The 144,179-nt window shown below is 47.9% G+C and overlaps 3 protein-coding genes across 3 annotated transcripts; all 3 read right to left on the reverse strand.

Moving 5' to 3' along the window:
• Nucleotides 1–27,330: 27,330 nt before the first annotated feature.
• On the reverse strand, nucleotides 27,331–64,399 carry tmem196b (transmembrane protein 196b; the record flags this gene model as incomplete). Its single annotated transcript, XM_084336709.1, has 4 exons — nucleotides 27,331–27,408; nucleotides 62,922–63,176; nucleotides 64,077–64,133; nucleotides 64,235–64,399. 4 exons carry the CDS (start codon nucleotides 64,397–64,399, stop codon nucleotides 27,331–27,333), a joined length of 555 nt encoding a protein of 184 aa, XP_084192835.1.
• A 20,492-nt stretch (nucleotides 64,400–84,891) lies between these two features.
• macc1 (MET transcriptional regulator MACC1) lies at nucleotides 84,892–93,548 on the reverse strand. Its single transcript, XM_084335813.1, has 5 exons — nucleotides 93,429–93,548; nucleotides 90,731–90,856; nucleotides 88,577–90,627; nucleotides 88,029–88,217; nucleotides 84,892–87,441 (listed from the first exon to the last, which is right to left on the reverse strand). Exons 2-5 carry the CDS (start codon nucleotides 90,846–90,848, stop codon nucleotides 87,238–87,240), a joined length of 2,562 nt encoding a protein of 853 aa, XP_084191939.1. The 5' UTR covers nucleotides 90,849–90,856; nucleotides 93,429–93,548; the 3' UTR covers nucleotides 84,892–87,237.
• Nucleotides 93,549–141,405: 47,857 nt separating this feature from the next.
• On the reverse strand, nucleotides 141,406–143,373 carry sp8b (sp8 transcription factor b; the record flags this gene model as incomplete). Its single annotated transcript, XM_084336466.1, has 2 exons — nucleotides 141,406–142,755; nucleotides 143,353–143,373. The coding sequence occupies 2 exons, from the start codon at nucleotides 143,371–143,373 to the stop codon at nucleotides 141,406–141,408; spliced, it is 1,371 nt and encodes a 456-aa protein (XP_084192592.1).
• Nucleotides 143,374–144,179: the final 806 nt, after the last annotated feature.

Consider the following 144,179-nt stretch of genomic DNA (forward strand, 5'->3'; position numbering starts at 1 on the left):
ACCTGCACCACACTCACACTGCCTGCACCACCCTCACGCTGCCTGCACCACCCTCACACTGCCTGCACCACCCTCACGCTGCCTGCACCACCCTCACACTGCCTGCACCACCCTCACGCTGCCTGCACCACCCTCACACTGCCTGCACCACCCTCACGCTGCCTGCACCACCCTCACACTGCCTGCACCACCCTCACACAGCCTGCACCACCCCCCCCCCACCTGCACCACCCTCACACTGCCTGCACCACCCTCACGCTGCCTGCACCACCCCCACACTGCCTGCACCACCCTCACGCTGCCTGCACCACCCCCACACTGCCTGCACCACCCTCACGCTGCCTGCACCACCCTCACACTGCCTGCACCACCCTCACGCTGCCTGCACCACCCTCACACAGCCTGCACCACCCCCACACTGCCTGCACCACCCTCACGCTGCCTGCACCACCCTCACACTGCCTGCACCACCCTCACGCTGCCTGCACCACCCTCACGCTGCCTGCACCACCCTCACGCTGCCTGCACCACCCTCACGCTGCCTGCACCACCCTCACACTGCCTGCACCACCCTCACGCTGCCTGCACAACCCTCACACAGCCTGCACCACCCCCACACTGCCTGCACCACCCTCACGCTGCCTGCACCACCCTCACACTGCCTGCACCACCCTCACACTGCCTGCACCACCCTCACGCTGCCTGCACCACCCTCACGCTGCCTGCACCACCCTCACCCCACCTGCACCACCCTCACGCTGCCTGCACCACCCTCACGCTGCCTGTACCACCCTCACGCTGCCTGTACCACCCTCACGCTGCCTGCACCACCCTCACACTGCCTGTACCACCCTCACGCTGCCTGTACCACCCTCACGCTGCCTGTACCACCCTCACACTGCCTGCACCACCCTCACCCCACCTGCACCACCCTCACACTGCCTGCACCACCCCCACACTGCCTGCACCACCCTCACACTGCCTGCACCACCCTCACGCTGCCTGTACCACCCTCACACTGCCTGCACCACCCTCACCCCACCTGCACCACCCTCACGCTGCCTGCACCACCCTCACACTGCCTGCACCACCCTCACACTGCCTGCACCACCCCCACGCTGCCTGCACCACCCTCACGCTGCCTGCACCACCCTCACGCTGCCTGCACCACCCTCACGCTGCCTGCACCACCCTCACGCTGCCTGCACCACCCTCACGCTGCCTGCACCACCCTCACGCTGCCTGCACCACCCTCACACTGCCTGCACCACCCCCCACCTGCACCACCCTCACACTGCCTGCACCACCCCCACACTGCCTGCACCACCCCCCACCTGCACCACCCTCACGCTGCCTGCACCACCCTCACGCTGCCTGCACCACCCTCACCCCACCTGCACCACCCTCACGCTGCCTGCACCACCCTCACACAGCCTGCACCACCCTCACACAGCCTGCACCACCCTCACGCTGCCTGCACCACCCTCACACTGCCTGCACCACCCTCACCCCACCTGCACCACCCTCACGCTGCCTGCACCACCCTCACGCTGCCTGCACCACCCTCACACAGCCTGCACCACCCCCACACAGCCTGCACCACCCCCCCCCCCACCTGCACCACCCTCACGCTGCCTGCACCACCCTCACCCCACCTGCACCACCCTCACGCTGCCTGCACCACCCTCACGCTGCCTGCACCACCCTCACGCTGCCTGCACCACCCTCACCCCACCTGCACCACCCTCACGCTGCCTGCACCACCCTCACGCTGCCTGCACCACTCTCACACTGCCTGCACCACCCTCACACTGCCTGCACCACCCTCACACTGCCTGCACCACCCTCACCCCACCTGCACCACCCTCACACTGCCTGCACCACCCTCACGCTGCCTGCACCACCCTCACGCTGCCTGCACCACCCTCACCCCACCTGCACCACCCTCACGCTGCCTGCACCACCCTCACACTGCCTGCACCACCCTCATGCTGCCTGCACCACCCTCACCCCACCTGCACCACCCTCACCCCACCTGCACCACCCTCACACTGCCTGCACCACCCTCACGCTGCCTGCACCACCCTCACACTGCCTGCACCACCCTCACACTGCCTGCACCACCCTCACACTGCCTGCACCACCCTCACGCTGCCTGTACCACCCTCACACTGCCTGCACCACCCTCACGCTGCCTGCACCACCCTCACGCTGCCTGCACCACCCTCACACTGCCTGCACCACCCTCACGCTGCCTGCACCACCCTCACACTGCCTGCACCACCCTCACCCCACCTGCACCACCCTCACGCTGCCTGCACCACCCTCACGCTGCCTGCACCACCCTCACGCTTCACGCTGCCTGCACCACCCTCACGCTGCCTGTACCACCCTCACGCTGCCTGTACCACCCTCACGCTGCCTGCACCACCCTCACACTGCCTGTACCACCCTCACGCTGCCTGTACCACCCTCACGCTGCCTGTACCACCCTCACACTGCCTGCACCACCCTCACCCCACCTGCACCACCCTCACACTGCCTGCACCACCCCCACACTGCCTGCACCACCCTCACACTGCCTGCACCACCCTCACGCTGCCTGTACCACCCTCACACTGCCTGCACCACCCTCACCCCACCTGCACCACCCTCACGCTGCCTGCACCACCCTCACACTGCCTGCACCACCCTCACACTGCCTGCACCACCCCCACGCTGCCTGCACCACCCTCACGCTGCCTGCACCACCCTCACGCTGCCTGCACCACCCTCAGCTGCCTGCACCACCCTCACGCTGCCTGCACCACCTCACGCTGCCTGCACCACCCTCACACTGCCTGCACCACCCTCACCCACCTGCACCACCCTCACACTGCCTGCACCACCCCCACACTGCCTGCACCACCCCCCACCTGCACCACCCTCACGCTGCCTGCACCACCCTCACGCTGCCTGCACCACCCTCACCCCACCTGCACCACCCTCACACAGCCTGCACCACCCTCACGCTGCCTGCACCACCCTCACACTGCCTGCACCACCCTCACCCCACCTGCACCACCCTCACGCTGCCTGCACCACCCTCACGCTGCCTGCACCACCCTCACACAGCCTGCACCACCCCCACACAGCCTGCACCACCCCCCCCCCCACCTGCACCACCCTCACGCTGCCTGCACCACCCTCACCCCACCTGCACCACCCTCACGCTGCCTGCACCACCCTCACGCTGCCTGCACCACCCTCACGCTGCCTGCACCACCCTCACGCTGCCTGCACCACCCTCACACTGCCTGCACCACCCTCACCCCACCTGCACCACCCTCACGCTGCCTGCACCACCCTCACGCTGCCTGCACCACCCTCACACAGCCTGCACCACCCCCACACAGCCTGCACCACCCCCCCCCCCACCTGCACCACCCTCACGCTGCCTGCACCACCCTCACCCCACCTGCACCACCCTCACGCTGCCTGCACCACCCTCACGCTGCCTGCACCACCCTCACGCTGCCTGCACCACCCTCACGCTGCCTGCACCACCCTCACGCTGCCTGCACCACCCTCACACTGCCTGCACCACCCTCACGCTGCCTGCACCACCCTCACACTGCCTGCACCACCCTCACGCTGCCTGCACCACCCTCACACAGCCTGCACCACCCCCACACAGCCTGCACCACCCCCCCCCCCACCTGCACCACCCTCACACTGCCTGCACCACCCTCACGCTGCCTGCACCACCCCCACACTGCCTGCACCACCCTCACGCTGCCTGCACCACCCCCCCCCCCACCTGCACCACCCTCACGCTGCCTGCACCACCCTCACACTGCCTGCACCACCCTCACGCTGCCTGCACCACCCTCACGCTGCCTGCACCACCCCCCCCCGCCTGCACCACCCTCACACTGCCTGCACCACCCTCACACTGCCTGCACCACCCTCACACTGCCTGCACCACCCTCACGCTGCCTGCACCACCCTCACACTGCCTGCACCACCCCCCACCTGCACCACACTCACACTGCCTGCACCACCCTCACGCTGCCTGCACCACCCTCACACTGCCTGCACCACCCTCACGCTGCCTGCACCACCCTCACACTGCCTGCACCACCCTCACGCTGCCTGCACCACCCTCACACTGCCTGCACCACCCTCACGCTGCCTGCACCACCCTCACACTGCCTGCACCACCCTCACACAGCCTGCACCACCCCCCCCCCACCTGCACCACCCTCACACTGCCTGCACCACCCTCACGCTGCCTGCACCACCCCCACACTGCCTGCACCACCCTCACGCTGCCTGCACCACCCCCACACTGCCTGCACCACCCTCACGCTGCCTGCACCACCCTCACACTGCCTGCACCACCCTCACGCTGCCTGCACCACCCTCACACAGCCTGCACCACCCCCACACTGCCTGCACCACCCTCACGCTGCCTGCACCACCCTCACACTGCCTGCACCACCCTCACGCTGCCTGCACCACCCTCACGCTGCCTGCACCACCCTCACGCTGCCTGCACCACCCTCACGCTGCCTGCACCACCCTCACACTGCCTGCACCACCCTCACGCTGCCTGCACAACCCTCACACAGCCTGCACCACCCCCACACTGCCTGCACCACCCTCACGCTGCCTGCACCACCCTCACACTGCCTGCACCACCCTCACACTGCCTGCACCACCCTCACGCTGCCTGCACCACCCTCACGCTGCCTGCACCACCCTCACCCCACCTGCACCACCCTCACGCTGCCTGCACCACCCTCACGCTGCCTGTACCACCCTCACGCTGCCTGTACCACCCTCACGCTGCCTGCACCACCCTCACACTGCCTGTACCACCCTCACGCTGCCTGTACCACCCTCACGCTGCCTGTACCACCCTCACACTGCCTGCACCACCCTCACCCCACCTGCACCACCCTCACACTGCCTGCACCACCCCCACACTGCCTGCACCACCCTCACACTGCCTGCACCACCCTCACGCTGCCTGTACCACCCTCACACTGCCTGCACCACCCTCACCCCACCTGCACCACCCTCACGCTGCCTGCACCACCCTCACACTGCCTGCACCACCCTCACACTGCCTGCACCACCCCCACGCTGCCTGCACCACCCTCACGCTGCCTGCACCACCCTCACGCTGCCTGCACCACCCTCACGCTGCCTGCACCACCCTCACGCTGCCTGCACCACCCTCACGCTGCCTGCACCACCCTCACGCTGCCTGCACCACCCTCACACTGCCTGCACCACCCCCCACCTGCACCACCCTCACACTGCCTGCACCACCCCCACACTGCCTGCACCACCCCCCACCTGCACCACCCTCACGCTGCCTGCACCACCCTCACGCTGCCTGCACCACCCTCACCCCACCTGCACCACCCTCACGCTGCCTGCACCACCCTCACACAGCCTGCACCACCCTCACACAGCCTGCACCACCCTCACGCTGCCTGCACCACCCTCACACTGCCTGCACCACCCTCACCCCACCTGCACCACCCTCACGCTGCCTGCACCACCCTCACGCTGCCTGCACCACCCTCACACAGCCTGCACCACCCCCACACAGCCTGCACCACCCCCCCCCCCACCTGCACCACCCTCACGCTGCCTGCACCACCCTCACCCCACCTGCACCACCCTCACGCTGCCTGCACCACCCTCACGCTGCCTGCACCACCCTCACGCTGCCTGCACCACCCTCACCCCACCTGCACCACCCTCACGCTGCCTGCACCACCCTCACGCTGCCTGCACCACTCTCACACTGCCTGCACCACCCTCACACTGCCTGCACCACCCTCACACTGCCTGCACCACCCTCACCCCACCTGCACCACCCTCACACTGCCTGCACCACCCTCACGCTGCCTGCACCACCCTCACGCTGCCTGCACCACCCTCACCCCACCTGCACCACCCTCACGCTGCCTGCACCACCCTCACACTGCCTGCACCACCCTCATGCTGCCTGCACCACCCTCACCCCACCTGCACCACCCTCACCCCACCTGCACCACCCTCACACTGCCTGCACCACCCTCACGCTGCCTGCACCACCCTCACACTGCCTGCACCACCCTCACACTGCCTGCACCACCCTCACACTGCCTGCACCACCCTCACGCTGCCTGTACCACCCTCACACTGCCTGCACCACCCTCACGCTGCCTGCACCACCCTCACGCTGCCTGCACCACCCTCACACTGCCTGCACCACCCTCACGCTGCCTGCACCACCCTCACACTGCCTGCACCACCCTCACCCCACCTGCACCACCCTCACGCTGCCTGCACCACCCTCACGCTGCCTGCACCACCCTCACGCTTCACGCTGCCTGCACCACCCTCACGCTGCCTGTACCACCCTCACGCTGCCTGTACCACCCTCACGCTGCCTGCACCACCCTCACACTGCCTGTACCACCCTCACGCTGCCTGTACCACCCTCACGCTGCCTGTACCACCCTCACACTGCCTGCACCACCCTCACCCCACCTGCACCACCCTCACACTGCCTGCACCACCCCCACACTGCCTGCACCACCCTCACACTGCCTGCACCACCCTCACGCTGCCTGTACCACCCTCACACTGCCTGCACCACCCTCACCCCACCTGCACCACCCTCACGCTGCCTGCACCACCCTCACACTGCCTGCACCACCCTCACACTGCCTGCACCACCCCCACGCTGCCTGCACCACCCTCACGCTGCCTGCACCACCCTCACGCTGCCTGCACCACCCTCACGCTGCCTGCACCACCCTCACGCTGCCTGCACCACCCTCACGCTGCCTGCACCACCCTCACACTGCCTGCACCACCCCCCACCTGCACCACCCTCACACTGCCTGCACCACCCCCACACTGCCTGCACCACCCCCCACCTGCACCACCCTCACGCTGCCTGCACCACCCTCACGCTGCCTGCACCACCCTCACCCCACCTGCACCACCCTCACGCTGCCTGCACCACCCTCACACAGCCTGCACCACCCTCACGCTGCCTGCACCACCCTCACACTGCCTGCACCACCCTCACCCCACCTGCACCACCCTCACGCTGCCTGCACCACCCTCACGCTGCCTGCACCACCCTCACACAGCCTGCACCACCCCCACACAGCCTGCACCACCCCCCCCCCCACCTGCACCACCCTCACGCTGCCTGCACCACCCTCACCCCACCTGCACCACCCTCACGCTGCCTGCACCACCCTCACGCTGCCTGCACCACCCTCACGCTGCCTGCACCACCCTCACGCTGCCTGCACCACCCTCACGCTGCCTGCACCACCCTCACACTGCCTGCACCACCCTCACGCTGCCTGCACCACCCTCACACTGCCTGCACCACCCTCACGCTGCCTGCACCACCCTCACACAGCCTGCACCACCCCCACACAGCCTGCACCACCCCCCCCCCCACCTGCACCACCCTCACACTGCCTGCACCACCCTCACGCTGCCTGCACCACCCCCACACTGCCTGCACCACCCTCACGCTGCCTGCACCACCCCCCCCCCACCTGCACCACCCTCACGCTGCCTGCACCACCCTCACACTGCCTGCACCACCCTCACGCTGCCTGCACCACCCTCACGCTGCCTGCACCACCCCCCCCCGCCTGCACCACCCTCACACTGCCTGCACCACCCTCACACTGCCTGCACCACCCTCACACTGCCTGCACCACCCTCACGCTGCCTGCACCACCCTCACACTGCCTGCACCACCCCCCACCTGCACCACACTCACACTGCCTGCACCACCCTCACGCTGCCTGCACCACCCTCACACTGCCTGCACCACCCCCCACCTGCACCACACTCACACTGCCTGCACCACCCCCACACTGCCTGCACCACCCACCACCTGCACCACCCTCACACTGCCTGCACCACCCTCACGCTGCCTGCACCACCCTCACACTGCCTGCACCACCCTCACGCTGCCTGCACCACCCTCACGCTGCCTGTACCACCCTCACACTGCCTGCACCACCCTCACGCTGCCTGCACCACCCTCACGCTGCCTGCACCACCCTCACGCTGCCTGCACCACCCTCACGCTGCCTGCACCACCCTCACACTGCCTGCACCACCCTCACGCTGCCTGCACCACCCTCACGCTGCCTGCACCACCCTCACACTGCCTGCACCACCCTCACGCTGCCTGCACCACCCTCACGCTGCCTGCACCACCCTCACACAGCCTGCACCACCCCCCCCCCACCTGCACCACCCTCACACTGCCTGCACCACCCTCACGCTGCCTGCACCACCCCCACACTGCCTGCACCACCCTCACGCTGCCTGCACCACCCCCCCCCCACCTGCACCACCCTCACACTGCCTGCACCACCCTCACGCTGCCTGCACCACCCTCACGCTGCCTGCACCACCCCCCCCCACCTGCACCACCCTCACGCTGCCTGCACCACCCTCACGCTGCCTGCACCACCCTCACACTGCCTGCACCACCCCCCACCTGCACCACCCTCACACTGCCTGCACCACCCCCACACTGCCTGCACCACCCTCACGCTGCCTGCACCACCCTCACGCTGCCTGCACCACCCTCACGCTGCCTGCACCACCCTCACACTGCCTGCACCACCCTCACACTGCCTGCACCACCCTCACGCTGCCTGCACCACCCTCACACTGCCTGCACCACCCTCACGCTGCCTGCACCACCCTCACACTGCCTGCACCACCCTCACGCTGCCTGCACCACCCTCACACTGCCTGCACCACCCTCACACAGCCTGCACCACCCCCCCCCCACCTGCACCACCCTCACACTGCCTGCACCACCCTCACGCTGCCTGCACCACCCCCACACTGCCTGCACCACCCTCACGCTGCCTGCACCACCCCCACACTGCCTGCACCACCCTCACACTGCCTGCACCACCCTCACGCTGCCTGCACCACCCTCACACAGCCTGCACCACCCCCACACTGCCTGCACCACCCTCACGCTGCCTGCACCACCCTCACACTGCCTGCACCACCCTCACGCTGCCTGCACCACCCTCACGCTGCCTGCACCACCCTCACGCTGCCTGCACCACCCTCACGCTGCCTGCACCACCCTCACACTGCCTGCACCACCCTCACGCTGCCTGCACAACCCTCACACAGCCTGCACCACCCCCACACTGCCTGCACCACCCTCACGCTGCCTGCACCACCCTCACACTGCCTGCACCACCCTCACGCTGCCTGCACCACCCTCACGCTGCCTGCACCACCCTCACCCCACCTGCACCACCCTCACGCTGCCTGCACCACCCTCACGCTGCCTGTACCACCCTCACGCTGCCTGTACCACCCTCACGCTGCCTGCACCACCCTCACACTGCCTGTACCACCCTCACGCTGCCTGTACCACCCTCACGCTGCCTGTACCACCCTCACACTGCCTGCACCACCCTCACCCCACCTGCACCACCCTCACACTGCCTGCACCACCCCCACACTGCCTGCACCACCCTCACACTGCCTGCACCACCCTCACGCTGCCTGTACCACCCTCACACTGCCTGCACCACCCTCACCCCACCTGCACCACCCTCACGCTGCCTGCACCACCCTCACACTGCCTGCACCACCCTCACACTGCCTGCACCACCCCCACGCTGCCTGCACCACCCTCACGCTGCCTGCACCACCCTCACGCTGCCTGCACCACCCTCACGCTGCCTGCACCACCCTCACGCTGCCTGCACCACCCTCACGCTGCCTGCACCACCCTCACGCTGCCTGCACCACCCTCACACTGCCTGCACCACCCCCCACCTGCACCACCCTCACACTGCCTGCACCACCCCCACACTGCCTGCACCACCCCCCACCTGCACCACCCTCACGCTGCCTGCACCACCCTCACGCTGCCTGCACCACCCTCACCCCACCTGCACCACCCTCACGCTGCCTGCACCACCCTCACACAGCCTGCACCACCCTCACACAGCCTGCACCACCCTCACGCTGCCTGCACCACCCTCACACTGCCTGCACCACCCTCACCCCACCTGCACCACCCTCACGCTGCCTGCACCACCCTCACGCTGCCTGCACCACCCTCACACAGCCTGCACCACCCCCACACAGCCTGCACCACCCCCCCCCCCACCTGCACCACCCTCACGCTGCCTGCACCACCCTCACCCCACCTGCACCACCCTCACGCTGCCTGCACCACCCTCACGCTGCCTGCACCACCCTCACGCTGCCTGCACCACCCTCACGCTGCCTGCACCACCCTCACGCTGCCTGCACCACCCTCACACTGCCTGCACCACCCTCACGCTGCCTGCACCACCCTCACACTGCCTGCACCACCCTCACGCTGCCTGCACCACCCTCACACTGCCTGCACCACCCTCACGCTGCCTGCACCACCCTCACACAGCCTGCACCACCCCCACACAGCCTGCACCACCCCCCCCCCCACCTGCACCACCCTCACACTGCCTGCACCACCCTCACGCTGCCTGCACCACCCCCACACTGCCTGCACCACCCTCACGCTGCCTGCACCACCCCCCCCCCCACCTGCACCACCCTCACGCTGCCTGCACCACCCTCACACTGCCTGCACCACCCTCACGCTGCCTGCACCACCCTCACGCTGCCTGCACCACCCCCCCCCGCCTGCACCACCCTCACACTGCCTGCACCACCCTCACACTGCCTGCACCACCCTCACACTGCCTGCACCACCCTCACGCTGCCTGCACCACCCTCACGCTGCCTGCACCACCCTCACACTGCCTGCACCACACTCACACTGCCTGCACCACCCTCACGCTGCCTGCACCACCCTCACACTGCCTGCACCACCCCCCACCTGCACCACACTCACACTGCCTGCACCACCCCCACACTGCCTGCACCACCCACCACCTGCACCACCCTCACACTGCCTGCACCACCCTCACGCTGCCTGCACCACCCTCACACTGCCTGCACCACCCTCACGCTGCCTGCACCACCCTCACGCTGCCTGTACCACCCTCACACTGCCTGCACCACCCTCACGCTGCCTGCACCACCCTCACGCTGCCTGCACCACCCTCACGCTGCCTGCACCACCCTCACGCTGCCTGCACCACCCTCACACTGCCTGCACCACCCTCACGCTGCCTGCACCACCCTCACGCTGCCTGCACCACCCTCACACTGCCTGCACCACCCTCACGCTGCCTGCACCACCCTCACGCTGCCTGCACCACCCTCACACAGCCTGCACCACCCCCCCCCCACCTGCACCACCCTCACACTGCCTGCACCACCCTCACGCTGCCTGCACCACCCCCACACTGCCTGCACCACCCTCACGCTGCCTGCACCACCCCCCCCCCACCTGCACCACCCTCACACTGCCTGCACCACCCTCACGCTGCCTGCACCACCCTCACGCTGCCTGCACCACCCCCCCCCCACCTGCACCACCCTCACGCTGCCTGCACCACCCTCACGCTGCCTGCACCACCCTCACACTGCCTGCACCACCCCCCACCTGCACCACCCTCACACTGCCTGCACCACCCCCACACTGCCTGCACCACCCTCACGCTGCCTGCACCACCCTCACGCTGCCTGCACCACCCTCACGCTGCCTGCACCACCCTCACACTGCCTGCACCACCCTCACACTGCCTGCACCACCCTCACGCTGCCTGCACCACCCTCACACTGCCTGCACCACCCTCACGCTGCCTGCACCACCCTCACACTGCCTGCACCACCCTCACGCTGCCTGCACCACCCTCACACTGCCTGCACCACCCTCACACAGCCTGCACCACCCCCCCCCCACCTGCACCACCCTCACACTGCCTGCACCACCCTCACACAGCCTGCACCACCCCCCCCCACCTGCACCACCCTCACGCTGCCTGCACCACCCTCACGCTGCCTGCACCACCCTCACGCTGCCTGCACCACCCTCACACTGCCTGCACCACCCTCACGCTGCCTGCACCACCCTCACGCTGCCTGCACCACCCTCACACTGCCTGCACCACCCTCACGCTGCCTGCACCACCCTCACGCTGCCTGCACCACCCTCACACAGCCTGCACCACCCCCCCCCACCTGCACCACCCTCACACTGCCTGCACCACCCTCACGCTGCCTGCACCACCCCCACACTGCCTGCACCACCCTCACGCTGCCTGCACCACCCCCCCCCACCTGCACCACCCTCACACTGCCTGCACCACCCTCACGCTGCCTGCACCACCCTCACGCTGCCTGCACCACCCCCCCCCCACCTGCACCACCCTCACGCTGCCTGCACCACCCTCACGCTGCCTGCACCACCCTCACACTGCCTGCACCACCCCCCACCTGCACCACCCTCACACTGCCTGCACCACCCCCACACTGCCTGCACCACCCTCACGCTGCCTGCACCACCCTCACGCTGCCTGCACCACCCTCACGCTGCCTGCACCACCCTCACACTGCCTGCACCACCCTCACACTGCCTGCACCACCCTCACGCTGCCTGCACCACCCTCACACTGCCTGCACCACCCTCACGCTGCCTGCACCACCCTCACACTGCCTGCACCACCCTCACGCTGCCTGCACCACCCTCACACTGCCTGCACCACCCTCACACAGCCTGCACCACCCCCCCCCCCACCTGCACCACCCTCACACTGCCTGCACCACCCTCACGCTGCCTGCACCACCCCCACACTGCCTGCACCACCCTCACGCTGCCTGCACCACCCCCACACTGCCTGCACCACCCTCACGCTGCCTGCACCACCCTCACACTGCCTGCACCACCCTCACGCTGCCTGCACCACCCTCACACAGCCTGCACCACCCCCACACTGCCTGCACCACCCTCACGCTGCCTGCACCACCCTCACACTGCCTGCACCACCCTCACGCTGCCTGCACCACCCTCACGCTGCCTGCACCACCCTCACGCTGCCTGCACCACCCTCACGCTGCCTGCACCACCCTCACACTGCCTGCACCACCCTCACGCTGCCTGCACCACCCTCACACAGCCTGCACCACCCCCACACTGCCTGCACCACCCTCACGCTGCCTGCACCACCCTCACACTGCCTGCACCACCCTCACGCTGCCTGCACCACCCTCACGCTGCCTGCACCACCCTCACCCCACCTGCACCACCCTCACGCTGCCTGCACCACCCTCACGCTGCCTGCACCACCCTCACACTGCCTGCACCACCCTCACACTGCCTGCACCACCCCCACACTGCCTGCACCACCCCCCACCTGCACCACCCTCATGCTGCCTGCACCACCCTCACGCTGCCTGCACCACCCTCACACTGCCTGCACCACCCTCACGCTGCCTGCACCACCCTCACACTGCCTGCACCACCCCCACGCTGCCTGCACCACCCTCACACTGCCTGCACCACCCTCACGCTGCCTGCACCACCCTCACACTGCCTGCACCACCCTCACGCTGCCTGCGCCACCCCCACGCTGCCTGCACCACCCTCACACTGCCTGCACCACCCTCACGCTGCCTGTACCACCCTCACACTGCCTGCACCACCCCCACGCTGCCTGCACCACCCTCACGCTGCCTGCACCACCCTCACGCTGCCTGCACCACCCTCACACTGCCTGCACCACCCTCACGCTGCCTGCACCACCCTCACACAGCCTGCACCACCCTCACGCTGCCTGCACCACCCTCACGCTGCCTGCACCACCCTCACACAGCCTGCACCACCCCCCCCCACCTGCACCACCCTCACACTCCCTGCACCACCCTCACGCTGCCTGCACCACCCCCACACTGCCTGCACCACCCTCACGCTGCCTGCACCACCCTCACACTGCCTGCACCACCCTCACGCTGCCTGCACCACCCTCACGCTGCCTGCACCACCCTCACACTGCCTGCACCACCCTCACACTGCCTGCACCACCCTCACGCTGCCCTCACGCTGCCTGCACCACCCTCACACTGCCTGCACCACCCTCACGCTGCCTGCACCACCCTCACGCTGCCTGTACCACCCTCACACTGCCTGCACCACCCTCACGCTGCCTGCACCACCCTCACGCTGCCTGCACCACCCTCATGCTGCCTGTACCACCCTCACACTGCCTGCACCACCCTCACACTGCCTGCACCACCCTCACGCTGCCTGCACCACCCCCACACTGCCTGCACCACCCTCACGCTGCCTGTACCACCCTCACACTGCCTGCACCACCCCCACACTGCCTGCACCACCCTCACGCTGCCTGCACCACCCTCACGCTGCCTGTACCACCCTCACACTGCCTGCACCACCCTCCCGCTGCCTGCACCACCCCCACGCTGCCTGCACCACCCTCACACTGCCTGCACCACCCTCACGCTGCCTGTACCACCCTCACACTGCCTGCACCACCCCCACACTGCCTGCACCACCCCCACGCTGCCTGCACCACCCTCACGCTGCCTGCACCACCCTCACGCTGCCTGCACCACCCCCACACGATGGAGCACATGATGGAGCACATGGTACAGCACTATTGTAACTGAGGGGTACAATTCCCTGACTGTATTGATAAGTATGGTATCATTAAACCACTACCGCTTTATGTACTTTAATTACTGGCCATACAGTACAATAAATCGGTTCCACACAAAGTTATAATTAAGTATTTATTGCAGCAAAAGGTACATAATATACTTCTCTATTATACTTTGAATGCACTTGTAAGGCAAAGGAATGTGCGTAGGCAAATCAATAATGAGTGTCCATTCTCTGGTTACGCAGGAGGTAATTATACAACCTGAATCTTAGGGAATTATATCTATGGTGCACTGGTAATATATAGCGGGAGATACTGAAGGGTCCTCCCGGTTGTAAGCCAGCAGGGGTAGAGGATCTGTCGGTAGTAGAGAGTCTGGTCAACGATGACTAAGGAGACTCCAAGTACAGGAGACGGTGCAATAGTCTCTTGATCCACAGACGAATACAGCTGTTCTCCGTACACTGTAGCTCCACAGTGAAGAAAGCTAGCCTGCCTCAGGCTCTCTGAGGCGCAGACTCGACGTGGCTCCTCACAGGGTAAATCCCACACACGTGTAGGCGTCGGCGATTCTCCGCTCCATAAATCACAGGACCAAAACAAATATAATCCAGCTGTAAATGGCTATGCAGTCGTCGGGTAGATTAATCCAGTGTACATGTCCACACGATCCTCGTCTAGGTCTCCTCGGGTGAAAGCGCCATGAAAGCAGCCCAGCCTGGATAAGCACTCTAGCTGGTACGAGGAAGCGTTGGTGATGCTGGTCACTGTAGAACTTTAGCCGCACGATACACTATACACAAATAGACTATTACTGACTTAATAGAAATATGTTGCACTCGACGGTATAGCGCCAAACTCTGACACTTCAGTTATTAATTCGCACGCGGTCTCAATGCTCTATTTGGGGCCAAATAGGCCATACTTCACCGCACGGAGTATCGTGGGTGAGGCTTCAACTTTAGTTCCTAAGTGCTTCTGTATTCACCTGCGCCATATTTATATGCACGGCGAACAATCTAGTGCCCAACCTCATTTCTGTCTCGTATTCTTGGGCAAGGCCGGGCATGTACAGACATGTCTTGACGGTGGCTTTGAACCTGACTCTGGAGGCATGGCCCTGGCGCCTGTGGACCGCTGTCCAATAGGAGAATGAAATATTATGGTCTGTACTAGGCTAAAGGGATATTCCGTGTATATGTACAAGGAATATACAAGGGATATCAAAACGATATACAAATACTATGCAATATATATCAATCAATAAATATATATATTCGGTTTAATCTGATCCTTTGTAACAACTATAAAGTAGTGTGGAAAGAGACGTCGGACTGTTAGCGAGTCCACAGCACACCTGACAGAACTCTCAACGCAAGATAAGATGTGATCAACAAAAAAATAAACCCCATCTAGTTTCAAGTTTCAAGTTTCTTTAATATTTGTCATACAGAAGTACAGAATACTTTTATACAAAATGCTTCTTACTGTTACGCTCCAGAGACTGTGCAAGACAAGATAAGTATGAAATAAAATAACATAGTAAAATTAGAAGTAAAAAAAATTAGGTCACAGTGTTCAGTTTAGACATATGTACAATGTTCGATGCAGAATAGACGTAGTTACCATACAATATACAATACTGTGCAGTGTACTAATATACAATACTATATAGTGCAAGGCAGAAATGGGACGAGGTGCAATTTAGGTACAATCTAGTACCGGGGTTTGGAGAGAGGTATACTTTGAAGGTGGGATCACTCCTTTGTCGTATATATATATATATATATATATATATATATATATATATATATATATATATATATATATATATATATATACTGTGGCAGATATCATCCCTCGTCACTTGGTTACGTGGAGGAAGGGCGGTACTATTGCCACGGGCAGAGGAGGAAATTAAGGAGTTGATTGGGACTGATAGAATACACCTGTGCACCACGTGATCACCCACATCCCACACACACACAGCATAAAGCCCTAGGAGAGACAGAGAAAGGTTGAGTGGAGGTGAGGAAGGAGCAGAGATCGTGGAGAGTGTGTGATATACTGAGTTTGTGAGGTGCGAGATAGTTGGAAGGAGAGGTTAGAGCGAGAAGGTGTCCGTGGTACTGGACCCTGGACTGGCTGAGATACCCCCCTGTGAAACTGACCCTGGACCAGACGACAAACCCTGAGTATTGAACATTCCCTTTTTGTACAAGAGCCTGGAACGTGTTTAGACCCTGGACTGTATTTTGACTACTCTATTGCCTATCGGACTTGTACTTTGGATCAATAAATATCACCCGTTTATTGAAATTGTGCTTGTGTGGACATTGGAATTGTTTGTTTTGGTCCGTGTCGAGCCTGAACACCACAAGGCTCGTCACAATACGTATATATATATCAGTGAAATTAAGGACTTTGTTGTGAACCCGGCGAGCAGATGAGTTGGTTGTGTTTGCGTGTGTGTTGTGAGTTTCACAGGGCTTTGCAGTGGTGGAATGTAAGGGTCATCGTGGGCTGGTGGAAAAAGTGAGAGTGTTGAGAACAGTGAGGTATTTGAGGATGTGGACAGGACCCAATAAACCACAATGCGATTACTCACAAAGCAGTTCTTCCCAACACCTCACTTTCTCTCCCTGTGAGTAGAATGGAGTTTCCTCATTGCACAGCGGTGGTCCCTGGGAAGAGGGAACTATAACTATAATGTTTATGATTTTGTTGCATGATGGAATGGGACTTGCAGGCCAGGAGGACTGTTGTCTTGCGTTTCCCTCATGCACACGTTGAGTGTACATACAGAAATGTGCAAACAAAAGCATATAAAATCACAACAATAAGATAACGAGACGAGGCAAAAAGCAAGGATAACAAATCAACAAAAACACATACAACTTGATTGACAAAGGTTGGAGACCAAGGTTTTAAACTTTGCAACAGAGGGGAGAATCTCAAGCTTTAAGGACTGTCGTTCATTCCATGAGCTAGAGGGGCATCATAGCAAAATGCAGATCTACCCTGTTCAGAGAAAACCATATGTTCCAAAATTCCAATAATGATGTAGTATAAGGAGGCAGACATTTAAAGGGCAAACCTTTGACCTTTGAATGTTTGTTTGTTCACCTATCTTTCTAAAAGACATCTCTTTTTCAGATGTGAAACAGACACTGTCAAACGGCCATCTACGCTCCACATGTCCACCGCTGTGTTTCCTCTCTGAAGGCCAAGTGACTTAGGAGTTGTTTTCAAAGGGATCAACGGGTGAGTTAACAAATCCGTGACTCTCAAGAACTCCTCGTGGCCTCGCCAGTAATCCCGCCGTTGATCTGTCAAACTATAACAGAGTATCTGTTCCTGCGAATTCCCTGTTCGGGGGTCCCGCTCTGTGGCACACTAGACCCCCCCCCCCCCCTTTAAATCCATTACTTACTGACTAAACCACCGTTGTGATAGATGAAGTGTGGCCATGGAACAGGCAAAGCCAAGCGTTTGTTTTGACTTTTCTAATTGTTGAACTTTCCCTTCCTTTTCACATCATCTATTACCGAATTATTGGAGTGCAATCTGCACCGGCGGCGGGTGGGGGGTATGTGTGTGTGTGTGTGTGGGGGGGGGGGGGGTTGTGGAGACACCACCGGTACTTTAACCGTGTGCGTAAATCAATGGGCTATGAAGCCCTATATACCCCAGAGGACAGAGGAATGCTTCTGTTCATAATAGTGATTTGTGGATGACTCTCCGGGCCGTCGGCCTCAGAAACCAGAGCTCAAAAGGCAGACATCGGCCTCTGCGGAGTCCACTCACTCACACTAACAAGACAAAACATTTGCGTATACAATGTTCCCTGGGAAAGCTTATACCGATGGTCAGTGTCTTTAAACGTGTAGTATTTTCACCCCTGAAGCATATTTCCTTGAGTTGTTATCTTTCGGATATCTGTGAGAGGAGTTCTACGTGAGAATTATGTACCTGTATGTGCTGACGGAGCGGCGCAACAAACACTGGTATCTGTTCATTTTTAAGGCCCTAAGGTAAGATACCTCCTTATACTACATCAGTTTTGGAATGGAATTCTGGAACCTATGGAACCCGTTCTAGTGACTGGCTGATCCTTAACTCATTCACGGCCAACCAAGACTATAGTCGGGTTATCTCGCCAACCGTTGAGCGCCAAAACCAGAGTATAGTTGGGTTTTCTATCGTTTTCATAGTTTTTTCTTTTATTCTATTTTTTTTAATTCTATACAGTCTCACGGACCTCGGTGTTACCATTGGAACTCATTCTGAGACCCAGAGAGTGCAATACCGGCCGAATCCTGCTAGGTGGCAGTATCGCCTACCCTTTGAAACATTATTTTACACTGTGTGTTACATTGTATATGGTCCGGGCGGAGAATTTAGACCAAGTCAAGTGAATCGCTTCATCCGAGCACTTTGAAACGCGTTCAGCACACTTCATGCATATTTTGTGCCAGTTCATGTCAGGGACCTGATGGACATCAATACTGGAAATCGCGATCAGACAATTGGAATATTCTTTTTGGGATACCTCCTAGTAAAGGTAAGGGCCCTCATTTATCAACAATTCTTAGAAAGTGTTCTATTTTCGTTCAGCACAATGTGAATTTAGAATGTGTGTACGTACAGAAAAATCGGGATTTATCACGCGTGCGTAGACGTGTCCCACGCACACTCCGTGTTGATAAATACCATTTGTTCTACGCTCCGCGCTCGTGCACGATTTTAAGTATTTGCATATAGAACCGCCCATAATTAACCATATACGGTAATGGAACACACCCATGAAATGTGGAAAAGTGGACTAAACCGAGCGAAGCGTGTTATGGGAGAAATACGCGACAGGCTGACAGACATGTACACGGTGAAGTCGGAAACAGTCGGATATGATATCTATTAACTTCCTAAAGACCATTGCTGCCTGGGCAGCGCAAACACTAATAAAGACCGTTAACCACTGTTTGCCATTGGTGTCATTAATAACCATGCTGGAATATGCCTTTTCTTCGTTTCGTTCGATTAATACCCAGGGATTAAAGTTCTCCGTAAATGTTCTACCTGCATATGATTTGTAGAGGCATGCAATCTATTTTGATGTCGGTATTAGGTAGCCTATATAAACAATAATACAAGAGCATATAAGAACAATGAATCTCACTGCCATGTAGCCTACGCCATGTGTAGCCTGCCTATTATGTGATCAATACAAACTTGAACTTGAATTCCATCATGTCTGTGTGCGGGAGCTCACAAGGCTGTTGTCACAATTTAAATAAAAACATGCACTGAAGTTACAGTAGTTGGTTGATTATTTGTATGACAGTCAGTAAACCCTTGCAAAAAGTATCCGTTTTATTTAATGAATTGAAAACATGCAGCATTGCCTTCCTCCCGGCATGCAGCAACGACATGTATCAGGCAAATGCGCATCACTGAGTGGAATCCCTTTCTATTCACATAACTGCATTTGTGATGGAGCTTTGACAGCTACATGGGTGGTACAGTAACAGTCTATGGCTCGATCCATCTCCAATATCACAATGGACCGTGCCGGTGGCCAAAGACCCGAGGGTGGAGTCAGGACTTGAATGTGCATGGGGATGGCATTTGTGCGTTTTGTTCCACGCTCCAATTTCGGTCTCAAATTGCGGTACAAATGAAGGAGGTGTCTCGGGTATAGCGGACTCTAGTTAATATTATGTTCTCTCAGCAATTAGACTGCCCCTCATTCATTCCTATCTGCTATCTCTGAAAAAAGTTCCCTGCGAGTGCAGTCAGTGCACCCCATAGTATTCCGATAACCATGCTGCATTCATTCGGAAAGAAAGACCTATTCCAAATGCTATATTTATAGGGTTTGACAATAATAGAATAGAATAGAATAGAATAGAATAGAAATACTTTTATTATCCCGTGGGAAATTAGACACTGCACAAATCGCTCACATTTAAACATTTAGACAGGACAGGTCACAATTTAGAATGATAACACAAATCAAATCAAGTTGCCTAGGATAAGAGTAGAGTAAAATAAAATGAAATGAAATAAAATATACAGAAATAAATACAGTAAGAATATACTGAGCATACTGAGCATGGGGTAAACAATTGTCAATATAATTATAATTTAAATCTAACTAAATGAAATATGAAATATATATTCCAGTATTCACAGTGTCACAAGGTGCAGTATGCTTTAGGTAGTGTATTGTCCTCCTTGGGTTCCAATAAGACCTAGATCTATGTCTGGCAGCCGTCGCTGCCCTCTGTTGTGGAGCCTGGAGGCCGCTAGTCGCGTCCTCCTGCCACTAATGAGCTGCCGCTCTGTGCTCAGTGATGCAGTGAGGCACAGTGATGCATTATATAGTCTGATGGCTGTTGGAATGAAGGACTTCCTGTGCCGTTCAGTGCTGCATTTGGGTAGTGTGAGCCTAGCACTGAACATGCTCCTCCTGTCCGCCAAGTCTGTGTATAGTGGGTGGGTGGGGTTTTCCCTGATGGCCTGGAGCTTAGCGAGGCTCCTCCTCTCCGCCACCCTCGCTAGAGAGTCCAACTCCACCCCAACCACGCTGCTGGCCTTCCTGACCAGCTTATCCAGCCTGGTTGTGTCCACTGCTCTCAGTCCGCTGCCCCAGCAGGTCACAGCATACAAGAAGGCGCCCGCCACCACCGACTCATAGAACATCCTTGTACAGACATTGAAGGATCTCAGCCTTCTGAGGAAGTAGAGTCGGCTCTGGCCCTTCTTGTACAGTGCCTCTGCATGTTTTGACCCGTTCAGTTTGTTGTCGATGTGCACACCGAGGTATTTGTACACCTCCACCATGTCCACATCAACTCCCCTGATGGAAACGGGGGTCACAGGTGCACTGTCTCTATTTTACAATGAACTATAATGAATTACGGGTCATACAGAAAACAGAACACGCCAGTGTTGAAACTAATGCACGGAAGCTTATTTCCGCTTTGCAATATTCATATTCTACCACCGGGCGCCAGGTACGCACGGTCGGAGCTGTGCGTAAATAATATAAATATACGCACAAAGTCAAGCACACGTTCAAATTGATAAGTCCCACACTTTGCTTAGAAATGATCGTACGCACGGGTTACGCACATATCTGTGCATACGCACCATTGATAAATGAGGGCCAAGGACTATATGACATTAATCCTACTTTGATCCAACAATGATTTCATCGATCGCAACGATCATATGTCACGTACTCCAAAACGTATGCCGTTGCTGATGATCAGAGCATCAAACAAATGCCCCCCCCCTTGATGCATTCATGATGAAACATAATACCCATTATATACCTTTGATTTGGAAATAGTAACATGTCCAGGCGAGCAACGCGAACGCCTTTAGCAAAATTCACATATCGCTCCATAACGCAGCTTCCAGGAATTAGCCAGGATCACTCTGAAACTATACAATATTCACCACGGGATAACACGCAAACGTATACATAAAGAAATTAACTATTTTTTACATGTTGGGCGAGAGATAGTGACTGTCAAATGAGCCATAGTATTGTCTACATACCTATAATATAGAATATAGATATAGCTCTGCAAACATCGTGACGCACAGTGAAAATGCAAACATCGTGACGCACAGTGAAAATGCAAACATCGTGACGCACAGTGAAAATCCCTATCTTTTAAAGCGTGGCCCATTGACTACAAGGATGGATGAAATGGCTGGCGCTGAAAGTGTTAAGATCCCCAGTCTGCTCAGAACAGGGTAACTCTGCATTTTGCTATGAATTAACTCAAACAGTCTTAATAGCTTGAGGTTCTCCCCTCTGTTGCAGTTTAAAACCTTGATCTCCAACATTTGTCAATCAAGTTGTACGTCTTTTAATTGATTTGTTATCCTTGCTTTTTGCCTCATCTTGTTGTGTTATTGTTGTGATTGTATACGCTGTGTGATTTTATATACTTTAAATTTTTTCTGTATGTACACTCGACGTGACTGTAAATGAAGGAAACCTCTGTTGCCTTTCGAGTTTAAATAAAGGTTTGAAACCAAATACACCTGCTTTCTTACTCCTTTGGTGTCAAGCTTCGTTTACTCTAGACTGTTGTTGACTCGCCAATTCCAAAGGATTAAGGGAAAAAAGACAGTCTTGTGAATTCACTGGGGAAAACCTATTTCAGATAGCGGTGAGGACGGCGGTGGATTAATGTGGAGAAGAATTAAAACAGGCAGAGGAAATGGACATAAGAAAACACATCTGACAAAACATTTTCCATATTTTTCCTTTTGATTGTTCACAGACCTGTTTGGTTTCATTTGATCTGCTGGTAAAGAACCTGTGCGATTGGTATTACCGTATTGCATATGAGATTCAGTTTTGTTCTTTCATTATCAATACACTGTATTATAATACATACAATATCTGATATTCATTCAGTGAATTGTGGCAAGTTGGCCACACCCTGTCAGGCTGAACATTCATTTGGAAGTGTGGCAGGATTCCAGTTCACACAAATGCAATGGCGCCACCACCTGGACAGAATCTCACATGTCCTGATTGTCTGCAGAAGGCCCAGAGGCACCAATGCAACCCCACTGCTGGCTTTGTCCCCACATCTTTAAAGGGGAGATGAAGCAGTGAACAATGTGATCCTAGTTTGTTTGTTGTGTACCTTGTGTAAGACAGGGTCCTATAATAAAATGTGAAATCCTGCTTATTTGTCTGAAAAATCAAATATAATTTCCCTGTTTTCGCCATGGGCGGCGCCATTTTGTTGCTGACGTCACGGTGTTGGTTTGGTGTATACACTGCTGGGTAGCTGCATAGTAAACATGGATTGTTGGGTCAGTCAGTAAATAAAATGTTGCCTACAAAACAACGGGACCGCGGTGGTTCTTTTTGTATTGCTCCTGGCTGTTCAAACTAATTTTACCATGTGAAAGAGAGGAAAGTTGGTTCATTTCCACAAACTACCAGTGAAAAAAACAGTGTTGTTGGCACATTGGCTCAGGCTGGCTGCACTCAGGCAGCGCGATCAGCCTGTTGGACAGGGAATGAAGATCTGCAGAGAACACTTCATTGCCTCTGATTATGTTGTTGGGGGTGGGAGGTTTGTCCAGAAGACCACTAATCAGCTGAAGCCTGATGCGGTTCCCTCGGTCTTCGACAGACAGACGGGCGCAGGCAGTTCAGCGTCGCCGCCGTCGCGGAGCATTTAGCCTGCTGGCTACCTAGCTCCACTTCAACCAGCATCGGGAGCTCCAGCAGCTTGTCGATGTGCTAATAGCCTCAGCAATCTAACGTTAGCTGGCTCCAGCAGATCGACAAGATCGACAAGCTGCTGGAGCCAGCTAGCCGGCTATTAGCACATCGACAAGCTGCTGGAGCTCCCGATGCTGGTTGAAGTGGAGCTAGGTAGCCAGCAGCTAACGGTAGCTGGCTCCAGCAGCTTGTCGATCTGCTGGAGCCAGCTAACGTTAGGTTGCTGAGGCTATTAGCACATCGACAAGCTGCTGGATCTCCCGATGCTGGTTGAAGTGGAGCTAGGTAGCCAGCAGGCTAAATGCTCCCGACGACATCGACAAGCTGCTGGAGCCAGCTAACGTTAGCTTGACTGGTTGCTGGCTAACTAACGTGGCTACTCTTCCCGGGAGATAACGGCGCTGCCTGGCTGGTTGTTGGCTAACTAACGTAGCTACTCGTCCCGGGAGATAACTGCGCTGCCTTGCTGGTTGTTGGCTAACTAACGTAGCTACTCGTCCCGGGAGATAACGGCGCTGCCTGGCTGGTTAGCGTTAGTTAGCCAGCAACCAGCCAGGCAGCGCCGTTATCTCCCGGGACGAGTAGCCACGTTAGTTAGCCAGCAACCAGCCAGGCAGCGCCGTTATCTCCCGGGACGAGTAGCTACGTTAGTTAGCCAACAACCAGCCAGGCAGCGCCGTTATCTCCCGGGACGAGTAGCCACGTTAGTTAGCCAACAACCAGCCAGGCAGCGCCGTTATCTCCCGGGATGAGTAGCCACGTTAGTTAGCCAGCAACCAGTCAAGCTAACGTTAGCTGGCTCCAGCAGCTTGTCGATGTCGTCGGGAGCATTTAGCCTGCTGGCTACCTATCTCCACTTCAACCAGCGTTGGGAGCTCCAGCAGCTTGTCGATGTGCTGGTAGCATCAGCAAGCTAACGTTAGCTGGCTCCAGCAGCTTGTCGATGTGCTGGTAGCATCGGCAAGCTAACGTTGGAGCTCCCAATGCTGGTTGAAGTGGAGCTAGGTAGCCAGTAGGCTAAATGATCCCGACGCTGAACTGCCTGCGTCTGTCTGTCGAAGACCGAGGGAACCGCATCGGGCTTCAGCTGATTAGTGGTCTTCTGGACAAACCTCCCACCCCAACAACATAATCCGAGGCAATGAAGTGTTCGCTGCAGAAAGAACCACTGCGGTCCCGTTGTTTGGTAGGCAACATTTGACTGACCCGACAGTCCATGTTTACTATGCAGCTACCCAGCAGTGTATACACCAAACCAACACCGTGACGTCAGCAACAAAATGGCAGCGCACATGTTCATAAATGCTACATAAATGGACATTACAAATAGTTTTTTCTTAGAAACGCCTTATTTTTATAACGTGATTTTTTCTGTGGTTTATCTAAATACAAATTTGATGCTATGACTGTTTATCGCTATGCTTCATCTCATCTTCAATAGGAAGGCATCATGTTGGACTGAGCTTAGATAAAAGGACTACCGGTATATATAAGTAGTATACCATAATATATTATGGTCAAGCATTATGGTTTTTGTTAGTGTTGTAACCAGTCTTTAATGACAGAACAAGAGGAAATTACATAAAATAATCATAGTAAATGGACTGCATTAATCAAAGCACTAAATTATGCCTCATATTATATATATATATATATATATATATATATACACACATTCACACACCGACGGCAATCATGCAAGGTCCCTCGGCCCATTGGCCTCTAAAGATTAAAGTGGTATGTGGTCCAGTTATGCTGCTCTGATTAAAGTTTATGTTAAAGTGGTATGTGGTCCAGTTATGCTGCTCTGATTAAAGGTTATGTTAAAGTGGTATGTGGCCTAGTTATGCTGCTCTGATTAAAGTTTATGTTAAAGTGGTATGTGGTCCAGTTATGCTGCTCTGATTAAAGTTTATGTTAAAGTGGTATGTGGTCCAGTAATGCTGCTGATTAAAGTTTATGTTAAAGTGGTATGTGGGCGTTATGCTGCTCTGATTAAAGTGTATGTTAAAGTGGTATGTGGTCCAGTTATGCTGCTCTGATTAAAGTTTATGTTAAAGTGGTATGTGGTCCAGTTATGCTGCTCTGATTAAAGTTTATGTTAAAGTGGTATGTGGTCCAGTTATGCTGCTCTGATTAAAGTTTATGTTAAAGTGGTATGTGGTCCAGTTATGCTGCTCTGATTAAAGTTTGTTAAAGTGGTATGTGGTCCAGTTATGCTGCTCTGATTAAAGTTTATGTTAAAGAGGTATGTGGTCCAGTTATGCTGCTCTGATTAAAGTTTATGTTAAAGTGGTATTTGGTCCAGTTATGCTGCTCTGACTAAAGTTTATGTTAAAGTGGTATGTGGTCTAGTTATGCTGCTCTGATTAAAGGTTATGTTAAAGTGGTATTTGGTCCAGTTATGCTGCCGATTACATCCTCTTGAAGTTGACAGGCTTCAAATGTGAAAGTATATAATATTTATACATCTTTTCGGTGTTTTCTATGCAAAATATTTTTCTTCAAAGTAACTAGTGACTGATGTATTCAGATACATGTAGTGGAGTAAAAAGTACAATATGTCATTTGAAATGTAGTGGAGTAAAAGTACAAAGTTCCCTAAAATGGAAATACTCAAGTAAAGTACAAATACCTCACACATGTACTTAAGTACAATACTTTAGTTTCCACTGATGGAAATTATGACCACTGATATTATTATGTGATATAATGTATGTAACTAACAGAACAAAGAAATCAATGACACATTTGTCTCATCAATTCAACATTTTAATCAAATGCTGAGATAAAACGTTACCCTTGCACTGAAAAACCATATAAGTCCATTTTGAAAAATCACAAAACTACTCAACCTCTACTGTCTTTAATGAGAACACAACACTCATAACTTACCATCTTTAGGTAATAAAGTCCTATTGTTCTGAAAACCTAAAAGTTATACGGTTCTTCATCTGAGGTACTCACATTGAAATCAAAATCAGATATGACATGAGTTCCCCATAAAGTATCATATGCCCAGGATGTTCTTTCATACACACTGCAACACCTATCATCACTTATTAATCTCTTTATGAGGACAGCATTGTAGGACTAATTCCTGTTTTGACGAGAGGACAGTCCTGTAGATTACCCGTCTAAAAACTCCTATTTTCTTAAGCCATTATCCAAATTCTTCCATAAAAACCCCCCAAAAGGAATGTATAGGCTGCTGGCGGATGGCTGAGCCCTTCTTGGCAGTCCATTAGCCGGGATGAGAGCCAGGTGAAAGAGGTTCCACTTGTTTTTAATTTTATTTTCAAAGAAAACAAAAGAAAAACAGAGTCCATCAACCCCCCCAAAGAAAAACCCACCTGGATCGCCGTGGCGGTAGATTTATGTGACAGGACTTGTGTGAGATGAGCTTTGTTTGTTAGGTCTCACCCTGTCCAATGTCCTCGGGGTGGGCTTGTGTCCCCGGGACACAGTTTCACTTTACAGGAAGCTCTGGCTGTTCTCATCGCACCCCGGGACACAATCTGTGTTCTCACTTTGCCGCGGGACTGAGGCCGTCTGAGAATACACACAAGGACGAGGTGTGCTGTAAATTCATGAAATATCACTCGCCCCAGTAGAATATTAAGCTTCAACCCTTTTGGACACGGTGTAGTACATTAATACAACTTGATAGCTTGCGCTCCTATTGCGGGATGGCCCTGAGAGTCTACAATCGAGTGTGGGATTTCAAATCCACAAGGTGCTGGCCTATACATTCCCCAGGAAGCAGTAGTCTCATCTCCTTTTGTTGAAAAAAGACATCTTGCACCCTCTAGTGGAACTCTTAAGAAAAGAAAGAGAAGCAGATTATGCATAAATTATCATGTTGTTTGACGCATGGGACACGGCATCAGGGTCATACTTGCATTTCAAATAGACATAGCGTGGAAATTCAAAGTATAACGCGAGGAATAATCATCAACTGGGAAATATAATAAAGGTTGATCATTTGTGCATGTAAGAAAAGCAACTTCGACTTGGGACAGTTCACTCAATACGTATAAACGCAGACAGCTGTCTCCCTAAGCATGGGAAGACACTCTGGAGTTGGTCCATTGACATTGAAGTATAGTCACTGACTTTGTGGGGTCATATCATTTCTGCTTGAAATACTACATCCAGATGGGTTTTCATTCAAATGCCAAGTTTACAGCTCAGAATCAGAGGATTTACCCAGTAAATTCACCATGGTTACTGTCATAGTGTCCTAGGCCATTGTTCCATTATTAATTGTTTATGGAGTAGCTATAGCTCTAGTCTCTCGATGACATCATTCTTGTCTTTCCGGTGTTCGGATTAAGGCTTATTCAGATATTCACAAATCAAAACTGATGAGCAGTACAATATTATGGGAATAACATGTGAATACTACTTTAGGGTGGATTTAACCCTTAAGGTACCTATACCATTCCTTACAAACAATTAGGGAATACACACAACAAGTTCTTTCATTGATTTAACCCTTTCACTAACACACTACAAAGGGTTAACGCTTTCACTACCACACTACAGAAGGTTAACCTTTCACTACCACACTACAGAAGGTTAACACTTTCACCACACTACAGATGGTTAACCTTTCACTACCACACTACAGAAGGTTAACCTTTCACTACCACACTACAAAGGGTTAACACTTTCACTACCACACTACAAAGGGTTAACACTTTCACTACCACACTACAAAGGGTTAACACTTTCACTACCACACTACAGAAGGTTAACCTTTCACTACCACACTACAGGTTAACCTTTCACTACCACACTACAAAGGGTTAACACTTTCACTACCACTACAAAAGGGTTAACACTTTCACACTACAGACGGTTAACCTTTCACTACCACACTACAGACCGTTAACCTTTCACTACCACACTACAGAAGGTTAACCTTTCACTACCACACTACAGATGGTTAACCTTTCACTACCACACTACAGAAGGTTAACCTTTCACTACCACACTACAGAAGGTTAACCTTTCACTACCACTACAGAAGGTTAACCTTTCACTACCACACTACAGAAGGTTATATTTCGTATTGCATCGCGTCCCGCTCTGAGCCTTACGAGATACTTCTATCTCCTGTGATACCTAATGTATCTCCCACGAACAAAAAACACATGCACCCCACCTGTATGGGGCCCCGCCCCTTATGGTGGTATTACCCATATAACCATGACTCTGGTCATGAAACACCCTTCCTCTATTTTCGTCCCAGCGTGTTGGATGCGTGCACCATACGAGCTAGCGGAATGAAAAGATTAAGGAAGATTAATAATGTTGAGGGCTTACCGGAGAGTTGTTTTTCCCTGGATTCTCTGGAGCTTGTTTCGGCGACACATGAGACCTATGCTGGTGGTTCCTCGGCTGACGGCGACGGACCGAGGGGCAGCGTACAAGGTTTGGCTAACGGGTCGGCTTGTACAAAGGTGAGGTCTGTGTCAGTAGGCGTCAATGTCGGTGTTGGTCGTGCTGTGGAGTATGTTTCGGCACCAGGGCCGGGGCGGCTTGGCGATCGTTCCACTGTAGTGGGCGATGTCTTGGCGATCCTGGAACATGCTGTTGACGCTAATGCTATTGCTACTGCTAATGCTACTGCTGCTTCTTCTGCTAACGCTGATGTTGACGCTGGAATGTCTAATAATCCCCGCCGCGGGATTCCGCTTTTCCCTCCTCTTGCCACCTTCATTGATGAAGGTCAGTCGGTGGTGGGTGTGGGGGGGTTCGCTGAGCTCTATTTACCTTTTTTGCGGGTGAAGGGGCTGACGACGGGGTGCAGCCCGGGGGTACCTTGGCTAAGTAGCCAGGTAGCTTCTTTTTTGTGCCCAGGCGGGGATGAACGACGTTCCGCCCGGCCGTTGCTTGATAGCATATCGGCTCGGAGGGTGGCAGTATGGACGAATGAGTGGTATACTGCTGCAGGATGGCATTTAGCGGCGGCCAGTGTTGTGGCTCAGCTGGCTACTTTCCTATCCAAGATGGCGTCGGGTTGTAGGTCTTTGGGTCCAACCGACACTATGAACGTGATTCATGTTTGTGGTGTTATAGAGATCTTGACTCAGTCGCAAGCTATAACTGCGGGGAGGATTCGGATGCTATCGACTTTGGTTGTTAGGCATCTTTGGTTGGAGCAGTCTCCTCTTGGGGAAGAGGATAGGTTTTCTCTCCTCACGACTCCTTTTTCCACAGATAGTCTTTTTGGGCGTTCTGTGGAGGCGCAGGCGGTTTTTGATTCGGGTCCTACACCGCCTCACGCTGTGCAGCCAGGGGTGGGAGCACGGTCTCGTCAACGACTGTGGCGAGATCCTCGACAGGCGGCCATGTTTCCCCCGCCAGTGGTGCCCTGGTTGGAGAATCGACAGGGTTTCGCAAGGCCGACAGTCTTGGCGGCCGAGGGATCGGCCATTTTGGGTGATTTCGGGGTTGGTAAACCACCCCGTCGTCATTTTGCCGCGAGCAGCCCGCTCCCCGTTCAATCCTCTCTCTGGTATCCCCAGAAGCGGGGCTCTGAGCATTCTCCTTTGGCTGCGGGCCGCGAACCTTCTTTGAAGCGTATGCGGCCCCATTCTTCACTTCTCATGGAGACAGGGGCTGACACGCAGTTGATGGCTGAGCCTGGGTCTGTCCGTGGGAATGTTCCGTCGTCGCGTGGTTCCTACACCGCAGGTTGTGGGTGGGTGGAACCTGGTGTTACAGCTGCCACTAGCTCCAGTGGTCAGCAGGGGGACTCGGTGCCTCATCTGTTGAATACTCAGCAGGGGTTACCCCGGCTTCGCCCTCGCCAGGCGGGGTATCGCGCTGTTGCCTCCCACTCCCGTCAAACCGGCAGTGGTCTGCAAAGGAGAGGCTGGCGTGATTTGAGTGGTAGCAATATCACTGCAGGGCTTCGGCGTGTAGGAGCCCATGGGGTCCTCAGGCCTTGCGTGTCTGGCTGCGAAACGGCTCCTCAGCGTGTGCTGGAGGGGTGTTCAGGGGGTGAGTGTGTGTCCACAAGTTTGATGACCGCTCCTCCCGTATCAAACCGGCCCTTTCTGTCGGGGTCCCCCCTTGGGTGCTTTGCACGACGGGGGGGACCGGGCCAATTATCTGCTGTTCCTTGCGGCCCAGCGTCAGTTGACGGCGGGGGCGCTGTGGGATTATATTCACATATGGCGACGGGAATGTCCCTTGAATCGGTGGATGAGGAGAACGTTAGAGGCGGGGCTGGTTTTGCAGTTTGCGCGGCCCCATCCTCCGTTCTCAGGTTTGGTGCCGACCCTATTGTTAGGGTCGGGCGCGGTGACAGCCCTGGCCGACGAGATTCAATCTCTGTTGGCGAAGCAGGCCGTCGTTGTGGTCCCGAGAGAGGACGCAATGTCAGGCGTCTACTCCCGTTATTTTCTGGTGCCCAAGAAAACTGGGGGGGTCAGACCTATACTGAATCTGTCCATGTTCAATCGGTTGATTGTAGTGAGACCGTTCAGGATGTTGACCGTCCGACTCCTTCTGCTTGCTGTCAGGAGGGGGGACTGGTTCACCTCCATAGACCTGAAGGATGCGTATTTTCACATACCCATTTTCCCTCCTCACAGGAAGTTCCTACGGTTCCTGTTTCAGGGCGTAGCGTACGAGTACCACAGAATGCCGTTCGGTTATTCTCTGGCTCCCCGCACATTCACCAAGTGCGTGGCGGCTGCTCTGGGGCCTTTACGTCGTCGGGGGATACGAGTTCTGTTCTATCTCGACTACATTCTGCTCCTCAGCCGTTCAGAGGAGGTTGCCAGGTCTCATACTCGACTGGTGGTGGAATTCCTCACCAGCCTGGGTTTTGCTGTGAATTGGAAGAAGAGTACCCCTCTTCCCAGTCAACAGGTGGAGTACTTGGGCTTGACATTGAGGTCGAAGCCCATGCTTGCGACCCTCTCGGAGCAGCGTCGGGGGGATCTCCGTCTGGGAGGGACGGTTACGGCGCTGCAGGTGATGCGTCTGCTGGGCCTTATGTCGGCGGCCCACACGGTGGTTCCTCTTGGCTTCCTCTTTATGAGGCGGATACAGAGGTGGTTTCTCTCTTTGAGAATAGATCCGGTGTGGGGCAAAGGGAGACGGTTGACGGTTCCTTTGTCGATATGGGGGGATCTCGCCCACTGGGGGAGGCTGGGTATCCTCTCCGCTGGGGTCCCCATGGGCAGCAGTGGCTCCCACGTCACGGTTTTCACCGACGCCTCTCTCACAGGTTGGGGAGGGGCGTTTCGGACCCACGCAGTGGGGGGCAGCTGGACGGGTCATGCCGACCCAGCTGTCCTGCATATCAATGTGTTGGAGTTGAAGGCGGTCCTCCTGGTCCTCAAACGGCTCGGCCACCTGGTGGTAGGCAAACACGTTTTGATCAGGACGGACAATGTGACGGCGGCGGCGTATATCAACAGGCAGGGTGGGACTCGTTCCGCCCGCCTGCTCCGGGTGGCGCGCGAACTGTTGCTATGGGCATCCCGCAGGCTGCGCAGTCTGCGGGCGCTCCACGTTCCTGGTACGGAAAATGTGGCGGCAGATATAATGTCTCGGGGCGGTCCTCGTCGCGACGAGTGGGAACTCCGCCCCGACATAGTCAGACAGATCTGGGATCGGTTCGGGGAGGCCTCGGTAGATCTGTTTGCGTGCCGACGTTCTCACAAGTGCCCCTTGTGGTTCTCGCTCAGTCGAGCGGATCATCCCCCCTTGGGGGTGGATGCCTTCTCGACCTTTCCGTGGCCGCCCGGTCTTCTGTACGCCTTCCCTCCTGTACAGCTGTTGAGTCAGCTGTTGGAGCGGATACGGAGGGAGCGCAGGACGGTGATCCTGGTCGCGCCGGACCGGGGCACGTCAGTGTGGTTCCCGGTCTTAATCCAGCTTCTGGTCGCTCCTCCTTGGGTCATTCCGTGGTCAGCGACGGCCCTCTCGCAGCACAACGGAGTGCTTGTCCAGCCTCCGGTGTTGGGTCAACGCCTGGTGGTGTGGCTGGTGGGAGGGTGAGTCTGGAGAGGATGGATCCCGCAGTGGTTGATACCATCCGGTGTGCGCATGCTCCCTCCACTGTCGCGGTTTACGCGGGCAGGTGGCGTGCGTTCCAAGAATGGTGTAAGGGGGGGGGCTGGGACCCAGTCTCCTGCCCCCTGGATGCTGTTCTGAGTTATCTCCAGTCTCTTCTTGGTAGGCTGTCGGCTTCGACAGTGAGGGTATATGCGGCAGCTATATCCTCCTGTCATGAGGGTTTTGAGGGGACTGTTTTGTTCAGCCACCCTCTTGTGAAGCGTTTCCTGCTTGGCGCTCGACGCGTTAAGCCGGTGCAACGCTCCTTGGCTCCGACTTGGGATCTTCAATTGGTCCTCGGTCGGTTGTCCTTGGCCCCGTTTGAGCCGCTCGAGCAGGCGCCGTTGGGACGGCTGTCTTTCAAGACCGCGTTCCTACTGGCTGTCACTTCCGCTAAACGCGTGGGTGAGCTCTGTGCTCTCTCGGTACGTCCAGAGTGCCTGTCTTTTCGGACCGATTGCGGTGCCACTCTGCGACCTAATCCTGCTTTCGTGCCTAAGAATATCCGGAGTTCCTTCCGCTCCCGGGATATTGTGGTTCAGGCTTTTCGTCCTCCTCCTCACACTAGTGAGTTAGATGCGGGCCTTCACCTGTCATGTCCAGTCCGTGCTTTGGGGTTTTACCTCAGCCGTACTCAGGACTTCAGGGTTACCGACCAGCTTTTTGTCTGTTACGGTGGGGCTCGTGCTGGTAAGGCACTGTCGAAGCAGCGCCTGTCCCATTGGTTGTGCGAGGGTATTGCCCTCTGCTACACGTTGGCTGGGCAGGATCCCCCTGGGGGCGTCAGGGCGCACTCCACTCGTGGGGTGGCTGCCTCTGCCGCTCTCCTGGGTGGGGCCTCGGTGGAGGACATCTGTGCTGCAGCTTCATGGTCCTCACCGGGCCCCTTTGTAAGGTTTTACCTCATGGACATGACCGGGGGTTCTGTCTCCCAGGCGGTTCTGGGGTCTGTGGCCTTTCCTGCTTCCCGTCCTTTGGTCGGGTAGCAGGAGTGTATGGGTATGGGCCGCAGTGTGTTGAGTCACACGTGGTTCCGCCTGTACGGTGTGTTCAAGGGGTTCTGGCTCCCTCTTGTTCGCATTCAGGTGGAGTTGACTGCGCCCCCCCTTCGTTAGGAAGGATGGGGTGACAGGGCTCCCCGCACCCCTTGATGTGGGCTTACGGGTCCTCAGGGGGTACATCTGTCGGGTCTCGCGCCCGCTCTTCCCCATTATCTCGTAAGGCTCAGAGCGGGACGCGATGCAATACAAAATATAACGATAGGTTATGTAGATAACCTAGTTATATTAGTATTGGCTAAGCGTCCCGCTCTGCGCGCCCTGAGTTCCCTCTTGAGGGATCTTTTCCTGGGACGGGTTTTTGGCGAGGAAGGGTGTTTCATGACCAGAGTCATGGTTATATGGGTAATACCACCATAAGGGGCGGGGCCCCATACAGGTGGGGTGCATGTGTTTTTTGTTCGTGGGAGATACATTAGGTATCACAGGAGATAGAAGTATCTCGTAAGGCTCAGAGCGGGACGCTTAGCCAATACTAATATAACTAGGTTATCTACATAACCTATCGTTAACCTTTCACTACCACACTACAGAAGGTTAACCTTTCACTACCACACTACAGATGGTTAACCGGGGGTATTGATGTCTGTGAAAGCTAAAATTATGATCCTGGCTTAAATATTTGAAGACACATTTTGTGTAGAGTGCATGAATAATTCAAGATACACGCTTATCAAAATTAACATGAAAAGGCTAAGTGAGCTGAAAAGATTGGAGTGCAACATTGAACTTCATTCAAGAAATTAAATTAATTGGCTTACTCATTTACAAAACCCTCCTTGGTCTGACCCCTTTATTTGATACTCCTGTACTGTAAACCCTAATAAGTTACCAGAACTTTAAAATAAATTAGGCAATCAATTGCCTCAATTATTTTTTAAGTTGATGAACTCAAATGTCTTCAGTTGGCTAAGACTTACAGTTCTCAGTTAAGGCAACTCAAATATGTTCTGTTACTGTGACTTACAGTAGTTAGGGCAACTCAAATTATGTTCAGTTACTGTGACTTAAGGTTTTCAGTTTTAAATCCATGGGAATAAGTTACCAGAACTCAAAGAAATTGAGGCAATCAATTGCCAATTATTTTTTAAGGTGATAAACTCAAATATTTCCAGTTACTATGACTTACAGTTCTCAGTAAGGGCAACTCAAATGTTCAGTTACTGTGAATTAAGGTTCAGTTTTTAATCCATGTGAATAAATTAACAGAAAAATAAGTACACAGCCACATTATTTCAACTTAATAAAACTATTTTACCGTTTTAAGAACACAAATTGACTTGTTAATACTCACATTTAGAGTACAAAATAAATGGTGTTGCCCCCTTTTAACATGTGGCAATGTTAAGAAAAATAAAGAAAACATAATATATTATAAATAGAAAAATATATTTGTAAATGTACATAAAATGTAGTTGATTACACATTTAATCCCACTGGTCACAATAGTGACCGTAATAATGTTTTTGTTATAAGGCTCTGAAAATGTTACTGAATGATGTATCAATGTATTTCCAGCAAATATTGAAATAATAAAGGGTCTCAATTAAATATGTGCAGTGTCACATGACCAGAGCTGTTTACATCCTGGCTGTACAATGAGAAGAGGATGGCTGCATCAAAGCTCCCACAAGAACAGTTAGTAAAGTATGTTAAAAAGATAGAAAAAATATTTGGTACACACCATGTTTAGGGTGTCTACAAATTTGAGTAATTGTAAAAGATTATTAATACTATTGTGGTCATAGAATGAGCAAACTTGTTGACGGCAACTATTGACTGTTGGGATAACAGTGCATCTATGTACAGTATACAGTACATGCTAATGTTGCATTCCATTTGCTTGGGAAGTCAGTAGCTGGGAAGAGAGGGAGAGACGTGGACGATGTCGAGACCCCTACGCCCCTCAACACCACCTCTACCCCTCAACACCACCCCCTAAGCCCCTCAACATCACCCATCTCAACACCACCCCTACTCCCCTCAATACCACCCCTACACCCCTCAACATCAACCGCCCTCTCCTTCCCACCACGTCTCTCTTTCTCTCTCCCTACTGACTTCTCAAGCAAATGGAATGCAACATTAGCATGTATACTGTACGGTCACAATAGTTGCCATAAACATGTTTGCTCATTCTGACCACTATACAAATTACAATGATACATCATTCAGTAACATTTTAGAGCCTTATTTTTTATTTAATTTGATGTTTTTTTATTTTCATGTCTTACATACAGGTGTATGCACAGCCCATATGGGCTTACAAGACACACAACAATAAGTATATAATAATATACTTGACCAATTACTTGACAAATGACATAAAAACATTATTACGGTCACTATTGTGACCAGTGGGATTAAATGGGTTGTAACTAGCTATTTTGATAATTAATTGTTTTGAGACATTTTAAGAATAAAAAGTCAAAATGATCTTATTCTAGCCTCCCAAATGTGAACAGTTTATAGTTTCTATAGAATACAATTTATATAGATTATCTGAAAATTGCCAATCCGCTTGGCACATCATGTCAAATTTACAAACTTTGTGCTGTATATTGGGTCCTCGCCAGGGGCGGATTTAGGATTGTAGGAGATCCGGGGCTTAGCCCAGATGGGCCCCCCTTTTTTTTTTTTTTTTTTTTTTTTTAAATTTTAAATTTTTTTATTATTATTATTATTTTTTTTTTGTTTTGTTTGGGCAGGCAATGGGTGGTTTGGAGGGGGCCTGGCACGACCCCCTCCACGACAGATTTTTTTTTAATTTAATGAACCTGTACGTGCAATTTCCTGCAATATAGAGCCTTCAATCTTGACCAATAAAGCTGCTCTTTTCACTATAAAACTCAGTTAACCATAACGTAGTTATGGTTAGATTTATATATTGGGGGGGGGGGGGGATATATCATATTTTTCATATAATCAAAAAGTGGTGGAGCAAGATCATACCTTTGCTCCCCCAAGTTCAATAGTGGGAGAGCAGAGATGCTCCGAATGCTCTTATGGCCAGGCGTCTATGATTCACTGATACAAAGTAAAATAGTGCAGTGCAATAAAATAGTTAGTAAAATAGAATAAAATAATGCAATAGTGCATTGCAATAAAATAGTTATCATCGTATTTAATCGGGAGGCCGGTAAGGAGTGCATTACAGTAGTCGAGTTGGCTTGAGATAAAGGCATGGATCTGGTTTTCAGCGTCCTTTTGATTTATAAATGGCCGTACTTTAGCTATGTTTCTAAGGTGGAAGAATTAAGTTTTTGTCAACTTGTTGATTGTGATTTAAAGCTTAGGTCTGAGTCTACCATAACACCAAGACTTAACTCACTCAAATACAGTTAGCAGCTGGATAGACCACAGATGGAAATTAGCTTCTGCTAAATCTGGTGCAAACATATTTTCATGTAACAATGATGAATTGTAAAAAAAAGAAAAGAAAAAAGAAAAAAAAATCTTTTTATTTTTTTTTTAAATAGATTCGGGGCTTTTCAGAATACATCCGGGGCTTGAGCCCAGGTAGCCACCCCCTAGCTCCGCCCCTGGTCCTCGCCAATGTGCCACCAAAATTCCAATCCGCATTACACGCTATACAGCTGGCAAGTAAAAGTGACAGACCTCCATAGGTATGGATATGCAGCTGTACTTGCTCCATGATGTTCATACTCTGGAACAAGATGGTGTCTTCATTGAAAGAGTTGGTCAGAATGTCAAAGGCACCATCTGGTGTGTTTCTGCTGACAATCTGGCCGCTCATGGATTCGGTGGCTTTGTAGAGTAATTTAGAGCAGGCTATGTTTGCAGAATGATACCTTCCAGAAGATCGTGAAGTATATCTGGAGAAAACCCTGTGATTGTATGAAAGTAATTCAGGGATTCACGTAGGACACAGCCACCTTTAACACCAAAATGGCTGCTCAAAGTGTCATGTGCAGTTTGTACATGCAGGTCATGGCTGGCTTTGGTTCCCTGAGAAAACTCTCCCTCTCTGACTTCAGTTGTTTGAAACTGTTCACTTGTGGCCAGACAGAATCTGCAAACATAGCCTGCTCTAAATGACTCTACAAAGCCACCGAATCCATGAGCGGCCAGATTGTCAGCAGAAACACACGAGATGGTGCCTTTGACATTCTGACCAACTCTTTAAACTCTAAAACTACTTATTTTAAGATGTCACTTTAGGCTCTGGGAAAAATACAATTTAAACCAATTTCTGATACCTTATGGACCAAACAACTAATCAATTTATCAAGACAAGAATCAGAGTATTCAATAGTTTCAAGTTTCTTTAATAGTTGTCATACAGAAGTACAGAATACTTTTGTACAAAATGCTTCTTACTGTTGCGCTCCAGAGACTGTGCATGACAAGATAAGTATGAAATAAAAACATAGTAAAAATTAGAAGAAAAAAAAGAGGTCACAGTGTTCAGTTTAGACATATGTACAATGTTCGTAGACGTAGTTACCATACAATATACAATACTGTGCAGTGTACTAATATACAATACTATATAGTGCAAGGCATAAATGGACGAGGTGCAGTTTAGGTACAATTCACAGTAGGTGTACGAGTTGTAGTGCAAATCCTTTATCAATAAATATAAAGTGTAAGTGTGTTTGTGTGATCTAAGTGTGGAGAGTGGGTGCTGCAGTGTGTTGTTTGTTTGAGTGAGTGTGTGTGTGCGTGTGGGTGTGTGTGCTGTGTGCATTTGATGGTTGTTGCATAGTGATTATTGTTCGTTTAGCGATTATTGTTCGTACATTTTATTATAATATTGGTATTGGTTATATTGGTTACAGCTCTAAAGAACAGAGCCAAAGTGGCTTTCTGGCTAATACCCGAGTAGGGCAACAGGGCAGTAACTTGGATGACATTACAATAATGCTATAGACTGTTTAATAACATTTACTCTAAAATGTAAATGTATTACATAAAAAAACAAAAAAAAACAAGGCACATTGTGTAGTTTGGACTTATTGGCTGAACATCTGCAAAGTAGTACAACTTAAGGTATTATTTTGACATGACAAGGAAATAACTTTTAGAGGGGAAATGCCATCAATAATACCTCACCCCACATCCTTCTTTCAGGTGAGTTTCTACACATGTATCATCAAGTCATTCTTGAGAGTCTGCAACCTGGGCGACAGTTTACCAGCTTCTAGACCAAGTAAAATCTTCTGAATAAATTCAAAAGTGTTGGTCAGTGCTTTGGGGTAGTTGAGCTGTAGTGCATAGATCAGTCCAAACATTACCAGGAAGGAATCACCAAATCTGGGGAGGCTAATCATGATGTCACTTTCAATGACGACAGATATTTTCACAGGCTGGTAGTGAACTGGACTTGTGTCATGGTCACTGATGACAGTAAGGAGGGCCACTGAAACACCCTCAAGCTCTGGCTCATCAGGCTCATCCTGAAGGAATGAAAGAGACATAATCACAAACAAATCCATGGTTTCTACAAAGTGCAGCACAAAGCTAAGTATATGGAGTTGTTTGTAAGTTGTTCATATTTTAGTTAGAACTGTTTTTGAGTTGAGAATGTTATTTTTATTTAACCAGGTTAGTCCTGTTGAGATAAAATATCGCTTTCACAAGGGAGACCTAGGGTCTCACTATAAGAAGTGAAAAACAGAAGATCTGTGTTTTGCACACAGGAATCAGCTGCGTTACCAGATAATCTAAGTGGCAGGAGATAGACTGATACTAAGACTGATACTAAGCTCAAGAAGACATACAGGATATTATTTTTTACTAAACTTCTTATCGCTTTGAAGAGAACACCAAGCCAATTAATTTGTAACAAGGTGAAAGAAAACAGGCCATACTTCTCTAAATCAACAGTATGGATAGACTAAACAAGAGTAAGTCATAAAACATGTTAGCATTTTGATGAACTGTTCACTTAATATACAGTGGTACTGTAAATAATTTTCACTCAGACTCACTGTGCAGGTTCTGAAAAATCCAGAGACTTCCTCGCGCAGATACACAGGAAGGGCATGGAGAACAGTGGTACGCCTGGTGTGGATGTCATGGATTTCCTATTAAGATTTAAGAAAGATTAGGAAGAAAAAAATGATTGTATTATACTGAAATGTTTATTGAACAAAGCTGATTTTAAACAGTCCAATCAGATATATCCACAAATAACATGTTCACATCTTTAATGCAATCAGACAAATAGCAAACACAAAGTGGACTAATTGTAAAATTCAAAAGCTCATTCGATTCATTGAACCTGTCCAATGTTACAGAGGTTCAACCTATGACATGTATAATAATCTATTCACCTGTTCATCGTGGATTTTTAAAATGTCAGCCAAAGCATCTGCTGTGTTCCCAGTTTTGGAAGCCTTCTGTCTGAATAACTTCATCAGTCGAGGAAGATGGCGGTCAAGCTCAGCGTAGAATGTGTTGGGCAGGTTCTGGTTCGTAATCAGCTGGAACTCTGCATACACCTATATTTAAAAACAGCAGGACAATATAGTATATCAACATCAATTAGTTCAACTTGGTGGATGTCTTACACTTAGATAGAGTATGAGGGCGGGATTTCTGGTCAACCAATATCATTACATGCTCTGCGGAATCGGCCACTGAATGACTAGCGTGTGGGGACGCACAGAACACACACACGCAGATGTGTTAGTTAGGGCTTGTCACTAACGAGTAACGACTATTTTGTTATCGATTAATCAGTTGATTATTTTTATCGATTAGTCGATTAACTCATTCATGACCACTAGCTTTTGCCCTCTGCACTGTTTGGCGCCAGCGTTGACCATTTTAGCTATGTTTGCAGACCCATCGTGTGTGTTCTGTATTATAGCTATGGAGACAATAGTATGGCTCATTTTACAGGCATTGTTCATAGTATATATACCTGTAGGCTATAGGGCTGTCCCCGACTAAAGATTTGGATAGTCGGATAGTCGACTATGATTGGCCAGAATTTGCCGTTAGTCGACTATTAGTCGACAAAAAAAACAAAAAAAAGTATAATATATATATATATTAGTGCTGTCAAACGATTAAAATATTTAACTCGATTAATCGCATGATTGTCCATAGTTAACTCGCGATTAATCGCAAATTAATCACATTTTTATTTTTTTTACCTTAAACAGATCTTTTTCAAGTTCCAAGTTTTAATACTCTTATCAACATGCGAGTCAACAAATGCTTGCTTTATGCAGCCATTTAACACAAAAGGATGACCCTCATGCATTGCAAATTTGCATCAAATTCAAAACAGAGTGATGCACAAAATAACTTAAAAGAAATTAATAATTTAAAACAATGAATAAAGTGTGCATGAAATAATAGGGGAAAGAAAACGTTAGGAACTTGTTACATTCACACACACAAGGGCTGATTAATCACACACCCCCCTCTCTCCCTCACACACACTCTCCCAGCTCTCTTTCTCTCTTGCCCCTTCCTCATCTCTCTCACCCCCCTCTCTCTCTATATCTCACACACACACACACACACACACACACACACACACACACACACACACACACACACACACACACACACACACACACACACACACACACACACACACACACACACACACACACACACACACACACACACACACACACACACACACACACACACACACACACACACACACACACACACACACACACACACACACAGTATCAATGAGAGCATCAATAATACACCCGAGTGAAGTCTAGTAAAAAAATAAAAATAAATAAAAGTGGCATTAATAGAATCGGGAGTTAACGCGTTAATATCGCGTTAACTTTGACAGCCTTAATATATATATATATTTTTTTAATCATTCCATTTGGGCTGTGGGGGTGCTTAATGTCTGAAGGAGTCGACTGAAGGCTTCTTGTTCTCTGCAAAAGCATGCAATTGGTCCACATCTTGATATTTGTCTAGTCTAGTATGTTCATTAGATGGGTGAAATCATAAATAAAATAAAATAAAATCCTCTTTCAGTGCCTCTGTGCCTGTTTTCTTAGGCAGTTAGCCTCTGGTATGCGTGCCATTAGCGTTAGCCACGCTTCTAGGCCTCTTTTCTTTTGGAAAGAATGATACAAAAAAAAAAAAGTATTCGCCTAAGAGATTGGCAGTCGACTACAGCTCCTTTCGACCGATTAGTCGACTAATAGGGGTCAGCCCTAATAGGCTATAATACATATTTAAATCAATATCTTCCTTTTGAATAAAATAGGTTCAGGAATCAGGATTGTTAAAGCTAATTAGCCTAATCCATGTCAAAAAAAGTAGGATATAGTAAATGTCTGCACGCACACACACACACGAGAGGGAGAATAGCTTATAGCAGACTTAATGATTTTACAATATTTTTGCTAATGAAGTGAAATATTTATTATCATCAACTATCAAGTTCATTTTTATAGTGTACATGTTGGCTACTTCATTGATCATCATTGAACGTACAGAGAGAAACAGAGAGGGAGAGAGAGCCCCCGCTGTAAGGTGTACTAAGGGTATCAGGCACAGCCCCTCCCTTCCAGCTGGAGTGTCGAGTCCTGGCTCTAGGCAGAATCACGAATAGTGGTTTAACCTCTTAAGCCCGGAGCCCTATTTTTTTAATCCACTTTTTCTACTTATTTTTCAATTTTTTTCCCATCCCAATTTCGCCTCGCAAATTCTCCCTTCAATTCTCCCCTCCCCTGTCTCTAACGTTGCTAGACTATGCCTCCCACTGGTCGGCTGCAGTGAGGACCAAGCCTTGCATCACGTGTCCCCTCGGGTACACGAGGAGGCAGCTGTCGCATCTTTTCACCTGAACAGCGTGATCTCTCAGTGGCGAGGAGTAACGCGTGGGAGGCTCACGCTGCCCCCGATACTTCCTGATACTGCTGTACAGGCGCACCAACCGACCTGTAGGAGTCGCTGTCCACAACGTCCAATCCCCACCCACCGGCTTTCCCACCCTCTAATACTGCCAATTGTATTAGTATGAACGACCGGCCAAGCCGGTAACAACGCAGAGAGCTGGGCTCGATACCAGCATCTCCTGCGTTAGTGGCGAGCGCCTTGCCCACTGTGCCACTCAGCCGCCCTCCCGGAGGCGTGAATACTTTACCCAACGCAGTTGTGTTTCCGCGTCTCTGATTGGCCCGCGTGTTTCTGGTCATGTGACATGTGCGCCAATCGTGGGACCGCAAGTTTCTACACTGGTTAAGCTTAGGCGCTCTTTCGAAGTTGGTTAAGGTTAGAGTTTGTCTTAGAGCATGGCGATAGAACACCTGCCCTTCTTTCGACGGTTAAGCTTAGGCACTCTTTCGAAGTTGGTTAAGGTTAGAGTTTGTCTTAGAGCATGGCGATAGAACGCCAGGTAGTTTGCAGGCTGTTAGACCCGGAAATAGGCGCAGAACTTGCTGTCCCACGATTGGCGCACATGTCACATGACCTGGCCAATCAGAGCGCAAAACGGGAACGCGGAAACACAACTGCGTTGGGGAAAGCATACACACCTCCCGGAGCCCTATTATCTGAAAATCCGTTTAAAATACATACCTAAGTAAATTGAATATTGCTCCACTTCTACAAGGGCCATTTGCATGTTCTTGGTATCTAGGGACATCTACGGACCTCAGTGAATGTATTCCCAGTGTCAAGAATATTGTGTCTATTACTAAGCTTGCTTAAATTGTGATGAAACAAAAGGAGAATATGAATTATGATTTTTCTTTGAATCTTTGACAGTGAATAACACCATGCTAAAAATGACCAGACATGAAGAACTGCCACTGAGCTCGTTCAGTACCTTCTTGAGATCACGTGTACAAAAGATCTAAGGAAATTAATAAAGGGAAGATGATTAAACAGAACGTTTTGTAGATAGATACAGTACTGAATTCTCCCATCCGGACCAATGCAATTTGAAATATTATTATAGAATATAGAATAGCAGGCCTATAAATTACTTTATTATAGCCAATTCGCACCTTTATGGATTGGGCCAAATCTTCTTTCAAATGGCCGAGTTCAATTTGGATTTAGTATCACCAGGCGTGCATGAAGAACATAATGAAATCTAGTGTATGTACAGTAGGTTTTTTATTCTTGCAAGAGCTCCGCCATTTTGAAACTGATTTCAAATCGGATGGTTGCTAAATGCTCAAAATAGGGGAGACAAACTAACAGAGTAGTAAAAGAAATAAATTATAATCAGGAAGTCCTTTGCTTGCAGAAAGCTAGAAGCCTTTGGGAAGTGTAGTTTTTTTTTTTTATTGATCCATTTTCCTCGAATTTTCTCCCCATCCCAATGTTAGTCGTTATGCCAATTCCCAATCCCCTTCCTGGTCGCTGCGCACTTACCCCCCACAGTCGGTCTGGGAGAGTGGAGGCTACCACGTGCTTCCTCCGACACACGTCCAGCCAATCAACCGCTTCTTTTCACCTGGCAGCGCGGATTCTCACTGAGAGGGCGTAGCGTGTGGAAGGATCACACTATCCCACTCAGGTCCTATCCGCGCTTAGCAGGCGCTAGGGATGGGAATCGAAAACCGGTGCCTCCCGTGACTTTCGATTCCCTTATCGCTGCCAGGTTTTCAAAACAACGTTAGCGTTAGCTAGAGCTGCCGCGATAACCGCATTACCGCGGTATCGCTGTTGCATCACGCTCACCGCAGAGTTAGGCTGAATACCGCGTCACCGCTGTTTTTTATCATAATAATAAAGTTGGCTTGCGGCTTGCGGCTCTGCAGATATACCCTACTCGGTTCCAAGCGACCCTATTGGTCCAGCCTGGCTCTGCGGCTCTGCAGATACCCCCTACTCGACGCGTCACACTTTGTAGCCTCTGAACGAAAACAGAACGCCGCCATCTTTACTGCCTCGCTAAGGATGCATTTCATTCAGGATTTGTTTGCGACAGAACCAAGTGCAATAAACAAAAAAGAATGGATTCACTGTGTATTCTGCCTTATTTATTGATGAAACAAAACCGACATCAACCCAATTTACCACCGAGCGGAGAGTTTAGTGTCACAACAAGATCGCTGATGTGTTAAGTTTGTTGTTGTTATCCGATATACACGAGAGGTAACGTTAAACCCGGGTTTGCTTGGTAGAATACACAATGAGAGGTAACGTTAGCTTTGGCAGAATAGACGCAACGAGAGTCTGGTTAATGTTGTTATTGATTGATTGATTGAAACTGTGTTAAACTCTGGCTTGCTGCAAGCCCTCGGACATCTATGCCCACGGAGCTTTCAGTGTACACAAACGAGCGGCGGCGGCCCCGCCTGCATCCCCATTCCCCAAACGGAGTAGTACCTGGCTGCAGTGGAAAAGGAACGAAGTACCAGGTGCCTAAAGCGGGTCGAGTCGAGTAGGTAATATGCAGTGGAAAAGCGCCATTAGACTAGAGGCAGGCTATAAGAGTAGACTACTAAAAAAAAAAAAAAATGCATTCAAACTTTTTTTTTTTTTTTGTGCGCACTGTGCGGTAATTACCGCGGCGGTAGGAAATATTTCGCAAATTCGTGCGGTAAGGAAAATATCAATACCGCGGCAGCTCTAGCGTTAGCATGTAGCCATGGCAGACTTATTTGATTCCTTAAGGGCTCGAAATTGCCTGGTTTTTGGTCATATGCTCCCGAAATGCTCCCGCTGTTTGGCTACTTCTATGTGCAGTGAAAACTACTTGAATGCTTTAGAACCTAGTCATTGATTTAGTTGAGGGTAAGGTAATATTAGCCGCGGAGCTAACACTAGCTAACGTGAGCTAATCAAGCTCACAGAGAGAGATAAACAGCTGACAGCAGGTAGTGCAGGTACAAATACAATAAAACAGCGGGTGGGGGCTGTTGTGTAAACCTTGTACTCTTTAGTTCACATATAATAAGAGACGGAGTGTTTGTTTACTAGTTTGTAAGCCAGGCAGTACCATGGTGCAACATACAAATGTGTCCGTGTAGCAACACAAGCCAATACCTTACAGGACAGGGGCCCGGGGAGGGAGCTCTGTGTGTGTGTGTGTGTGTGAGACAGAAGTCAGAGGAATAACAACCTGTTATTCAATAGATTAAATTAGTTTAAGAATAAAAAAATAAATACATTTTAAGAGAATCTCAAATACATTATTTTATTTAAGTGTAGGCTATAGTTAATGTTTTATTTTTTACAGTTTTTGTATTTTTCTGACATGGGGGCTCAACAATAAATGACAATCAGAAATCTCAAGTTGCATGTTGTTATTCTAACTAGCTTAGTTCTGTTGCATTTCCAATTTAAATTCTAAATTGAATCTTTAAATTCTAAATTGAATCGATAAGCAGAATCGATAATGGAATCGTATCGATAAAATCCTATCAATTCCCATCCCTAGCAGGCGCCCCGACCGAACTGTAGGAGTCGCTGTTTACAACGACCCGGACCCACCCCGACAGCTTCTCCCACCCTCTAATACTAAACGGCCAGCCAAGCTGGTGACAACCCCGGAGCTGTGAGCTGGGATTCGAACAGGCGAATCCAGCCGCTCCGGGGTTGGTGACGAACGCAATCTCTGTTACACCACCTGACCGCCCGGGAAGTGTAGTTTTAAAAAATTCCAACGCTCATTGAAAGATCTGAGTGTCCTCTTCTCAAAATGACAATTTTCCATCATTCAGTGCGGGCCGCTTATTCAAAATGGTGGATATCCACGACCACAACAAACACATTTCAAAAACTAAAATCTCACTAATAACACTTTAACCTATTGGTAAACAAACGTATTGATGAAAATATACATTATAACTGCTGTTGTGACATGGTTATGATGTTTATTCTTGAATACGTTTGAAGAAAAAAAACGATAATTATGTCAGACAGTCTGGAGAGCCTGATTTATGACGGGATGTCATTTGCGGTCCGGCGCCGGACCGCACGGGCGGAAGAGGTTAAGAGAAGTTAATTCTATTTTGAACGTGATTCACTGCGCATTAGTTAGATTACACGTTGCGCATGTTATGACTTTGAACGTCTGCCATTTCCACCACAAAAGGCACATACAATTAACAATACGACGCGTCGATCATGAAGATGCAAATCGACGAATCGTGACAGCCCTAGCTAGAGTATATAAACCAGGCTTAAGAATCACAACTTCACTTTAAACCACACAGAATGTGCCAAATGTTAACACAGGAAATAGAGACTTGATCCATATTACCTCAGACTCTATTTTGAGAGCAGGCCAGAGGTCCATGAGCTCATTCACTGGTGGGCTGGACTTCACTATGGTCTGTCGGCGCAGGGCAAATGTGGTCTGCATCATCTTTCTAATGAGGGGCAGGTTCTTCTCAGTCTTCTTGACTTCTTCAGCAATTGTCTGCCTCAACTGCTCAAGACTTGAGGGATCCTCTCCTTGGGGAAAGTTGGGTAGGAAGTTGACTTCTGCTCGCTTGGGTCTTTTAATGTTGGAATGTGAAGGTTCGCCATAAGGATTGCTTCTACCTCTTTTTCCAGCATTTACAGTGACCTCCTGACATCCTGCCCGTCTCAGCTGGTTCCTGAAATTGCCCATCTTGAATTTAATGCTGTTCTTCCATCCATTCCAGCCGGTCTCAGATCCTGCTTCCTTCAAGCAGGGATGTTTGGCCACAAGAGCCTCAGAAGCCACTGCTATCTCTTTATCACTTGGATAAGCCTTGAAACCATATATCGTAGATGCAAGCTTTTCTAAAATGTCGTGCTTTAGGTCTCTTGTCAACTTAAGGCGTCTGTTGTTCTTCTCAAATTCGTTGTTCCCGTCTCTAAGTTTGAGCTCAACATCGAATGCAAATGTAGGAACTGGAAAAGGACCTGGAGGCCATCTGCTTAGACGTTCTGGAGATGACACATCTGAAAGTATTGCGAGAGAGCTGGAGTCGAGTGAAAGTGAGATGTGCACAACAGCTTTTTGTGGCAATTCCTTAATGTCATCAAGGGAAGTAAGTTTCCCATCAAAGTCTGGATCTTCATACAGCAACCTGAAGTCAAGGTCTAGTTCCAACTGTTCTTTTATAATCTTGATCAGTGCATCAACAGAGGCTGGTCGTGAACTGAGTTTTAATTTTCTAGCCCCGTCTGTCTCAACAACACGAAGGATCATGGGTTGTGGGGAGGCAGCTGCCACTTCTATGCTCTGGCCTGGACATTCTTCATGCAAATCACTAGTGACCTCAGAAATCCTGTCTTGGGGATCCTCAACAACGACAGCTTTAAAGTCTGATGCAAGACTTAATTGGTGTACTCTGTTTTTATGGCAATTGAATGAAGAGTAAACATTTGTGCTATAGCTACAATCCTTATATGGGCATGTCACTGTTTCATTATTTTTTAAATGCTTTCTGAGATGACTTAAGAAAATTGATTCAGAAAAGGGTTCCCGAAATGCGCACAAAAGGCATTTTATTACCACAGGGCTCAGACTCTGTTCTGGTCTACTGCTAAGTTGTGCAGTATGATATCTTGACAAATGAGTACTCAGTGCATTAAGTGTCTGAAATGTACACATGCAATCAGTATAGAGGCATGGAAGAGGGCTAACTCTGGCAAATTGGCTGTGCTGCAGTCTGTAGTGTTTAAATAACTGTATTCTAGAAGTGAAAGAAACTGCACATAACTTACACTGCCAGACCATATTGGAACAAGCAACCTAGAAGGCAAAGAAAGGTTAGACGTAAACAAAACATTTTTGATAATGCCTGGGGACCATTTGTGTACTTCTTAAAGCATAATACGAATGTTGGGAACTTGCTTCAACAAGAACGGGATTAGGGGGAGTACTGTGGGACAACTCTTATCATTGTGTAAAAACGACAAGAAACACCCTTTACTTAATGTGTAAAACATTTTGGTTGTATTATTATTTATTTATGTTTATTTTTTATTTAAATCTGTATCCTTCCTATGTGAACCTGTTTTTGAAGTTAATTATTATTTTGTGGGGTGGGGTTAGGGGAGGGAGAACGGGGTGAAAATGTTTGCTGAATACTGCTCTGCTGATATACATGTTGTAATTTGCAAACTAAAACCCAATAAATATATTGTTAAAAAAAAAAAAAGGCAAAGAAAGAAATTACAAAGTTTAGACCTCCATCAAACACATTCACACCGGAATAACTTACAACTCAATATAACAAGTTCATTACCATTAGCTTACAAAAACATGATCATGGAATACATAATTATCACAGTTTGAATGTTTAACCATCAATCATCCTAGCCCCCTTCGGGACTGTGATGCACCGAGTGAATACACTGTCCCTTATATGACCATTGAAAAATCCTACAATTAAGTCTGTCTCGCTTTTCTCTATCAAAGTAAATTTCAAAGGTACTCACAGTTGCACGAGGGTTTCGGACAGACAAACGCTAGGGTTTGAAAGCTTGGCGTTGCTAATAAACATTTAAAATAATTTTTATAAACTGGTCAACAGTGGCACAGCGCAGGCGCATCACGCACCCAAAGCCGGAAATAAAGCTTTTGAGCCGTGTTGACCAGTTTATAAAAATTATTTTAAATGTTTATCAGCAACGCCAAGCTTTCAAACCCTATCGTTTGTCTGTCCGAAACCCTTGTGTAACTGTGAGTACATTTGACATTTCTTTGCGACACCTGTACGACAAGCGTTTCGATAGAAGCGAGACTTAAATTAGGGGTGCACCGATATGAAAATTGGCCACCGATACCGATTGTTCAACTAACACAATCGGCCGATACCGATACTTGTGGCAAAAAATAAGTATTTGTAATTTTTTTTAATTTTTTTTTTAATTTAAAAAAAAAATTAATGAAACTACTGTATATTTGTATGTGTATGTTTGTATTTGTAGGCCTCTTTACTTACTTAAAAAAAGGAAACATCAAGAAATATGTTTATGGTATCACTATCACTATTGTCCGTGTAACACTAACTATATAACGTTAATGCCACAAAACGAATGCCTTGTTAATCATAAGTAGTAACTGATGCAGTAGCTTGTGTGTGTGTGTGGGGGACGGCGGGCGTTGTGCAGGTAGGTCGCGAGTGGCTTTTATTTTTTTTGCCTTTTGACGCTACACAAATTAATGGTTATTTATCGGCGACTGCTATCGGCACATTTGAGCTTACCGGCCGATAGGCCGATAGCAGTCAACAAGGCACTTATCGGCCGATACCGATACCCGACCGATATATCGGTGCACCCCTAACTTAAATTGTAGGATTTTTCAATGGTCTTATATAAGGGACGGTGTATTCACTCGTCCAACCATGTTGGCGTGCATCACAGTCCCGAAAGGGGCTACAATCATCCGGTTCCCGACAGAGGACACCGAATGTTAACAGCTTAATTGCATTTATATAGCGCTTTTCTAGACACTCAAAGCGCTTAATTGATATACTATGGACTGTATTGATCCATTTGTGAGGTGCATAAGAGTTTTTTAAGTAATGTAGCAATAACATTAACCAACCAATTGAACTAGCTTACAGCAATTTAGCTTAGCTATATCGGTGTGCACACGTGGCTGCCTACACAATCATGCACTAGCTAGATAGCAAGACTATAACAATAGATGCCCCGATCGATCGGCCACCGATCGTTATCGGCCGATATTCAGTATAAATATGCGATCGGGGAATTCCGATAATGAGTCATATTCGCCGATCGCGGAAACTGATCAAGTGGATATCTCACTCGCTTGTCTCAGACGCACAGGACCTGCAAACTGCTCCTCCTCCCTAGCCCCGCCCGTACCCGTGTAGAGTTTGTAAACACAGAGGAGGCGGCTCCTCTGCTGAGTCTAGATAGTGCATTCGACCTGAGCTAACGTTAGCTACCTAGCTATCGTTACTGTTTTATTTTCGCCGATCGTCAAAACAGATCTCACTCGCTGAGTTCTGTCTCAGACACCGGGAGCTGCACACAGTGCTGCGCGTCTTCTGCTCCTCCTCCAGCTCCTCCCGCACGCATGTAAACACGGGTCTAGTCTAGTCTAGTGGGACGGGACCTCCATGAGCTAACGTTAGCTACCGCTACAAAATGACCCAGTCAACTATTCACTTTTAGTTTAATACATGATGAGGCATTGTCTAACTGAACGGTATCTAGCCGGCTAGCTACTGATAGCTCCTGATATCAACAAATGCTCCAGCAATAGTCTAGTTATCTAGTACTAGTGTATGTTACCTCTGTTAGCTCACGTTAGCTTAGCTCACTGTTCAAAACGAAATGTCCCATTCAACTAAATAGTTCACTGAGGCGTTGTCTTAACGTTATATTTCCGGCTAGCAGTAGCTACAGACAGCTCCTGATATCAATGTCTTATAACACTCATTCGATGCATATTCGAAGCCCGGCTTGCGTCGCAGTCATTAACGGGGATAGCTGAGGGAGTAGGGTATATCTGCAGAGCCTAGGGTAAATCTGCAGAGCCGAATGTGATTTGATCAAAGCAGAGTATGTACACACAGACAGTGGAGATAGCGAGCATTTTGACTTGTTGCGTGGTGGCGATGTCTCGCAGATAATACAAGTACAAGTCTAATTATATAATATATATATTTTATAAAAAAAAAAAAAAAAAAAATTTATATAAAATAATTTTTAATGTCTTTTTAATCAAAAACGATCGGTATCGGATCGGTATCGGCCGATATGGCTCACGACGATCGGTGATCGGTATCGGTGGCAAAAAACGTGATCGGGGCATCCCTACAATCAGGGACCGAAACTAAAGCCCGCCGCCCGCCAGGGGCGGGCTGTTTTTACCTTTGGCGCATGACACTTAGAGGGCTGCCCGCCGTGTGGCGTGTAGACGTGTAGTTCATAACTTCATAACGATACTCTTGTGCGAGTACAGATTATAGCCGCTCGTCTTTTTTTTCTCCGCCGCGAGATCGTTAAAAAACTACAAGTCCCACATCGCACTAGGTCCAATCACAGTAGAGTGACGTGACTGGTTTCATGAGAAAAAAGCAAATGACCAATCGGAAGCTATCATTTTGGCTTGTTTACTTCATCTGCTCTAGACAGTCTATATCGGACCTCCAAGAGCTAACGTTACTGTTTAAACAATGACCCAGTCAACTATTCACTTTTAGTTTAATACATGACGAGGCATTGTCTAACGGTATCTAGCTGGCTAGCTACTGATAGCTGCTGATATCAACAAATGCTCCAGCAATAGTCTACTCGAGTGCATAATACCTCCGGTCCCTCGTTAGCTAGCTTAGCTAGCTCACGTTGATCCATATGTCCCAGTAAACTAAATTGTCTTAACGTTATCTACCGGGCTAGCAGTAGCTACAGATAGCTCCTGATATCAATGTCTTATAACATTGATTGAATGCGTATTCTAGCTGAGGGCATGTTGAATGTGATTTGACAAAAGAACGGTAACGTTATAAATAGGTCCAGCTGCATCGCCGGAGAATCCTTGCATGCTGAATGTAGGGTCTAGCTGAATATAGGGTCTAGCTGCAGGGCCGGATAATCCTTGCTGGAGCTGGAGGCTACTCAAGTATACACACAGACAGTGGAGCTGTTTGCAGATAGCAAGCATTTTGACTTATTGCGTGGTGGCGATGTCTCGCAGATAATACAACTACAAGTATGATTATATAATATATATTTTATTTAAAAAAAAAAATTTATATAAAATATATATATTTTTTTTAATCAAAAAAAATGTGGCAGGTAAGAAATATGCTTGGCGGGTAGACTCTTCCCATCTACCCGCCACTGGCCGGTGAGTCAAAAAGTTTATTTCGCTCCCTGCCTACAATTGAGCAAAATGATATATGGACCCGACAGGGCGACGTGCGTGCGAAGCAGAAAGTTAAAGGGGAGATGAAGCAGTGAACAATGTGATCCTAGTTTGTTTGTTGTGTACCTTGTGTAAGACAAGGTCCTATAATAAAATGTGAAATCCTGCTTATTTGTCTGAAAAATCTAATATAATTTCCCTGTTTTCGCCATGGGCAGCGCCATTTTGTTGTTGACGTCACGGTGTTGGTTTGGTGTATACACTGCTGTTTAGCTGCCTATAGTGAACATGGATTGTCGGGTCAGTCAGTAAATAAAATGTTGCCTACAAAACAACGGGACCGCTGCCCCCTTCCTTTTCGTCATAGTCCTCGACTATGTGCTCAGGAAGGCCATCAATGGACGGGAGCAGGAACTTGGTATCACAATAACCCCAAGGAGATCGAGACGACACCCCGCCATAGTCCTAACAGACCTTGACTACGCGGACGACATCAGCCTGCTCTCTGACCAGGTGGAGCAGGCACAGGAACTCCTGTGCAGAGTGGAGACGGAGTGCGCCAAGGTTGGCCTTAGGCTAAATGCCAAGAAAACCGAGGTCATAATGTATAACATCCTCCCGGATCATCCACCTCTAAGGACAACAGGAGGCTCTGCTCTAAAGGAAGTCAGTGATTTCAAGTACCTGGGCTCGTGGGTCAACTCGTCCGAGCAAGACCTTAAAGTGAGGAGGGCACTTGCGTGGAGGGCTCTGAACGGCATGACCAGTGTGTGGAAATCCAACCTCCCCCGTCAAATCAAGCTCAACTTCTTTCATGCAACAGTTGAGTCTGTCCTTTTGTATGGCAGTGAATGCTGGACCTTGAAGCACCCTGCAGAAGTCCTTGGATGGGTGCTACACCAGAATGATCCGTGTGGTGCTCAACATCAACAGGGATGAGCATGTCACTAATGCAAACTTGTATGGGGGGGTGCTAAAGGTGAGCGATAAAGTGGCAGTCAGGAGAATGAGGCTGGCAGGTCACTGCCAGAGACACCATGAGATGCCAACCAGCAAACTTGTGCTGTGGGAACCAACACACAGGCATCGATCACGAGGACGTCCCACGTTAACCTACGTGGACGTACTCAGGAGAGATGCGGGAACAGAAAGCACCGGCGAGCTAGCCAGATGCATGGAGGATCGGGATGACTGAAAGCACCGATGGAGGGCCCGTCCGAGGACGACCTAGATAGATAGCTGTGGTTCTTTTTGTATTGCTCCTGGCTGTTCAAACTAATTTTACCATGTAAAAGAGAGGACAGTTGGTTAATTTCCACAAACTACCAGTGAAAAAAACAGTGTTGTTGGCACGTTGGCTCAGGCTGGCTGCACTCAGGCGGCGCGATCAGCCTGTTGGACAGGGAAGGAGGATCTGCAGCGAACACTTCATTGCCTCGGATTATGTTGTTGAGGGTGGGAGGTTTGTCCAGAAGACCACTAATCAGCTGAAGCCTGATGCGGTTCCCTCTGTCTTCGACAGATAGACCGGCGCAGGCAGTTCAGCGTCGCGGAGCATTCAGCCTGCTGGCTACCTAGCTCCACTTCAACCAGCCGAGCGTCGGGAGCTCCAGCAGCTTGTCGATGTGCTAATAGCCTCGGCAAGCTAACAGTAGCTGGCTCCAGCAGCTTGTCGATGTGCTAATAGCCTCGGCAAGCTAACGGTAGCTGGCTCCAGCAGCTTGTCGATGTGCTAATAGCCTCGGCAAGCTAACGGTAGCTGGCTCCAGCAGCTTGTCGATGTGCTAATAGCCTCGGCAAGCTAACGGTAGCTGGCTCCAGCAGCTTGTCGATGTGCTAATAGCCTCGGCAAGCTAACGGTAGCTGGCTCCAGCAGCTTGTCAATGTGCTAATAGCCTCGGCAAGCTAACGGTAGCTGGCTCCAGCAGCTTGTCGATGTGCTAATAGCCTGGAGCCAGCTACCGTTAGCTTGCCGAGGCTCCAGCACACCGACAAGCTGCTGGAGCCAGCTACCGTTAGCTTGCCGAGGCTATTAGCACATCGACAAGCTGCTGGAGCCAGCTACCGCTAGCTTGCAGAGGCTATTAGCACATAGACAAGCTGCTGGAGCCAGCTACCGCTAGCTTGCCGAGGCTATTAGCACATCGACAAGCTGCTGGAGCCAGCTACCGTTAGCTTGCCGAGGCTATTAGCACATCGACAAGCTGCTGGAGCCAGCTACCGTTAGCTTGCCGAGGCTATTAGCACATCGACAAGCTGCTGGAGCCAGCTACCGTTAGCTTGCCGAGGCTATTAGCACATTGACAAGCTGCTGGAGCCAGCTACCGTTAGCTTGCCGAGGCTATTAGCACATCGACAAGCTGCTGGAGCCAGCTACCGTTAGCTTGCCAAGGCTATTAGCACATTGACAAGCTGCTGGAGCTCCCGACGCTCGGCTGGTTGAAGTGGAGCTAGGTAGCCAGCAGGCTGAATGCTCCGCGACGCTGAACTGCCTGCGCCGGTCTGTCTGTCGAAGACAGAGGGAACCGCATCAGGCTTCAGCTGATTAGTGGTCTTCTGGACAAACCTCCCACCCCCAACAACATAATCCGAGGCAATGAAGTGTTCGCTGCAGATCCTCCTTCCCTGTCCAACAGGCTGATCGCGCCGCCTGAGTGCAGCCAGCCTGAGCCAACAACACTGTTTTTTTCACTGGTAGTTTGTGGAAATTAACCAACTTTCCTCTCTCTTTCACACGGTAAAATTTGTTTGAACAGCCAGGAGCAATACAAAAAGAACCACCGCGGTCCCGTTGTTTGGTAGGCAACATTTGACTGACCCGACAGTCCATGGTTACTATGCTGCTAACCAGCAGTGTATACACCAAACCAACACCATGACGTCAGCAACAAAATGGCGGCGCACATGTTCATAAATGCTACATAAATGGACATTACAAATTGTTTTTTCTTAGAAATGCCTTATTTTTATAACGTGATTTTTTCTGTGGTTTATCTAAATACTAATTTGATGCTATGACTGTTTATCGCTATGCTTCATCTCCCCTTTAACAGCTTAATAATTAATTGCATTTCTAGACACTCAAAGCGCTTAATTGATGTAATACAGACTGTATTGATCTATTTGTGACATGCAGCCATAATGTTTTTAAGTTATGTAGCAGGAGTAACATTAACCAAACAATTGAACTAGCTTACAGCAACAGTACTGTATACCTGTATGTCATGTATTGTCATAAATGTCATGATATATATATCTGTATGTTGCGTACATGTCATTAAAATGTCATTATGAATTGAAAATGGGGGACCCTGATGTAAACAAGACGAAATTATTTCTCTGGTCTGCATCCCCTTAACAATTGTGTGTATTGAGCTGTACTGTATTGTATTTGTACCCATTCTGAAATATGTTAATAAAGTTTTCAAGCAATCAATCAATTTAGCTTAGCTACGTGCTGGTGTGTGCACTTGGCCGCCTATCATCACTGCCCTACAGCTAGCTAGCAAGTAGCAAGACTAACAATATAGCTAAAGCAAAATGTAGATTAAATGAGCAGAAATAACTAAGTATAATTGGTCAAATGTAGGTGATGTATCTATGAATTAATACTGAAAGTAGCTAACGTTACCATGCACCTTGAACAAAAGACCGCCCTACTTAACTAACACGAACGTTCGTTCACGACTTGGACAAGTATTGCACACTGAACGATCTAAAAATGACTTTAGCCGGACAGATTAAATGACCACAGATAACCGCAAATTATAATTGGTGTGTAATGTAGAGGCTATAATAGTTATTTGGCAATTACTTTACTAGTAATGCTGCTGCAAGTAGAACATGTACTCACCGTGAAATAGGACAAAATGGAGATGCGGTCCTATCCCATAATTCTTCCTCGCAGTTGCGCACACAGGACTGTCAAAATAGTATCGTTTTCCCGTAAGTGTTGATTGCCCAGCTGCTGCGGCAGAACGTTCTTTCCCCCCATATAGGTTTCGTTTTTGCCGTTTTGCAGAGCTGAGCTGCGGCGTCTCTACATTTGCTTTGTACCAGTCTCCTCATCCTGACAGTGCTTAGTACATAAACAGGTTGCATGCTTTCATCACCCATATCATCACACCCACTATAATGTTACTGACATCAGACACATCCAGTAATGTTGAAACAATAGAAATAAGTGGAATATATCTGATATTCCTTTATCCTTGGGGAAATTCAGGAAAAGAGAGGCATGTATTGGCCAGAAGTCAAACTCCCGCCTCCCGCGTGGGAGGCGAGAATTCTAGCACTGAACCACAAATGCTCTGTTTAACTGAGTTTAATTTACTCAAAACAGAAGAACAAGTCACACAAACTCAACATATTTAAGTTAGTAGAACTTTTCATAGAATATTGAGTATACCCTATATCTATTTAATTACTTTGAACATGCGGGTTTAGAGTGTTAAAATGGTCAACTACTATAGGCCTAGAGTAGAGCTAGAGCTGCTCGCCATATCTCGCTAGACGTTCCCCGTGTTAACAATTAACACTTCCTTTGGTTAATCCTTCTTCCAATTAGCTGCTCCCTGCAGTTGGAACGAGATGCAAAATAATTTGAAAATTATCAAATTGATCCCGCCCTCACTACTTTTAAGGACTTTATCGAGTTGTTTATACACCACTGCAACTGTCACCCAGCCTTTTAACTGTAATCTGTCTGTTCTGCTTCATGTATTACATACTTTGTAATTTTATTTGGTTGTTTGTTTGATGCATGTTTTAATTATTTCCCTTACCTCTGATGTATGTATCGTCTGTCCCCTTTCGTTACCCTTCGAGAGGTACCCTTCTCCCAATAAGAAGTGAGGTGAATGCAGTTAGAGAGTGGCGTCTCCTCTCCACTGTATAAACAACTCGATAAAGTTCTTAAAAGTAGTGAGGGGGATCAATTTGATAATTTTCAAAGTATTGTACTGTACAGGATCTCCTCTCTGGTAAATACGAATACCTTGAAGACTCTTAACAGGAGCACTCATTCAAGGGTTCTACGACTATACTTGCACCTCATGGTACCAAAGCACATCAAAAGCCCTAAAAACAAGGTTACAAACATCTCAAAACAAACTGGTCAGACTACTGCTTGGCCTTACTCCTAAAACCCACCTTACCCCTGCCCATTTTGACAATCTAGGATGGCAGAGTAGACGACAGAGTACAGCAACTATGTACCTGTCGAAATACTTCCTAAAGGTCAGTGAAGTCCACGACCACAACACCAGAGGGAGCTCCACAAATCACGTTCAACCCCGATTCGGCTCAAACAAGGGACTAAACACGTTTCGCAATTATGCCACAATAATGTGGAATGCCCTACCCACAGCCGTAAAGGAATGTGAATCCCTACCCTCCTTCAAAACCGTTCTAAAAGAGCACCTATGGGTGGCTGCAATTAGAAACTGGCCCTGGTAAATGTCAAAATACCCACCCACCCAATCCCCTCCAATGTACAGTTTCTCCCCCTTCGGGTGAATCTCTTTTTCTTACAGTACGGTATATTTGTATGTCTTGTGTTGTATGTCATAAATGTCTTGATGAATTGAAAATGGAGGACCCTTATCATGCCTTATGTAAACAAGACGAAATTCTTTTTCTGGTCTTCGTCCTCTTAGCAGTTGTTAGTATTGAGCTGTACTGTATTATACCCAATCTGCAATCTGTTAATACAGTTTTAAATCATTCAATCAATCAATTAATAACTTACTCCAAGAGAACAATCTGTGTGTATTTCTCAGTCAGTGGCGACTCCAGAGATCTCTTCTTGCCAGTGCTACGGGGTGCTCTGTTCAGGTATTTAGCGAGGGGTGTTTTATGTTTATGTTTTATTTTATATTTTATTTTATGTTTTATTAGGATCCCCATTAGCTGTCAAATCAATGACCGCTAGTCTTCCTGGGGTCCTCACACACAAATAATATAACAGAATACAAATACAGAATGTAATTAGTAATATAATTAAAATAATGTGGGAAAAAAGCATATAATTGATATTCAACATTGAAGATACAATGACTATGGTTGTATTCATTCACATTCCCCCAAAATAACTCATATCTAAAAGGGTACCGGAAATGTATAAGAAATAATACAATAAAAACAAATAAAATAAAAACATAAAACAGTTAATCACATCTTACTACATCATACTACACCAGTCCCATTTACATCAGTTCACTTTTTAATATATTTTTAAAGCTACAGTATATTTATTATTTACTTGTCTTGTGGACACTGGTAGCCTGTCCAGTTGAATATGGCTCTATAGTGCACTGTAGATTTTAAATTATTAGTCCTACAGGTCAAGGAAGTACCAGGTCCCCACTTAGCGCCTGTCTAATATATATAGGATTCCTTGAGGAATTCCTTCAGGTTGCTTCAGGATCTATAGCAATTCATAGTAATACAAGACAAGACACATGAGATATATGTGTATAATCTAAAGACATTTCTCGTGGGTGTTAGAGTATGGAGGTGCTCTGTCCGTCTGAGGTGAAGCTAGATAGCACCCTCGATCACCCCTCCATGTGTTCAGCACCTTCTCAATAAGGTATCAACTATTGTTCTTGTGAAAGACTGATTCACATGCAGTTGTACTTGTTTGAAATGGTTAACTTACTGTACATTATTGTTAAAACCATAGTAGCCGAACAAAATGCTACAACAATCCTCAAATTAAACATGGTAAAGATCAGTCAATCAAATTATGAAATGATCATATATCCTTTATTTAAACAGGGTTAGGGAGTATGAGGGCAGACCTCTCATTCTAAAATATATTCTATAAAATGTACATTAGTTACATTAATCAAATAAACAAAAGCAAAACAAACATTTAAACATTTAAATCAATTTTAATGCATTTCAGTGGGCCTGAACCATTCCCCATTGACCACCATGGTAGAATTACAGTAGAAACAATGGCCCTAATGGTAAGTCTCATACCAAATTTATGATGTATCATAATGTGTTTTTTTATGCCCATGTGCTTTCACCACACAGAAAATTCTTTAGTCTCATTCTTTAAATAGTCAATATTTATTTTCATCCTTTGCAAGTGAAAGTGTGGCGTAAATGATGCCTTTCCCATCTGCTGCTTCAGGTTTGATCGTTAAGAGCGAACCCGAAAAACCAGACGATGTGACACAAACGTATCATTTCCTCAACACTTTACACTCGCAGAAGATCCAAATACAGAGGCTATTTCAGGAATAAGTCAGTCTGAACCTTTCTGCGTGTGCGGTGAAAGGACCATCATTCATGGACATTGACTGCTTGATAACCACATGTTAAAGAACTACGCAGTACATTAGTCTACACTTTGTGTGATTCTTTTGCCTTATAATGCCTTTAGAAGAAACTCTTCCAGCATAGTGTTACTAATCCTGCTCATTGTAATATTATGTCACTGTAATGTTGTTCGCTGGATTTCACACCTACATCCACACAGTATATATATATATTTACAGTATATATGTAACGATTGTGACATCGTCACCTTAAACTTCGATGTACCCGAGGGAGTTTCGAACCTGTGGTCTCCCACACCGCAGGCAACAGGCCAACAGCACAGACTGCTATACCAAGAAGTGAACTCACTGCTTTGTAACTTGTCTTTTGAGGGTGAGAGTGAGTTTAACCCATAGCACCGCTACTCGCCCCAGTCACTTCACAACATCGGAAGTCCGTCGTGACTGCGCTTCGCGGTACCATCCGTTACATATATACCAAAAATATATAAAGGAATGAAGACACGAAAGGAAGAAAAATAGAGAAAGCCTGAAGAAGATGTAACTCCTGTGACCGTCCATCTTGTTCCAGTGCCGCCTCTCCTCAGAACCTGTTCACCCTTCAGTCTCGCTGAGGACGTTTGGTTCACTGTGGTTCACATGGATGATGCTCTCTAACTATATGAGATCTGTGGAATGCTTGATCTCGCCCACTCCTATGGAATATAAAAAACAAACAATACAAAAACACACATGCACTGTTGTGTTATGTCTGTAGTGCAGAACGTGTTTTTTCTATATATAGCTTCAGATGAAGAACCATATATTAAGACTCTAACAGGAGCACTCATTCAAGGGTACTACGACTATGCTTGCACCTCATGGTACCAAAGCACCTCAAAGGCACTAAAAACAAGATTACAAACATCACAAAACAAACTGGTCAGACTACTGCTTGGCCTTACCCCTAGAACCCACCTCACCCCTGCCCATTTTGAAAACCTAGGATGGCTTAGAGTAGACGACAGAGTACATCAACTTGCAATGGGCCTGGTCTACAAGATACACTACACCACTAAGGTACCCATGTACATGTCGAAATACTTCCCAAAGGTCAGTGAATACCACGACCACAACACCAGAGGGAGTTCCACAAATCATGTCCAACCCAGATTCGGCTCAAACAAGGGACTAAACACGTTTAGCAATTATGCCACAACAATGTGGAACGCCCTACCCACAGCTGTAAAATAATGTGAATCCCTACCCACCTTAAAAACGCTCTAAAAAAGCACCTACGGGAGGCCGCAATTCGAAACTGGCCCCGGTAAATGTCCAAACACCCAATGTACAGTTTCCTCCCCCTCAAATGTATATATTCTCTTTTAGAAACTCTGTCTGTAAATAAACAGTACTGTATATTTGTATATCTTGTATGTCATAAATGTCTGGATATAACAGTACTGTATGTAATGTATGTCATAAATGTTATGAATTGAAAATGGGGGACCCTGATGTAAACAAGATGAAAGTCTTTCTATAGTCTGCATCCCCTTAACAATTGTGTGTATTGAGCCGTACTGTATTGTACCCATTCTGCAATCTGTTTTGGACTGTAAATGTTCTACCTTGAAGTAGACATCAGCCTCCTCTATCTTTGACCATGAATCAACACAACACTCACTAGATAATCAGATTTGAAAACATCACACTCTGAAAACGTATAGCAGACTACATGGTTCTTTATCCATATCTGTCTGAATATACCTGCATAATATATACACCCGCATATAACCCATACAATGCTGCATGATAGCATGTAGCCTACAATAATGCTGTATATATCGTATATATATTCTTACCATATACACATCTGTCTGTACATACCTGCATATACTCCTTTTTACACATCTGTAGATACTATATCTATATCTGTACATATTAGGGATGTCTTATATTATCGGCCTATCGATATTGGCATTCAAATGTAATATCGGAAATGATCGGTATCGGCTTTAAAAAAAAAATACGATTTTTTTTAACCTTTATTTACTCAGGCAAGTATGCATAAGTATGACTTACTACCATAGTGTCTTTATACCTGTATCACTGTACATACAGCAAGTATGCAAGGGGGGGGGGAACTCTGCATATATCGGTATCGGAAATTAAGAGTTGGACAATATCGGTATATCGGATATCGGTAAAAAAGCCAATATCGAACATCCCTAGTACATATCCCTTACCTACTCTTACTAGTTACGCTGCTGGCCAGTATGACTTACTACCATAGTGTCTTTATACCTGTATCACTGTACATACAGCAAGTAAGAACAAATTATTCTTTTATTTATTGTCAAAAGTATGCATAATGTTGTGTTAATTCCACGACAAGAGATATGTAATGTTAATTACCTGAAATGATTCCGTTTTTTTGGGGGGGGGGGGAACTCTGCATATATCGGTATCGGAAATTAAGAGTTGGACAATATCGGTATATCGGATATCGGTAAAAAAGCCAATATCGAACATCCCTAGTACATATCCCTTACCTACTCTTACTAGTTACGCTGCTGGCCAGTATGACTTACTACCATAGTGTCTTTATACCTGTATCACTGTACATATTAATACTACAACTCTGTACTGTACATACATCTGATTAGCATTATTACTCAGTAGTCCTAATTTATATATTTTATATCCAGTTTAATCCCCTGTACATTCTATATTACTATTGCACTTTACTGTTACATTTGCACTCTGGTTGGATGGCAAACGTATTTACACTGTACTGTACTTGTGCTGTATGATGACAATACATTTGAATGTAATCTAATCTAAAAGGTATTCTATTTAAGTCTGGTTTGAATGCATTTGCATAAAGTAACACTGGGAGCTCACCTTCTCAGTCATTTCATGGGAGTGGTGCAGTGAGACATCCCTCTCCATGAACAGCCTCTGCTGTTCGCTGCCGGCCAGGCGACAGGTGAGCCAGGTGAACAAGGTGCAGCCGCCGATGCCCAGGCTGGCCAGCACTGTGATGGCCAGGTGGAGGGTCGGCACGGCGTCCCCGCGCTTGGACGCCGCTCGCACAAGTTGGATGTTGAGGATGCCGCTGATCAGTCCACAGATACAGCAGGCAGAGAACAGGATCATCTGACATTCAGAGGAAAGAGACGAGGAGGATGTTTACCACCACTGGGTATTTAGAATAGAATAGAATAGAATAGAAATCCTTTAATAAGCCAGAGGGAAATTCGGCACTACGGATCGCTCACATTGAACAACAATAAACATTTAGGTAGTCAATAGGACTAAAATAGGAATAAGAATATAATAATATTAAAAATAAGAATAAAATAGAATAAAATACAGTCCGGGATCTACATTCTGGTATGTATATATACATTCTAAAATCTTAAATATACAACTATCCAGCCAAAAATATATAGAAATATACAGTCAAATGTACAGTAATAAGTGTGAAAATGTAAAGTGAAAAGTGTCCAGGAGGATTGTGAGAAGTGTACAATTTTTTTAAGTCTCCAGGAAGATTTGGCCAGGCTGTACTGTCACCCTGTGCTCAGTGATGCAGTGAGGCACAGTGATGCATTATAGAGTCTAATGGCTGTCGGAATGAAGGTGATTTACATCAAGCTTTACATTGAGCTCAGTGTCGTTTCAGGCATGTTGTATTATCAAGAACAAGGTAAAATAGATAAGCATATCTTATAATATGTACTGTGTATGTAAGGGTTTATTTGCCTGTTGTGTTGTATCACAGTATTAGTTTAAATTAATGTAAATTTATTTCATTTTCCTTGGAGCAGGTTGGTACATATGCATGGGGGTTAGGTGCATCATGCTTAGGCAGTATTGACACTGACAGTACGTGGGATCGAACCAGCAACCCTTTGATTACCAGACAGTCTCCCAAACCAACCTGCCAATCTAATGCCACGTTTTGGTGCTGCATGACAACAAGCCATTTCAGTGATCAATACAGTTTCACCTAGACTTCTTATTATCATCTTAATGAAAGCAGAAAATACTTACAACCATTCCCGACCTCTTTTTGGCACATATGACCCCACATAATCCACAGACTAAAAACTGCAAAAAGTATTAAGATTCATTAGTAATTAAGATGAATCAAACATAATTGTGCTGTGTAATATTCAAAAACAGATGAAGAAAAATAAATTGTCACTTACACACGCTCCACTCCATATAGGTGAGGCGTCTGCCAACTGCATCTGGTGCGACGCCTGGTTTTGGATGGTGCTGATTATACCTACGAGGATGCTGGAAGCACCGAGTCCCACCTCTAACACGGAGAGTGCCACCAAACTCCCGGTGATCGGCCAGCCACGACACATCTTCTCATCATTACCCCAGGTGTGGTCAGGTGGAAGTTAATCCATATAGGTGGCACAGATCACCTGAACATGACAAGGCCCTTATGGTGTGTGATGTGATGATATGACATGATATGATCTTCAGGCGACGATGTGATCTTCAGGTGATATGATCCTCAGCCAACGATATGACATTCAGCTGGACGTGATTCTCAGGAGAAGATAATCTTCAGCTAATTATGATCCCGCGGCGATGATGTTGACGTTGACGGAAGACCTCACGTGCCTCACACTCCCTCCTGAATGGCAAACTTTAAATCCTCTTCTTGACAAAGCTGGGAAACAGAGGAAGTGTCTGTGCGGACATGCATCCCTCCAGCATCACTCCATAACGAGACTCTGGACGCTCTGTTGATGTGCGGCTGAGCGGAGCCAGAACAGCAGCACCAACGTCACATGATCCTTATGACCTCCCACATAGCTGTCATTTCTCATTAACTATAGGAGGGGATCTCAGGTACCATAAACATACAGAAAAGAATACATCGAATGCTGATGTCCGACTTCCCAATGATATGTTTTTCCTTCATCATACAGTACCAGTACATTCTGTAAGTTAGCGGGTGTTTCTTTTAACATGAGCCAATGTGGTTAGTCGATAGATGCTTGTATTTGTAGAACAGGGATTTTCACATGAGAATATGCCCCGTGGTCAATATGGGTTTCATACACAGGTCTATATTTTGTGAGATATGAGTGAGATTGTGAGTGACAGTGGACCAACACATTTATTCAAGCAGCTACTCTAAAGCAAACACTTGAATCGTATCACTCTACAGTACAATCAGTTGGCATAAAGCTTGTAAGGTGTCTAGAAAAGTTAAATATGATGACAGCTTCCCACCCAGCCCCCCCCCCCCCCCCCCCCACACACACACACACACACTTCTGCCACTATTACAATGTAAAGCCTTATTGATGCTCACAATGATAAACTATTATCTTCACTCCACTCAGACACTGCCTCGCTTGCTATAAAGGGCTCTCTCAACAAAAGTGGTCATATTTCATTAGTCACAAAGTGTGCTGCCTCGCTGCTTCTGAAAAAAGGGGGACCTACTGTACAAAGCCAGTCTCTATCCTCCGCGCTCGCCTGCCTCGGGGCGCTTCTCGCTCGTCTCTCCGGTTTCACTGTAACGGGTCACTCTCAGCTGAATCCACCCTCGTTAGCAATATGCTGCTTTGAAGGCACCAGCTACAGTATATTCTGCACAATATACTTATTAGTGAAGCCTCCTGCGAAGGTAATGTGACGTGCTTCGTGTGCTTTTCCCCCTCGAAAACGAGAGGCGTACTCAAACGCACATCCGAACACGTTCCGCATAACTTCACGGTATGGATAATTGTGTTTGAAAACTAGTGTCAGCACTGATAATACTTACAGAGGATGTGCTGGCTGCGACTGTGTGAGGTCACTGAGCAGCGAGACAGTGATTTGACGCAATGCCAACATCAAAATAGGGTCATTGGGAATTGTGGCCACACCATTATTTAATAGGTAGATTCAGGGTATAGGGGATTATATTTAGATGGTTTACTGCTAGATGTGATGTGCTTTCCGGTAATCCAGTTACTGAAATATAATACAGTGATCAGATTGCAAATATAGTATGATGTATTTAGTATTAACTTTTTGGAGCAAATGATATCTCTTGTCGGATTATTAGAAACATTTTGGACAAAACACAGTTTATTGTGAAATTAGACATTAACACTCTCACCCCCCCACACACACACACACAATAATAATACATGTTTTAAATGTTAAAATAATATTGTATCTATGTTAAATCACTGTATATAGATTATAGTAAATTAACTATCTAACTTAATAGATTTTAGAAGAAAAGGGATGGAAGGTAACCCGATTACTACGGAATAATCTCAGGGATCCTGAGTTATAAGAAAGTAATCAGTAATGGATTACATTTTTATTAGTTCAACAAAGAGGTGTGCCGCAGGGCTCAACTCTTGGTCCACTTCTTTTTTCTATTTTTATAAACAACCTCCCTTCAATTATTTCTGAATGTTTTATTCAGCTCTATGCTGATGACACAGTCATTTACACCTCCAAATCCACTCTCACACATTGAATTAGCTCTGCAATCTGCAATTTTAATTCCTTGCAACATTGGCTAGCTGCTAACAAATTACTACTTAACAAAAGCAAATCATATACAATGATCTTTGGTACTCACCAGTGCATCAAATCTAAAGCCAAATCTCGTTTATGTGCTATTCATAGTTTAGATCAGTCGTGCCCACGGTAGATCGCGCGCTGGTTTCAAGTAGACCGCGAGATTATTTTGGAAAATCATTTAATTTTATTTGATTTGGAGGGGAGGACAACAAACGTTCGAGCAGTCCTGTGTATAACAGGCAGTCAGGCAGCCTGAGCCAATCGATACTGTCTACATTCCGTACATTCCGGACAGCGAGCTTCACCCATAGGGATGCAAATTGATGCCTTTGTTTTCATGGAGTGGCATGAGTGGGGGTCGGGCCCATCACCTGGCAGGTACAGTATAAACATGGCTCTGAGACCAGCCTTGAGTCACTCGAAACTGCAAGATGAATGGAACACCACCAGCTAAAAAGAGGTTCATTCAGAGGACGCTACTTTTCACATTATGATTCAAATACCACTCCCGACTCAGGCTGCAGTAGTTCCGTCAATCTAGATCCGATCTCGAAAATGATTGTGGATCGTTGTAGCCAATGAGTGTGGCTTCCAATGATACCCCATGTGGGGATATATGAATCAGGGATCTAGGTGACAAACTAAATTATTTAACAGGAAGAGAAAAACAGCCAAATGAATTGAAGTCTATGAGAAAAGAGTTTATCTTTGTACACAGTTTACCAAAATCACTCCTAATCACTCATTTCTGAATGGATCTTTATGAAATTTGGATATGTACTACATAAGGCTTCAGGCTATGGCTCCGTCTGGATAGACTACCTCTGGACTACTAACTACTAAAGAAAGCCCATCTAGATATACTACACGAAAGTAACGGAAGACGGCCTATACCTGCACCACGGAGCGGCACCAAGGCAAGTGTCATGTACATTGACCCCGCCAGCAGCAGCGGAGCCCAAGTGCTCTTAAAGGTAGTCCGTGTGACATTGAGCTACCAAGATAAAGTCATGGACACTTACGCCGTCCTTGATGACGGGTCAGAGAAGACCCTTCTGCTCGCCTCCGCTGCGACCCAGTTGGGACTGCGGGGGAGCAAGAACGAAATGACAATTCGGACAATAAGAAGAGATTTAAAGACGATAAAGGGCGAGAATGTCTCCTTCACCATCGCAGCCAACGGGCAGCCAGAGCGACGGTACAAGATCACAAATGCTTTCACCAGCCAAGAAATAGGACTATCGCAGTACACCTACCCTGTCACCAAGTTGATGGATAAATATGTGCACCTGCGCCAATTACCTATCCCGCTCATAGACGGCGCTACCCCGACCCTGTTGATAGGCTCCGACCATGCAGAACTCATAGTCCCGATTGACCGGGTCCATACAGGCCCCCGAGGCTGTCCTGCAGCAGTCGAGACCCGCCTAGGGTGGACCCTACAAGGCCCCCTCGCTAAATCTCTCAACCGAACAGCAGCCACTAGCTGCTTCCACTCCAGAACGACAGAAGAAGACACCACTCTCCTGCAGCATGTCGAGAGGCTATGGACCCTAGAGACAATGCCCTTTAAGAACGAAAAGAAAGATATTCGCTCTAAAGAAGACATTTACGCCATCAACCTACTCGAGCAGGGGACAAAGAGAGTCACAGTCGGCGGAGTGATGAGATACGCAACTCCACTCCTGAGGCGAGAGGGAATGCCCACCTTTCACGCAAAGAAAGACGCCACGGAGCGCTATCTACTAAACACAGAGCGGCGCCTAGCCAAAGACCCCGCTCAAGAGAGTGTGTACCGAGCTGAGATTGAGAAGCTAATCACAGCGGGACACGTAACAAAGATTGACATTAAAGAGGCCGATCAGACGACCGAATCATGGTACGTGCCGCATCACAAGGTCCATCACAACGGCAAGGATCGCATTGTGTTTAACTGCAGCTACCAGATCGGATCCCAAAATCTGAATAAAGAGCTCTTGCCCGGCCCCACACTCGGCCCCTCCCTACTAGGCGTGCTACTGCGCTTCCGCCAGGACAAGGTGGCTATAAGCGGGGATATCAAAGGGATGTTCTTGCAGGTGAGACTAGTAGAGGAGGACAAGCCTCTGCTACGGTTCCTATGGAGAGAGAAGATCGGAGATGAGAACCCATCCATCTACCAGTGGGAAGTACTCCCCTTCGGAACCACATGCAGCCCGTGCTGTGCTACATTTTCACTACAGAAACACGTCACAGAGGACCCAGCAGCAGATGAAGAGGTCCAACACAGTGTGAAGAACAGTTTCTACGTGGACAACTGTTTACAAAGCGTCTCGACTCAAGAAGAAGCCGAGGCTCTCCTAATCAAGTTACGCGCCTCCCTGATCAAAGGCGGCTTTGATCTCAGGCAGTGGGCCAGCAGCGACCCGCACGTATTGCGCAGCCTCTCCTCCGCGGACAAGGCTGCCAGCAGCGAGACCTGGATGGCGACAATCCCAGGAGAAGCCCAAGAAATGACACTAGGACTAGTCTGGCGCTTCAAAACAGACTCGCTCCACTATAGACACAAACCCTTGGCTCCAGAGCAAGGAAGGTCGGCGGCGATACCGACCACCAGACGGAGTGTGTACAGAACACTCGCCAGACAATATGACCCGTTGGGATGTATTCTACCTTACACCACCATGGCAAAGATGATTGTACGAGCACTATGGGACAAGGACCAGGGCTGGGACGACCCAATACCCGCACACCTTGCCTCAACATGGAGAGAGTGGGAGACGGAACTCCGCTCACTCCCAGGTGTCAATATACGCCGCAGCTACTTCCCATCCACAGTGAGGCCAGAGACATGCGAGATTGAGCTACACGTCTTCAGCGGCGCCTCCGAAGTAGCCTACGGATCGGTGGCCTACTTGCGTGCCCAAGAGATGGGAGGAAAGATACACACTGCTTTCATCCTGGCCCGCTCAAGAATAGCCCCACGTAAGCAACAATCTATCCCACGTCTAGAGCTCTGCGCAGCCCTCGCAGGAGCGCATCTAGCCACGTTAATCCAACGTGAACTCACCATTCCGGTGCATAGAACAATCTTGTGGTCAGATTCCACGACAGTACTCACATGGATCAAGTCTGATTCATGCAGATACAAGGTCTTCGTGGGAGTCAGAGTCACCGAGATTCAAGAATTAACAGAAGAAGCAAGCTGGCGGTATGTGGACACCAAACACAACCCAGCTGACGTCATCACCCGGGGAATGTCTCTGGATGACCTAACCCGTCGCAACATCTACAGTGACGGACCAGCATTCCTCAAGCTCCCGGAAGGAGATTGGCCTACGCCCACCCCGAGGGAAGCAAGTAACGAGGAGGCTGAGAACAAGAAACCTATGTTCTGTGGACTGAGCACTCCACAGACCCCAACATAGATGACTGCATTACCCTAGAGAGTGCGCAGCAAAGAACATTCCTGCGGCACCACCCAGAGATTCAGTCCACCACTGACATGTCAGCAGCTGACTACGAAGAAGCAGAACTTCTTCTACTACAACGAGCCCAGAGAGACTCGTTCCCCGATGAGCTAGACTGTCTATAGGGAGGAAACCCCGTCCCATCAGACAGCAGACTGATTCACCTGGCACCAGAGAGTGACGCCCATAATCTCATCAGAGTGGGTGGTCGCCTGCGGAGAGCCCCCGATCTACCAGATGACATTAAGTACCCGATCGTCTTGAACAGCCGACACAAGGTCACAGAGCTGATCATAAAGAAATACGACGAGGATGTACACCACGCAGGAGCAGAGAGAGTCTTCGCGGAGATCAGACGTCGTTATTGGATATTGCAAGGGAGAGAAGCAGTACGGCGCTTCCAGCGAACCTTTCTAGACTGCCGTAAGTGGCGCGCGCAGCCCAGCATACCACGGATGGCTGACTTACCCCCCTGTCGCCTCCGAATCGGCGACAAGCCATTCCACTCCACAGGCATGGACTGCTTTGGCCCGTTGTATATAAAGAGAGGAAGAGGCACAGAGAAGCGGTGGGGTATTGTATTCAAATGCATGACCACCAGAGCGATACATATCGAGCTCCTTCCGACCATGAGCACAGACTCATTCCTTATGGCCTTCCGGAGATTCACATCACGGAAAGGAAAACCGTCTACATTGTTGTCTGATCACGGGACCAACTTCAAAGGCGGAGAAAGAGAGCTGAGAGAGCTTCCAAGCTATGGGCCCAGAACTTAAGACCCACCTCGCTCCAGCCCAGATTGACTTCCAGTTTAATCCCCCGAACGCACCCCACTTCGGTGGAACCTGGGAACGAGAAGTACGTTCTATAAAGACAGCCCTGTACGCAGTACTTGGAGCCCAGACTGTGGCGGAGGAAGTCCTAATGACAGTCCTCACGGAGATCGAGGGAGTATTGAACTCAAAGCCCCTCGGTTACGTCTCCAGTGATGTAGCAGATGTCGACCCAGTCACCCCCAACACACTCCTAATGGGGCGGCTGGACCCCGCGCTACCCCAGACAATGTACAGGCCTGAAGAAGCGAACGGCCGAAGAATGTGGAGGTACAGCCAAGTACTAGCTGACAAGTTTTGGAGCAGCTTCCTACTTCACTACCTACCGTCTCTACAGACCCGCCAGAAGTGGGTAAAAGAGAGAGACAATTTGACAGAAGGAACAGTCGTCATGATTATTGACCAGTCACTACCCAGAGCTATGTGGCCGGCTGGCCGCGTAAGCAAAGTGATCACCGGTGCCGATGGCAAGGTCCGAGCAGCTGAAGTACTCGTCCAAGGGCGCACCTACACACGTCCCGTGGCGAGGCTCATAGAACTGCCCCGACTCCCAGATACTATCGATGATGACCATGACCCTATGACTTAGTGAGTTGACTGACCCTTACAGCGGACCTTGAGTGGTAGACAGTGCGGTTAATCTGTCTCTGCTTAGCTAATTAGGTGGGACTAATTAGGGGGCGGCTGTTGTGAAGGATCAGATTAAACCGAATATGTATATTTATTTATATATATATATTTAATTGTATTTGTATATCGTTTGATATCCCCTGTATATTCCTTGTACAATATGCATTGAATATCCCTTTAGTCTACTAAACAGCCCATAATAGTTTCATTCTACCATTGGACGAGAACCTGGCGCCAGGTTGCCATACCCCTAGGTCCAAGTTCAATCGTGCCGCCTAACATGTCGTGGCAAGCCCCGGTTCCGCGCAGGAATATGTCGGGCGAAATACGAATGGTACTATTTGTTCATGGCGCATATATATATGGCGCAAGTAAAGTAGAACCTTCTTTTAGTCCAGTTCTTTACCCTCCAACAGAGTGACAGACGCAAAGCCTCCCCACGACGCACGTGCGGTGTAGTAAGGCCTACTTGGCCCAGAATAGGCATTGAGATATCGTGTAGATTAATAGTTGAATAGTCATAGTTTGGCACTATACCGTCGAGTTGGACGTATTCTATTAAGCTAATAATAGTCTATTTATGTATGGTGCATCGTTCGGTTAGAGTTCTAAAGTTATCAGTACCCCCATCGTTCCTGACGTTATCTGGACGCTTAACCAGGCTGGTCAGACCCCTAGTGGTGATTGCATCCGAGGAGCTCCGGGCCAAGAGCGACTGGACCTGTATATTGGATTACTCTACCCGGACGACGGCGAGCCTTCCACGGCTTGGATTATGCTTTGTGTGCTTTGATTATTCCATGGATAAAGGCCAACACTGCGGAGTGTTGGAACTACCCCCCGGAGAAGACTCCAGGTGAGACGGCGCTCGACACCAGCGAGGTCGCCTCACGTCTCTCCGTTGTGGACCGGCAGCTACCGTCCACAGAGGGTCCAGCTGTATTCGTCTGCGGTCCGAGGTTCTGTGGGCACCGTGTCCAAGACTTTGGATTCTCCCAAGACACCGTCGGCCAGATGGGATACCGCCAGCGGCTTCTCTAACCCCCCCCTCCTACTGTCTTACAACCAGCGGGACCCCCCCCCCCCCCTTAGTGTATCCAGCTATAATCATTTAAGTACCATCGCTATCGTTTCCTAAATATTCCAGGTTGTATACTTACTCCCTGCGTAACCAGAGATTGGACATTCAATGTTGATTTACCTACGAATACTCATTTGCCATAAAAGTGCATATTTCATATTTCAAATCATAAATGTAATTAAGTGATCGTTGTATACACCCTTTGCTGTATTAAACCTTCGATTTGGTACATTTGTGTGGATTCGTTTCATCAGGTGGGAAAGTGTTCATCATACTTATATCTTGTACTGGGTGGCCAGAAGTTAAAGTACATGAGGTAGTGGTATTAAATATCATATCTAACAATACAGTCAGGGAATTGTACCCCTCAGTTACACTAATTATATCGTAAAAGTCCTCCATTCAAATTTCTACTTAAAGGAACACTCCAACAACAAAGTATAAAAAGTATTTGACATTGAATGTGCTTAAGTATCAGAAGTAAAAGTACACATTTTATATGGTGTTCTTGTGTGTCCTTGCTCTACTGATCTCTAATGTTAACAGTGGTATGTGGTCCAAATATGCTGGGTCTGATAATGTCCTCTTGGAAGTCGACATGCTTCAAATTTGAAAATACATAACCGTCATCGTCTTTTGCCATGTCTTGTATTCAAAATCCTTTTCTTCAAAGTAACTAGTAACTGATGGATTCAGATAAAAAGTAGTAAAAAAAGTACAAAATGACCTCAACATTTTACTTAGGTACAGTACTTGAGTACAAATACTTTCCACCACTGCAGCTGATGACACACTCTTATATATATATATATATATATACACACACACCATGTTTGTATGCTTTGTGGAGAAATTCCATCGACTTACATTTATTCTCTAACCCCTTAGCCTAACTTTATAACGACTACACGTTAACGAATCCTAACGTTAACCTAACCCTATAACTTAACCATAAAATAAAATAAAACCTACAAAATTCTTCACCTTGTCCCCACAATGGTAGGAATATAGACACACACAGCTCAGCCTTCAAGTTGTGTATTGTGGTTGGCACAGGTTATAATCATGCAACTCAAATGGTTCATGAAACATACCCTATAATTTATATTTATTTTTAAATAAATATCTGTGTACGTCAGAGCAGAGTCTTATGCAGTACCTGAGATTACATCAGACTATCGCACAGGCTACAGTCACACCCCTGATACGCTCTTTCAACATTCGATGTTCAACCATTAACCTTCAGCTCTGTAAATCTAAAATAACTCAAACCTTTTTGACCATATTTCCATGTCTGATGATTCAAGTTGTTTGTGGAATCGCTCCTCAGCTGTTCAGGCACCCATTCTGAACTCTCACCAAAACAGTGATTCTTTGTCTCACAATGAATGTCCACTAATTGACTGGAAGACCAAAATGAGGACAGGGCAGGGCATCACACAGGCCAGACTGAATCCTAATTCCACGAGCCAAAAGATTCATCGATTTGATATGAGCAAACACCCAGTAGTCTTGTAACACCATTAGGATTTTCAATTCATACATTAATCTTAGTTGTAGTGGATCTTAACCTGCTTAACCACACAATCGAGTGTTGAAATCAATTACATTGAACGTTTTGGCCCGGCCAGTTAACTTTATGTTCGTCCTCGGTCTGGTGTTTTTATGAGTGGTTATTGGTAAGCTACCTCCTTATACTACATCATTATTGGAATGGAATTTTGGAACCCATGGAACCCGTTCTAGACAGTGACTGGCTGGGAACAGGAACAGGATAAATCTGCATTTTGCTATGATGCCCCTAGCTCATTGAATGAACTCCAACAGACCTTAAAGCTTGGGACTCTCCCTCCTGTTGCAGAGTTTAAAACCTTGGTCTCCAACCTTTGTCAATCAAGTTGTACGTGTTTTACTTGATTTATTATCCTTGCTTTTTGCCTCATCTTGTTGTCTTATTGTTATGATTTTATTATGCCGTGTGATTTTATATGCTTTTTTTTGCCCATTTCTGTATGTACACTCGACGTGGCTGTAAAGGAGAGGAACCTCAGTCGCCTTTCGAGTTTAAATAAAGGTTTGAAATGAAACAAGTGCTATTTTTAGCCTCTCTCTTGCACACATAAGAAGTTGACGGTCGGCCCCACACTTAGCCCTGTGCAGAGCAGAACTTCCTCTCCTGTAATGACACCGTCCAATTAATCCCAGAGTTTTAGCCATCAGTCAAAGGGAATTCTTGGCCCACTGGGGGAGTTCATCCAACCTAAACTCCGCAGTACAGGATACTGTAATTGATTTTCACTCTGTGTTTGGAGCCAGGTCAGTGACACATCTCTGGCTAAGTACATGTAGAAGTTGTGAAAAGAAGAAAAAAAGGATATTACTCTCCTCTGTTGCTTGGTGGACATCTATATTTAAACATTAGTGGATATTCTTATTGACATCTCACTGTATCTTAGGAGCAAGCGTATATATACACTTTACTTTGGTATCTAGCCTATGCATTTGAATGAAAAGATGAGTAGGAATAATCAGTGAAGAAAATAAACATGTTTTGATCCGTCTCAGCTTTTCAATGCTGTGTCCTTAACACTTTGACGACCGATGGGCTTAGTCTAATTAGTGGCTAGAGGACCAGGGAATGTAAACAAACATGTGGGTTTTGTAACAGCTATATCTATACTTTAGTGTTGCTATCTGTCCATTCTCATTGTCAATTGAGTGCATAAACCGTCCCTTCAAAATGGCTTAAAGAAAAAAAAATCCATGGTAGGTTGTCATTTTATAGCGCCGTGAATATAAGCTTTATCGCAGATTTCGTCTCATATTTTCTGGGAAGCTAGTTATGGAGCTAAAGGCTACTAACGTTATATTCAACGGCATTTCCGTTTTATATATGCTAATGAAAGAACACAAACTGCTTATGATCCGGACTATCCCAGAGCATCTATGGATGAAAGGGGGGCGGCGGGGGACGTCGATTAGTATTATTGATTACCAATACAGTGTCCGTGTAAGTAGCCACATTCACAGATCGACTGCTTGCGTTGCACAGCAAACTCCAATCCGGCTGTAAATTAGGTGATAAAGGTCTTACCGTCAGCCTGTGTGATACCCGGCAGCATTTCCCCGTTATCGATCGGCATCTGGTAGATCGATATGTACATTGGTTGATGATAAATCCCCTTATTCCATGGTGAAATCTCCGCTTCGAAACGTGATACACGGTGCATGCTGTTGGTTTGGGATCAGGGTAATATGATCCTCCACTGAAAGGTAAAAAAAAGAAATCCATTCGCCCACAATGATACTGCAGTGGAGCGATGGCGCCCCTAAGAGGATCTGGCCGGTATTGCATGTTGCCGATTCCACAGAGGCGGGTAGATCTGCAGAGTCGATCGGGGATCTTGATCCGGTTATTAATATGGAATAAAACAATAACAACTTGCCACGGCTATATACGTGCCTCTGGTCCACAACGCATGGCACCAAAACCCGTATAAACTCGTGGCTGGTCCTTATTGTGTTAAAGGTAGAACCTGTAATGTCGTCAAACAGCGGCCTCTAGGCTAAATTCTTTTGTTTGTGGGTATAGGGGAGGAGTTGCTACTGCTGGCCACACCCCTGTCTCTGTCAAGAGAGGTTCGGAGAAATTCACAGTATAATAAGTTACTAAACTCCAACCCACACATTAGACATTAGAAAAATAAAACTGCTATTTTGCCTAGAGGTCACTGTTTGACAGCATTACAGGTTGTACCTTTAACACTTTGAGTGCCAAGGATGAGATTTCTCGTTAGTTCATGCCGACCGTTGAGTGCCAACGATGAGAGATCTAGTTTTTTTTTATTAGCGATTTCCATTCATATTTCATCAATCTAGCCTCACGTTACCACTGCAAACTCTCTCTGAGTTCCAGTTTTAGGATAATCAGAGCTTTTTTCACAGAGATATCAACGTGGGCCCTATGTGTGTGTGTGCGTGTGCTGATCAGGAAATGGATCATCGATTTTTCAGACCGCTTCTATAGCGTGCATATGTACACATATACCATCGATAATCTAGCGTTTATTTGAAAACGATTCATAAATAGGCAGAAAAATTAGTTTGTGTATTCCAGTATATTCCAGTAAACGCAGATTATCACAGAATCTTTATATTTTCCTGAAACTTTCAAAAAACTTGTTTTTCAAAATGGTATAAAACGGAAATTAACCGATCCGTTTCGACAATGTTGACTGCAAACAAGTCATTGATAAGCGACGGCCATATTATACACATAGCCATAATTTAAGATATATGTTACGGACGGTGTCCTTATGTATGTATATAGAGGGAGTAATGTATGTCATCTGTTGTATATATAGGCATGTTTTGTTTGTTGTTGTCTTGTCTCCCTCTTGTGTCTACATATCCCCACTCTCAGGTGTCTCAGTTCCAGCAACAACAGCAGCAGCAGCAGCTGAGACTCGTCAGGCAATCAGGCTCCACACTCCTTCATATACCCATTTGTGTGCAGTGTTAGTTGGCTCCCTGGTTCGTTTGGTCTGTGTGTGGTGGTAATTATACTTGGTCTGCGTCTGTGTGGGAGCTCATTTTGGTATGTCTTCGGTATAGAGCTGGTGAAGGCTCTTGGCACTTTGTGCTGTCAGTTAGTTTAGGTCTTTAGTATAGTTTTGTGCTGTTTGTGTTCTGTAGAGCTGTGGCCTGTTTGGCATTAGTTTAGTATTTGTACATTTCTGTTTTGTTTCTAATGTGTGTATTTATTCCTTGTCACCCAGCCTATGGTGATTTCTTTGCTTTGTATTAATCTTTTGTTTTGCACACAGGGACATTGAGGACAGGAAGATACCCTGGGTCTACATTTTGCATCACATAGGTGACCTACTGTTAAAGGGGAACTCCACTTTTTTTGGAAATTAGCTTATTTAACATCTTCCCTGGAGTTAGACAAGATGCAGCATACCTTTTTTGTCTCTGTGCGTGCATTTTAGCTTTGGGAATAGACGCTCCGTTAGCATAGCTTAGCTTCATCACTGGAAGTGAGGCAGGACAGTAGCCTTACAGTGCCTTACAGTGTATTGCAAGGTCTGACATTGACCAAACTTAATATGCATGACCTTGGTGGGCTCTAGGTCAACTCCTGAAAAGGGGGTCAATGTCAGACCTTGCAATCAAAAGTTAGGGGGCGCACTGAAATTATGGCAAGGGTTATTAGCCCCCTAACTTTTGATTGCAAAGTCTGACATTGACCCCCTTTTCAGGAGTTGACCTAGAGCCCACCAAGGTCATGCATATCAAGTTTGGTCAATGTCAGACCTTGCAATACACTGTAAGGCACTGTAAGGCTACTGTCCTGCCTCACTTCCAGTGATGAAGCTAAGCTATGCTAACGGAGCGTCTATTCCCAAAGCTAAAATGCACGCACAGAGACAAAAAAGGTATGCATCTTCTTGTCTAACTCCAGGGAAGATGTTAAATAAGCTAATTTCCAAAAAAAGTGGAGTTCCCCTTTAAAGACACCAGCCTTAGAAGTGAGCACCACCACCTGTACTTTGGGGCGCCTGTAAAGGGGGGGTGGGCTTTTATTTCTTTTTGATATTTCATTTGGTGCTCACTGGTAAGTCCTCTTTGCTCTCTGTGTTGCCAAGTTTTGAATTGTGAAATAAATATTATTTTGCAAATAGTTTCTTGTGTTTTGTGTCACTGCACCCTCACCTACCCTGTCTGTGGCCTTGTGTTGCATCTCCCCACTGGGGTACGTAACATAAATGGGGGCTCGTTAGTGGGCAACGGGTGTGCGGTGGGCACGTTGGGTGGGTTGGTTTTTGGAAGTAAATTGATCTGTGTATGTTTGCGCTGGTGTCTCTTTGTAGACATGACGTCTTTTAGTGTGGAGGGGTTTCTGAGTGATCCCTCAGTGGATATTTTGGATCAGTGTAGGAAGGAGGATCTCTGTGCTATTGCCTCCCATTTTCAGGTCGGCCTTGCTAAAAGTTTGTCGAAGGCTAACCTGAGGGAGTAGGTGGTACGCCTTTTAGTATATAGAAAGGTGCTCGGTATGGGTGAGGGGGCGTCTTTTATTTCTTCCCCTCAGTCGGCCTCGGACACGGAGCATGAGGGGGTAGAGGGGGCGGTGGTGGACCCGGTTGAGGGGGTAGAGGAGGATAAGCCTCCCCTTTCTGGTGTCACGTCTCCAGGGCCCAGACATGCTTCACCCTTCCCTAGTGGGAGTACTGAGGAGGCCAGTCTTCAATTAAGTTTGGCGCGGTTGCAATATGAGGAGAGGGAGAGAGAGGAGAGGGAGAAGGAGAAGGAGAGGGATTACAGGTTAGCTGTCAGGAAGATGGAGCTGGATGCTGAGATCTCGAACCACCGGGTGGACGCTGAAATTAAAATGAAGCAGCTGGAAGCTGCTAAAATTGGGGGTCCTGCTCAACCCTCTTCCACGGCTGTGGGGGCTTACGATGTGAGTAGACTGATATCTCTTGTACCTCAATTTTGTGAGGCGGAGGTAGACTCCTATTTGAATGCTTTTGAGCGAGTTGCTACCTCTTTAAAGTGGCCTAATGAGGTCTGGGCTCTCTTGCTCCAATGTAAACTCACTGGAAAAGCCCAGGAGATTGTGTGCCCTCCCTCTCAGCGACAGTTTGTCTTATGACTCAATTAAGACTGCTGTACTTCGAGCCTATGAGTTAGTGCCGGAGGCATATAGGCAAAAATTCCGAGCTCACAAGAAGTTGCCCGGCAGGACTTTTGTGGAGTTCGCTCGTGAGAAGGAGTCTCTATTTTTTCGGTGGTGTAAGGCGAGTGACGTGTCTGATTTTAATTCACTGTCTGAGTTACTGTTGCTGGAGGAATTTAAAAATAGTCTGAATGACCATTTGGCTACATATCTGAATGAGCAAAAAGTGGGTACGTTGGCTCAGGCTGCAGTACTCTCCGACGAGTTTGTGCTAACTCATCGACAGTCGTTTGGTACTCTCCGACATGAGGGTAGGACCTTTTATCCCTCTGCTCACACTCCAGCTAGGTCACATGTTAGTCCGCCGCAGATCCTCCGCAGTGGCTATGTTGGACAGACTAGTCCGCCCCGCTCAGTGTCTCCCCGCTACAAGGAGGAGCGGGAGTGTTTTTACTGTCATCAGGTGGGCCACATTATAAGTGACTGTGTTGTTTTGAGACGCAAGGAGCAGTCTCAGACAGATGGACGACCTAAAGCGGTTGGTTTGGTCCAGACAGTGTGTGACATCCCAGGTCCCAGTTACGATCCATTTATGTCGGACAGGTTGGTCTCGCTCAGTGGCAGTGAGTTGGACCAGCGTCCAGTACGCATACTGCGGGATACTGGGGCAGCACAGTCATTTATCATATCAGACATGTTGCCGTTTTGTGATGGGTCATCAACTGGCTCTAGCGTGTTGGTGCAGGGGATCGAGATGGGCTTTGTGTCGGTGCCCCTCCATCAGATACATTTAACCTGCGGGTTGGCAAAGGGGGTGTTCAAGGTGGGCGTGTGCCCATCATTACCAGTGGGAGGTGTCACCTTTTTGTTAGGTAATGACATCGCTGGTGGCAGTTATGCCATGTGTTAAAGTTTTGGATCACCCTACTGTTTTGTGCCCTGATGTGTTTGCTCCGTTGCTCCCAAGAGTATTGCCAGTGTGTACGATCACCCGTGCTCCACAACCTGTAGTTGTGACGAGTGACAGGGTGACGATTCGGCGGGGTACACTAGCCTCTGAGGCAACGCGGTTAACCAGGACTCGTGGTAAGCTGGTAGTTGCCCAGAGTGAAGACGCTGGTTTGGCCACATATTCAGTTACTGCTCCTGCTCCAGGGATAGCTGGAAGCAGAGAGGTGGTCAGTTCTGTTGTGAATAGCATTCGGTCAGTAAGCAGCCCTTTTAGGCTGTTAAGGAGGCAGCTGATGGGAGAGACTCTTCACAACAAACCTCAGGTGAGGGGTTTGTTGTCTTGGCTGCATGAGGCTAGTGCTGTCTCTGAGGGGGGGTCTCTCTGCTGCACAGCGAATTGTGACGCTGCATTTTGTATTGTGCTGTGTGAACTTTCTCACAATGTATTACCGTAATTCCTCTAATAGTAACCGGGTCTCAAATACAAGCCGGGTCTCTATTAATGGCCGGGTGCGCTCTTGAGCTAAGCAATTATAAGCCGGCCTCCTAATACAAGCCGGGTTACTAATATACTGAGCTGCATACTGAGCTAGTTACTTGATTTCACTTTGAAAACGTTGAAATGACCAGTGACCACCTGTAATTGCACTGTTTACTATTTCATACAGTACTTGGTTTCAATAAATGAACCCAGTACATTTTACTGGGTTCAAACTGACACAAAATGTTGATTTATTCATTATGATCCGTTTGAAAATTTGAAATATAGGCCTCCCTCTTATACAGGCCTCCTCCTAATACAAGCCTGGTACCCGCTACAGTTGAAACAAATACAAGCCGGGGTTACTATTAGAGGAATTACGGTATGTATTTTTCTTTGTGAGAAGGAGGTGGGCAGCAGTCTGCCATTGTGCATTTTAACCGTGGACCATCCCTCTGTTTTTTTTGTGAGGTGCCTTCTCAGACCACGGTCTTAAAACTTTTAATGTTGGTGTTGGGGCTGCTGTACCCCTGGACATTGTGTCAACAGCACCCCTGATCATATCAAATGCTACCAAGAGAGGTATGAAGAAGCGGAAGGTGATGGTCTGGTTGGTTGGTGGCAGTGGTGGATGTTTTGTTTTGTGTTATGATGCGTGTTCTTTGGGAAAACAAATGGGGTACTTGGATTGTATGTTGTGTTGTCGCCAGCCATGGGCTGACTCTTTATGGGGGTGTTACGGACGGTGTCCTTATGTATGTATATAGAGGGAGTAATGTATGTAATCTGTTGTATATATAGGCATGTTTTGTTTGTTGTTGTCTTGTCTCCCTCTTGTGTCTACATATCCCCACTCTCAGGCCATGTCCTCACGTATATGGATCTTTTGCCAAACGCACATTTTATTCCACGATTGGGCCTCTCATCCACACGTAAAGGGTGTTTTCAGAGACATAAACGGAGACTTTCTTAAACGCATTTTAAAGTGAAGATTTTCCAAGATATCCGTTCAGTGGATCCGTGCAGCCACTCTAAACGCATAGTCTAGATAAACGATGACGCCACAGCTCACTACGCATGCTCAGACTGTTGTTCCATCCATGGCAATACAATAGGCGCCCGTAGCCTTGAAGCGCACAGAGGCAATAAGATGGACAGCGCCTGGTGCTGAAATGTCATTCAAACTATCCTTACTTATATATGCGACGGCACGTGAACAGTACAATGCAATTAATGAATGTCTTGTTGTAATTAGTATATATAGTTTGTGATAAGGAGTCAGGACTCGCCATATTTAGTTTCAGAATCCGTTGAATACATTGACATTGTATCTCTCCGTCGCCCAGTGCGCAGAAGTAAAGCATTAAATCGTGACATATCTAGATTGGTTGTTTCCTCTGGACTGCATCTAATCCACCGCTATATCTATCTATTTATTATCTACTGTATGTCAATATAGCCAATGGAAATGCTAGGAGTGGTGAAGTGGGCTGGGTGAACCAATCATTTCTCTGTCGTCCTGACCGCTCGTACCACCATGGTATTAGGGATATTGCTTATCGCCACCTGCTGGCCCGCATGCTTGTTGGAGCAATTCATATGCGTTTATGTGTTTGTGTCTGGATGGGGATTTTTTTTTAAACACTGGTGTGGACAGGGATTTTATTTTAAACAGAGCCTGAGAATATCCGTTTGGCAAAAGATCCATGTACGTGAGGACATGGCCTCAGTTCCAGCAACAACAGCAGCAGCAGCTGAGACTCGTCAGGCAATCAGGCTCCACACTCCTTCATATACCCATTTGTGTGCAGTGTTAGTTGGCTCCCTGGTTCGTTTGGTCTGTGTGGTGGTAACTATACTTGGTCTGTGTGTGGTGGTAATTATACTTGGTCTGTGTGGGAGCTCATTTTGGTATGTCTTCGGTATAGAGCTGGTGAAGGCTCTTGGCACTTTGTGCTGTCAGTTAGTTTAGGTCTTTAGTATAGTTTTGTGCTGTTTGTTTTCTGTAGAGCTGTGGCCTGTTTGGCATTAGTTTAGTATTTGTACATTTCTGTTTTGTTTCTAACGTGTGTATTTATTCCTCGTCACCCAGCCTATGGTGATTGCTTTGCTTTGTATTAATCTTTTGTTTTGCACACAGGGACATTGAGGACAGGAAGATACCCTGGGTCTACATTTAACCTACTGTTAAAGACACCAGCCTTAGAAGTGAGCACCACCACCTGTACTTTGGGGCGTCCGCGCCTGTAAAGGGGGGGTGGGCTTTTATTTCTTTTTGATATTTCATTTGGTGCTCACTGGTAAGTCCTCTTTGCTCTCCGTGTTGCCGAGTTTTGAATTTTGTGAAATAAATATTATTATTTTGCAAATAGTTTCTTGTGTTTTGTGTCACTGCACCCTCACCTACCCTGTCTGTGGCCTTGTGTTGCGTCTCCCCACTGGGGTACGTAACAATAGTTTGTGTTCGCAAATATGAGAGCTCCATCATTGAAGTGGGCGTTGGCACGCAACAGGGTTCCGGGGCAACGGACCCAGCGGCACGGAAAAATAAAAACACACACACATCTGTTACCATGCAGAAAAAGATGAATGGGTGATGAATTGACCTGCTTATGATCCAACTGGATGGAAATGTCACGTTTCATGTTACAGTAAATGGTGGACATGGCAGCTCAGTGTGTGGGCTGTTTCCAGTCATACACTCAGTCACTTAGCCCTTTGAAATTAAACATGTCCTACATCCATACCAATCCACATCTATTTATATTCACGAGTGTAGCTTAATTTTCTCATGTTTTATATCAGGTTTGTATTTCTATTTGCAAGAGGAACTTGCAGGTGAATTCATTCAGCTAAAGAGTTACATTGTGATTATTGTGAATTCACAAGGCTCGATTCTTCTGTGGGTTTTCTGGGTTTTACTGTGGGAAATTGGGAGTCCATGAAATAAAAGTGAGAAGCAGAACCAAAATATTGCAAGCAACTTGACCATTTTCTGAAGCAACATTGCAAGGAACAAGAAAATTGCGAGCAGCTTGACCATTTTCTGCAGGAATATTGTAAAGATTTATCAAATTAGCAAGCCGTCTCCAATATTGCAGGATATGTGTTAATTCTTGCAATCACTGAATCTCAAAATCATGGAGGGTCAGATAGTGAATATCAAGGCTAATATATTGAATATCAAGGCGAATATATTAGAGGATAGGTCACCGTAAGTCACCCAATAGGAGATGGGTGTGCATGTGTTATACATGCACATGATGCTAGTGACATCTCCATTTACCCTGCTTGGTGAATATCAGGAAGTTGAACCAGAGCAGTCCCAGATGAATGCGACTTTGCAACATATTTTTCAATGTTTTAGAAATGTTAGCTTGAAATGCAAACCATGTTTTATTATTGTTTTTTTCTTTCACGTCAAAATCCCATTCAACCGAGTCTGCTCAGCGTCACCTCCCTGGTATTCACTAACAGTCTCTATAACACTGATAGGGAACTAGCACACAATACACTCAGCTGAAACTGGCTTGAATAAATAAATAAAAGTGCATGGAGAAAGTCAAACACAGTCAGCGAGAATCAATAGAGAATACTGAGCGAAAGGCCATTGGTTGGACTCAAGGGCATGACTCTGATAAGACCGCAAGCTGGAAGTGCATACGCTACTGGAGATAAGTTCTTAAAGCTTGTTTTAGTTCCACAAAATGAGACATTTTCTTTGAAGAGTCCGTCGCAACTTCGCAGCTCGACCAAGGTGCTTTAATACTTACGTTTTGCATTCATTTATGCATTCTGCAATCTGTTAATACATTTTTCATTCAATCAATCACAGCGCAGATTGATTGATTGAATGAACATTTTATTAACAGATTGCAGAATGGGTACAATACAGTATGTCTCAATACACACAATTGTTAAGGGGATGCAGACCAGAGAAAGACTTGTCTTGTTTACATAAGGGTCCCCCATTTTCAATTCATAATGAATTGTAAGTAAGGGTGCAACTTGCTCCGTGCAATCCATTCTTTGTGGATCTAGCCCTTAGAGAACTTAATGGCAGCATTAAAGCCTTAAAGGTTTACTGTACTCCACGTTCTGCTAAATTTCCTCTTTTGAAAGTTAGTCGACAATATTTATTGAAATTAAGTGACAATCCCTTAAAGTTATACAGGTCACTCCTTCTGTTTCAACATAATTTCCCTGGTGAATTAATTTCATAGGGGTTTTCTTGGGAGGAGGAGACACTGCAACAAGTACATACTGCAGTCAATAGAATAACTCAAACTTGTTTTTTTTCCTACGTATGATTACCTTTGTGAAACACAAAAACAGATCAAATAGCACAGAACAGATCATATTTATTCATGTTTTACACCATTTATCAGAGATTATTTAGTTGGATTTACCATATTAATTATCATATACATCTACTCTTTAAAAGGGGACATGATATGGACAATGTCTTTTGCCTATAGTCTTTGTTTGAGTCAGGCACTGGGGACAAGTGTTTCATTGGAGCCAGGAACCTACCGCCTACCTAATGTACTGCCCCGTTTGTAAAAGCTTTTAAAAAAAAAGAATCTTGGAAGTAGGGTAGCCAGGCAGGGAGGGCAATTCATTCATTAAAATGTGCTACACCCGCTGACAACATGTGTTCAATAGCGGAGATGCCTTTAGATCTAGTTTCTTTGCAAAAAGATGAATCATGTTCCACAGAGTCAAGAAAGTTGTATAGAATTGCCGAGAAGATACATCATAATGTCTCCTTTAAGCACATGTATCTCTTTCTGATCAGTTACGTCAAGCAGACATTGCTTCGGATTTCAATGACCGAAGGCACCAGGCATATGGCACCGTTCTGAACACTGAGGTTTGTATTTGGCAGGTAGAAACATTGTCACGTAACCAAGGAAACTATAAAAATAAGGAAGGGTTATCTCGTCGGAATACCAGCGTTCTATGCTCTGCTTGGTGTCAGACTTTGGTGCCAGTTCTATTGAAGCCTATATTAAAATTCTAAATATACCAGCTATCTGAGGAAATATACATCAACCAATATATCAAACGCTTACACGTTAACAATGCAACGAAATACGGGCCGATTTGAAAGTTTCCACACTTGGCACCAATGTGCGTTCAGTGCGTTTACGTGCTACAAAGTGACCTGAAGACCCTTCCTTCTTTAATTAGTTTCCTTGACGTAACAAGTAATGGAGCAAAGGACCGTAAACAAAGATGCAATGAACGCACCATTACGCCTTCCGAGATGATCTGCGTCAATGTATGGGCTACATATTAGAGCACACATCACGGAATAAATATCCACCATCTATGAGAATGTTATGATAATATGATGTATACGGTAGTATAAGGACACCTAAAGCAATCGTTTTTTAACCATGTATAAGCGGTTTCAACTTGGCAACATAAACATTCTAAATGAATGTTAATATCCTGTTGCAGTGTTCTCTAATACAATAGCTGATGGGAAATATACCTGGGTCCAAACTGTTCCCCTAGCAACAGAATCCCAGTAAAACAGTCTAAACCTCCATAATAAGATCATGAAGAGTTGTCACCATGTGACATCAACCATGGGATCTACTGGCATTCACACTTTCCATTCACTAGCATATTCTTTGAAGATCTACTCTAAAAGTCACAGGCTATTTCGAATACTTATACAAACAATAGTGAGACACACACACTGATCATTTAAAAAGTTGAGGGTCATAGATCAGAGAATGTATAATAATAATAATAAATGCATCTATTTTTTATGCATTGCATTAAGTTAAAAACCAATTAGTTTCAATCGTTGAAGACCTTTATAATAGTTGATAACTGGACCTAGTCTGTACTGTGTAATAATTTAACACCGAACCCAATTGGTGAAAAAGAACTAACCAAAATAAAATGTGCACAGCATGTCATCAAAGCTGTGACAAGTTTGCAAAAATTATTGTGCTGATTTAGTGTGAAAATTACATCCCAGCAGAAAATATCATCACGGTCACCATAGCTTGGATGTTAGTTAGTATGATGTTAGGAATAGGTTTTTCCCAAACGTATGCAAGTGAACGAAGAATGAATGTCCGTGGTTGGCGTGTCGGTGAGCCCGTGTGGAGTTACTTATTGTCATGTGATGGAACGCTTTGTGGATTAATCATATTGTACGTGGCTAAAGAGTGACAAACCTCAGTGTATGTTAAGTTAGTTTCAGTAAGACATGGCATCATAACTCAAATAATATAATACAGTAGTCATAACACGTCCATTCACCACGTGAGGTCTAAAAATATAGTGCAAGTAACTGAACACATTTGAGTATATCGCCTTATAATACTTTGTCTATGTAAAAAAAAAACACAGCATTGAATCAAAATCATATAAAAGGCACAGAATAAAACAAAGAGCTAAAAAGAATGTCTTGATGAGATCACGCCTCTGCGTCTGCTGTGTGACAAAGACTGAAACTCTAGATTTCCAAGTGTGTGCGGGTTTCATACCATGCAGCTACACTAGATCTTCAGGAGGTCCAGGTGCGTTCTAGGTTGAGGGGTACGCGGAAGCCCGCAGGATGTCCAGACAGTTGGCCGTGATGAGCGCTCCGGTCAGCTGCCTCCACTGTCTGGTGACGGGGTTCTTCATTTTGTCCAGGCTCAGGTGGAGGTCCTGGATCATGTCCCTGTAGCCGTCTCCGTAGCGCACGCTCCAGGAGTACAGGAAGTCGTAGGCAGGTTTCCACATGGACTAGAAGACAAGAGCAGGGAGAGGAGCTCTGTGAGAAAAGCAAACTGGCAAAACCTCATTTGCATCCCATTCAAATCACACTAGTACTACACCCCATGCTGCGGGTGATGATGGGACTGTATTCATATAGTGCTTTTATCCAACACGCTTTGCAACTTATGCCTCACATTCACACACAGATGGTGGAGGAGACCATGCAAGGTGCCGACCTGCTCATCGGGAGCAGTTAGGGGGTTAAGTGTCAAACGAAGTGACAATCTCTTGACTGTCTTCTGTTTCAACATAATCTAATCATGGTCTTTGAGAAAATCCTTTCAGCTCCTTTGAACAAGTGAAAATATCTTACCTCATCGGCAGATGAGGTAAATAACATTTTAACACTCAATACGAGATTAAAATCACACTGCCAGGAGGAGCCGGAATCGAACCGCAAACTTTCCGATTACCAGACGACCGCTCTCCCTCCTGAGCCGCTGTCGCCCCCCCCCCCCCCCCCCCGATATAAACCGCAGCTAAATCAATGTTATTCACATGCGTTACAGCAAAGAAATCTGGTACAGTAACTGGACACATTAAAGCAAACCGACCTGGGGACTGACTTCCCCGGTCTTCCCTCGGTGGGGCGCCTCGTACCCAGCGATCTGAGTGCTGGTGAGTTTCCCAATCTTATCGGCGAGCTCCCGCCACCGAATGCCCAGCTCCACCGCCGTGGACAGAATGACAGTGTTCTGAATCAAATGTGCCACAAGACCCACAGAGTCCATCTTCAAGAGACCCTGAGACGACAAGGATACAGACAAACAAATAAACAGCAGCAAGAGGCCTTTTGAACGGCTCGACAGGAGGCGATTCAATCATTGATGTTTTTGTCTATGCAGCGAAACCTTTGTAAAGGTTGTGTGAGAAATGTGTGTGTGTGTGTGTGTGTGTGTGTGTGTGCGTGTGTGTGTGTGTGTGCCTTCCAGGCTCTTTGATGGAACACAAAGTGTCATGTATGTGAGCCGCCACTAGGGGGTGAGGGGCTAACTGTGAATGAATGAATGAGTGAGTGAGTTTGTGTCATTGCCAGTCTATGAGGTGCTTTGAATCCTCAAAAACAAATACATTTTATTATCATGTAACATGTTGTACTTGCCACCATAAGCTCATGTTGGAACTTCTTCCTGGTCTTCGCAGCATGGCAGTCCTCCTTCAGCTTCTCCAGCACACAGGCCACCTTATCGGCCTCGGTTTCGGCATGCCTCCGTGTAATGGTGTCCAGGCATAGCTCGGAGTACCCCAGGGCATCTGCAAAACCCCTCCAGCTGGGTATGCGTTCCGTGACCAGTGTCTGGATGGCCGAGTACATATAGGTCAGCTTCTTGAACGGCAGCGTCATGTTGTCCAAGAGAACGCCGGTCGTGATGTGAATGCCAGTGAAGTCGATCACTTGGTCTCTGGAGATGAGCTTGACGTTTTTGCAGTGAACCAAGCCAGTCCTGCCTCGGAGGAACCCGATGTACCACTCCTTCACCTTTGAATTGCCCACCGACCTAACCGTATCTCTGGACAGGAGGGCAACGGTGTCCCCCTTGAAGTACTCCAGGAGGTACTCTACTCGCGGCTGACGGAGCACCGTCTTCAGGGCCACCCCGTACCATTTTATGTCCACGGGTCTCTCCTGGAATTTGGGAAGCGCTGGAAGAGTCTCCTCTGGGATAGATGTAGATCTCGCCTCCTCCTTTCGTCTGTCCAGTCGCCTGGGAGCTCCCTTTTCTGACCGACTAGGTGCAGCTGGTGGGGACGGCAACTGGAAATACGTTATGGCTCCGGTCTGCGAGTCTCTCACTTGTATATCCAATTTGAAGCGTGTCATTTCTCCACTACCAGCGTGATACAAAGCGAGCGGCAGATGCAGAACCTTGCCGGTTCTGAGCTGACTCTGTCTCACTTCTTTCCTTTTGTCCTCAGTTTTTATTTCAAACACTGAACCTGTGATGCTAACGGCGATGAGCAAGTCATTGAGTTTCTCTGGTTTAAACTGACGTTTGCCCCAGAGCTGCAGGACAAGTGGAGGCAGGTTTCTGTTGCCTCTGTTGACATCTGAAAAGGGAAGCCTTGGTGGAATGTCATCATGACAGGAGACGACCATCACTACTTTGAACGATGGATGGATGTACCTTGGACCGTAGACTGCCACGGTGATCTGGCGGTCCAGGTAATCCCAGACCGATGTCGCAGGAGATTGGATGGCGGAAGCCTCTGCAGCTGCAATCACATAGAAATGTGTCTTGAAGTCCAGCAGTTTCACCTGCATGACATTTTTGTAAATGTAACAGTCCTTTATTTTTTGATAAGGTCCCTCTTTCTTGTGCGACACTAGCCCCACGAGGGTCGTCATGACCTGGCTTAAGGGGTCACTCTTCACCTCTCCAGCCAGCTTCATTTCCAGAGAAATGCATTCCTTTGCATTGTGGTTGCCGAGGCTCACCTCCAGAAGCGGACCCATCGTTGTCATGTAGTTGTTGTTGAGCCCTGGGGGAGGATCCAAGATCGCCTTCAGCGCAACCTCCTGGACTTCCTCGGGAGGAACGTGGCCCTCTGGGAGATGGACGCTGATTTCGGAGTCTGGCAACTGCAGGGAACCTCCAGCGTGACCGATCTTGCAGACGATCTGAGACTCTGTGGCCTGTGTTTGAGCCCATCCGGGGCTCTGGCTCATGAGACCGAGGTCCAGGCATGACCTGGTTAGCTGCCTGTGGCTCAGCCAGGCCATCTTATAGGCCTCCCTGTCATTCTTTAGCCATTCGAAATCTGGGTTCAGGACCGGACCAGACGGTTTAAGGCCATTTTCCCTTTTCGGCGTCTTCCTTTCCAAGTCGTCCAGGATGTCCGAGGCGCTCCTCCATCTTCCAGATCGGTTGTTGACCTTGCGCTTGGGTTCCAGAAAATGTCCCAGGCCGTCCTCGTCTGAAGATGTGCTTATGCCGTCGTCGTTTTTCCTGTTGAATATGTGCGAGGGGTCTCCTTGCAGGGCTGATGCTTTGGAAACAGTGTTTTCTGTTTTGCTGTGTACAATGTCATCCAAGAATGGATTGGATCCAGACAGCTTGTTCCAGAACGGATTAGTGGTCCGATTTGAATGTCTGACCTCTGGCTGTAAGACGGGCCACTCGGAATGCTTTGCCACTTGTGAAATATAACTACCTGTGAAGATATTAAAATTGTGTGCGTCACATGTCAACATTCAAATGCATTATAAAAACCACAGCACAGTGTTGTTTTACGTTTTAAAAAAAGTGGAATTCACCATTCAGGTTGTTGCCAGTCAGCGTTGCATTGTCGTCCAGATCGATCAGAGTCCCCTCAGATTTGCTCCGCATTAGACTCCCAACGCGACGGAAGGACTTCACTCTCCCAGCTGCCATGGTTACATCTGTAAACAAAACGACCATTACTGGAATGCATACATAAATCACACCATATAACTGTCTACCATCACATGCAACCTGTATCAAATCCAACAATGACATATACAGTATGGGGGGTGACAGTGGCTCAGGAGGTAGAGCAGTGGTCTGGTAATCGGAAGGTTCCTGGTTCAATTCTCACTCCCCCCCAGCAGCCCAGAAGTGTCCTTGAGCAAGACACAACCCCTAACTGCTCCCGATGAGCAGGTTGGCGCCACCGTCAGCGTGGTATATGTATGTATATACTCTGTCAGGATCTATGGGTAACAGTACTGTATATTTGCATAATATATGCAAATATCACAAATGTAACAGTACTAAATACCTGTATGTCATGTATGTCCCTATGCCATAAATGTCATGCATGTCATAAATGTCACTATGAATTGAAAATGGGGGACCCTGATGGAAACAAGACAAAAGTCTTTCACTGGTCTGCATCCTCTTAACAATTGTGTGTGTTGAGCCGTACTGTATTGTACCCATTCTGCAATCTGTTAAATAAAGTTTTCATTCATTCATTCATTCATGAATGGGTAAGTTGTGTGTGAGGCATAAGTTGTAAAGCGCTTTGGATAAAAGCACTATATAAATGCAGTCCATTTATCCATTTTACTATTGCACGCGACCTGTATCAAGTCAACAACGTCATATAGCCTACATTTACACAATTCCTTAATGCAGCGCAATAAGGACTTTTTAATACGCTACAAAATATACACACAAAGCTTATACACCGTGTAGCAATTTGGTGATGGGGCTGATCTATAAACAGAACAAGACTATACATTGCAAAGCATTGACAAGCAACTAATACCTGCACAACGTAACACCTGTCTCTAAAGCTATTGTTCCCTGTGAAGACGTTTCCCCAACAACCCTGTGAGCCTCTGGCCAACTGGAGAGCACAGGAAGCCCGGGACTGTGAGTTGATGCAGGGAATACAGCCAGAGCTCCTCAGCTTAGAGTAGACGACAGAGTACAGCAACTTGCAATGGGCCTGGTCTACAAGATACACTACACAACCAAGGTACCCATGTACATGTCAAAATACTTCCCAAAGGTCAGTGAATACCACGATCACAACACCAGAGGGAGCTCCACAAATCATGTTAAACCCAGATTCGGCTCAAACAAGGGACTAAACACGTTTCGCAATTATGCCACATCAATGTGGAACGCCCTACCCAAAGCTGTAAAGGAATGTAAGTCACTACCCACTTTCAAAACCACTCTCAAAGAACACCTACGGGAGACTGCAATTCGAAACTGGCCCCTGTAAATGTCCTAACCCAACCCCCTCCAATGTACAGCAATTTACCTAGTATGGTTGTCAATATTCCAATGTACAGTTTTGCTAGTTTGTACAGTGCCCCCCCCCCCCCCAACACCCTCCAATGTACAGTAAATTACCTAGTATGGTTGTCAATATTCCAATGTACAGTTTTGCTTACAGTTGCACAGTGTTTCCCCCCCCCCCCCACCCAACCCCACCCAACCTCCTCCAATGTACAGTTTTTACGTCAAATGTATATACTCCCTTTTCTGGACTCTTTTTGTATCACAAACAGTACTGTATTTGCAAATCTGGTATGTCATAAATGTATAGATGTAGCAGTACTGTCTATCTGTATGTCATGTATGTCATCCTGATGAATTGAAAATGGGGGACCCTGATGTAAACAAGACGAAAGTCTTTCTCTGGTCTGCATCCCCTTAACAATTGTGTGTATTGAGCTGTACTGTACTGTACCCATTCTGCAATCTGTTAATAACGTTTTCAATCAATCAATCAATCAAGTCCGTCACTTGTTTGCGTAAAAGGACACTATCCATTCAAGTTGTCACAGTGTTGTCTTTTAAAAAAAACTGGTTGGTCTTGTCTATGATTACTCAAGTCTTTCACAAGTCTCCACGATGATAGTAGTGTGTGTGTGTGTGTGTGTGTGTGTGTGTGTGTGTGTGTGTGTGGCAGCTACTGTAAACCGTCAGTAGAACTGTCTGCGTTTTCATGTTGAAATACTTACTGTAGGGTCACGTTTCGAGCAATCTGGCTACTATATCGAGGGCGTACACTGAGTGTCACACAACACATCAAATAATTTTCACGTTTCAAAAAGTTACAGCGTCTACGTGACAGTAGCCCAAGGTGTATTCTATTTTCCAAATCAACTGTAGCCTATAACGAGTTTAGATAGTTTGCCAACTACTGGCCGTCAGCCCAAGCTACAATACAGTCTGTAAGAACATAATCATACGGAATGCTGAATTGAATGAAATCATCATAACCAAATAATTACTCTAACCATTATTAGCACATCCTGATGTAAACAAGACGAAAGTCTTTCTCTGGTCTGCATCCCCTTAACAATTGTGTGTATTGAGCTGTACTGTATTGTACCCATTCTGCAATCTGTTAATAAAGTTTTCAATCAATCAATCAATCTTCAGCTGCCTAACATCATAACACTCAAATATGTTAACTGGGCTATTCCAGTCAATTATATTATATATATTATAATTAAGCTTCTGGCTTACCATTTTTCACGAGACAAACTGGGACGATATTGTCGTTGCAAACCTCGGCAATAAAGCAGGTCAATCCACTAGCATTTACACTCACTTTTAAGGAGTGTCCGCCACACGCTCACATTACAGCTCTTGCTTCTGTTTGTTTGGAGGTATGACGCATTTTGGGGCTAGAAGTTTTAAAACAACGCGAGTGCCACTAGGTAGAATTGGCCTCTCCACTCGTTCAAACTACAATACCCACAATGCTGTTCTGTGTTTACGCAAGGGACTTGCAACACCTGAAACTGAGAGGCACCTGTAGTAGTTTCGATATGGCAGAGGTCACGGCTAAATTTAGGCTAATCGTTCTTTGGTGATATGCCAATATAATGCACATCGTAATGGACGGGATCTAGGTATATTGTTAACTGTATCTAAAGGCTTGACTTTATTTATGATAATTATATATATTTATTTATATATAATAATGCTATATTGCCTTGCCACATTTCAAATGTAGTGACCTCAGATTTGTTGTAGACATATTTATATAACTTTCCAATTAACTTATTGAAATAATAAATAAATTACTTCTTGCCTATTTATTTTTAGTTTATTTAGTTTCCTTTTACATAATACATATTTCATACTATATCTATATCTGTACATATCCCTTACCTATTCTTACTAGTTACGCTGCTGACCAGTATAACTGTCTTTATACCTGTATCACTGTATATCTTACATAATACTACAACTCTGTACATTTGATTAGCACTATTACAATCCTACCTTGAGGGGAGGGAACAGATGGTGGAGGTAAACGGTACCCTATCCCCCCCCCCTCACAGTGAGCTGTGGTGTTCCACAAGGAAGCATACTAGGACCGCTACTGTTCCTAATTTATGCAAATGACATGTCGTCAGCTTGTGACTGCAACTTGTTCCTGTTTGCGGACGACTCAGCCCTGCTGGTCTCTGACAAGAACAAGTTACAGGTTGAAAAAACCCTCAGCTCGGAACTAGGCAGAATCTGCATATGGCTCGCTGATAACAAACTATCATTACACATGGGCAAAACAGAGTCCATTATCTTCGGTTCAAATAACAAACTCAGCAAGACCGACGGCTTCTCAGTTACAGTGGGTGACAATATTGTCACAAGGAAAGATGAAATTACCTACCTGGGTTCCATCCTAGAGGCTAATCTCTCCTGTGACAAAATGGCATCCAATGTAATAAAAAAAGTCAACCAACGAACTCGATTCTTGTACCGGATCTCCTCTCTGGTAAACAAGAACACCCTGACGACTCTGGCAGGAGCACTCATTCAGGGGTACTACGACTATGCTTGCACCTCATGGTACCAAAGCACCTCAAAGGCGCTAAAAACAAAATTACAAACATCTCAAAACAAACTGGTCAGACTACTGCTTGACCTTACTCCTAGAACCCACCTCACCCCTGCCCACTTTGACAACCTAGGATGGCTTAGAGTAGACGACAGAGTACAACAACTTGCAATGGGCCTGGTCTACAAGATACACTACACGACCAAGGTACCCATGTACATGTCAAAATACTTCCCAAAGGTCAGTGAATACCACGATCACAACACCAGAGGGAGCTCCACAAATCATGTTAAACCCAGATTCGGCTCAAATAAGGGACTAAACACGTTTCGCAATTATGCCACATCAATGTGGAACGCCCTACCCAAAGCTGTAAAGGAATGTGGATCACTACCCACTTTCAAAACCTCTCTCAAGGGACACCTACGGGAGACTGCAATTCAACACTGGCCCCTGTAAATATCCTAACCCAACCCCCTCCAATGTACAGTCATTTACCTAGTATGGTTTTGTCAATAGTTCAATGTACAATTGTGTCTGTTTGTACAGTGTCTCCTCCCCCCCCCCCCTCAATGTACAGTGTTACTTGTTTATACAGTGTGCCCCCCCCCCCCCCCCCCCAACCACCTCCAATGTAAATTACCCAGTATGGTTGTCAATATCCCAATGTACCCAACCCCCCCCACCCAACCTCCTCCAATGTACAGTTTCTACGTCAAATGTATATACTCCCTTTTCTTGACTCCTTCTGTATCACAAACAGTACTGTATTTGCAAATCTGGTATGTCATAAATGTATAGATGTAGCAGTACTGACTATCTGTATGTCATGTATGTCATATATGTCTATATGAATTGAAAATGGGGGACCCTGATGGAAACAAGACAAACGTCTTTCTCAGGTCTGCATCCCCTTAACAATTGTATGTATTGAGCCGTACTGTATTGTACCCATTCTGCAATCTGTTAAATAAAGTTTTCATTCATTCATTCATTCATTAGTACTCATTTATATATTTTATACCCAGTTTAATCACCTGTATTGTATATTACTATTGCACTTTACACACTACATTGTACTGTACTTGTGCTGTATAATGACAATACATTTGAATCTAATCTAAATAACTCAAAGGTCATAGGTCATGTTGTCTTACAGCGTCTTGACAAGTACATACACGTATCTAACAGTCATATCTTTACTGACCAACATCCAAGCTAAAGTTGAAATGTTCTTTTAAAACTGTTTTGTCTGGAGCTCTGTTGGCTGTGGCCTCTAAGCACTCTTGAGTAGATTATGAATATAATTTGTATGCAGAAAAGACGCGTGTACAGTTGCCTACATCTTGACACTCATCTTTATTAACACTCCCTAGTGTTAAAGTAGGAAATCATATGATTTGGCAGAAGATATCGTGAGTGTTTTTTGTTTTTAGTTATAAATTTCACTTTACAAATGCCCCACTGCTATTGTACTGTATTGTCACTCATATTAAGCTTGAATCAACTTTCAAATATGAAATAAGATATAAAACCTGGATTTCTCCTATAATATTAAAACTAACGTTTAAAAGTTTCATTCTTTTAAATCTGACTGGGAATAGTGTCTGAATGCTTGTGCTAAGATAAACATAAATGCAAGTAAATGCTGCCCTCTAGTGGCTGGAGCTGTGAAGTATCTATTGCGGTGTACTTACAGTAATAACAACCCCTTACTTCTACCATAGACATATATAATATCTATGACTTCTACAGCCATTGTCCTGCGGGACTCTCTAAAAACATGGTATAGCGTGTATAATCCCACCCCTAACCTTAACCTCATTGGACGTGGTGCGCAGCATGACACAGTATATGAGATACCAAGTTTTTAATGAATTCCATTGTCCTGCAGAGAGAGGGATTGGCCTTCTTGGGTTATTATAGGAAATATTTCTGAAAATAGCATGGTGGCTTCATTAATAGTAATAGGAACATTATGGGAAATGTCTCCAGAGTCAGAAAATAACATACATACCCATTTCCTCTCTGTGCGTTCAAACTATCCAGCTGCAAACTAGCCTTAGTGTAGAGCAGGGGTCAGCAACCTTTTTGACATGAAGTGCCAGTTTGAAATATAGTTGTAACTAGTGTGCCTGTGCCATATCAACAATATTCCATGCATCGCACATTTTTTTTCTCATAATCAGGTATTTTTTATGATAATTTTTATACATCATTATTGTTATTGTTATTATTAACAATATTATTATGATGGTTGTATCAACCCTAAATCTGAGTTGGGGCGGGGGTGCAATGCAGACAAACAGTTTTGCTTTACTGAGCTCCAATATCTGGGGGCTGTAGTTGGTCACTTTAAGCTGCACACCGGAGCATCTTTTAATCCAGCTGTTTGCTGTTCTCTGATATTTTCTGACATTTCGTTGATGCGTCGCTCGACACTTCAAGCTGACATGGGGATATCTTTTATCCTTGATTTGATTGTCTCTTTGTTTGACAAGCCTTCAAACAAAACATCTGAGCTACAGAGAAAACTAAAAAGCCTCCTTGATATACTCGCCATTAGTGAATGGCTTTCCACATTTCGCAATGCAACGAGCAATGCGATAGCTTGCTTCAGTTGCGTGGTTTTTAGCAGTCGTGAACACTTTGAGGGTGCTGGCTTGCTTTCCATACCTGGCCACGGCACGTTTAATCGATTCTGCCTTAACTTTTTTGATGCTTCATCTCAAAATGGCGTTTCACACCTGACGTTCTGCAAACTACATTTTCTAAACATAAAGTGCACAGCACGGTCCTTCTGACACACAAACCCGTAGTCGTCTGTCCACGAGGGCTGCATGCCCGAATTTCCTTTGCTTTAACTTTCTTAGCGGGGGTTGCCATCATGAAAGACGGCACATACAGAATGCAACCGCAGCACTGTGTGATTACCTGGGAACTGCGTGCGGGCGCGGGAGGCCAGCTGACTGCTGACAGCTGAGCACCATGGGAACAGCTGTATAGCTGTCATAGGGGTGTGCAAAACAGTCGACTTACAAAAAAGAACCTGTGGGAGGATTTTAACAAGATAAATGCGACAACAGTGCAAAATATTTCACTATAATATTTCAAAGCGAAGTAAAAAAAATAAAACGTATACTTTTTTTTATTTTTTATGCTGCCCCCTGTGCCAATGAAAATGCCCCCCGCGTGCCTATGCGGGCACGCGTGCCTAGGGTTGCCTACCCCTGGTGTAGAGCATTCGCTATATGCCTTTTGATACACGGTAATAGCAGCCACCGTACCGCCTACTGTTTAATGTGCACTCTCAGTAAAGCCTGTGTTAAGCCATGGTAATAAACATAATACTTTATAAAGTATTCCCTCCTTCTGGTCATTCAACATGGTGTCAGATGTAAAAGCGGACATACTGGATTATGCACGTTTCGAGAAAGACAAAAGAAAAGAAAAAAAGCAAGGAATGATTTCTTTTATCGATTGAGAGGCTAACAACAAGCTAACGTTGAACTTGTAGCCTACTAACTAGCCACATACATTATCATACAGTGTCGTCATGGCAGACGGATTCCGCAGACCCGATCCCCTGGTATTCGATGGGAACATCGCAGAGAACTGGCGAGTGTTTGAACAAGAGTACGACATTTTCATTGCCGCGGCACACTCTGAAAAACCAGCCCGCACACAGGCGTATATTCTACTCAACCCGGCAGGATCAGAAGCCATTGAACGTGAGAGATCATTCACATACGCAGCGGAGGTAAGAGCACCTGGCGAAGCTGGAAACGTCATCACTCCCGCAGAGTCTAAGGAGAACCCAGTATGTTAAAAGAGAAGATTTCGGGACATTTGCAATCCTCAAACCAACATTACAATGGAAAGGCACAAGTTTAACACAAGATGCCAAAACCAAGGTGAGACAATTGAATCATACGTTACTTATTTAAGGATCAAAGCTAAGAGCTGCGGTTTTGGAATACTGCAAGACGACCTCACCAGAGATAGACTTGTATGTGGCATAAGTGACGATGGTCTGAGAAAAGTATTGCTGTGAACTGACTCCAACTAAGGCCATATCAGTGTGTCGAATACACAAGCTGTCTGACCAGCACACAAAGACACTATCTGCAGTACCGCAAATGTCCACTAAAGTTGACAGCGTGCAACACAGAGTCTCAAGGAAACAGAGATTTGAGACAAGACAGAAACCACAGTCAGAAAATAACACGCAGATCACAAATTGCAACAATTGTGGGGGCAGCCATGCAGCTAAGAGGGAGGTTTGCCCTGCATATGGTCAACATGGCACACATGCAAGAAATGGAACCACTGCAAAAACAGTTGCAGATTAACACAGCAACGCTCTGGCACACAGAGGCAAAGGAGATCTGTCAACCAACTAGAACCAGCACGAGCCACGAGTGGTAGCGATGAAGAATCATTCTATGTGGACGGAATAACACTGGAGAATGTTGACACAATATAAACGGTAATGCAAAAGGGAAAAGTGAAGCATTTACCACTGTTCATGTAAATAGCAAGCCTATCGAAATGAAAGTCGATACAGGAGCAAGGTGCAATTGTCACCTGACCCCCACGGGAAGCATCCAGATCTAAGGCTAAGGTGTGCACATGCACGGATACTCTTCCCACAGGGGCCAGCCGACCTACCACCATGAATTTCCCCAGGACCACAAACAGACACGGGAGAATGCGCCGAGAAACAGTAAGAAAGCTTTTATTGCATAAAAATAGATAGTTTAATACAAGGTTAGATGTTAATATAAATAACTGGTCGGTTAGCCTATTTAAAAGACCCACGCCTCTTAAGCCTAGGGTAGTCTAAAAAGAGGAAGTGCTCCATGCCCCGTAAACCCACCCCCAGACGGTTACTCCCACCCACGTCACCTATCCCCACCCCTAAGACACTACACACGTGAAGGCAAAAAGAGTCTACCCCGCACACGGGTCTATGACTTATCAAACGTCAACTTAGAATCACACTATACCACACGGTTCACTGCAAAACGTCCTGAAATAAGCATCGATATCACACTATCCCTCGGGGAGCCACGGCAAATGTTTTAGGGAGAATATAGGTAGATAAATACACACTAAGTGTTCACACGGTAAATTAAGGGGGTTTGGATAGGATAGTGGGTGTTGTTCACCACTAGGGGTTATGACCAGGCCTAGAATATTCCTCCCATATCCTAACCTAGGTCTGGGGCAGTGGAAGCGCTGAGTTACAAACAATACAAAAAGAAAGGTTATTAATAACCGGGGCCCGAAGCTGAGGGCCGGAAGGACGTCACCTCCTTCCGCTCCCGTAGCCCCTCTCGGCTTCGGGCTAAAAACTGTTCGGTCTGTACTGGGGTGTTTTAGGCCCTCCAAGCACCAGGCGTGCAATAATGTAACTGAACAGTGACATCTCCTTAGCAAATGACCTCAATACCTTCTATGCGAGGTTTGATGCTGGTAATAACAACACCAGCTCACAAGCCTCGGCAATGGGGGGGGGGGGGTCGGCTGCTGATGGAGGCGCAGTGTTCAGGGTAACAGAGCATGAGGTGAGGCGGACCTTTAAAAAAGTGAATATCAGGAAGGCAGCAGGTCCAGACGGCATCCCCGGCCGCGTCCTAAAAGTCTGTGCCGACCAACTGGCCCCAGTATTCACTGACATATTTAACCTGTCCCTAGAACAGGCTGTCATCCCCACCTGCCTGAAGAAGTCCACTATTATCCCTGTACCCAAAAAATCCAAGCCTGCTTGCCTAAACGACTACCGCCCTGTAGCTCTCACCTCCATAGCCATGAAGTGCTTCGAGAAGCTAGTAAAGGGCTACATCTGCTCCTCCCTCCCCATCAACATGGACCCCCTGCAATTTGCATACCGCCCCAACAGGTCCACGGAGGACGCCATATCCCATGTGCTGCACACAGCAGCATCACACCTGGACAAGAGGCAGGGGAACTATGTGAGAATGCTATTCATCGACTACAGCTCGGCATTCAATACCATAGTCCCCTCCATACTCATAGCCAAGCTCAGGGACCTGGGCTTGGGCTATGACCTCTGCCAGTGGGTCTTGGACTTCCTGACGGGCAGACCCCAGGTGGTGAGAGCAGGCAACTGCACCTCCTCATCCATCACCCTCAACATAGGGGCCCCCCAGGGCTGTGTTCTGAGTCCCCTCCTCTACTCCCTGTACACACACGACTGTGTGGCTCAGCGGAGTAGCAATACAATCGTCAAATTTGCTGACGACACAGTGGTGGTGGGCCTGATCTCTGCCAACGACGAGAGGGCCTACCTGGAAGAGGTCAAGGTCCTGGCGGGATGGTGCCAGGAAAACAGCCTCTCCCTGAACGTCAGCAAAACAAAGGAAATGATTGTGGACTTCAGGAGGTCGGGGGTCAAGGACTACAGCCCCCTCAGCATCGACGGGGCACCGGTTGAGAGAGTCAACAGCTTTAAGTACCTCGGAGCCTACATATCCGAGGACTTGACATGGACCACACACATTAACAGTGTTGTGAAGAAGGCACGACAACGCCTCTAATTCCTCAGGCGCCTAAGGAAGTTCCAAGTCAGCCAGAAGATCCTTAAGAACTTCTACTCATGTACAATAGAGAGCATCTTGACCGGCAACATTACCTCCTGGTTTGGGAATAGCACTGCACAAGACCAAAGCAGACTACAAAGAGTGACACGTTCAGCCGAACGCACAATTGGAGGGGGGCTCCCCACCCTCCAGAACATTTACTACAAGCGTTGCAAGGGCAAGGCTAAGAGAATCATTAAAGACTCCAGTCACCCGAACAACTGCCTCTTTGAACTGCTGCGGTCAGGCAAGCGATACAGGAGTCTCAAGGCGAGCACAGAAAGACTCAGAAGAAGCTTCTATCCCCAGGCCATCAGGCTGCTAAACGAACAATGAATGAACACTACACAACAACAACCACCAAACGCACATAGCACACACATCCACACGCACACACTCACTTTAAACAAACACACTGTAGCACCCACTCCACACACTTATAGCACACACCCACTTTAAACAAACACACTGTAGCACCCACTCCCCACACTTTATATTTATGGATGAAGGATTGCACTACAACTCGTACACCTTACTGTAAATTGTACCTAAAATTGTACCTCATCCCATTTCTGCTTTGCACTAGATAGTACTGTACATTAGTACACTGCATAGTATTGTGTATTGTATATTATATGGTAACTCAGAACATTGTACATATGTCTATACCGAACACTGTGACCTCATTTTCTTCTTCTAAATTCATGCTATATTATGTTATTATGTTATTTGATACTATCTTGTCTAGCACAGTCTCTGGAGCGTAACAGTAAGAAGCATTTTGTATGAAAGTATTCTGTACTTCTGTATGACAACTATTAAAGAACTTGAACTTGAACTAATGTCCTTCCGCCTGTAATGAAAGGCACAGTCAGTAAGAGCCCGGTTCCCCCCCCCGTTGACGGGTTCGTCACAATGCACAATTGATTAGATATCCTCCATATGATTTAGAAAAGAGAGAGAAAAAGGTAGTTCACAGAGGATGGAGAATCCACAATACTAGGTTCCAGTCTTCGACAGTATTACTGGCTTTACTGTATGCCGTTCCGATAATCTTCAGCTTTACGCCACTAATAATATTCCTAATTCAAATGCAGTCACCGTTCGTCTATGTCTTCATTTACCACTCGGGAAAATAGTTTGTTTGTTTAGGCACGTATTCCACTGTCTTGTGTTCTTTACTCACGGCGCCCGGTGTGGCGATAATGTCCCTCCGGTCTGAAGCTCCACTCGTTTCCACTCTGGAGGAAACACCGCAGTCGCCGCTATGAACTGGTTCCACTGGAGGAAAGGTAAAACACAAAAAGAGCCGTGTATCCTCGCAGCCCTGCGTCCTCTGCTAGCGTCCTCTCCACTCCCGTTTTCGTTCTGCCATTGTTCGTCATTGATTCTCCTTTCAGTAGCGCCAGCACTTCCAGGCACCGCCCCCGTCACGCCAGCCAGCCAATCACCTCGCGCTCCCTCCAACGACGCTCCCCAGCCGCGTAAGAAGAAGAGGGCACACATGTGTAGCCTGTATAACGTTTACATACGCTACCCCCCCCTGGTGGTCCTGCACTTGCCTGCTGTAGCTGTCGTCTGCACAAAATCACCATCCTCCCAAGATGGCTCTCTCCGCTCCCGTCAGGACCTCCTGGACTCCACTCCGTCTAAACAAACAACAGGGACAGCATGGTGCAGTACAGCGACGGTACTTCACATATCATTTATCAGCTGATATTTACTTGCCTTTTCCATCAGCCAGGTATGCCTTTAGGCCCTCTTCCAGACCATCCCGGGACACGTCCTCCTCTTTGGCTCCCGCATGTATAGACACCCCCCATACAGATACCCCTAGACCCCCACCCGCGACATTTCCCCCCCCCTATTTCGATGGCTGTCCCGGCCATCACAGCTGGACCAAGCGGATGGGGGGTTTGCCCAAGTTGCTGCGACGGGATCGTCGAGGCGGTCTGGCCTCCAGGGGGACCACTGCAGGCCCGGCTTCGGCCCTTCCATTCCCTCGGCTGCTCCCTCCTTCCTCAGGATTGACAGGTACCTTCACCTCTTCAGGACCTCCTTCCTCAGGACCGACAGGTCCCCCACTTGACTCCAGGCGCCGGGATCGTCGAGGTGGTATCACCTCCAGGGGAACTACTGCAGCCTCGGCTGCCTCCAGCTGCACAGGTAACGGGGGTTCCTCCGCAGGTCTCGGTACAGCGGGGCCAAAGTGAAGCTCTGGGACCGGGAGGATGTAACCGCCCTGGCCGGTCGCTGGGAGCGGCAGGAAGGGGAAGTGGAGACCCTGGGTTTCAAGGGGGGCCCTACCTTCTGCCGGTCCCTCCAGCACTTCATGAGTATGAGGGCACCCCCGCTGGACAGGGCCGGAGATTGTTCCGATGCAGGGTGCGACCAGGCCCTTCCTGACCCTCCGGCCGAACCAGATACACGGGTTGGTCGGGTCGGGGCTGTCCGATAATCACATGGGGTCTGGGTACCCACCGGGGTGCCAACTTCCCCTGGGCCCGCCGACGAAAGTTCCTTATCAAGACCCGTTCTCCCGGCAGCAAGGGTACCGTCAGTGTCTGGTGATGGCCCTGAACCCATCCCTCCAGGGTGGCTCTCCGTTGCGGGGGTGAGACATCGTGTATCAAGTCCACTGGCAACCTGGCATGGCGCCCAAACACTACAAAATGAGGAGTCATACCGGTACTTGCGTGTATGGCATTATTGTAGGCTTGGACGAGGTATGGAAGCTGATGGTGCCAGTTTGGTTGGATGTCGGGGTCGAGGGAGCCCAGTAGAGAGAGCAGCGTTTGGTTAAAGCGCTCACAGGCCCCGTTGCCCTGAGGGTGGTACGGAGTCGTGCGGCTCTTCACGCACCCATACATGTCACACAACTGCTGCATCAGCCGGGACTCAAACGCAGCCCCCTGATCCGTCAAAAACCGTTCCGGACACCCAAAGGGTTGGATCAGCGTTGTCCATAGCGCCTTGACTGTGCTGGACGCCGTCTGATCTTTGGTGGGAACGGCAAAGGCGTAGCGAGAGAACAGGTCAGTCATCACCAGGATGTAGGGATAGACATCGGCCGGCCGGCCCAAGGATAAATAGTCCAAACCCACCACCTCAAACGGGTAGCTACTCCGGATAGAGCTCAGAGGCGCCCGTTGTTCTGGTCCGGCCTTGCTGACTGCACACGTGGGGCACTCCTTGGTCCAGAGCTGCACTGTCTTGCTCATGCCTGTCCAGAAGAACCGTCTCCGCAGCAAGGAGAGTACCTTCTCGGCACTAGAATGGCCAGCGGCCTGATGATAGTCGTTCCAGAGACCCTTGGCCCGACTGAGAGGTACAACCAGCTGGTCAGTGGTCAGATAGGTATCAGGCTCCACCCCTCTCCTCACAATCAGCCCTCTGTGGAGGTTCAGGCACTCCCACTCGGCCAGCATACCTCGTAGGCCCGGACACAAGGGATGGCGGCGGTCTGGAGGTGGCGGTGCCCCCTGGGTCAGCCCCTGCTGGCTCTGTTTCCAGTCCTGTGCCTCCGTGGCTGCCGCCTCCGTATCCGCAGCTTCCTCCGCCTCCTTCTCCAGCGGGTCCCGTCCTTCCACTGCCTGGACCGCCGTGTTCCCCGTCTCTGGCAACCGAGACAATAGATCGGCATTCTGATTGACAGCCCCTGGCCGGTACTTGATTACGTAGGAGTAGTTCGCGAGCTGGGCCGCCCAGCGCTGCTCGTGTGCCCCCAGCCGGGCCGTTTCCAGATGCACCAGCGGATTGTTGTCCGTGAAGATAGTAAACTGGGCCCCCCAGAGGTAATATTTGAATTTTTCGGTCACTGCCCACTTCAACGCCAGCAGTTCCAATTTGAAGGAGCTGTAATTTTGGTCGTTGCGCTCGGTCTGGGACAGGCCACGGCTGGCGTAGGCGATGACCCGCTCCTGGCCCCCGTGCACCTGGGACAGGACTGCTCCCATCCCCTCCAAGCTGGCATCCGTATAGAGCCTGAACGGCTGGCCGTAATCAGCAAAGGCCAAGATGGGGGCCTCCAACAGGTTCCTCTTCAGCTCCTCAAATGCCTGCTGACAGGGCAGCGCCCAGGTCACTGGTGCAGATGGTCGTCCAGCAGTGCCTTGGAGCAGTCGGTTAAGAGGGGCGGCGATCCAGGAAAGGCCAGGGACGAACCGCCTGTAGTACCCCACGAATCCCAGGAATGACTTCACCTGTTTGGCCGTGGTGGGCACAGGCCAGCTGCGGACGGCCTGGGTCTTCTCTGGGTCAGTTGCCACCCCCTGGCCGCTTACGATATGTCCCAGGTACCTCACCTCCCGGTGGAACAACCTGCACTTCCCTGGCTGGAGTTTGAGACCATGCTCCTGCAGGCGATGGAACACCATCTCGAGATGATCCAGGTGGCTCTGAAAGTCAGGGGAATAGATGATCACGTCATCCAGGTATATGAGGAGATGATCATTCACCTGACCACCCAGGCAACACTGCATCAATCATTGAAAGGTGGCGGGGGCATTGCACAGACCAAAGGGCATCCGCTCGAACTGGTACAACCCCAGTGGTGTGGCGAAGGCTGTCTTCTCCTGGTCCTCCGGCGCCACTTCCACTTGCCAATACCCACTGGCCAGATCCACGGTGCTGTACCAGGTCGCCTGGGTCAGATTGGTCAACGATTCCTCTATCCGGGGCAGCGGGTATGCATCCTTGTGGGTCACAGCGTTCAGCTTCCGGTAGTCTACGCAGAAGCGCCAGGATCCATCCTTCTTGCGGACCAACACCACTGGGGCCGCCCATGGACTGGAGCTCTCGCATACCACCTTGCTGTCGACCATCCCCTGCAGCAGCGTCCTCAGCTCTGCGTATAGCTTGGGTGGAATCGGACGGTACCTCTCCCGAATCGGTGGTGCGGTTCCAGTGGGGATATTATGTTGAATCACCTTGGTACGTCCGAAGTCCTCCTCATGTGCAGCGAATACATGGGTCCATCGGTGCAGCAGGGCCGCGAGCTTAGCCTCTTGGTCTCCGGTCAGTCCCTCTCCTCTCAGATCTAGGGCCGGATGGTCGGCAAGGGGGGATTCAGCCACTCGACGCACGTCCACTTCTACCACCCCAGGGCCGGTGTCCCTCAGAATCAGCTGGTTGGTCCCATGGATATCCTGCAGGGGGACCAAGGACACTGTGGCCAGGGAGCACCGCTGGGGGATCAGCACAGAGGAGAGGTGGGGGTTACAAATACGCAATGGCACCTTACCCCCCCGTACCCAGCTGATGGATCGAGCCACTCGCCAGCCACGCTCTCCTACCACCAGGTCAGTGTAGTCTTCCACTAACACTGGGCAGTCCAGGCCACTCATCCGTGGACTAACCTCTGCCCATACCACGATCTCCGACTCGGGAGGCACCAGGACAGGGGCCTGCCGCCGCAGTCTAGCTGTGCCGCTGGCCACATCAGCTGGGGGGGTGCTCTGTACCTGCTGACAGAGGTTAAACGCCTTTTCCCACACCCTCCGGGCCGTTGGAGGAACAGTGGAGGTGAAAGCTTCCCGCCCCGGGTGTCCCCCCTGAAATATGCCCTCCCAACATTCTGAGATAACGTTCATGCCCAACAACCCATATTCCGTACTAATACAATCATCGTTTACAATCACCACTCCCCGACCCAGTACCTCAATACCGCCGATGGTAAAGTCCAGAACCACGTAGCCCACAAATGGAATTTGTAGCCCATTAGCCGCTCGCAGGGTCAGCCAGGGTAGTCCTCCAGGCCCTTGGAACCCTTCGCCCCCGAAATGGCGCTGAAAGAATGATTTGCCAAACATAGTCACCTGTGAACCCGTGTCCAGCACACAGGGTATCTTCTTACCCCTAATCAGGACCTCTACCTCGGGACAGCGACCCACCATGGTTGGTCTCTGTAGGGCCTCTGTCGTACCTTCTGAACCGGTCACTTGCCCTGTAGTGACCGGGACTGTTGAAAATCCGGGGGAAGTGTGGTCCTACGCGCGCAGTACCTCTCAATATGTCCCGCCTCCCGCAGTTCTTGCAGATCGGCCGACCCTGTTCATCCCACTGGTAGTTTCACGGCTCCCGGTTGTCAGGGCGTCGGCGCGGCCGTGCAGAGGGTCTAGCTGAAGGGCCTGGCTGTTCCCACCTCTGGGCTGACTCGGGTCCAGGTCCAGAACCCCACATCTGGCTCCGTATTTCCTCGGCAAGGGTGCTCCCCAGCAGTGTCACCTAGTCACGTAGTTCCCTCTGTAGCTCCACCCGTAGCGAGTCTTTCAGCTGTTGTAGGCCGCTCTGGGATACTGCTTCGACGCCGGGAGGTGGGATAGCTGGGGCAGCTCGGGTCTGGCAAGCCGCCGCCACCTCAGTGGATGCTCGTTCCTCCCGCTCAATGGAGCTTGCTTCCTGCCGAACCTCCTCAAAAGTTTCCTCTGGGTTCCGTCTCAGGTGGCACAGGAGTTCGCGCTTGATAGGGCCTTCCCGGAGGCCTTTAGTGAACTGCGCCCTCAGCCTCTTATTTTCCTCCCCTGCCCCATCTGGGTCACTAACCCTCCATAGGTACAGGCACTCTCTAAGGCGCAGGGTGAACTCCTCTATCCCTTCCTTCTCCGCCTGCTTACAACAAAAAAAACCTTCTTGAAGGGTATCAGAAGACCTATGGTCTCCGTACTTTAGGGTTAACGCCCTGATTACTTCCTTAGGGGAAGCTTTAATAGTGGCTGAGAGGAGCATGGCTTCTCTATGTGCAGGGCCATCAAGGGAGCTAAACAGGAAATCTATTCCCTGTGGGGAGGGCAATGTCTGTGCTCGCAAAAAGGCCTCGACCTGGGTTAGCCATTGACTATATTTAGTGGTCCCCGGTTCTCCACTAAACTTAGGGACCCAATGCGACCCCAAGTACCAGGGCATCATGACTGCTCGCATCCCCGCTTCTCTAACATTCTCATCGACCATGTCTGCTGTGGACTATGGGGAAATCCTACCGACTACGCAAAAATATGTCACCTGACCCCCACGGGAAGCATCCAGATCTAAGGCTAAGGTGTGCACATGCACGGATACTCTTCCCACAGGGGCCAGCCGACCTACCACCATGAATTTCCCCAGGACCACAAACAGACACGGGAGAATGCGCCGAGAAACAGTAAGAAAGCTTTTATTGCATAAAAATAGATAGTTTAATACAAGGTTAGATGTTAATATAAATAACTGGCCGGTTAGCCTATTTAAAAGACCCACGCCTCTTAAGCCTAGGGTAGTCTAAAAAGAGGAAGTGCTCCATGCCCCGTAAACCCACCCCCAGACGGTTACTCCCACCCACGTCACCTATCCCCACCCCTAAGACACTACACACGTGAAGGCAAAAATAGTCTACCCCGCACACGGGTCTATGACTTATCAAACGTCAACTTAGAATCACACTATACCACACGGTTCACTGCAAAACGTCCTGAAATAAGCATCGATATCACACTATCCTTCGGGGAGCCATGGCAAATGTTTTAGGGAGAATATAGGTAGATAAATACACACTAAGTTTTCACACTGTAAATTAAGGGGGTTTGGATAGGATAGTGGGTGTTGTTCACCACTAGGGGTTATGACCAGGCCTAGAATATTCCTCCCATATCCTAACCTAGGTCTGGGGCAGTGGAAGCGCTGAGTTACAAACAATACAAAAAGAAAGGTTATTAATAACCGGGGCCCGAAGCTGAGGGCCGGAAGGACGTCACCTCCTTCCGCTTCCGTAGACCCTCTCGGCTTCGGGCTAAAAACTGTTCGGTCTGTACTGGGGTGTTTTAGGCCCTCCAAGCACCAGGCGTGCAATAATGTCCTTCCGCCTGTAATGAAAGGCACAGTCAGTAAGAGCCCGGTTCCCCCCCCGTTCACGGGTTCGTCACAATGCACAATTGATTAGATATCCTCCATATGATTTAGAAAAGAGAGAGAAAAAGGTAGTTCACAGAGGATGGAGAATCCACAATACTAGGTTCCAGTCTTCGACAGTATTACTGGCTTTACTGTATGCCGTTCCGATAATCTTCAGCTTTACGCCACTAATAATATTCCTAATTCAAATGCAGTCACCGTTCGTCTATGTCTTCATTTACCACTCGGGAAAATAGCTCGTTTGTTTAGGCACGTATTCCACTGTCTTGTGTTCTTTACTCACGGCGCCCGGTGTGACGATAATGTCCCTCCGGTCTGAAGCTCCACTCGTTTCCACTCTGGAGGAAACACTGCAGTCGCCGCTACGAACTGGTTCCACTGGAGGAAAGGTAAAACACAAAAAGAGCCGTGTATCCTCGCAGCCCTGCGTCCTCTGCTAGCGTCCTCTCCACTCCCGTTTTCGTTCTGCCATTGTTCGTCATTGATTCTCCTTTCAGTAGCGCCAGCACTTCCGGGCACCGCCCCCGTCACGCCAGCCAGCCAATCACCTCGCGCTCCCTCCAACGACGCTCCCCAGCTGCGTAAGAAGAAGAGGGCACACATGTGTAGCCTGTATAACGTTTACATACGCTACCCCCCCCTGGTGGTCCTGCACTCGCCTGCTGTAGCTGTCGTCTGCACAAAATCACCATCCTCCCAAGATGGCTCTCTCCGCTCCCGTCAGGACCTCCTGGACTCCACTCCGTCTAAACAAACAACAGGCACAGCATGGTGCAGTACAGCGACGGTACTTCACATATCATTTATCAACTGATATTTACTTGCCTTTTCCATCAGCCAGGTATGCCTTTAGGCCCTCTTCCAGACCATCCCGGGACACGTCCTCCTCTTTGGCTCCCGCAGGTATAGACACCCCCCATACAGATACCCCTAGACCCCCACCCGCGACACAATGTCATATGATATGATGCATTCAAACATGTGGAGAAAGGAGAAGAAATCGACCGTTCAAAAATCACCAACTTGATTGCATATGGAGGAGATCAGATCAACACTGTGGGTTCAGTAACACTATCATGTCACCTAGCAGGCCAGCCATATGCACTGCAGTTCTACATTGTGGAGAGAAACGTCCAGCCACTGCTAGGCTTACCAGCATGCTTACGCATGGAACTAGTAATACTAAACAAGGAGGTTCACCAACTCAGTGTGAATGACAATGCTAACCTGCCCCATCAGATCTTTACAGACTATGCTGATCTTTTCCAGGACAAACTTGGTAAGCTACCAGTCAAATACTCCATGAAACTAGATCCAGATGTACAGCCCGTCGTCCGTCCAGCACGCCGTATTCCATTGGCCATGCAGGACAGAGTCAAGGCGGAGCTTGACAGGATGAAGGACCTAGGCGTCATCGTTTCCGTCTCGGAGCCAACGGAATGGGTGTCATCCATGGTGGCCACAAATAAAAAGCAAACTGATGACATAAGAATCTGCATCGACCCCAGAGATCTCAATAAAGCATTAAAACGTCCCCACCATCCTATGCGTACTGTTGAGGAGGTTGCATCACAAATGACAAATGCAACAGTGTTCTCAGTCCTAGACGCCAAAAGCTCTTTCTGGCAAATCTCTTTGGACAGTAAGTCATCACTGCTGACCACTTTCAGCACACCTTTTGGCCGCTACAGATTCCTCCAGATGCCATTCGGAATAAATGCAGCCAGTGAGGTGTTCCAGCGCTCAATGGAGCAGATATTTGCAGGATACCCCTGTGCCATCATCGTCGTCGACATCCTTTTCGGAGGCCGAGATGTAGCAGAGCACGACAGAAACCTGGTGAAGATATTGAACCGTGCACGTCAGGTGAATCTGAGACTCAACCCCCTCAAGTGCATGTTTCGACTGGCTGAGGTCTGCTATGTTGGTCACGTGTTCACCAGTGATGGCCTAAAAGCGGACCCATCCAAGACCAAAGCCATCGAACTGCCAATCCCTGAGGACGTCACAGCACTCCAGCGCTTTCTCGGCATGGTCAACTACCTTGGGAAATTTATCCCAGGATTCAGCGAACTTTCAGCTCCGCTGAGACAACTCACGCATAGGGACACAGTGTGGTGCTGGCTAAAGCAGCACCAGGATGCATACGACACTCTAGCCCACCTGTCCTGTCGTACTGTCGTACTTCAACTCGTGCAAAATGCGGCTGCACGGATACTAACTAGAACTAGAAAATGTGATCACATCACACCAGTTTTGTCCGCCCTACACTGGCTTCCTATCCAAGCCCGATCTGACTTTAAAGTGCTACTCCTCACCTACAAAATTTTAAATGGGCTTGCACCGCTCTATCTATCCGATCTCATCTCCCGATACTCGCCCGCTCGTGCTCTGCGCTCACAAAATGCTGGGCTTCTATCGATCCCTAGGGTTAAAAAGAAATCCGCCGGCCACAGAGCCTTTGTCTACCGTGCTCCCTACCTGTGGAACAAATTACCTGCCGTCATCAGGGGCGCCTGCTCTGTCGAAGCTTTTAAATCCCTGCTTAAGACTCATCTTTTCTCTCTCTCCTTCAACCTACCCTGATCTCACCTGGTCGGGGACTGACCTTTAGATTAATCTGTCTAGTTTAGTTAGGGTACAGGGTACTACATGGTACTACAGGGTACTACATGGTACTACATGGCACTACAGGGTACTACATGGTACTACATGGCTCTACATGGTACTACATGGCACTACATGGCACTACAGGGTACTACATGGTACTACATGGTACTACAGGGTACTACATGGCACTACAGGGTACTACAGGGTACTACAGGGTACTACATGGCACTACAGGGTACTACATGGTACTACATGGCACTACAGGGTACTACATGTCTGCTCTTTTGCAGCACCACAAACATGGGAACTTTCTAACTCTTCCCCCCCCCCCTTCCCCCCCTCCCTCCCTTGCGACCCCCTCTGCGTGCCCCCCTGTCTCCGGAGGTCTCGTAGTGGTGACCGGAGTGCCGGACGTCCCGCGATGATGTCGGGGAGTTCGCGACCCTCTCTGCGCCGCCCCCTATCTCCCTGTCTCCGGCTGTCCCTGAGCAATGACCGGAGTGTTGAATGTCCCGTGACTAAGACGGGGAGGACGTGACCCTCTTTGCGCCGCCCCTGTGCCTCAAATAGATCCGCTATCAGCTCTATTTTTAATCTTTCAAAATGTTCAGTTGCTATCGCTATTAGCTCTATCTTTAATCTTTCAAAATGTTCAGTTGCTATTGCATGCACTCATCTGTGTTTCACTACACACATGAGTGCATGCTTACCAACTGTCCGTCTGCAACACTACTATCACAAACATCTAAGAAGGGAGATCCCCCCTTGAATGGCCCTTCTAAGGTTTCTCTCCTCCACACTGCCTGTGGAGCTTTTTTCCCTATTGTTAGGTTTTAGTGAGTTTTTCCTTACCTTCGCGTGGGGTATGTCTGGGAGTGCTTGCATTCTTTCATTTATTTGCATTAATCTAAAAAAATTTGGACCTTATGGTGTTCTTGTTCTGTTCTTGACTTATTGTTATGTTTTCTTCTTGACTTGTTTAAAGAAGACGGCCCATGGGGACATTAACGTGTGTTGTCGGGCCTTATAAATAAATTTGATTTGATTTGATTTACTATGACGTTCATCGATCAGTCACACTCACCTGCGACGCTTCACAACACGGACTTGGAGCAGCATGCTTGCAGGAAGGCAGACCAATTGCCTATGCGTCACGTACGCTGACACAGACTGAAACACACTACGCGCAAATAGAGAAGGAACTCCTAGCTGTTGTGTTTGCATGTTCGAAATTTTATGATTATGTCTATGGAAAACCAGTAACTGTGGAAACCGACCACCAACCCCTGGTCACAATCATCAACAAGCCGATCTCCACAGCACCAGCACGACTCCAACGTATGATGCTACAGCTGCAGAAGTATAACATCAACCTCGTCTACAAGAAAGGGAAAGACATGTACCTGGCCGACACTCTATCTCGAGTCCCCAGGACGTCAACCTTTCAGCACACAAATGAGAGGAATGACTTTGAGATGATGTCGATCAACCACATCTCATATGCCCGCCTAGAGAAGCTAAGGAGACACACAGCAGAAGAGGCAACACTGCAGAAACTCACCGCTGTTGTCAAACATGGATGGCCCATCAAACAGCGCAGCGCTCTACCAGCCATTGGTCCTTTCTTCCCCTTCCGGGACGAGCTAACCATTGAAGAAGGAATCGTAATGAAAGGTCACCAAATAGTCATCCCTCAGTCCCTTCAGAGTCAATACACACAAATTGTACACAGAGGCCACCCGGGGGCAGAGTCAACCAAACGCAGAGCCTGAGGCATAGCGTTCTGGCCCACCATGAGCAAGGACATTGAAAATGCAGTACTCTCATGCTCTGTGTGCAACAGCACAAAGCCACACCAGCCGAAGGAACCACTCCAGCCACACCCGGTTCCTGACCTGCCTTGGTCTACAGTGGCAACAGACATTCTGGAATGGAACGGGAAACATCGTGGACTCATATTCTGGATGGTATGAGATTGACCAACTCAAGGACATCACGTCAATTTCAGTCATCACAAAACTCAAACGACACTTCTCGGTCCATGGATCACCACCCACACTCATCTTGGACAACGCTAGGCAGTATACCAGCCAGCAGTTCAAGGACTTCGTCACACAGTGGGACTTTAAGCATGTCACCAGCAGCCCAGAATTCCCACAGAGCAACGGTCTAGCTGAGAGGGCAGTCCGTAGTGCAAAACAGCTGATGGAAAAGTCGAAAAGGGATGGAACAGACACGTTTCTAAACCTACTGAATCTGAGAAACATCCCTCGAGATGCACAGCTAGGTTCACCTGCACAGAGACTCATGTCAAGGCAGACACGCACCACCCTCCCAGTCAGCAAACAGCTACTGGAGCCTACCACTCGCAACACCCAACAAGTCAAAGCCCAGCTTCAAAAGAAAATACTCTCAAAAGCTGAGCTATGATAAGTCGAGCAGTCCACTACGGGCTCTTTATGAAGGTGAGGTAGTCAGGATGCAGACCCCCCATGGGTACAAGCGCATGGGCATGGTAAAAGAGGTGTGCAAAGAACCAAGATCTTACCTCATCCAGTCTGAAGGTAGGGAGTACAGGAGAAATCGCAGACATATCCTACCTGTAGCTGAGCCACTTCCATGACAGTCCGACGATGCCGACCGGCTGCACTTCAGTCCAGCTGTAGAGGAAACTCCCTTCGCAGAGAGACTTAAGCTCACAGACAGTGAGACACCCTTATCTCAAGAGCCTGTAGCTCTGACGCCCACACGCACCAGTGGGAGCACAAACCAAACACGCTCAGGTCGCAATAGTAGGCCAAACCCCAAATATTTTGACTGAGTATGCTGAACTTGGTGTGGACTTTAAGCACCACACACTCATTGTTAATTACAGTACACCTGTAGTGTTGTTAAAAAACAGGAGAAAATGAATGAATGTGGATGAGAGCCTTGACATTAAGTGGTTGTAGCTACGGCTGTGGGAGTGCTGGAGACATGATCCAATAGACTCTTATACGAGTCTCCTGAACACTTTTTCAGCACCTACTCCCCATGCACATGCGCAGATTGCCCACGGAGTCTCTCTGGATTGTCCAGAGATCTAGGTTTATCAATCTGTGCATGCAGAGTTTGGGGAGTAGGTGCGAAAAAGTGACTATAGCTCGGCCGAGAAAGTGCGGATCGACTTTCATCCGCGGCCCGCTCTCTCTCCCATGAGCTCAATGTAACGCGGAAGTGCAGTGGTCTATTCCATTGGCCAACTATATCAGTCGGGATTCTCCACCTCTTCCTCTATCTGCAACACTATCTTGCGAGCACCGTCTCTGCGTCCTGGGCTTAGCACTGCCTAGGATGATTGTGATTAGTTTAACCCTTTCACTACCACACACCAAAGGGTTAAAGAAATACAAACAAGCCAGATAGCTTTCTCCGGTGCTGACACTGTGCTAACGTAGTGTGGAGAGAGGTATGGCTAGACTAGTCTGACTCTGCAAAAGATGGTAAGCGCATTTCCCATAATGTTGGTGTGTTCCTGACCAAAAGGTGAAGAGAGTTTATTATTTCAATGCATGAACCATTCAGAAAGTCAAAGTTAAAAGTCAGTCTTTATTTGTCACACATGATGAACAGACATTGCAAGCACCACATCAACGCAACGGGGGTCAAATGCAGTAGCGGCCGCTGACGCTGGTGCCTTGTAGGTCGCAGTTCTCGTTAATAGGTCGAGTTGAAAATGTAATGATCTGAGATGCTCTGGAGCAATCTCTCTCTGTCTCTCGGATCAATCAAATCAAATAATTAACACATGTATGTTGTCATTTTAAACAACTCACCATTCATTCATTATGCATCAGCAGCAACACAAACACGCACAGCTCTCTCTCTCTCTCTCTCTCTCTCTCGCTCTCTCTCTCTCGCTCTCTCACTCTCCCTCAGATGATGTCAGAACCATTCAATAATAAACACATTTGTAAAGCTCGTTATTTTAAACAAGTTACCATTCATTGTCAGTGGTTATGTCCCACATGCAGCGAAATTAGAGAGAGAGAGAGAGAGTGAGAGAGAGAGAGAGAGAGAGAGAGAGAGAGAGAGAGAGAGAGAGAGAGAGAGAGCGAGAGAGCGAGAGAGCGAGAGCATTTTACTAGTAAAGTTACATTTTCAACAAGATTGCTGCTATTTAAACACTTCATGGAAACGGGGTAACGTTAACCTTATGTCGACTGTAGTATTGTATGACCTCGACATAACGTTTAAACGTTAACGTTACTCAGGAATTATAAAAGTGGCCGGCTAACGGAGCTAACAGCTAGCAGTACTGTAACGTTACAACGTTATGCGGCATCAGTAGACAACGTATCATGTATTAAACTAGAGTTAAGATCGCTAATCTACCTTGTTGTTGGCTTGTTGTTGTTGATAAAGTATATCCACTCCATGGCATTATCCATCCAGCCTGTGTTGATGTCCATCCATTGTCCATACATGTCCCTCCATGACTGCATCCATATTATAGCTTGCAAGCTGTGTGAGTGAAGAGCTGTGCCTTTGACCATGTCCGCCTCGAACAGCCTGCAAACTACCTGGCGTTCTATCGCCATGCTCTAAGACAAACTCTAACCTTAACCAACTTTGAAAGAGTGCCTAAGCTTAGCCTCAGTGTAGTTACTTGCTGTTGTTGTTGACGAGTCAACTGAACTGCTCTCTGTAAACCAACCCGAGAAATGCGGCTATGGAAAAAAACTGGCATCGCGTCGGCCAATCAGAGAGCGTCTCCGCGAAATGCGGCTATGGAAATTCTTCACGGAAGTTCACTTTTGCTGCCTAGACCGCTTCAAATAGCGCTCGGATTCCAACATAATAGTCATATTTCAACGCACAACGCCGTATGCACTGATTGGCTGTGACGGAGACAGCGATCAAACTGTGACGCGCAGTCAGAGCGCTATCGCTTATTGCCCGGGCGAGAAATACGAAAAAATAAAAAAAAACGTCACTTCCTGCCCATGAAAACGCTGTTTTTTTAATTTAGATAATAACGTTATATTGTGCATTGGAAATACAAACATACTTAAAACGAGTAAATATTATTCATTTTAAACATGTTTATATTATTTATAGGGCTATAAAACAAAAAACAAAAAAGTTTTTTTTTTTTATTCTTCTCTCATTTAACAGGTAGGTCGGCGCCCATAGCGCCACTGGTCAAATGTGTATCCAGTTTCAAATTCCTGGGAGTCCACATCTCCGAGGACCGCTCTTGGAACCTCAACACATTTTATAACCGTAATGCATGAAGGCTAATGGGGGAAACCATATTCACCAGCTCACACCAGTTGTGGCGAGGCTCAAATCTAGCAACGGACGGGAGCTGGTGAATATGCTCTCCCGCCTGGGACACAAGTGCGGACATCAAAGGAGACCACTGACTGTGGGAGGCGGGAAATAATAATAATAATAATAATAATAACTTTATTTGTATAACACTTTTCATACAGAAGTTGCAGTTCAAAGTGCTTCACAACAGTAAAAAATACAGGCATAAGCGAGCATAAAAAAGATAGACAGGTAGCAAGGTATGGTAAATCACAGTGTTTCACATTAGGATCTAGCATCCCAATAGGCTCTCTGTTTACAGTTTCATTCAGTAATACAAATAATACAAATAGTTTAAAATGATTCAGTTTAAAAATAGTCTAAAAATTATAAAATAGAACGGACACAAATACGGTATTTAACATACAACAGAGCAGTGCATCAGTAAGAAGTAAAAAGTGTGATAAAATAGTTCTCTTAAATTACAGTGCATACAGTAGGAGGTAGTGAGATGAAATTTGCATAGAACCGACACATGAATTTGATAGGCAGTGTATAAAAGTAGGCAGGGTAAGAATAGTGCAGGTAAGTACAATTTGTGTCAGGATATCCCTAATGTTTCATTGAAATGCCTGAGCAAAGAGATAGGTTTTAAGCTGTCTTTTGAAGATGTCTAGCGAGTTGGCTTCCCTGATGTTTTGGGGTAGTTTGTTCCACAGTTTTGGGGCATAGTTGATAAAGGCTGCATTACCAATCCTCTTTTGACTGTTTCTGGGAGCCTCTAGTAGTCCTGCAGATGATGATTGCAGTGTTCTTGCTGGCGTGTTGGCGATGTAGCTAGGTCCCTGTCCATTTAGAGCTTTGTATGTAAGGAGAAGGACCTTAAAGTCAATTCTAAATGTTACAGGAAGCCAGTGTAAAGTAGCTAAGACTGGACTAATGTGCTCTCTCCTTTTGGTTCTAGTTAGCAGTCGGGCTGTAGAGTTTGGGATTAGCTGAAGCCTCTCTGTGGTTTTCTTACGGAGACCTGTGAAAAGTGCATTACAGTAGTCTAACCGGCTAGATATGAATGCATGAATTAGCTTCTCAGCATCATTCTGATTAATAAATGGTCGTACTTTTGCTATATTTCTGAGATGGAAGAACGATGTTTTCGTCACTTTGCTAATATGAGAATTGAAGTTCAGTTCTGAATCTATGATAACCCCGAGACTAGTGACCTCAGATTTGATCCAGTCCTCCCAGGTTCTTTATTAACGTTTCTTTTTTAGTTTTGGGGCCGATAATTAGAATTTCAGTTTTGTTCTCGTTTAGTTTCAGGAAGTTCTTACTCATCCATTTATTTATTGCCAGTAAGCAGTCTGTAATGGAGCTAAGTAATCGCTGTATCATTTGGTTCAGCAGATATGTACAGTTGTGTATCATCCGCATAGCTATGGAAATCTACATTATGTTCTCTGATGATATCACCCAGCGGTAACATGTAAAGGGAGAAGAGTAAAGGACCTAAGCAACTCCCTTGTGCAACTCCATAGTTGTTGTCGTATATATCAGACATGTGATCTCCTAGTTTAACATAGAATTTCCTCCCTTGTTGGGAGCAGAAACAAGCCGAAAACCACCCAGACCAAAATGAACTGTTGGTGCAGCCAGTTGTGGAATGTGAAATTTGTTTGGTTAACGTTAAACTTACTTGCTAATAGGGGTGTAACGGTACACAAAAACCGGTACGGTACGTACCTCGGTTTTGCAGTCAAGGTTCGGTATGGGTTTTCGGTACAGTGGGGGAAAGTTTGGCTTTCCAAGTTCCACTCATGGGTGATGTAGTGTGCAGTAACTAATTGTACTTGTAGGGCTGTCAACAAATATTCTATATTGAAATGAATAATCGACTTGTACATTTTTTTTTTAATTATAATAATAATAATATTAGATTGTGAAGGGCGGCTACGTGGTGCAGTGGGCAAGGCGCTCACCACGAATACTGGAGACTGGGCTCAAACAGATCATCTCCCTGTTCAAGCCCAGTGCTCCACATTGCTTTCAGTTTAGCTGGTCGTCCGCACTAATACACATTGGCAGTATTAGGGGGAGGGAAACTGATGGGTGGGGATCGGGCGTTGTGGACAGCGACTCCTACAAGTCGGTTGGTGCGCCTGCGCAGTAGAATCAGGAAGCGACGGGGGCGGGGCCCCTCCAAAGCCCAGACCCCTGACGCTGAAAGATCGAGCCGCGCAGGTGGAAAGATGCGACTGCTGTTACCTCGAGTATCGGAGGGGACTCGTACTATGTATGACTTAGTCCACATTGCAGCCGGCTTGTGGGAGGCAAGAAACAGCGTTCAAAGACAGGGGAGGGTTGAATTGGACGATACGAAAATTGGGATGGGAGAAAAAAATTGAAAATGGGAGAAAAAGTGGATCAAAAAATATATATTAGATTGTGAAAAAAACAGCCCCCGGTGGGCGGTCGTTAGTGGTTAACATACCGTTGTATTCGTTTGGTACACAGCCGTTCGGTATGTTACGGTACACACTGAAACGGTTCGGTACGGATACGTGTACCTTTACACCCCTACTTGCTAATGCTAGCAACCCATATATCATCCAAATCTTACGCCATCACTGTTTTTTGAAAGGCTATCGGGTCCAAGTTTTTAAGCGTGCGCAAATTTATTGACATCATATGAATCTCGAGATTGCAAGGAATCCATTGATACCAAATATGACACGCTAGCTTGAAAAGTTGAAGAGGGTTAAATGTCTGTGCTGAACCGAGGTGAAGCTGCCTCTGGCAATGCGCAGATCCATTCACATCCCAATGTGTGCACCACAGTGGTGTCTAGCAGCTGGGGGCAGATGTTATGTTGTTAATCTCGCAGTCGAACGCAGGATAATGCCGTTCGAGGATGATTTAGGGAGGTGCAGAGTAAGGCGTGGCTTAGTCTAGCATAGCCAGCATAGCATCTCTCCACACTGTTAGCGCTGTTGCAGCGCAGGAGGAAATTGCGACAGGCGTGATCCGCGGAATGCGTTCGACTCAGTTCAACTAAACTGAGCCATATAAGAGAGGCCTTGTTGTTCTCACTACAGGTCTGACATCACATTAAATGGTGTGATGAATTACATTGACGACGGCTGCCGTTGAATATGAACATACCTGCTGGAAGGGTGCGAATTTACAGTCACATTGAGGGTTTACATACTGTAGGCCTATTTGAGTTTTTACCCACATGAAATGTTCATACAGACTTATAGACTACATAGTGCAAGGTTCATTCTGAGAGCATTTCCCTCATATGGCACTATCAAATCACAATTCTTTATGTCATGGTGAGACAAGGTGGTGTTGAGGTAGGATCCATGTGCAGACAGGAGTGAGGAAGCAGGCAGAACAAGGCGGGTAGTGATAAGGAATCTTTACTTAAACGCAAAACTAAGCACCAACAAACCAAAACACTATAAACAACAAACAAAAACTGGAAGAGGGAAAAACTTAAACTAAGGGATACACGAAATAACTTAACACTTTAATCGCCATGGGTTAAATTCATAATTTACCATCCCTCGCCAGCTCTATTTGTCTATGGAGAAGTTCCCCTTCTTTGCAGGGCTATAACTTTTTAAATTCTATTGCTACATTGCCATTATTATGGCCCATTCAATGTCCTATATGTATTGTTCAGGGTGTAGCAACGTTAAACTTTTTCATTCACATATTCATACTAAAATATGGTCTAAAGTATAAGTATGTTTTTATCGTTTTCTGCAGCTTTCTTCAGAACGTGATTTATAGCCCTAAATGCATTATATTGATGATCAAATACAGTTTGGTAGGACTCTGTGCGAGATGAAAAATTTCAACAGGACCTACTTCTAGAATGATCTACGTATGATCTGATGATGACCGGATGGGCGGGGCCGCGGGGGATCGTTTATAATTCCGTGGGCAGCGTTAGATGATTCATCCAGAGTGGGTCATATGTTCATCATAGCAGTTTATATGGAATACGTTAGAAAATAATGCTGAATCTTACCGTATGTTCCTCGCGCCGTTGGACGATCAGCGTAGACCGTTTTCGATTATGGGATGTTGATCCTGATGAACCATTTCCAGGTTGTATAATACTATATACGTCCAAATAACGTTGTTTATTGAGTTAGGGCGAGCGATTGATCATCCAGTGTGTTGAGATGGAGTCCGGCTACCGATCGCGAGTGCCCGGAGCACATATGGATGAGCACTTCCTGTTTGGCGCGCCCCTCCCTCTTGGCCGATCTGCCGATCGGCCACCAGATGGCACTCTCGAACCGCTAGACAGTTGAGTGGAGCTCACCAGTACATCTCAGGGCTCCGGAAAGGAAATATGATTTCAATGACAGATTTTTGAAATATTGACATCAAAGACGAGTTACGGCGTCTTCGGCAGAATGAGCATGGCTAGGAATGACGTCTTAACTCGTCCCCGGCGATCATAGTGTTAACATAAACTGGTACAAGACTTACTAGACAGGGTGAACAAACATGGCATGGCAGGCGGAGTGAATGAACAAGGCATATCAGGAACAACGAACAGGATACAGCAAACAGGAGACATGGAACAGGTACCGAAGAGTAAACAGAAGAGTATGAATGCGCACGGAAGACAAGGGCAGACTGACATATATACACACAGGTTAATTGACACATGAGGGCTGATTGCAAATAAGACACACCTGGGAAAGGGAACAGACTGACAGACTAAGGCTATGTCCCCACGTATCTGGATCTTTTGCCAAACGGATATTCTCAGGCTCTGTTTAAAAATAAATCCTCGTCCACACGACAGTGTAAAAAAAAAAAACCTGATCCAGACGCAAACACATAAACGCATATAAATTGCTCCAACAAGCATGCAGGCCAGTAGGTGGCGATAAGCGATATCTCAAATACCATAGTGGTACGAGCGGTCAGAAACTATAGGAATTGTCCATTGGTTCCCCCAGCCCACGTGACCATTCCTAGCACTTCCATTGGCTATATTGACATACATACAGTAGATAATAAATAGATAGATATAGCGGTGGATTAGATGCAGTCCAGAGGAAACAACCAATCTAGATATGTCACGATTTAATGCTTTACTTCTGCGCACTGGGCGACGGAGAGATACAATGTCAATGTTGAGATCACAATCTCCGGATTCTGAAACTAAATATGGCGAGTCCTTATCACAAACTATATATATACTAATTACAACAAGACATTCATTAATTGCATTGTACTGTTCACGTGTGGTGCCGACATCCTCAACTTGTTAGGGTTTGAAACCGACCTCAACAGCACGGCACAGACAGGTAGTTCAGAGTTAGCCAAACACTAGGGCGTATTTATTTACAGAGTCAAAAAAGAGTCAAGTAATAATTCTGAACAACAAAAAAGGAGACTGCCTTCGGCAGAGTTATTTGCGGCTCTGCAGATCCTCCCGGTGTTAGAGGTGGGGAATCTGAGTTGACGCCGTTGCGGCTCTGCAGATACTCCCAGCTTCAACTCGAAGTGGAAACGGAGAGAGAGAGAGAGATCAACAACAGTCCAACAGTACACAGAGGCAGTGCAGTTCAGTCCTCCCTTAGCTGAGTCCAGAACAAAACAAAATGGTACTTCTTCAGTGTTTATCCAAAACACACAATTTAGCTGAGTCCAGTGCAAACAAAAACGATACTCTTCAGTGTTATCCAAAACACACAATCTAGCTGAGTCCAGTGCAAACAAAAACGATACTCTTCAGTGTTTATCCAAAACACACAATTTAGCTGAGTCCAGTGCAAACAAAAACGATACTCAGTGTTATCCTAACACACAAAAACAGATAATTCAAAAAGGGTTTGGTTCCAACTCACCAAAGCGCAAACGCGTAAAGCGGGCAACGAGGCGCAGCTCCAAACGGAGGATCAAGGTATTCACCAGCGGCAATCCAAATATGTCCTGGAGGGAAAGTAGACGAGGCACAACAACGGGGGGAAAGCAGGCAGAAGCAGTAGTATTCAAAACGACCCGACATCGATTGAAAGAAGGTCCCAGTATAAGAAGCCTCTGGGGCGCTAATCACAAACTATGACAGGTGCGTGCTGGAATTGGTACTCGCTCCAGAAGCGTGTGGCGGGGAATGCACCAATCAACACAGTACCTTAAAGGAGCGTGTGGCGGGGAACGAACCAATCCTCACAGTACCCCCCCCTCCACGGGAGCCACCCGGCGACAAGCCCGACCCGGCTCGTCCGGATGGGCACGATGGAAGTTGGTGATCAGGCCGGGGTCCATGATGAGCTGGCGGGAGACCCAGCTCCGTTCCTCCGGGCCGTATCCCTCCCAGTCCACCAGGTACTGGAACCCCCGACCCTGCCGTCGAACGCCCATCAACCGGCGGACCTGCCACTGGGGGTGTCCGTCCACCATCTCGGGAGGAGGCGGGTCCGGAGCAGGAGGCATCAGGGGACTGAGAGAGACAGGCTTAACCCGGGACACATGGAAAACGGGGTGAATGTGCATGGACGCAGGAAGCTTAAGACTCACCGCCGCCGGACTGAGCACCTTCAGAACCTCAAAAGGACCGACGAACCGGGGGGTTAAGCTTCTTGGCCGAGGACCGAAGCGGAAGGTCCTTTGCGGACAGCCACACCCTCTGCCCAGGGTGGTACGTCTGCGCAGGGACCCGGCGCCGGTCAGCCCCACGACTGGCGCGCTCCGATGACCGGAGCAGCGCAGTCCTGCCGATCTCCCAGACCCGACGGCACCGGTCGAGATGCTCCTGTATGGAGGGAACTGCCACCTCCGACTCCTGTGCAGGGAAAAGAGGGGGTTGGTAGCCCAGGGATATTTCAAAAGGTGAGAGGCCGGTGGCGGAACTGACCCTGGAGTTGATGGAGTACTCGACCCAGGGAAGGAAACGGCTCCAAGAAGCGGGTTTCTCGGCAGCCACACACCGAAGAGCAGACTCCACGCTCTGGTTCATCCTCTCCGTTTGTCTGTTAGTCTGGGGATGATAACCAGAGGAAAGACTGACCGTTGCCCCCAATCCTTTGCAAAAAGCGTGACATACCTGGGAAGTGAACTGGGGCCCCCGGTCCGAGACGACGTCCTGGGGAAACCCATGGAGGCGGAACACGTGGCGTGTCAGGAGGTCCGCCGTCTCGGCCGCCGAGGGAAGCTTGGGAAGGGCCACGAGGTGAACCCCCTTGCTGAACCGATCCACCACGGTCAGTAGGCACGTGTTCCCCTGGGAAGAAGGAAGTCCCGTGACGAAGTCCAACGCCACATGGGACCAAGGGCGGCTCGGAATGGGAAGCGGCTGCAATAGCCCGGAGGGCGCCTGGTGGGAGGCCTTGCTGCGGGCGCAGACCGCGCAGGCCAGTACGAACTCCTTGACGTCGTTCCTCATGGTGGGCCACCAGAATCGACGAGCCAGGAAGGAGAACGTGCGATGAACGCCTGGGTGGCAGGCGAACCGGCTGGTATGGCCCCACTGGAGGACCCGGGACCGGACTGAGTCGGGGACGAAGAGGCGATGAACCGGTACATTGCCTGGAGCGCGATGGAAGCGTAGGGCACGCCTTACCACCCCCTCGATGCCCAAGGTGACCACTCCCACCACCCTGGCCTCTGGGAGGATGGGAGTCGGGTCCTCAGTGGTTGGAGCCCCCTTGGAGTGTAACCGGGACAGGGAGTCGGCCTTCGTGTTGCGGGAACCAGGGCGAAACGTCAGCGAGAAGTAGAACCGACTGAGGAAGCTGGCCCATCTTGCCTGCCGGCCATTGAGGCGCTTGGAAGCACGGATGTACGTCAAGTTCTTGTGGTCCGTCCAAATGGTGAATGGCTCCTCGGCCCCTTCTAGCCAATGACGCCACTCCTCCAAGGCAGCCACAACCGCCAGCAGCTCCCGATTGCCGATGTCATAGTTCCTCTCGGCAGGGAGGAAACGACGTGAGTAGAAGGCGCACGGATGTACCTTCTGGTCCGTTGCCGACCGCTGAGATAAGATAGCCCCTAGTCCGGTATCCGAGGCGTCCACCTCTACGATGAACTGTCTCTTGGGGTCTGGATGGAGCAAGACTGGGGCGGTAGTGAACCTCTTCTTGAGGGAGCGGAACGCAGCACACGCCGCAGGGGACCAGTCGAACGGCAGGGCGGGAGAGGTTAGCCTGGTAAGTGGTTCCGCCACCTGGCTGTAGTTCCGGATGAATCTTCGGTAGAAGTTGGCGAACCCGAGGAAGCTCTGTAACTCCTTCCGAGAGGTGGGTTCCGGCCACTCCTCCACGGCCCGGATATTGCGAGGGTCAGCTCGGGTCAAGCCTCTCTCCACAATGAAGCCCAGGTAATCGACGGAGTCGGAGTGAAATCGGCACTTCTCTGCCTTGACGAAGAGCCGATTGTGGAGTAGGCGCTCCAGCACACGGCGGATATGCTGGATGTGTTCCTCGAGGGTCTTGGAGAACATGAGGATGTCATCTAGGTATACCACCACAAACTCCTCCAGCATGTCACGAAGGACGTCGTTCATGAGCGCCTGGAATACCGCCGGAGCGTTGGTGAGGCCGAACGGCATTACCAGGTACTCGTAGTGGCCCCTGGGAGTCTTGAAGGCGGTCTTCCACTCATCACCCTCTCGGATACGGACCAGATGGTAGGCACTCCGGAGGTCCAGCTTGGTAAAGACGGTAGCCTGGGTGAGAGGCTCGAAGGTGGAGTTCATGAGAGGAAGAGGGTACTTGTTCTTAATGGTGATCTCGTTGAGCTGGCGATAGTCGATGCAGGGTCAAAGGTCTCCGTCCTTCTTCCCAACAAAGAAGAAACCGGCCGCCACAGGGGAGGAGGAAGGCCGAATGAGGCCTGCTTCCAAGGACTCAGAGATATATCGATCCATCGCTGCCTTCTCAGGGACGGTCAGACTGTAGAGGCGGCTGCCGGGAAGGGGAGCCCCTGAGCGGAGGTCGATGGCACAGTCGTAAGGCCGGTGAGGCGGAAGGGCCTGAGCCCGGGACTTACTGAAAACCTCTTCGAGGTCGTGGTACTCGGGGGGTATAGTCGAGAGGTCCGGAGGCGGCTCACAAAGGGGGCTCCGGGGCGAGGGACAGGACGCCGCCTGAAGACACTGGGCATGACAGGCGGAGCTCCACCCCCTGATGGTACCGGAGGACCAGGCGATGTGGGGCTCATGCAGCGCGAGCCAGGGCCTGCTCAGGACTACTGGGACAAGAGGGGATCTGGTGATGAAAAACTGGAGTCTCTCAACGTGGTTACCAGCAATGGTGAGAAGGACTGGACAGGTGCGTTGAGTGATGTCAGCCAGGCGGTGTTGGTCCAACGCGAACACCTCCAAGGGTCTCACGAGGTCCTCTAGCGGAATGTTGGCCTGGGTAGCAAACTCGAAATCCAGGAAACTCTCGTCAGCACCCGAGTCGATGAGTGCCTCCACCGTCGCCCGTTGGTCCGCCCAGGCCAGGGTGACGCTCATCAGATGACTAGGTGGTGCACGGTTCTGGGAACGAGAAAAATGGCTCACCAGGATCTCCCAGGGTCCCGGCGAGCCTGGTCTTTTGGTCGGGTGGGGCAGTTGGAGATACGGTGCCCATCCCGGCCGGAGTAGAGGCAAAGGCTGGACCTGAATTTGGCCTCTCGTTCAGCCGGGCTAAGGTGTGAGCGTTCCAGCTGCATGGGTTCCTCCTCGGGCACCGAACGGGAGGGGAAGGAACCACCAGTTGTGGTGGAAGCAGGACGGACCGCAGTACCGTCACGAGTGCGGGGGGTCTGGGGAACTTCTGGAGGTCCCAGTCGGGCTCTCTCACACCTTCTCTCCCGGAGGCGTCCGTCGATGCGAATGGCGAGGCTGAATAGGTCCTCGAGGGACTCAGGTTCCTCACGGGTCGCGAGCTGGTCCCTTACAGCGTCGTTGAGCCCCCTCATGAAGGTGAGAAGAAGTGCTTGGTCGTTCCAACCGCTCTCCGTTGCCGCCAGTCTGAACTCCAGCACGTAGTCGGTGACCTTGCCACTGCCCTGCCGGAAGGTGCCCAACCGAGCTCCTGGGTCCTGGCCACGGGCTGGGTGGTGGAAAACCCTGCGGAGCTCTGCCACGAAGTCTGGGTAGGAAAAACAGAAATCAGCCCCCATTGCCCAGGAGGCAGTAACCCACTATGCTGCCCGGCCTGAGAGCAGGTTAGTCATGTAAGCCACTCGGGCTCCCTCTGAAGTGAATCGGCTGGGTTGATGACGAAAAACCAACTCACATTGCATGATGAATGTGGCACAATCCTCGAAGTTACCATTGAACAATCGTGGTTCGGAGAGACGGGGCTCCCGAGGTGCGGGATCGGGAGGCGCGGGGCCTGCCACGGCTGCGGGTGGTGCTCTGGCCGAGACTCCTGAAGCAGGTGGGGTTACAAGCAGGGCGTTAAATGCTTCACTCAGAGTTTGCAATTGGTGAAGAATATCAGCCTGCTGATTACCCTGGGCTGTCTGTAGGGTAGCCAGAGAGCCAAGGGACTCCTGAATAGGCAGGACCTAGGCTCGGAGCTCCTGTACAGCAGCCGCAGCCGCACCTAACTGTAGGCTGTGGTCGTTGGTTAATTCAATCTGGACCGCCAACGCGGTTCTGACTCTGTCTGTGTCGGCTGAGGTCGTCATGGTCGGGTCGTAAGGTTAGGGTTTGAAACCGACCTCAACAGCACGGCACAGACAGGTAGTTCAGAGTTAGCCAAACACAATGGGGGCGTATTTATTTACAGAGTCAAAAAAGAGTCAAGTAATAATTCTGAACAACAAAAAAGGAGACTGCCTTCGGCAGAGTTATCTGCGGCTCTGCAGATCCTCCCGGTGTTAGAGGTGGGGAATCGGCGTTGACGCCGTTGCGGCTCTGCAGATACTCCCAGCTTCAACTCGAAGTGGAAACGGAGAGAGAGAGAGAGATCAACAACAGTCCAACAGTACACAGAGGCAGTGCAGTTCAGTCCTCCCTTAGCTGAGTCCAGAACAAAACAAAATGGTATTTCTTCAGTGTTTATCCAAAACACACAATTTAGCTGAGTCCAGTGCAAACAAAAACGATACTCTTCAGTGTTATCCAAAACACACAATCTAGCTGAGTCCAGTGCAAACAAAAACGATACTCTTCAGTGTTTATCCAAAACACACAATTTAGCTGAGTCCAGCGCAAACAAAAACGATACTCTTCAGTGTTATCCTAACACACAAAAACAGATAATCCAAAAAAGGGTTTGGTTCCAACTCACCAAAGCGCAAACGCGTAAAGCGGGCAACAAGGCGCAGCTCCAAACGGAGGATCAAGGTATTCACCAGCGGCAATCCAAAGATGTCCTGGAGGGAAAGTAGACGAGGCACAACAACGGGGGGAAAGCAGGCAGAAGCAGTAGTATTCAAAACGACCCGACATCGATTGAAAGAAGGTCCCAGTATAAGAAGCCTCTGGGGCGCTAATCACAAACTATGACAGGTGCGTGCTGGAATTGGTACTCGCTCCAGAAGCGTGTGGCGGGGAATGCACCAATCAACACAGTACCTTAAAGGAGCGTGTGGCGGGGAATGAACCAATCCTCACACAACTATCCACAACATCAGAGAGCATCAGGTGCAAACCTCTTCTGTCGCGAGTCTATTAACTACATTTAGAATGCAATTTGGCATTTAACTAGACATGTTTAGCAAAACATTAAATATCTTTGCAACAGTTTGTGATAATGCCTCGCCTTATTTTGTTTCGGAATCGCGATATTGTGATCTCAACTCAACATTGACATTGTATGATATCTCTCGAGAAATAAGCGGACGGAAAAAACATCACTCGCCACTTAAATAAATCAAAAGCGTGTATTTAACAACCTCAAAAATTTTCGAAACACGGTTTATATTAACTTAATAAATAAACAAATTTTAAGATCTGGTTTCAGATTTTTCATAACATTTCTCATAAATCTTTTTTAATGGTCTTTTACTTTTTACTTTTACTCTTTAATCTTTTACCATAGGAGTTTCTCAAGGTAGCAGGTTTATTGTTATGTTCTGGTTGCTGACTGCTGTCTGGAACCACCCACCATTCTGTCATCTGTCACTTGGCTACTGTCACCTGTCTCTCCTGTCACTTAGCGCTGTCACTTAGGGTATGGTTCCTGATTGGCTGTCACGGGGGTGTGTGTGTGGAATGTTAGAATGTGGTGTCTATTTAACCTTCCTATCTTCTGCTTGATATCCATCAGGTCTTCATTATAGCGTTCAGAGATAACGCGGGCGGCTAAGAGGGAAGAAACCATCAGAGACTCTCATCCCTCTCACCCTCGCCGGTGGGGGGGGGGGGGGGGGGGGGAATGACACATCATCATTAGCTTCGGCTAACAGGAGAAGGGTTCTGGCTAGACAAGGCCTGAGCCACCATTGGACTGAATAACAGCAGAGACGATAGCAATGAAAATACAATCTGATAACATCTGGGCTGAGGCTTCTTTTTATATCAATAAACAACGCTCTTTCAAGAAAGATATGCTGTCAAGGTGTCGAATTCTTACGAAGGTGGTGAAACATTATGGTGGCGGTTTGCACTAACGGGGAGAGATAAGGATTGTACAGCCAGTATATGAGACATCGGGATCATTAAAAGTACACAACGCAGAGGGACCATGGAGAGGTGATAACACAAGAAGACGTGATACTGGCCGATTGATCAGAATCCAACACTGTGTTAGGACCTGTGGTCTGGATGGGGGAGCACAAGTGTAATACCCAGCCTGGCGAGGGCGGGCTGGGGGAACCCACGCTGTGACACTACGTCGCTGTGACGTGGCCGGGGGTTCCCTCTCTGACGAGCGGAGACAGGGAGACCCACTCCGTCATCATGCAGCATCAGGCTCGTCAAGAGCACACGCCCGGCGTGTGGTAGAGGAGCCTTCCAAAAATACAACATTCCCACAGACAGACCCAGGCCTAGCAAGGGCCTGGGTATAAGCCCCTGCCATGTGAAGTGATTTGTTGGGCCACTTACGTTTCCCGGCAGGAATAGTAACGCGGCCCAATGCCAGAGGAGGAACAGAGCCCCTATTTTCGTATCGCATACGGAGGGGATGAACAAAGAGCGCCGGTCTAATCCCCGGGGGGAGCCGCGCACTTCATAATCGCCCGGACCTACAGCCGCCCGGGTCTGTCGGTACCGCGGGCCCCTTGTCTCTGTTTCATTTTGCGGTTTGCGCGCCAGGGTGCCCCGGGCAGGGATCGCAAAGCCGCTGGTCAAGGATCTCGCAGCAGCCGCTGACGAGACAGTACTCTGGCTGTGGGGCGTGGGGCGGCGTGGGGGACCTGGGTATAGGCCGCAGACGACTCCGCTGATAAACCAAAAAGTCCATCCTCGGAGAGGGGGGCCATGAGGAGAGGGATCCTCCTCTCCTCCTCCAGGGGCGACTGCTCCAACCAAAGATGTCTATGCATCAAGGTTGTAAGCGTCGTCACTCTCCCTGAGGCTATAGCTTGCAGCTGCGTTAGGTGTAGTATAACCTCGGAACCCTGAGCGAGGGTCTTGGCATCATCTGGGCCCAAGACCCCTCCGCCCGACACCACCACTAGCTGAGCAATCTTAGTCGCTGCTGCCAGGTTCTGTACTGTGGCGGTATAGGCCTCGTCGGCCCACTCAGCCATCTTCCGGGCCGAATCACCTCCCGGTGTCGGCTTCCGGTTGGGGTACCAGTGCCACTCCACTATTTCTGGGCAAAGGACCAAGGCGAGCGGCTTGTCTAAGCACGGCACGCCGGTCCTAAGCCCCCTGATCCGGCCCTCTGCCTGTGTAAAAGGTAGATAAGCCTTGGTCAGGCCCTTAACACTCGACACCACCTGTCCTTTAGTGACATAAGGGTTAATCTGGGGAAAACCCGGACACAGCAGGCCCTGCCCGCTGCTCGAGTCCCCCCGAAGCACTTCCCCACCATGCCATCGGCCGGCGGGGGTACAGGGAGGGGTACCGCCATAATACTGGGGAAAACACGTAATAACATTGCTTGTTGTCTGCGTCCCCCCATGTATAAATCCCACTGTACTGTGCCCATGCCTACCGGTTGAACGGAGCAATGGGCAGCAGTGACAGCTTCAACGACGCGTGCCGTCCTCGCCTGGCCTTACCTGAGTGCGGCACAGTTCGGCTACCGCCCACCGCGCGTTGACGCTCTCTAGCCATCTGTCGGAAAGGCGCCAGTGATCTGAAGAAGGTCCAGCATCGGGCACCCAGCGATACTCCATCTGGACACGCTGGGGAAGTCCTAGAAAGGACTTCGGTAGTTCAATGTTCTTTTCTTTCTGTTTACTCTTCATAACTCCTAGTATCCAAATTTCTTCACTGTTAGCAGACGCATGTGAGCAGCCTTCTCGCGTGAAAAAACGAAGGAAGGAGGAAGTATGGGCCCCACCCCGGGATTTATGGGACCTGGGGCGGGCGTGGCCGTGATAGATGTAAAGGTGCAAGTGGAAGTTTTTTCAGCGAGCACATTAGGTGCTATGAGCAACGAATATAATCCCAAAGGTATAGCAAAACGTGAAGACCAGATATGGGGGACCCTGATGTAAACAAGACAAACGTCTTTCTGGTCAGTTTTCATTCATTCATTCATATGAAATATAACAGACATTTTGAACTGCTCTCGGTCCATATATGGGCATATGCATGCCATGACGCGGGGGATTCCCCAATCTGGATGCGTCAGGCGCCCCAGTCTCCTCCGTAGACCAGACCGTCTCATTTAACAAGAGGCTTGTTTGAGATTCAAATAGCTCCTACAGGTACGTTGAATCAAACGTATAACGTTGTCCGCGGAGTAGGTCATGTCGACAGTTTCCGTTTGATGAATGGCAGTTGAAACTTTCTACAACATTCTAAAGCCAGCACAGTGGTATATTTATGGTGATTTTGGTCATGGTGAAAATATATATATATATTATTATTTTTTATGTTTTCTCAAACTTCTATCTTAGAATTCCAAAGCTCAGTTGCTTTCATTGGCCAGTAACCATCATGCAGTCATCATTAGACAATTCTAATCGGACAGGTGAGATCATACTCCTGAAATGCTATTAGAAATGTTCACCATCGTGAGGATTTTTTATGTTTTGTTTAGAAATACAACACGTGAGTTGTCAGCCTCGAGTAGCCTACTGCTGCTGGACCAGGCCTCCTCTTCACTGGACACAGAGAGTGAGAAGGTTAGTGAGCTGCACTGGCTGCCCGTTCAAGGTTCTTGCATCTTCTAACTACACACCCTCAAGACCCCTACGCTCTGCATCTTCTAACTACACACCTTCAAGACCCCTCTGCATCTTCTAACTACACACCTTCAAGACCCCTACGCTCTCCATCTTCTAACTACACACCCTCAAGACCCCTACACTCTGCATCTTCTAACTACACGCCCTCAAGACCCCTACGCTCTGCATCTTCTAACTACATGCCCTCAAGACCCTATGCTCTGCATCTTATAACTACATGCCCTCAAGACCCCTACGCTCTGCATCTTCTAACTATACACCCTCAAGACCCCTACTCTCTGCTTCTTCTAACTACAACACGCCCTCAAGACCCCTACGCTCTGCATCTTCTAACTACACGCCCTCAAGACCCCTATGCTCTGCATCTTCTAACTATACACCCTCAAGACCCCTACTCTCTGCTTCTTCTAACTACACGCCCTCAAGACCCCTACGCTCTGCATCTTCTAACTACACGCCCTCAAGAGCCCTACGCTCTGCATCTTCTAACTACACACCCTCAAGACCCCTACGCTCTGCATCTTCTAACTACACACCCTCAAGACCCCTATGCTCTATATCTTCTAACTGCATGCCCTCAAGACCCCTACGCTCTGCATCTTCTAACTACACACCCTCAAGACCCCTACGCTCTGCATCTTCTAACTACATGCCCTCAAGACCCCTACGCTCTGCATCTTCTAACTATACACCCTCAAGACCCCTACGCTCTGCTTCTTCTAACTACACGCCCTCAAGACCCCTACGCTCTGCATCGTCTAACTACACACCCTCAAGACCCCTATGCTCTGCATCTTCTAACTATACACATACCTCAAGACCCCTATACGCTCTGCATCTTCTAACTACACGCCCTCAAGACCCCTACTCTCTGCATCTTCTAACTACACGCCTTCAAGACCGCTACGCTCTGCATCTTCTAACTACATGCCCTCAAGACCCCTACGCTCTGCATCTTCTAACTACATGCCCTCAAGACGCTTACGCTGAGCATCTTCTGGCCGCCTCAGATCCACTCCTATCCAAGCTCCTGGGGGGTCATTAAAGAGAAGCAGGCTATTCTCTGTCCTCGCTCCACAATGATGGAACGAACTACCCAACACAGTCAGGACAGCTGAAACCTGGCCAACTTTCCGCCGTCAAAATAAAAAATGCATTTTAAAAAACTATCTTTTACTGTTATGTACCATACTACTATGCTACTATTCTTATAGTACTACCTATCATACTAATATGTCTATACTACTATGCACTCAGAGTGTAAAACTCACGTTTGACATTATTTGACAAACAATGCCACTGACCCAGAGTTGTACCCTTCCTGCTGACTTGTTCACAATTTGTAAGTCACTTTGGATAAAAGCGTCAGCTAAATCAGCGGTTCTCAACAGGGGTGCCACGGCACCCTAGGGTGCCTCAGAGAGCTGCCAGGGGTGCCTTGAGATTTTTAAGAAGTTTTATTATTTTTTTTTGTATTATTATTTTTGGATTACAGAAAATTATCACTAAAGTGCTATCTGTTGCAGCTGCACTGTTTTCCATGAAAATACCATATTTTGATAAGTTTGACCATTTCTCAAAATCTGAAAATCATTATTTAATAAAAGGTTCACCAAGTTAGTCTGGATTAAAAAAAAACTTTACAGACAACATTGAGGCCCTGTTCACACGAGCGTTTGGATTTAATATAACCAAAGTTTGAAAAAAATAAACTCCGTCCACACAGGTGAACACAGGTGAACAACCGTGTATAACTGCGTACCCACGGCACCAGCAACCGTTACATGTAGTACAATGCCAAAACAGTAGGCGGCGATGTTGTTCAGACATGAAGGCCATTTCAACCAATCAGAAAAGGCTGAACGCTCACTAAACTTCCTGTTTAGAAACACAGCTGGACCCTATTGATAATTTTGCCAACGGAACATATATTTTCAGCAAAGAAAGAAACTGCAATAAACAAACGGATACATTCACTGTGTGTTCTGCCTCTCATTTTGTTGATGAAACAAAACCATCAGCAACACAATTTACCACCAAGAGCGGATAGTTTAGTCTCACAAAAGACCGCCGGTGTTGTTAGCTACATGCTAATGTGAATGGCTATATCCATGTATAGTATATAGCTTAAATGCTAACGTAATGTGGTAACGTTACCGATATGAAATGGATGCAAACGTTATTTAACACATTGCAGAATGGGTACAATACAATACGGCTCAATACAAACAATTGTTAAGGGGATGCAGTCTGGACTGGGTTCCTTATAACAATAACTTGACAACACATGAGTTTAGTTTAGCTGCAGCTACATGTTTTCTCTGAGCGTCAACAGACATCAGTCGATCACAACACTCTTCAACACAGACGATACGTTTTGAATAAAAGTTTGTTACAATCATTTTCATATAACGCTACTTGGGACAGCTCTGCTGTAAACACTGGTGTAGCTGGCTCTGCTCTAATCTCTCTACCCCGCGGTCTGCCGTGAACATGGGAAATAATTGCGACAGCTCTGCTGTAAACACTGGGAATAACCTCGGTTGCTATGCCCACACGCAACTGCAAAACCGCAAAACTTCACCCTGGGCACCGGTTTCAAAGACCGCGGTTGCAGTGTAGCAAATCCCCGGTTGTGTGTGGCCGAACAGTGCAACTGCGCACATACAATCATGGTTATATTAAAACCAGCGCTCGTGTGGATGGGGCCTGAGACAAAGCTTCCTGACACATCTCCATCCAAACTCTTGGAAGAACTCGTTGAAATCTCATCTGATACCATACCACCTGGAGAGCTAGTTTCAGAGTGTGGTGCTGAGTACCAAGTATCTCATGATGCAGCAGTTAAGGTGTTGATACCATTCAGCACCACATCTGTGTGAAGCTGGCTTTTCATCCATGACAGCTCTGAAAACAAAAAAATACATGATTTTCAGTTTTTGAGAAATGGTCACACTTATCCAAATATGCTATTTTTATGGAAAAGAGTGCAGCTGCAACAGATAGCACTTTGGTGATAATTTTCTGTAATTTTATTTAAAGAAATATGCTATTTGATTTACTACTACAAGCAGTGTAATGTCAACAGTACTAAGCAATTTAGACCTGAAACACCTGTTAATAATGCATTATATAGCCTGCATATACACACAAATGTGTTTCCCGGTTTCTTAAATAAACATTATTTTGAAAGCAAGCACTTTTGTCATCATTGTAGCAAAAAAGACAGGACCGGAAAAGTCTTTATCGTATGTAGGGGTGCCCTGGAATATTTTATTGAACACAGGGGTGCCTTGGCAGCAGAAAGGTTGAGAACCCCTGAGCTAAATGACTAAATGTAAATGTAGTGGCACACCATCCAATACCAGTCACAAGCAATGGGCAGATTTTGTCAATGAAAGTGTTGTGAGTAACGCAGCTCACAGTGGACTAGATGAGCGGTTCCCAAACTTTTCAGGCCGCGACCCAAAAAAAACGGTGTCAGAGAGCCGTGACCCCCACTATTATAGGAGGTAAAAAAAATATATATATATATATATTTTTTTTTCTTTTTTTTTATAAATGGAAATGTATGGTTGAAACATGCAAACGTTCAAACGCACACACACTAATAAGCATTGGAGGCTTTTAACCAGGGCCGGACTGGGGAAATCATTCAGGCCAGGACGCGTCAACATTTTAGGCAACCAACTTGCGTTCAGCGTTTCTCTGATTGGCCACGACGCCCATGTGACCGCGGCAGCGCGAGAGAGCGGCAGTGCGGAAATAGGCTGCATTCTATTGCCATGCTCTGCGACAAACTCTAACCTTAACCAACTCCGAAAGAATGCCTAAACTTAACCCTAACCTTAACCAACTCCGAAAGAATGCCTAAACTTAACCCTAACCTTAACCAACTCCGAAAGAATGCCTAAACTTAACCGGCGAAAGAATGCACGTTAAATTTTTTTTTAAGTGATTCGAACTTGTCACCAACGCACCGCAGGCTCCACAGCAAGGCGGCGAACAAGTTGAGCTAACCGTCGATGTTAAAAGAGGGGAGATTACGGCTGCATAATGCCGCGGCAGAGCTCCGCGCTGCCGCTCCGCTCCGCGGCATCGCCGCGGGGGCGTGGCTAGGCGCAAGTTGGTTGCCTAAAGTAATGAAGCGGCCAGCGTATATAGTGCAAAATATAGCCCCAGTCAGGCCACTTTTTAAGCAGGGGGTCCCCCACCAGGAATTTTTTTGTTACAAAGACTTAATTTCCTGCATTCTGGTGCAGGATTTTTTTTTATTTGTACCCTTTAAATGCCAGTGTTTGTGATGGCATCACAAATTATTGTTAAAAAACAGGCTAGCGTATGTATGATTAGCAACAACACAGATTTTTATGGATTTTCAGTTTTTTTGTAATTGATAAATACAATATTTTATTCAACTTCAGCCCTGATCATAACACCACATATTCATTTTATAATTCCTTTAAATGCCAGTGTGTGTGATGGCATATATTTGCAATATATCAAATGCAAAGTAGATTTTTCTGGGGGGGATTATTACAGGCTAGCATGTGTCAATGATTAGCAGTTTTTCGTAAGGGTCCAATCACATGCGGCTCCCTTTGTGTGTGTGTGAGAGCAAGAGAGAGAGAGAGATAGTTCTCCAACTTGTGTGAGTTGTGGTGATCTCCTGGTTGTTCCCCACCTAGGTTATCTAACTATTGTGCTGGTGCAACTAGAAACACTGGCCTGACCTGCTTCTAAGTTCAGTGGCCTGGCTGCAAAAAAAATAAAAAATAAAAAATTTGGGGGACGGTAAGTTAGAGCGTTGTGTTCACTTCTACTTAGACAGTCGAGGTTGAGAGTTTATTATCTAAAGACGGTAAGTTAGAGCGTTGTGTTCACTTCTACTTAGACAGTCGAGGTTGAGAGTTTATTATCGAAAGACGGTAAGTTAGAGCGTTGTGTTCACTTCTACTTAGACAGTCGAGGTTGAGTAGTTTATTATCTAAAGACGGTAAGTTAGAGCGTTGTGTTCACTTCTACTTAGACAGTCGAGGTTGAGTAGTTTATTATCTAAAGACGGTAAGTTAGAGCGTTGTGTTCACTCCTACTTAGACAGTCGAGGTTGAGTAGTTTCTTGTGATTTATCACATTCACACTCCAAGTGATGTGATTTAGATTAACTTCACAACTGCAAATACTGCGGAGTACAAGTAAACATGTACTGACGTAACATACAGTACTTCTCGACGTGACTGTAAATGAGGGAAACCTCAGTTTCCTTTCGAGTTTAAATAAAGGTTTGAAATTAAATAAAAATACATGGGGCTATCCAAATAATTTCTAAATTGACTTATATGGTTCTTCAGTGCAAGGGTTCAGACAATAGTTGTACTGAGTAAATTAAGGTAAAAACCTGTTTCCAGGCTGGATACAGCAGGATAACGGGCCATTTTCTTTGGCCGGACTCATATCGTCACAGTCCAGCGACTCTCCACCACCCAGAAGGCAGGCGTTTACAGCCCTGAGGTGTGGGGTGTGTGAACTGGGCACTCATGATGAACTGATGGCCCAGGAGGGGGCTCGCGGTGACCTTGTCAACGCACAGGTCACTGGCTGAGGAGCCCCACACCATGGATGATATTATGATGTGTTGACCTCTCATAATGGGAGTCGATAGACATATAAGCCACTACTCATATAGTCTTGGTTATATGTCTATATATATACAATAACTTTACAATTAATTGTTAATATGCACTTATAGTGAATCATCCCTGATGTAAAGACAGAGATGAATCTAGAGCATGCAGCAGTGATGTATTTTAGTACAAACATGGACTTAATTTAATTGAACTTATACAGTGCAACCTCAGTTGTAAAGTACTTCAAACACAGATAAGACCAACGTTCTTACATGGCTTAAATGTTTCTATTCTGACTGTATTTTCTTCATACCTCCCTTAGGGTTCCCTAAAGTTGTGTTTGCCTGATACATATGGTATTTGGGGAAATCAGTTTTGAACTCTACATAAAATGTGCACTGATTTGCACATCTATTTTTAGCTCAACTGTTTTCTAGTTGATTTATATATCACACTAACATGTTGCTGTTTCGTTAATATTGTCAAAACTATTACATTTTAACATATTGTTTCTAATTAATTCATACCAATTTCAGATTGTCCAAAAATAAAGCATATACGCACGAAAATGACGAGCGTTTTTACTTCGCCATAATATACTCGATCAAGAGTTTTGAAACGATGAGGAACAGAGGAACGAACGCAAGGTGGCGCCACGATCCCGTGCAGAAAGCCCGCGGTGGAGAACTTATCAAGACGTTATGTTCACATGTCATAATGAAACAATTAAGGCCGCAACACAGAAAACACAACACTTAATGTAGAAACAACAATTTGCCTCTAGAATGGAAAATGCCGTACGGCTGTAGATAAATAATAATTAAAAAAGTATAGCTCCGACTGGCCCTCTGGCTCTGGGGTTTCACGAGTGGAATCACGAACAATCTCCCATCATAAACCTGTATATTGGACACATAAGATGAATTGTGTCTGCGTAAAAGTGATTCATTCAAAGCATAGATTACTAGTATTAATGAAAAGAAGATGAATAGGCCTGTCAATATAAATATTGAAATTAAACCTATATACTTGTGAGTTTAAAATGAACTGGGTCATTGGTTCTCTAACCTTTTCATGTCACGGACCCCCAAATAAGTAAAAGGTTAGGGACCCACATTTGATAATATTTAATTCTACATTCTCTCATGAGTCATGGGCTGTAACCTCTAGTGAGACAAATATAGTGAAATTAACCTGTTCCCCAGTTTGCCGGGGACCCCCTTGAACCCCCACAAGGACCACTGGGGGTCCCCGGACCCCACTTTGAGTACAAGTTAATTAGTATCCAACAGAAAAGCACACATTTTGTCAGGATCATGGGGACGTAGATTGTTATTATGTGGTATCTATACACCATTAATATTTTCCCTCTTAATTAAAATATTTAGTATACTCAAATAAAAATAAATGAACAGTTTGCAAATAATATAAACAGGCACGTGCGTCTGTTTCTCACCAGTGCATTGTCCGTTCCATTCTGACGCGCGTTGGTTCTATCATTTCAATATTTAGTGTGTAAAGCTAATTCATCAAGAGCCCCGTGACTTTCTTTTTAAGATATGGGGGGAAAATGTGCGTTTTGGAAAACTTCACACCATGAGACACTGAGATAACGTTTGGTTCCAAAAGTATGCCCGAATTAAATTAGATGTAAATGTGGACATGCAGGACAAAATCACTGTTAATTACATGGTATTTCTCTAAAACACTTTAAAGTTGAATAATTGTAATAGTGGACAACATTAATACACTTATATAGGCCGTTCACGTGCATGCGCTTAGCCGTTATACATGAATCCAGGTTGCAATCATTTGCACATGCAGACCGACATAATAATGTTTAAATAAACAATTGGTATTTTTTTTCAGAAGTGAATGATTGATAATCAACATTATTAATCAAAATTAAAATAGAATTCATGAGCTGGCCGGATCGATTATTATTAGTGCCAAAAAGTGTTTTTCCCCTGGTTGTGTATTATAGACCTTAATACCCATATTAAGTCTTACTCAATGGGCAGAACATAATACATTTAAGGATATGGCATATTTTCTACAGAACATCTGGCCTACAAAATAATTGTCTTGTTTTGATAATAGAATAACTATCAAAAGAAAAGTCGGCGCTCATTGTTTTAGGCTATGTAGACTATTGAACGTTTTTGGTCCTCCTAAAACATTAACATAAACTTTGTCGACCCAACAACCAAACAAATAAACTGAGTCGATCAAATTGATTCTGAATCCATACTGACTTTATTGAGTGGCTTAAATAAAAAGCCAGTCTCGGAAAAATATCATTGTGAAATTAACGTCAATTTACAACATGCTTACTTAAATTAAATGTGTGGATAAAACAGTAAATGATTTCAAAATCTTACAAATAAATTCAAAGTGCGTCTAATGATAGACCCCGAAATACAAGAAAACTCGCGGTTAAATATAACTCCCCACGAGCCACAATACATTTGATATCATGTCAAAGAAAAATCCAAATACATTTCCGTACATTTTTCAGATATTTACTAGAGTCAATGTACAACTAGAAATAACTATACAAAATCGTCTCCTGGACAAATACATAACTCACCTTTACATTGGTGTGTAATTATATTCTAACCTACATTTCTCAGTATATACAACGAATTTGCAGTGACGTGGAATGTAAGTCGACCTATAGTTTGGCCCGCTGCTTACAAACTTCGGTCCTGTGTGCTCGCAGGCTGTGGAGCACGTGTGTGATGATGTACAGTAGCCTACTGTAACGCATACAGCTGTTTCTCCATTATAGATCAGGGTCAGGGGCACGTGACATCGTATATAATGACATAAAAGCGAAAACTTGATCGTACTCTACAGTGTTTAGTTCAAAGCGGTCCATTGAGGGGGGGGGGGCACACGTGGATAATTTCTACTGCTCGATAATAAAGTGCCAGAGTTTGGTTTTTGAAGAAAAGGTCAGCAGTAACACAACATCGCAGGCCACACAGTACTACTTGTTAGAGCTTGTTTATGCCTTCCTAATACCCTGGTTGCGTAAAAAACATCGAGGGTACCCTGGATCATTGTGTGCGTAAAAGTTTCAATTGTGCCCCGAAAGTAAATTATAGGCTTGATCACAGTTTTACACCTCAAATGGATTAACGGGAACTTTCTGATGGACACTATGAAATTATCTAATTAGTAGTCGTAATAAGCACTTGAGAAAAGTCAAATACGCGTTATCTCTTGTTCAGTGGCGGCACTGATGAAGCCTTTTTTTTTTGTTGCATACATCAAAGTATGTCCTATTAATTTCCCTCGAACAATTCCGTCATGTTTTGTTAACCGTTTTTACTTAATCGAGGGAGTTAGAGGCCGTTCATGCCGCCGCCTCCTCCTCCTGCAGTAGACTCTGGAGGTTGCAACAGGTCGGGGGAATGGCATGGAGGGCTCCCGGGGGCGCTATGCTCGCTGTCGGTGTCACTTCCCCTCTTCCCTCCGCTGCCCCCGGAGCCGGATCCAGCGGATCCCCCGGCGCTGTGAGTTTTTACATGTTTACTCAGGTGGTCACTGCGCATAAATCGCTTGTTACAGACCGGACAGGCGAACCTCTTCTCCCCGGTGTGCGTGCGTAAATGTCGCTGCAGTTCATCGGAGCGCGTGAACCTCTTCCCACAAAACAGCCAGTTGCACACGAACGGTCTCTCCCCGGTGTGCCATCTCAAATGCGCCTTTAGATGCGACGTTTTCCCATAAACCTTCCCACAGCCGGGTATGTGACAGCTATGGAGTCCTTTTCTCCGGAGGCTAGCTCCCGCCGGTCCCAGTCTCTCCGCCTCCTGACAGTTCGGACAGTCGCAGGTGGCTCTGCCCGAGTAGCGCCGGGCGGATGACCTCGGAGACCCCGCTAAGGACGCGGGTGGACCCGCGGAGAGCATGGTGCCCCCTGCCCCGGCTAACGGAGAGGGGCTCGAGTCCGGATAGGAGGACAGCACCGGCTTGAAGCCGTCCATCAGGTGCTGGCCTGTAGTCAACAGGTGTGGAGAAGGACTTGTACTGAAAGCTGAATGACTTAAACTCGAGTAGTCTGAATTATATCCCCCCAGAGGAGAGTGTAAGGACGTCTGGAGTCCACCGGAGTGCAAGGACGTCTGTAGAGCTGCCCCGTTGGGGTTCTGCACGTCAATCCACCCCGCTCCGACGTCCCACCACGCAGAGGCTCCGGCGGTGCCAACCTCTCCTGTGGGGATACCGGGATGGGAGGACTTGAACCAGGACTCGTAGGGATGCGCGACACTCATTCTCGGATAAATGCCCTGCAGGCTGTCCACCGACGTGTGCACCTTCGAGATGAACACCGGCTGGTGGCTGGGCTCTTGGGAGCTGTTCGAAACGGACGCCTGGAACACAGAATAGTCGTTTCCAAAGTGTGAATTGGACGAGGTGCCCGACGTGAGGGAGAAGGCACTGGATCCATTGGAACCGTTGGTGCCGAAAGAGTCCGATAGCCCGGCTCCGTTACGAGACGACACCCCGAAACCGGACAGGCCGGATCCCAGGCTGCAGCTGCTCGCGGTGGCTCTTTTCCACGGATGGAACCCTTTTCCAAACGATGAAGAATTATCCGAAATTGTCGACGGTGAAGGGCTGGGGCTGCCTATCTTGTTACATGTTGCAGCTAACATGGCTAAAGGAGTCGATCCTACCCTCGGCTCCTCCTGGAAAGGACAAGGAATAGCTGTAAGTGACCGGTCAGTCTATAGCAACGCATGCACACACATATAATGCCGTTTCACGGGCTAATTACTTTAGCAATGGAAACGTCTGTACAATAACAACAACAACAACAATCATCATTATTTGGACTCGACCGAGGAAAGTATCGCCGGTCAACGAGTGCTAAAGCAACTTTTGGCTAAAGCATAACAAGATATAACAGATGCCTAAAAAGGCTACACATTTCTAGGTTGCATGGTGCATTATGTTTTGAAGTCATTGCAGAGTGTTAATAATTGCCTACCTGTAGATTATAGACGACAAGAAAGCACGAAAATGAGGCTGGAAAACGATAGGCTACAAAAAAATATACCAAATTGGACACGAAGGAAAACATGCGACCTTTGAGTATATCGGTTGAAAGTTCTATTATCCCGGCTGTGTATACGCGAACTGAATCAGAGCTCGCATCAACCGCTTGCTTAAAATATAATCAACGCACTGTCCTTTCCTATACTGTGACCGGAGTAATTTTAATCCCCTCCGCTGGACAATAAAATAACTAATTAAACCAGTAAAGAAACCCCTTTTAGACTCACCCCTAGAAGTGAAGTTGCCATCACAAAAACTGCCCTCCTCAGAGGATCTTTTTATATTTATGAATCAGAGCAGTGTTTTTTTTAGAGGTGTGCAATACAATGATGTGTTCCGCCCATTCCACCACAATTGTAGGTCCTCTCCGGCTTTGAAGTGCCGCTGTGACACGGGCGACCAATCAGCGCCTCTGTAGCGCCACACTGCCACATTCTAACGTGAGGTCATCAATAGACTCCTTCAGACAGCTCTCCACCCCCTCGCCACCCCCTCCACCACCCCCTTCATAATAAAAGAACGGAAGAAGCTAAAGTTAAATGAGAGTGAAAGGAATTAAGGCCACTTATTGAAATTTACAGAGCATTGCATTCCATCAATATCAAGATGAGATGGAAGGGGCTGGGGGGGGGGGGGGGGCTTCTGTGTTTGTATTTATTATAGGCTACAGTAGTTGGACTGTATATTTTAGAGTGTATATATTTTAGAATGTATACATCTTTGACTGTGTATTCTTATTTTGGACTATACCTAAATGTTTATTGTGAGCGATCTGTGGACGCTGAATTTCCCTCGGGATTAATAAAGTACTTCTATTATATTATATCATTCTATTCGCTCGCATGATCTAATAGTTTTAAATTAAGCCCGGTGTTAAGAAGAAGGAGCTCTTTTTTGCAGAGCTTTTGCACCTGCCTTGTCTGTCTCGTGAAAAGTTTCTGGCTCCAACCAACCAGCTCTCTGGCATAAATTACCCTGGGAATTTCTTTTTTGTGTGTGCGTGTTTTAATTTCTGAGGAGTTACCCTAATATACACAACTATTATACAGAACAT

This window comes from Notolepis coatsorum (assembly GCF_963971535.1).
Source record: "Notolepis coatsorum genome assembly, chromosome: 19".
NCBI classification, from domain to species: domain Eukaryota; kingdom Metazoa; phylum Chordata; class Actinopteri; order Aulopiformes; family Paralepididae; genus Notolepis; species Notolepis coatsorum.

What these genes read in the sequence shown, in the direction of transcription:
- macc1 (XM_084335813.1), bottom strand. Translation starts at nt 90,848, where the DNA reads ATGGCAGCTGGGAGAGTGAAGTCCTTCCGTCGCGTTGGGAGTCTAATG. An exon ending in GACTGGCAACAACCTGAATG is followed by an intron (nt 90,628 to 90,730) that starts GTGAATTCCACT and finishes ATATCTTCACAG; the next exon opens with GTAGTTATATTTCACAAGTG. An exon ending in CCGGGGAAGTCAGTCCCCAG is followed by an intron (nt 87,442 to 88,028) that starts GTCGGTTTGCTT and finishes CTTGTCTTCTAG; the next exon opens with TCCATGTGGAAACCTGCCTA.